We start from the raw sequence: 141,870 nt of genomic DNA, 5'->3' as shown, positions 1-141,870 counted from the left end.
TTTATTAAAGCTATTTTATTAATGAAATGGTTGAGTGACTTATACTTTGATTTTGTTAAAACAATGTAAATATTGTTGAAATTTATAAAGTATACATAAATGTAATAAAATGTGTGAACCAAGAAATATTAAAGTCTTGAAATTTCATAATTCCAAAAGAAATATGATTTTGATGGATGTTTTTACTCTTTTCATATAACTTTTTTTTAGTCTTGCTTTTTAGTGGCAATTTTCTCATTTATATAGATTTAATGTTTGTGGTCATTTTTACATTCAACAAGATAGAAGTTACACTTCGTTAACTTTTCTTCTTATTATTAAAAAAAAGTTTTGATTCCATAACTGATATTAGTTCTATGCTATTAGGATCATAATTGTAACTTTTTTTCATCTTCCACAACGTAACTGATATTGGATAATGGTATATGTTATTACACAACTAACAACCTTTGTATCTTTCACTTTATTTGGATATATATTGATTAGATGGTTAAGTTTACAACATACGATGTTAAGAAATAGAATTTGAATGGTACAAACAAATCAAATTCAACATTCGATCAATGAAAAAACAAAAAGACATAGGAGAAGAAGATGATGAATTTGGAGAATATATTGAAATGATTGTTTCAATTTTATAAAGTTAAATTATAATTATTTTTTTTTGTAATTTTCACGTGCATTGTGTGTGTTGTTTACTAGTTGAAAATAAAAGAAGAATGGCTTTTTGGAGAGAAAAGATGTAGTATTGCTTATTAATTAATTTAAAATAATTTATGAAGTGAAATTTCAATTTATATGATAAAAGATAGAAGAAACTTAATTATATTTCTTTTAAATTAATAATTGGACATAATGTTTTAGATGATAAGAAAAGTGAGTAATCGAAGTTAGAGGTTAAAAATATAAATATAAAATTATAATATTTTGAAACTTAGTTATATGATGTAAATTTAAACAAAACTTATAACTTAATTTTAAATGTGTAATATTTTAAAACGTTGAAAGGAAAGTTAAACCTACGACTTAAAAATAAAAAAGTATTTTACAACAAAATTTTATAAATTCAATATAAATATAAAAATAATTGAATTTAAAATAAAAATGTTAAAAATATTTATAAATCTGTAAAATATTGAAATTTTAAGATGAATAATTATTTGACTCAATTTTTTTTGTATTTGAAAACATCTCACAATCTAACTTATATGTCAATTTCGAGAATTTACAAATAAAAACTAACAATTTTGGGCCTGAGACTTTGGAACTTTTAGTTTTTATTTTGCAATTGAAATTTCAAAGTTGACATATTTGAGAAATCTTTTTTAAAATTAAATAAACCAATTTTTGAAATAGATGTCACTGAAGTACATCATACTTGGGAAATTGCCAAAAATAGGTTAAAAAAAGAGATTTAAATGAATTTTGGGACAAGTTTTCAAAAGAAAGACTTTTAGGACAATTTGGGTGTGAATGGACAAAAATGCCCTTCATTAAATTTCTATCGCTCTCTATTGATTTTTCGCCTACCCACGTTCGCTTTCCCTTCTCTTTCGCATAGAACACCTGAAGTAAAAAAAAAACATCTCCTTTCGTTGGCTTTTGAAATTTCCCGCTCTGCTCTTCGAAGATACTCCGACTGTTCGTCTGTTGTCGGTCTTCCAGTGCATTTTGTCGCTTCTCCTTTTCGAACCTAAGAATCAACTTTGAGCGTGTTCTCTTATTTCAGTGAGTTTTATCTGTAACCCATTTTCAATATATTTGCTGTAAATTTTTGGTTTTGGAATCGGCTTATTTGCTGGAATTTGTTCCTTTTTCTTCAGGCTTCAATCATGACATCGACATCGACATCGACCGACGGACCCTTGTACAAGATTAATCCTTCCCATCATTTTTATTCCCTAGTAAGTTGTTTGTCTCATTTGGAAAAGACAACACATAATATTAAGGCCAAACTCAAACCCGATCAATTAGCCTTATTTAGGAAAACAAAGTTTGGGCACTTTTTGGACCTAAATATTGTCTTTAATGGGCCACTCATCCACTACTTACTGTTAAGGGAGGTGGAAGATGAAGGGAAGGATTCTATAAGTTTCTTACTAGGGGGCGTTGTTTGTACTTTCGATAGGAGAGAGTTTAACATCATAACTGGACTATGGGGTCATAAAGAGGACTATATTCAGTTGGTTGGGAATAGTCGACTGTTGGAGAAGTTTTTCAAAGACAATGAGTGTGTTTATGTTAGCGACTTAGAGGATATATTTTTGGAATACGCGGATGATGACGATGATATTGTGAAATTAGCTTTAGTCTACTTTATAGAGATATCTTTGTTGGGAAAAGATAGGCGAACCAAAGTGGACATTGGTTTTTTCAAGATTGCTGATGATTGGAATACATTTAATAATTATGATTGGGGTCAGATTGTTTTTGTACGCACGCTAAGTGCCTTGAAAAGATCCTTGGACAAGCAATATGCTAAGGGAAAGAAGAAATCAACACAGACAAAAAAATATACTATCAATGGATTTCCGCATGCATTACAGGTATGTGACTTCTTACTTCTTACTTCATACTTCAAAACTTTTAAACGATCGTTTAGTTATTTTAAACGATAGTTTAGTTATTCTAAACGATCGTTTAGTTGTTCTAAACGATCGTTTAGTTGTTTTTTTAACGATCGTTTAGTTATGTTAAACGATCGTATAGTTGTTTTCAAACGATTGTGAAACCACTTGTTTATATATCTATATATATCTTGTGGCACTTCCTAAACTTGTTTGTCAAATGTCGAATAGGTTTGGGCATATGAGTCTATACCAACCATCATTGGATGTGGTGTAGATAAAGTAAACGATCATGTCATACCACGAATGCTGAGGTGGGTGTGCCAACAATCACCAAAGTCCCAAACTATAAGCCAGGTGTTTGACTTGCCAATGGTAAGTAGAAGCAATAGTAACTTACTTAAGGATTGCATGATTTTGTGCTTATTTCTTTGTCCTAAATACATTTGCCTTTTTCTATTTGCAGTTTATAATTAAGGCGGTCATTGAGATGACACCTGAAGAGGAGCAGTTGAAAATTGCTTTAGGTGAACTTTTTGAAAACTTCCGCTCATCTACCATTATTCAGTCGAAGAATGGTGGTTCAAAAAGAGTAAGAGAAGTTGTTAATGATGAAGATGACTTCAAAAAGAGTAAGAAACAGAAGTCCAAGATTAAGATGAAAACGGCTATTCGGAATCTCCAAGATCGAGTAGCAGTTGTTGAAGGGCAACTTAATAGTATAAAATCAGATATTGACGAATTGAAGGGCATGATGTCAACCATATTGAAGCACATTGGACTTCAAAGAAAGGTTAGGAATGAAACTGTTAAGTGTATTGACGTTAGTTGTTTCATATTCGGTAATTACTCATACGTTAAGTTGTATGTTCTCGCTAATTCATTTTGAGGTTCCATAGGGTGACAAAGGGGACCACAAGGTGTTCGAAGGCTTAGTAGATCATACATTAGAAAGTAAAGAAGTGGATAATGCTAAGACCGAAGATGTTGACACAGGCGGTACCCCTAATTGGTTGAGGATGCCAAAGGAGGATGAACACATTGAAGTTAAAAAGAAGGTTTGGTTCCATGTTCTTTCTAATATTGATGTTTAATTTCTATCATTATCCACACTAATGCATTATGAGCTTCCATAGGGTGATGAAGATGTGTTGGAGAAGAAGGTTGATATTGGTTTAGAGGAGCCAATAGATGTCGTTGACGATGAGAACGTCACAGAGATAGAACCATTTCTCACTCAACGACCACACGTTCGGCCCGCCCGTAGGAAGCGTGCAAGTGTTTACCTATCAATCCCATTCACAACTCTACCTAAACGGTCTGTGACATCAACCACCAGCACCTCTCAGTATGAACCAATTGTTTATGATCCTATGCACAAAATACTTGACGTCCATTTAGATAGACTTCGAGCTTGGATTACAGACAAGCGTACAGACGATAAGTTGCGTGAAACCTTTCATGGAAAAAAATCGAAGGCTTTTTTCAGAGACTTGTTTATGTGTCGCCGGTGGTTGGCGAATGAGGTATGGGATTATCTTATCATTTATGCAATTATAATTTTTTCATTGTTATGGTTCTATACATTTACTGCTTACTTTTGTTTCTATTAGCATTTGGATGCACCTTTTCTTTTCATTCGCTTGAAGATTAAGGCAGCCGGGATACCTTCTTCTCAGAACTTCACAACTGCAGACACAATCTTTATGGTTTGGAATCGTCACGTTATTTTATGTATGTATTTGCGTTTGATATTTGTCTTTCGGTCTGATATTTGCGTTTGTATGTTTTTCTTTGCAGCGCATTTTAGTTTCGAAATGGCCCTTATACAAAGAATGTATTAAAGAGAATCGCCCGTTTGACTGGGACGAAGAGTATAGGTTGGTTGACTATGTTGTCGGGTCAAAAGAGGACTTCCAAGATCCTTAGGCAAGTGTTGATTACGTTTACTCTCCATTCAATGTCCATGGCAACCATTGGGTTCTATTATGCTTGGATTTGGTAAGTTATCAAGTGAAGGTATGAGATTCGCTTCCGTCACTTACAACTGCCGAAGAGATGACAAACATATTACTGCCTATTCGACAGTTGGTGCCAAAGTTGTTAGATAGTACTGGCTTCTTTGATAGGAGAGGTAGATCATCGACATACAAGGAACCTTGGCCAGTTGTCATTGTTGACTCAATTCCACTTCAACGAAATAATAGTGATTGTGGCGTATTCACAATTAAGTATTTTGAGTACATAGCTGCTGGTCTTGGTTTAGATACATTATGTCAAGAAAACATGTCCTACTTTAGAAAACAATTAGCATTTCAATTATGGACCAACACTCCTATGTATTGAAATATTTACATAAATCACAAGTATCAATTGGCTGTTCGATTATTCTCTATGTTGCATTTCAATTAGTATCAATTGACATTTCAATTAGTAGTATCGATTATTCTCTATGTTGCAAAACTACTTGTAGCTAAACGATCACTTAATTTTTTTATGATTTTAAGAAGATCGTTAAGACATCGTTTATTAAGAAGATCGTTTAGACATCGTTTATTAAGAAGATCGTTTAGACTTTACCAAACGATCGTTTAGACTTTACTAAACGATCGCTTAATATTTTGACGTTTATTAAGAAGATCGTTTAGACATCGTTTATTAAGAAGATCGTTTAGACTTTACCAAACGATCGTTTAGACTTTACTAAACGATCGCTTAATATTTTGACGTTTATTAAGAATATCGTTTAGACTTTACTAAACGATCGCTTGAACATATGTGCGCGATGAGTATTTCTCTACACGAATATTTTGTGATATGTATCTAAACGAATACAAATATTAACTCAAATATTCTTTCTCAATTTTGGCCGCGTTTAATTGAAAATATCACAAAGTATTTATTTTATAACAAAGTTTAAAATTATAATATGTTATTCTCTCTATAAAAATTACATAAAAAATTATATAAACGAATACAAATATTAACTCAAAAGTACAAGAACGAAATATATATTTTTTATTTAGCAAAAGTATTTATTGGCCCAAAGTTCCAGCACATATTGTTGTCTAAACAGTTTCATGTTTGAACAGTTAGACAACCAAGGTCACTAGCAGTTACAAGGCATTCAACAAATTTAGCACAGAAAATTCCACAATCCAATGAACGCCTTTCTGTAATGTGGTCTTCGATCTGCGTATTGGCCAAGGGCCATATTTGAAATGCTCTGAATGGAGGTTGACTCCAATTGCAATCGCGAGTGAGGGGATGCATTGTGCAGGCATTTGAAGAGCTTCATCAACAAGTTTCTGCTCAACATAATTTGGCATTGAGTCGAACACGTAGATCCTGCATTTTCTCATATCAGCTGCAATAGCCAACCAGTGTTCTTTTATGTTGATGCAGGTAATCACGTAGTTGACATCTCCCCACCCTGGTATGTGGTTGTAATCACCAACAGCAGTGTTGAAATAGTATTCCACATCTTTTTATGTCCATATAGTTAGGTGTGCTGTTGGGTCTGTCCATTCAGCTTTCGTATTATCTGGTGTCACCAGATGAGTATCGAAAATATGGTTCCAAACAATGCAGTCTGGTTTATTGATTCCAAGCTTTAAGAACAAGTCAAAAAATTTAGTCAGAATATAATGATGCAGTTTAACTTCTATACAAAAAAAATTAAAGAATAACAACTTACTAGAAACGAGGAATGTAATATTCTAAAAGAACGCTTGCAAAGGTGCTTGAGATGCAACATTTTATTCTGCAAGTGGGATAATAGCAAATCCAATGTCTACAAAGAAAAAATAAACGATCGTTTAGTGAATGAAAGGAGAGTATAAGCGATCGCTTAAGAAATGTACATGTGATCGTTTACTTAGTAAGCGATCGCTTAAGAAATGTACATGTGATCGTTTACTTAGTAAGCGATCGTGTAATATTAACTTAACGATCGACGATCGCTTAGTTAATAGAAGCGATCGTTTAGTTAATAGAAGTAATCGTTTAGTTAATATAAGCGATCGTTTGGGAAGAGTACTTACGTCTCCATGTACCCATGTGTTTTCTTCAAGCTGTCTGAAAAAGTCTTTCTTTCTAGTTGTGGAGACTACTTTCCTTTGTTCATGGGTTGTTTTTCTTGATCTTTTCCATTGTAAGTATTTCTTCCATAATTTTGGATCCACTTTCTACATCGGATTATATGTATCTACTTCTCTGATTTCCACATCTGGGACAGGTGTTGTAGATTCTGATATGATCTGAGCAGATGTTGTGGGTGGATTACCTTGTTCATCTTCATCTTGCACCTCTTTATTTGCTATTTTACATAGCTTTCTTCTCTTTATTGGTTTTTCTTGTTCATCTTTATCAGGCACAGTTACTGGTTCTTTTTCAACCAAAGTAACTGCTTCATCATTTTTTGAATCTCAACCTGTTTTTTTGTTGTTTCCTGCAATGTAATCGTATTAAACAAGTAACAAACTATTAATTCAAACGACTACAAATTTGTTGTGTATAAATACCAGTTGAGATTCTTCATTTACAATTTGTACAGTTTGATCCAATGGAGCCAATTCACAAAGTGCAAGAGGTTGGCTCACAAATGGAAGTGTAGTAATCATTTGTGGCAGGTCTGTTTCTTTCTGAATTTGATGACTTAGACCATCCGATATATCTCTTATAGTCATTAGCAAGTCTGCATCCCTACCGTCTATGCTTATATCACTACCACATTCCTGTTGATGTTCCCTAAACAAAATGAGAAAAAACATGAGAATAAGAAAAAAAATACAATTGTTAGGTATTTATAAACTAGTAAACAATGAATGAAATGTTAACCTTTGGGTTTCCTCTTGATGTTCAGTATGTTGTTCTTCAGTAGGTTGTTGTTCAGTATGTTGTTCTTTAACAACATACTCATTGTCATTCTGATCAGTATGATCATTCCCTTGATTTTCAGTTTGATTCCAATAAACAAATAAAAACGAACATAAAATTAAAAAAATAATGTATTGTTAAACCACCGTGTATATAAAAGTAAACGATCGCGTAACTTTGATAAACGATCGTCTATCAAAGTTAAACGATAGAGTAACTTTGATAAATGATCGTCTATCAAAGTTATACGATCGTGTAACTAATGTATTATGAAAACAAATTTTACCTGGACCAATCTCTCCAGTATCTGCTTCATTTCATACAGCTCCAATGACTGCTTTGTGATTGTGTCATCCATCCTACAGACTATAGAAGTCAGTGTGGATAAATCCTTACGAACTTCTTTTATTTCCTTTTTCAGTTTCTTGTAGGATTTTGAATGACTTTGTTCTTTTTTGTCATTGGACTTCTTTGATCTGAAATGTTTCTTCTTGGTGATTGGATGCATTTCAGACTCGTCAGCCACTGTTTGACTTTGTTCTCTTTGGGGTGACAGTTGTTCTCTTTGTGGAGATGAGTCTGGTTGCTCCAATGATTTGTTGTTCATTGCTCCAATGGATTCATCGTCCTCCATTTGCATGTTATCATCCCCTTGAATTCGACTCTCCATGAAAGCCTTCTCTTGGGTTGACATCTTCAATTTTGGTTGAACAACAGTCTGCAATGTAATTGTATTAAACGATCGTGTAATTGCATTAAACGATCACTGACAAGTTTTACTTACATTTTTGTTGTCGAATATGTTCTTCTACAGCATTTTGTAAGATGGAGCTTGCGTACAATTCCATCTCAATATCCTAGGGATTAATCCCTTACTGTTTCTTGTGGCCAGGTGCTCATTTGCAGTTGAGAGTACTTCATAAGCCCACACCTACAACATTTAAACAAATATGTTAAACTTTGATGTTCAATTGGCATTTACTTAAAGTGTATGAACAAATAAAAATCACCTGAAAAGCAAGCACGTAGCCTTTGATGTTGTAGTATGACACTGCTTTGGAACTTCGTGTCTTCTTCAGCTCGTATGCTTCTTTTTTTCCTTGGAGACTTGTCTTTAAACTGTTGAGCAGACGAGTGTAGAAGAAAGTTGACCAATCGAAGCTTTTAAATGTTTCTTCATCATCAACTCTTCCTAAAATATCCATGTCAAACTGTGTTTTCTTATCCTTCCCGACCATCACAGTTTCTATAAAGACGGTCAAGGCGACCTTCACAGCATCGTCATCATTTGTAAACTTAAAATTCTTGAAAATTTCCTCAATTTCCAAGCATGTTTTTAGTTTCTTATTTTCTGATCCGAATAGAAGACTTTGTAGGCGCTTGCTATCACAATCTTTCTTCAATGGATTGTTTGTTGGCCCCAATCCAGTTATGATGTTGAATTCCTTTTGAGTAAAACATACGTTCTTCCCCAAAACTGAGAAACAGATTCCATCTGCGTTACCGTCTTCAGGTATCTGCCTCAGCAAGAAATGATGGATCAACTGGCCGTTAAAGACCATGTTCACATTCAGCAATGGACCAAAAATTGTTTTTTCGAACATTTGCAGCTGGTCCTTGGTCAGTTTATCCTTAATAAGACTGTTGATCTTGTGCACTTGGCATGACACAGTGGCAGGGAAATACTTGTCGCTAGGTACAGCCATCCTGAAATGATAGTTAATCGGAAAGTAATAAATTTAACAATCTGGAGAACTATATTGAAGACAGAAGTCGAATCCGAAACCCTAAACGCTTCACAATAATAATTTAAGAACACAATGATAGTTTTTCAAGACACAAGTCGAAACGTTTGAAATATAAAGAAAGGAAAAGTGTAATGTTATAGTAGGAAAAGTTCGGGAAAATGCCTTTTGATGTTGACAAAAAATATGGACTGAGACAAAAATGGTCTGAGAGAACAATGGACTGAGAGAAAACGAAGGTGAGTGATCAGTGCGGTTGTGTATTGCGTAGTGACGAAAAACGAACGAAGAAGGCGGAACGTATATATCAGTTGTTTTTACCAAAGGGGCAATATTGTAAATTTGCGTACGTTTTTTGAAATGTTGAATCGCGGTTGTAAACAATTCGCGGGTGTGTTTCGTTGTTTTAAAAGATCGTTTAGTTTTTGTAAACGATCGTTTAGTTGTTTATAATCGATCGTTTAGTTAATTTCAAACGATCGATTGGTTGTTTTAAACGATCATTTAGTTTTGTTTGACCGATCGTTTAGTTTTGTTTAACTGATCGTTTAGTTGTTTTCAAACGATCGTTTGGTTGTTTTTACACGATGTTTTGCTTGTTTTTAATCGATCGTTTAGTTTTGTTTAACCTATCGTTTAGTTGTTTTCAAACGATCATTTGGTTGTTGTTAACCGATCGTTTAGTTATTTTTAAACGATCATTTAGATATTTTTAAACGAACGTTTAGTTATTTTTAAACGATCCTAAAACCAGTTTTTGTGTTCTTAAATGAATAAGCCAATTGTTATTTTCGTCTTCTTCATCCATCTGGAAGCACAGAAAGTAAGAATGTTGGGACAAATCATTAAGAAAACACATCATTAACAAACATTCATTAATTAATGTAATACTTAGTACATTGGTAGAGAAATTTCTAATCTTGTATGCTCGACTTGTCGGTATATGAAATTGGATTGATACACGTTAATCTGTTGTGACCTATTTGTTTACACCGACCACATTTATGCAATTTCGGAGCTTCACCAACACTTGGAATCCTCTTTTTCTTCGGTCGACCAACTCTTTTGACTACTTTTGGAGGTAAAACAGTCATATGTACGTAGTCTTCGCTTGTCTTCCAATCTGACTGATTCCCAACTAGGTAAACGGCCTCCGCATATGCAGCCAACAAACATTCATTAGTGTAATAATTAGCACATAAACTATAAACATTTATATTACGATCCCGTGCTGCAGCAATGGCATGTGAGCATGGTAGTTGCTCAGCTTGAAACTCCTTGCAAGTGTATTCTTTAGTCTGAAGGTTTACGACCTCCTCCTTATCTAAATCTTTGACATGAAATTGGTAACAGTCAATTGGGTTGACCTTCATTGTCAAAGCTCCTTCTTGTTTCTTTTGAATAACTAACTCTGCCCATTTGGTCAATGTAGACGTCACTTTAATGCCTTCTTCTCGACGTTCCCAAAACTAACGTTGTAGCAAAGCTCGAACATTTTCAAGGAATGAAGCAATAGACAAATCTCTAGGTTCTTTCAGTATAGAATTCATGGACTCTGCTATATTTGTTGTCATCATGTTATACCGTCTTCCTGGGCAGTGAACACGAGACCACCGTGCTATTCCAACATCATTTAAATATTTCCCTGAACCATTAGGAAATGCAAGAAGATGTCTCCACGCTTCTACAAATGTTGATTCACGATATGTTCTCGATGCATTATAAAACAAAGTAGCAACCGTGTCATTCTTATATTTATCATGCAAATTTTGACTCAAATGTTGGACACAAAGGCCGTGGAATGCAGAGGGGAAAACTGATGAAATACCCTTGGCGAAGCATGTTTTCCGATCTGTCACAAAGCCTAGATTAGGCACCTCCCCTATTGCACCTTTCAATTTTTCTAAGAACCACTGTATTGAGTCATCTGTTTCTCTATCAACTACTCCAAAGGCTAGAGGATAGATCTGATTGTTACCATCTAAACAAACGGCCACTATCAACTGACCCTGATATTTGTTCTTAAGAAATGTTCCGTCCATGACTATGACCGGTCTAATGCAATTTAAGAATCCTTTAACATATGCACCAACAGCCATAAAAAGATATTTAAAGAAACGATCATCTTCGAGTTTCATGTGAAATATTGTACCTGGATTTGTAAATTTGAGTGCTTCACCATATCTATGCAAAAGATTATATGACTCTTCAGGAGACCCTCGCACTCGTTCATATGCATTTTCTCTGGCACGCCATGCTTTCTCATAACTCATATTTATGCCATAGTCTTGCCTCATGTCTTCTATGATATCACGTGGTTTGTATATGCGATCGGGTCCCTTGAATTTGGACTTTATTAATTCTCCAACAACCCAAGATTTTGCTTGCCTATGGTCACAATTCAAAAACTCAAGAGAACATGAATGAACTTTCACATACTTTTTAATCTTGAATATATTTGAATCCTACAGTCTAACCGCTCGCAATCTCCAACCACACTTGTTGTCGATGCATCTAACGAAAAGAAACTATTTTGTAGACTTTTTTACTACAAACTGAAATTTTTTTTTCATTGCCAACACACTTAATCTCATTGACAAATCTCTCTTGCAAAAAAAGATTTGTCCTACATCTAACTCTTCACTTGTAGAGCTTTCTTCGGACCAGCCACTTCCTTTTGTCTTCAACTTCCGACTAGAGGAGCTGTAGTCAACTTTACCTTTTCCTTTGCAATCTTTTGTAGGAGCATCTCTTTGTTCTGGGATGTCAAACAATTCATTGTACATCTCAACTGACTCTCATGTAAAAGTATCATCTTTTGAATGATATGACTCATATGATTCCCATATAGCCGAATTGGTCCCTATCATGTTATCACACAAGCCAACCTGAACTTCACCAATATCAACTTCATTCTCATCTAATGTATCCATTCCAATTGGAGGATGAGGGTTTAAATTTTGAACTTGGTTGCTCCCAGATACTGAATTGTAATCTTTGTTTAACACTTTCATGCTTCGATTGCTTGTAGGCTCAAATGATAGGTATAGGGGGACCTCCAATGGATTTTCACTAAGAATATAAAACTTCAAATCACGGTCATTGCTTAACTCAAATGGAGGAGCTTCCTTTTCCCCTTTGATTTCATATATACATCTTATCTTTATGTCGAACTTTGTAGGGTCAACTTCTGCAAGGTCATATAGTTCAGACTGTAAATCTTTGTGCGTTATTTCTTTAGGAACAACAATGCCTTTTAACACTCCTCCTTCATATTTTCTTCGTCCCTCATCCCATGCACCACCGTGATGCACTAAAATCCGAACATGTGCCATCCTTAAGTAGTTTTGTATCTTCAAAAATTGATTTGAACTTAAGAACCTACAAGATGCGTGCAAGATGTAAAGAAATAAAAAAAAATAACTGCAAGATGTGTGCGGGCCTAAGAGAGTTACTAAACATGCAAAGAATAGATCTACATGGATTAGGAGGTGTACCAATTTGATTTTGAAATAAATAGTGGAAGTTTGGAACGTGCGAGATGTGTGCGAGATACGTGCGAGATAAAGCATGAGGGCCTAAGAGAGTTACTAAACATGCAAAGAATAGCTCTAAATGGATTAGGAGGTGTACCAAGTTGATTTTGAAATAAATAGTGAAAGTTTGGAACGTGCGAGATACGTGCGAGATGTGTGCGAGATACGTGCGAGATAAAGCATGAGGGCCTAAGAGAGTTACTAAACATGCAAAGAATAACTCTAAATGGATTAGGAGGTGTACCAAGTTGATTTTGAAATAAATAGTGAAAGTTTGAAACGTGCGAGATAGGTGCGAGATAAAAAAAATACGTGAGAGATAAAAAAAAAACCTTCATTCCTTCTATTCCTATTGCTTACTCCTCCTCTATTTGATCCAACTAAATCCTCATCCTCTAGTTCAATTCATTTTTCACTACCCATTGAACTTTCTAAGAACCTAAAACCAAACTTTGACTAAACTAATTTACGGCAAATAAGTCCAATTCCAAAAACCAGACAATTACGGATGAAAATAGCACCAAATACCCCAACCAAACATTTACTTACAGCAGATAAATTAAAAATCGGTCAGACATGAAACTCACCCAAATAAGAGAAAACGCTCGAAGTTGATTGAATGGTCCGAATAGGAGCGACGAAATGCACTGGACAACGACCGACGAAGGGCAAGCGACGAAGGGCAAGCGACGATGGGCAAGCGACGATGGGCGGAGTAGGTTCAGGTGTTCTACGCGAAAGAAAAGAGAAGGGAAAGGGAACTATACGCGAAAGAGAAGGAATCGATCGTGGAGAGAAGGGAAAGCAAACGTGGAAGAGGGAAAGGAAAGGAAGGGCATTTTTGTCCATTCACACCCAAATTGTCCTAAAAGTCTTTCTTTTGAAAACTTGTCCCAAAATTCATTTAAAGCTCTTTTTTTAGCATATTTTTGGCAATTTCCCACCATACTTTCTAAAATCAATCAATATATTCTTTGATTGTCCTTCTACCCCTGTTTGGGGATCATTCTCTTGTGGGGATACATAGCTTTTTACGTGTCTCACTTTAGTGCTAATTATAATATCAATTGTGGCTTAAAGTTTGGAGAGTAGTTTGGTGTGTCATTTTATACTATATTTAACATGTGTGTAATAGTTGTACAGATAGAATTACCTGTACAGATAGATCTTTTCAACTAAGTTAGTGAAGTTGTGCAATATGAAGTTTTTTATTTAAATTGTCATTTATAGTAACTAGAGGCTTTTATTGAAGGGATTCAAGCAAGTTATCCTCCTTGGGACCTTTTTCTTTGGTTTGTGTGTATTTTTTCTATTACTTTTGCTCTTGTTTCCTTAGTTCCTGTAGCTACGAGATTCTCTTCGTTTTATTTCAATACCTTGAAAAAAGAAAGTATTTTTTTCTTAAAAAAAAAATTAAAAATCTACTTTAATTTATTTAATTAATTTCTAAATTAAGAAAAGAAAGATTTTTATATAAATTGGAAATAGAGACATTTGTGGGACATTAAAAAAAAAACAAAGATTTTGAGTGGGTGTTTCTCTCAAACTTTTTTGTTTCACAATCAATGTCTCTCCTCATCGCACGTATACCCTTCTTCTCCCTTTTTCTCCACTTCAAACAAATATCTCACTTCCTTTTCCTTTTCATTTCATTTCCCCCTTTTTTTTGCGTACATATTTTCTCCTCTTTCTTTCTATCTCAACTCTTTTCTTATTATATTATTTTTTACTTTATTTAAAAAGTCAATCAAAACACATATATCCAACTATATCAAATTTTAATTTGTTTTAGCTTATGGAATAAGTACACCAAGACTGTAAATGGCTTGGTTGGTCAAATTGACAACCCAAATAACTTAAGTAAGATCTTTAACCCAATTGAATCCTCAAAATTCGGATTGGGTTGAGTTGTTAGGTTATTTATTTATTTTCTTTTGTTTTTTTTAAGTATATTATTTATCAACTTAAAATATATATTTAAATTTGTCTACTAACACGTTTTAATAAATAAAATTTCATAAAACACAAATGAAACTCAAATGTTAAATATCAATATTCGACATACCTATTACAATTTTCAAAAAAAAAAAAATCATAACAATAGACACGAATAATAATATTTATAAGTTGTAGTATATATTTTAATAATATTACAAATTCTGGTTAGGTTAAGTCAACCTAGATTTTTAAAAGTGTAATCCGAACTCGACTCATTGCTGAAAAAACATAAAAAATTCAACCCAACTCAATTCTTACAATTTGTGTTGGACAATCCAACTTGTTCGAGTTGTCGAGTTATTTGAACACTCCTAATATACATGTCAATAACAGTTTAACTAGTATATATACTTAAATCAAAAAATTTGTAGTTCAAATCTTTTCATTCTTATTCGTACAAAAAATAAAAATAATATTTGTATATTATAAGTTAGTCAATTTCTTATTTGATTAGTTGAATAATTAAAATTAACCATCTTTGATTGTTATATGCATATTTTAAGCACATTTATTTTGTCCGACTTAATTATTTAAAATTAATTCAATTGTTAGATTTGTATCCGTGATCTTGATTTAGCTAATTTTGTGATTAACCATTTTTTTTTTAAAAAATTGTTAATTAGCTACTTTTAAAGTTTTGTTTATAGTTTGACTAAAATAATTAAATCAATTAGTTAGACTAACTAAACTAGGTAGATATGAATATTAAAAGTGGTAACTTTTTAAAATAGGTTTTTGGTTGTCAAAGGCTCTATCTTCCTTTGAGGTGTAGGCCAAAGTTGATATTATTTCAAATTAAAAAAGAACCTTGCCGTTTCAAGAAATAATTTTGGCTATATATATTAATCCCCTCTTCTTCATGGATGGGTAGGAGACAAAAAGAAAAAACACACACAAAAAAAAAGAAGAAAATAATCCCTACCTTCCGCATATCTCCATCCATTAGCCTCTGGCACTCATTGTCACCACTTCTCTTAGCCTTCATCTTTGTAGAAAAAACCAAGAGATCAACATCTTCCATTTTCTTCTCTCTTCTAGCAACCTTCAAATCTTCATTTTTTTTTAATTTTTTTTTTATAAAAACTCTCTCCAAATGTTAAGAATCCAATATACAAAAGAAACTTTAACTTAATTGGAGATATATTGATAGGACCTTTCGTTCCAATAATCCACATTTCAAACAATAGCTTAGTGTCTTGAAGTTTCTTTATTTGTCTTGAAAATAAAAGTTTTACTCTTTATATATATATATATATATTATATTTACATGTTGTTATTAATAGTTGTTTGAATTTGTTAATATTTTAAATTATTTAAAAAAAATCGAGGATGGAATCTAAAATTTTTTGGAGTTCAATTTTCTAGAATTCTTGAGGTAAGAAGTAGATTATTTGAGAATCTGATATCAATGTCCAATAATTTTTCTTTAAAATGTCAAAGTGTTTTTTTAATGTTTATTATCTTCTTTGAGTGATATTGGTTGTTTATATAATATTTTGCATTAATTGTTAGGTTGATGTTTAAATTTAAATTTCTTTACTTGTTAAATTTCTTTTAAAGCATATAAAAGTTCTTTAAGTTATATCTTTTGTAACTCATTTTATTGTGTATATTATCTTCATAAAATTTCGAATCTAGGAAATTTAGAAGCTCGATTTTCTAGAATTCTTGTTGAGATGAGAAAATCAATTATTTGGAAAACCGAGATTGATCTCAAATATATTTTTATTAAAATTTCAATATACTATTTTATGTTTGCTTAATTTGTTACAATGTTTCTTTACTCTTGTTTTTACTTATATAATTTTCCTATTAAGTCTCGCTTTGATTTCTATTTTAAATTTATAAATCTTTCTAATTAAAATTTTCAAAGTTTTAAAAGTCCTGTAATTTAAACTTTTCCAATAATCTTTCACAAAAACTATTTTTTCTAAAAAAGAAATCATTTGAAAAAAATTCTTTTGAGTTATAATTTTTTATGTTTTTCGAGTGTTTAAAATTAAATTTACTATATGCTCGATCTTTTCTAATAACTTATATTGTTTTTCTTAAAAAAAACTATATAATCTATGAAATTTGGAAGTTCGATTTACTAAAAATCTTAAGGTGAGGGATCACAATTTTGGGTACGATCTTTGATTCAAAGAAAACCTAATTTTAATTAATGTTTTAAAAAAATCTCTTTTATTATAAGGCTATTTCTAGACGAATTTTGAGAAATTGTACTAATTTTTCATTTTCTTGAGGTGAGAATTTTCTTCATTATAGTTTAATTTTTGGAATGCTTTCTACTTATTTTACGAGATCAATTGCTTCAAATATTGTAGTAATATGGTAAAATTAGACATTATTTAAAAAAAAGATTAAAAAATATTTAAAATTTAAAAATTGAAATTTGACCTCCGATCTCTAAACAAGTGTTGTGGAGTGTTAACAGCTTCCCCATACATAAATAACTCTTGAACTCAACTTAGTTTATGTAAACAATTTTTTTATGATTTTATTTTTAAATTGTTAATTTTATTTCGGTGTTCAATCACATCATACAAAAAAAGATTGTGGTAACTTTTTTTCTTTTGTTTCATGTTAAAATCAACCCTTTTTTTTTGGAGGTCATCTATTCCACGTTGTTTTTGGACACGTTGTGACACATAATATTTGTATATTGTTAATTGATATTTTTTTATTTTTTAATAGTTGTGATATTAAATCTTTCGGGAGTCTTCGAGTATTTTAATTAAGAATATTAAAAAATAACAAAAAAGAAAATTGAAACTATTTATAAAGTATAACAAAAAAAAAAAAGTTCCAGATGAGCTATAGAAAATTTAATGATTTCACTGTAACATTAAGCTAGTAAACTACTTATTTAAAAATATGAAAATTTTATGAGATAGAAATTAGAGAATTCAAGAGTTTGATTATGGTTTAATTTGTTTTGATTGGCCAAGTTAAAATTTAAATATATTTTTTAATTGTTCTTTTGCAAATTGTTTGACAATTTGTTCCTACCTCTATTTACTTTTACTTTAGTAGTCTGTAAGTCAAATTGAGCACAATTTTATTTACAAATTTTAAAATGAAATTAAAAATATTTATTTATTTATCAACTTTGAAATACTAAAATTAGAAAAGAAAGTAATCTTTCGTAATTTGATATTTTAATTTTAATAAATAATTAAACAAATAAACTATATAATTTACTATTAGACAACTAAAAGTTAAAAATAAGGTATTAATTCATTAAGTGATATGATACTAATATAGGCTAATTCGTAATGACTATTCATCTTATATACTTGAATTGACTAATAAATGGAAAAAACATAATTGACTTATTCTAATATTATTAGCATCAAATAGAAAAATAAATAAATAATTTTTCATATACTTTCTTTTTCCATTCATTTAGAATCTTTTGATAACTCATTTTGTTTTCTCTTTCTTTCTTTCTTGTTCTTGAAAATCAATTTTAAATAACTACAAACCTTTTTTTAAAAAATTATATAGAATTGAAAATAAAAAACTTTAAAAAGTACATTTCATTTTAGAAGAAAAAAAAACAAAATTAATTACCAAACATATATGATTTTTATTTTTAATAAATAAAATTTTAAGAATCGAAAGATACAAAACTAAAACAAAAATTTGTAATAATTACGAAACTGAAATAATTATACGTTATGTCAAAGCGAAAATCCTAGTTGCAACCACCACAAATGAAAGTACCATTGATAAAAGATGGGATAATAGTCTCCACCTCAAATACAGACTATTATAAATCACTCATCACGCCAAAATTTATTTAGTTAAATTATCATTTTTGTCTATGCAATTTCAAATGTCTAATTTTAGGTTTTATACTTCTAATTTATTATTTATTGTAGATTTTTTCACTATTTTTTTTAAATTTTTGTTAACAATTTCAATATAAGTTTGAAAACTATTATTTTGCATAAAAATTATTGTAATTATCTAATCAATTACGATAAAAATTAATTTTAAGAGACTAAATTTAACAAAAAAAAAATAGAAACGAATGAAATAGTAATTAATGTCGCCACGTACCCGAGACGACGCGGAGCGGCCGACGTTCTTAAGAAGGGTTTAATTTTAAAAACGAAAAAAGAGGAGTCGTCACAAATCTTTTTTACGGTGTGATTGGACACCGAAATAAAGTGAATCATTTTAAATAAAATAAAAACTGGTCTACGAAAAAATTAGAGTTGAGTTCGAGAGTCATTTGTGTACGGGGAAGGTGTTAGCACCCCATAACACCAGTTTTAGAAAACGGTGGCCAAATTTAATGTCTTGAATAATTTATTTTTTTTAAAAGAACCATGTCTTATTTCATTGCTCACCACTCCAATATTTGGAGTCATGATCCTATAAAATAAGTGGGATACACCCATTAATTAGACTATATTGGGAAAAAATTCATTAAGAGAATGAGAAAATGTTACAATTTCTCAAATTTTATCATAGGCTAGTCTTCGAATAAAGTTTTTTTTAAAACATTGATTAAATATATTTTCTCTTGGGATCAAATCTCGAACTCCCTAAGATATTGATCCCTCACCTCAAGAATCTAGAAATAACGGACTCCTAGAAATTTCTATATTCCTTCGTAGGATTTTTTTTTATCGAAATCGGCGTGGTTATTATAAAAAAATGTAGATTAGGAAACCTTATGAAATATCTATTTAATTTTGAGTTTTAAAATAAATAATTTTAAAGCAAAAAAAAAAAATCTAAATGGTTTAAAGAGAAAAAAATTTAAAAAAAGATTTCAAAATTAAATACAATTATGGTTAAAAGTATTTTATAATTTTCAAATTTTTTTTTAATAAAAGTCAAATAGAAATAACAAATATACCACACAATAAATTAGGCAAATAATTTAGGATATCAATGTATAAATATATGTATTTAAAGTCATATACATAATAATTATCATTATGGTGGTAATGAGAATAAGTTAAAAAAAAAAGAAAGAAAGAAAAGATACATAATAACGATAAATAAAATAAGAGAAAAAAATGAAAAAGGAACTAAAATGAAATAATAAACAAATAAATATATAAAAAAGAAATTAAATAAATAAGTATAGAAAAGAGGACATAGGAGTGATAGTGAGTTAAAAGAGATAAAAAAAAATTATGAAAGGAAATAATGATAATGGTATAAGAATAAAAATAGCAAAATGTTTTTTTAAAAAATTATAAATATAAAGAAAAACTAAATAAATAAAGTTATATATAGAAAATAAAAAACAAACAGAAGGTTAAATATATATATATATATATATATATATATATATATATAATAATAATAATAATAATAATAATAATAATAATAATAATAATAATAATAATAATAAAATTACAAATAAAATAAAATTTAAATAAGTAAATAAAAAAATTTAAAAAAAACTGCCGCCACCCTAAAAGAAAAAAAAAATATAATAATAATAATAATAATAATTAATAATAATAATAAAAATGATAATAATAGAAATTTTTTGTCTATAACTTTTTCTTTTTCTCTATTGTTTCAGAGAGAAGAAAAATGTTAAAAGATCTTTTTTTTTCCTTTTAGCATGATGATAAAAAGGTAGTAAAAATGAAAAAAAGAAATTTTTCTTATACATTTTTAAAAATGAAAAAAAGAAATTTTTCTTATACATTTTTTTCTTTCTCTCTGCATTTGAAAAGAAAAGAACAAAAATAAGGATTCAATCCCGAACAAAATTACTTGTTGTATGAGGTGCGGATCATTGGGAGTAAACCCTACCTAATGCAACATCCAACTAAGTTTTTCCTTCCTTATGGGATTAGAATTAGGGTAAAAAAAAACGATATGAAGATAAAAATAAAAACAATAAAGCGAAAAAGCTAATGACCCACCTTTTTGCAAAGGAATACGTTTCTTCAAATTCTCTCTAAACACTTTTTTTTCGTAGAGATTCTCTCTAAAACAAATTTTTTCCTCGAGAATTTCTCTAAAACAATTTCTTCTCCTTCCTTTTTTCCAAATGACAAAGGACCCTATTTATAGATCAGGGGTGTGCCACAAATTAGGAAATTTTAATAAGTATAAAATCAAATTAGATATTATGTAATTTTATTAATTTTCTTTTTTTCTAAAATAGTAAAAATATGATATTGAAAGATTTTGTCCAAAATAATTTTTTTGCTTTTTTCCTAAAGTGATAAAGATAAATCAAATATGGTATTAAAAGAATTTTGTATAAAATAAATTATTTTGCTTTTCCTAATATGATAAATCAAGAGAGATTTTGTATAAATAAATAAATTTGTTTTTTTTCTAAAGTGATAAGTCAAAAATGATTTGATTTTTTTTAAAATAATAGATATTCTCATTAATGACTTTATTTTTCATTTTAATAAAAATATTAAAAAAAACATAAGGTTTCATATTATTATAAAAAGATTTTCCTTTTTTCTTTTTTAATAAAATAAATGAATAAAATATCTTAACCATTGCTACAATTAATATTTTAAAAAATAAAAAAAATATAAGATAAAATTATATGGCTATAATTAAAATAATATTATAATAGATTTATTTTTGATAGAGCAAATCATATCATTCTTTCTTGGTTTGACTGTCAATTTATGTGTTATTATCATATTAAATATTGATTACTTTTGAAGCCAATAAAGGAGTGAGGTTGCTTACATCCATACCTTTTTTATTTTACATCTAATCATCCATTATGTTTTCTCATACCCATTATTCCACACCATATTTCTATTTCTTTTCATGCTCTTTCAGATATTTTATTTGTAAGATTTTTCTTACAAATTTAAGAAACTCAGAGCTCTAAATCCTTTTTTATATGCCTTCTACAGATTTTTCATATTATCCTTTGACTTTTCTCTCAATCCATCCTTATAATTAAAACTTAAACGTAGAAGAAAATATCATATTTGTTTTTGGTTTTGGAAATGAAAAATGTTTCATTAGTTTTTGATCCTCTAAGGAAAGTTTCGAGAGTGGAGTATTATATATAATTAGGAAAGACTCAAAAGCTGAAATATTGAAAAGGATGGAGAATATTCAAAAAAAAAAAAAAAAAAAAAAAAAGAGTTATTTTTGTTGGTAAAATTATTTTCTTTTTTCTTTTTCTTTTTTAAATAAAGTTAAAAAGTCATCCTGACCTCATTGAAAGAGTTGAGATAAGAATGCCTCATGCTAACCCCAATTTTTATATATATCTTTATAAACAATTCAACATCCATTTTAATAATAAAAGGAACTCAAGAACAAATAAAATTCTTTCACTAAGAGGCAAGAAGTTTAAATCTCAAACCTTTATGATATAAATTATATAAATGATGTATTGTTTTTGGATTTGTTTTTTAGCTAAAGTATTGGACCATAAAGCATTTCGCCATTTCCATTTCTTTTTGGCGGCTTGCTAGCTAATTTGGGAAATAATGATATAACATTATCAAATCAATGAATTCCATTTATATGAAATATCATTATGAGATTTTGAAAATATATAATGTTTAGGACACTAAAGAATCTAAGAAAAAGTACAAAACTTGGGGCCAATTATTTAAAAGCACATGAGAGATATGAAAAGAGAAATATCCATTCAAATGTATATAGTTATTATGAACCAGATAGATTGCATTGGATCAACATTATTTCAAAGATTATTACTATTAAGGTCTATATTATGTTGTGTGATAGTCTCATGTAGATTTTTTTTCTTCAAAACTTGGGTCACTACAAGAAAACATACAACTTCTACGTGCACATTTGTTTAGAAATGTCCCATAACACGTCTGGAGTTTAGTCGGAGAAAACCTATAGTTAGAGAGACCATTCCCTAATGGACAGTAGACACCATATCATTGGGAGAATAAATTACAAACTTTAAAGTATCATAAGTTTTATTTTTGGGTAAATTGCAAATATGTCAACCCTAAAATATAGTGGTGATCGTAATTAAACTCTTAAATTTTCAATTTTAAAAATTTAGCCATCAAATTTTGTGGAAGTGTTAAAATTAGGTCAAAACTAGACATTCAAAATTAAATAAATGTATAAATTGTAACACGTGTGTCTAAATTTGAGGATTCAATTATATCAATTATGGGCCTAGTTGTAACTTTTGTAAATATTTAGAGGTTTAATTTTTAAAACTAAAAGTTCAAGAATATATATAATTGCAATTAACACCATACTTCAGGGATGAATTTTACAAATTTTTCTTTATCTTTTAATTCGACTCTTGTATGCATGAGTGGAAATTGAACCAAGAAGGTAGCTTTGAGAGGATAATTAGTATAATATCCATTGGACAATGTATGTTTGAATTGACATGTTATGTTATATTGAAGTGAAGTGACGACTTTGTAATCTAAGCCATAAAACTTGTCTCATTAAGTTGTGTCTGCCCTAAATGAATCTAAATAATCTTGTTAGGGTCACATCATTTTTAAATAATCCATAGTACTTTGGTAAACATTATTAAATAATTGATTCGAGAATTAAATGATACAAAACAAAATTTTATAATTACTAAATATAATTAGACATATAATTAGATTTACACGATAATATTTATGAAAGGTTTAGTGTGTAATAAATATTAAGAAGTTTTAGAATATTCTATCCGTTAATAGACAATCGTAGAAATTTATATGTATTTATTATTGATATGGTTTAAAATTGCGTTATATATTACAAAAATTTTAGTTTATTTTATTATATTTAAAATGTCTCTTATTAATATAAAAAAAAAATTACTTTTAATTCGTTTAGATAATTATTCGAAATATTTTCAAATTAATATTTTGAATTTTGTAGATTGTTTGTTTTTCTCCCTTATAAGATATTGTCGTTTGAATTTTAATAATTTATCATTCTCATCCTCACACTAAATAATTTTCAACCATACGAAGAATTTGGAAAAGAAGATTTCAATTAAAATGATAGATGATAATCATTTATATAAAATAGTTCAAAGAAAAAAATTGTTTCTATTTATGTGTAAGTTGGATTTGAAAAAAATATCTTTAGAGTTCATTCGTTGTCAACGTATACATTGATATGATAGATAAAATTGTCATTATTAACATTATATCTTTTTGTTAAGCCGACGAACTTGATATTAACTCAATTAATAAATATACATCGTCGATAGAAAAGGTCAAAAACCGAATTTTTTTCGATGCTCCATATGATGTTGGAATTTTTAAGAAAAAACTCCCAAAACCTTCCTAAATATTCAAATATGAGAAAATGGTATGTTTGTTTATGCTTTGGTATTTTATTATTGGCAAATACATATAGTAATGGATAAGCATATATGCCAAAAAGATATTTATAATATCTCAGAGTTGGGGTAAGGAAAGAAGGATGATAAGTAGTTTTGACTTTTCTTTACTCTTTTGTTGATAAAAACAACTAACAATGTTGTTAGTTGTTTTTATTAACAAAATGGGAAAGAAAGGTTTAGTGGAAAGACAAGTTTAGTGGAAGTACTTATAGTTGTTTTGTGCTTTCTATAACTAAATTATGATACGTCAAAATAAGAGTCTTTATCCTATCACTTATCAATTGCCTTTATTGACTATTTCCTAGTTTAGACTCTTACGTTTTACTCTTTACCTCTGGATTGATATCTACTACTCCAAAACTCCTATGAAATGGAAGGAAAAAAAAAATATTTGTATGATGTTGGCTACACAATTACCATATGATATCAATAAGATCAAAAAACTTTATCCTAAGAAAAACATGGATGCATAGAGTAAAGAAAAGAAGAACAAATTTAAAAAATCATTAAGGATAAACAACGTGAAAGTTACGTTGTTGATTGTGAAATAGAGAGTAAACTAATCACGAGCTAGTAAATCAAAACCAGTTTGAAAGTAGATTAAAAAAACTTAATAAAACCATAATCGTAAAACTTTCGAGAAACCATAAAATTGTTATATTTAACCAAGGTTAATGAGACAATGAAAGATTTTTTTTTGTTGCTTTTAAAAATAATTTGTCACCTTTCTAAATAATAATAATCTTTGGATATTCTTGGGCATATTATAGAAGATATTTTAACAACACTTTTGAAAGGATAATTATAAATACAATGAATAATGATAATAGCAACAACAACAATATAATAAAGAGAATATAATGGAGGATTAAAGTGGGAATAGGATGTTGATTCTTCATCAAATTATTTAATGGAAGTTGAAGTGGGTATATAGCATCTTCTATGAATACTCATTTTCAACTTCAAATTTTTGGACCCCAAACATATAATTTGAAACCACACACTATATAATATCTCCTAGTAAGTATGGAGCCTAACATGGTTTAATTTGCAGACAAATATTACCATTTGTACGTAAAACGTGCACGTAATAGGCTAGTTAAGCTATGCTTATTTTAGTGTTTATCAAAGTTAATCAACCAAGTTGTTTGTAGTTGTCCAAAGGACTAAAAGTCTATAGGCGAGCCCAAATCCATAGGATACTGGAAAAAGTCACATAGGGGAATGTAAGTCAATATCTCGAGGATTGGGTATGGTCAACTAGGTGCGTTAGTAAATAATATTCCAATTTCTAGAAAATAACCTATAACTTTGAGTGTCGAAAAACAACCATCGTTGGCATAAGACGTAACCATATGCATGATAATTTCATTTCCCTAAATGAGCTATCTTAGTGCTTGGCTCCAATCTTGCTCGCTTTTATGGCGTTTAATGTATTTATATGTCTATTTTATAGGAACTTGATCAATTCATGCATCCAGAGCATTACGTGTTGTCAGGATTATTGTTTTGAAGCAATTGGGAGCTTAATAGAACAACCAAAATTTGAAAAGAGGAAAAAAGACCAAAATCTCTTAGGAGGCTTGACGTCGTGACTCAGGTAATGTAAGAACAACAAAAGCCTTAGTGTTGTAGCACTATAATTGTAGTGTTATTGAGGATTCGCATGGACACACACGACAATAGCATTGATATTACAACAAATTAAAAGACCCTAGAGTGTCGCATTATTGTCCTGTAGCATCACGACACTGCCGTGATTTTTATAAATACTCTTTTATTTTTCTAAAAGGTCGAATATTTAATCTGATGTTCTAAACAATCCATGAGTTTAATGCGATTATCTGAGTCAGTAGTTTTGTGAGATAGCTACTTAATTAATTTAGAAACCGACATATGTGTGAGTTTTCTATACAGAGCTTGTCCAACATTACTAAACAATGGATGACTCCCTGCACTTCAATTTTCTCCCCTTTAGTTTTCTTGTAAGTCAAGACCAAAACCATCCATTTTTATTACTTTCCTTAGACTTATTTACCTTAGTTAGAGAGATTTTATATTAGGGTCATTTTGATTTGATTGATGTTGCTAATGATATTAATAGTTAGTTGAAGTTGATGATAGGTATTTTATAAAAGTTATTTGATCCATCAAATGCCCACGACAACATAAGCTTGAGATCAAGGCGAGTGTAAGAGAAAGTGCTAAGAAATAGTCCAATTCAATAACTCCAAAGAGGAAAATAAAGTAATTTTCAAAGGAGAGCCTTTGGTTGAACTATACACTTCTGCACTAATTTAAACAATAAAGTGTAGTAGACTCAACACCACATTAGCTTAGAATAACCTGAGACTTGACTATGGAGTAGCAAGCCAGAGATCAAATTCACCAGAGGCCAACAATGTAAATCATCCAACATAAACTAGAGATCCAAATGCCAATACAATATATTTTTGGTAAATACACTACTATTTTATATTTATAGGTTCTATCCTCATATTCTACCATTGGCCTTTTTGTCCCTTTTGTCCTTTTCCTTTTCAACTTTTGAAAAGACAGATTGGTTTTATAGAAAATTGGGCCTTACTTGATGACTATTGAGCCTGTTGGCCCATTTCACTTCCAATGGAGATAAGAGGGCAAGGTGATGAGCCAATTCCAACACTGATTATACTTTCATTTGGAATGTAATCAAATTAATGGGAATATGAGATTATTGGAATGGGTGAAGAATCGAGAGAGATAAGTTCAATTGAGTTTAGTACTGTAGATCAGGTTTAAAAAGCTTAATTCAAACATTATTTTTAAATTACATTACATTACAAGATAAAATCGTTATCGGTCTTCCTTACAATTATCTCTGGTTTAGAAGAAACAAAGGAAGTCAAGTAAAACTTTGAAACCAAATTGGATAAGTAAAACAAGATGGAGGAAGAAGATAAACCAGACATTACAACGCCTCTGTCTCCCATCATTTGGGATTTTTTTCATGTCCACTCCCACCATTAAACCTCCACTTCCACTTTCTCCTTCCTTTAATCACCCATCTCGCTCACCCATTTCATGGAGTTTTTCCAGACCCATTTCCCCTTCTTCCCCTATTTCCACCTCCTCTCGCCATCGACCACAACTATCCGCCTCGGTTGCCTTCAATCCTTCCGGAAATTTTGACCTCTCTTTTCAAGATGATGATGATGGTAACTCCTCAAACTTCTGCTGTTTCGATTTCTGAATTTGATTTGTACCCTTTTCGAGTTATGCATTCTCGAATTAGTTTAAATGAATTGTGAGGATTGGGGAAATTTTTTGTTTTCTATCCATCTCCATTGAATGAAATTGTGTTTGACGACTTTTTGAATTGGTATGTAGTTAATCATTCAAAGAGAATTGCTCTCTTCTTTGTTGCTTAGCTGACATTTTCTTGATGATGAATGATGAAATTCAAGTTCATTGCTGTATATTGGAGAAATGGAGAACATAAACTGTTCGGGAAGATTTTACGTACTAATGTTATCCAGTTCTTTTTTTCCCTTCAAATGGTATGGAAACCAAAGAAAAGGAAGAACAATTGTGGTGGTTATGTATGTGTGGGTGTGTATATATGTATGTATATGTAGGGACTAGGGAGTAGTTAGATGATATGATCTTCGATTTGCATGCACCCATTAGATTAAGTTTTGGGTCAATCAGTGTTTACAATGGTATCAGAGCGGATAATGTTATTTCTTCCACAACTAATATTGATTTATACTTGTTGGATCTTCGTCATATTTGAAGCCCACAAGTGAAGAGAGTGTTAAATGATACGATATTAAATTTGTCTTTGCCCTTTAACTTAAGTTCTTGTGTTAATTAGAGGTTTAAGAGGAGTTATTGAAAGTTTGATGGGTTTTAACTGTTTGTTAAGAACAGATTCTCCTAAAGTTGCACCTCCAATGCCACCCACAGAAGGTCGATTTGACGTGGTTATAGATAACGATGCAATTCGTTGTCTAGACTTATCCTCATTTCAGAAAACAACTGGAATAATTTCACCTTTAGCTAGTAAGTTTTGGGTTGGTTGGTATGTTTATGTCATTGATTTGAAATTAGTTCTGTGATCGGATCCCTGATGATTTCCCTCTCCTAGTATTGTTACAGCTGAACCAAAACAATTCCTTGAACGTACAATTGGTTTTACCATTAACTATACTCGAGAAGATCCTTACGATCGACGTGAATTATCCGAATACCCTGACATAAGGCTGTGGTTTGTGAGACTTGATTCAGTCTATCCGTGGCTACCCGTTCTGCTGGACTGGAGAGCGGGAGAGCTAGCACGGTATGCAGCAATGCTCGTTCCTCACCAGGTGATGAATTGTTATAAAAATGTTGATACTAAGGAGTGTGAGAGACTTATTTTTGGGATTCTTATGGTTGCAGATAAGTATGAGAATGGGAATTGTGTTCAATCCTGAGGCTTTGGAGCTGTTTGTGATGAAGAAAGTTTTTATAGTGTATTCATGGTTGAAGCAACATGACATTCCAAAGCCAAGATTGAAAGCAGCTAATATGGCTAGGATGCTTGGGTTTGGAATTGGAGATGAACTTTTTGACTTGATAGATCAACATCCAGTTGCCCCACCATGAAACACAGCTCTCGGAGTGCTGGTTCGACAAGTATCGATTCGAGAACTGGTATTATTTTCTAAAATTGTAATGATAGTAAACCATTCAAACTTTTCATAGCTTATACTATTGATGAATGAGTAATTTAGTTTTGAAGTCATGAGAAAATGTTTGTTAAAAAGAAAATGATATATTTATTTTCCTTCTCTTTAAAGTTACGTGCATTTTGGGGTTCTTTTTTACCCATTTGATTTTGTTGTCTGTGTTCTCTTCTCCTTTTTTTTTCTTTTTTCTTTTTTCGTCTTTTGTTAAGATTTGAGCATTTATCAAATATACTTTTGGTTATAGATAATTTTAGAACCTCGTAGGTTATGTGATTGTAGCCGAAGCCATGACCTTCCTTTTTGGGCTTAAGTTGGTTGAAACTTGGGCTTTCTCTAAATTAAATTCTTGTTAGCAACTCCCTTAAATAGCACATTTATTATTTTGATTTATAGTAAAATTAATTGTCAAAATCATTTTTCCAAAATTATTCCTACACGGATGACAATTGTCTATATACAAATACAAATACAATGTATTTATAAATACACTTACTTATGATAATTATTAACCAAATCAAAAAATTATTATATTGTTCCAACAATCCTTAAAGATATGTTCAATTATCAAGATAAAAATTAAGAAATTAATGAAAAATAACTTCAAAGATTCAATTTTTTATTTTTTGAATCATAGATTCAAAATTGAATCCCTCCCTAAAATCATGTCAAAGATAATATAATATCCATTAATTTCACCATTTTTTAGTTTTTAAATTATTTACAAAAAACATACATAAATTAAGTGATTTTAGATTCAAAATTGACATTTTTTATTTTTAAATTATTTACGAAAAAATATACGTAAATTAATTAATTTTAGATTCAAATTTGAATCCCTTCCTAAAATCATGCCAAAGATAATGCAATATCTATTAATTTTACTATTTTCTATTTTTTTAAACTATTCCTAAAATAATGGGTATCTTCTTACTACCCGACCGCTACATCAAACTAAAACCCGAGAGCTACAGAAAACGCATAGTAGAGCAAAAAGAAAAACAAATAACCATTATTGAATCTATGAAGTATACAACAACCATAAGTCACGGAAGATATGATTTCCATCGTAATTTTACTCCATACAAATTGTATGGAGTAAAATAAAAATATAATTTTTGAATTTGTAAAATACAAATTGTACACCTTAATTTAATTAAGATTATTGCTTTGAATCCTTAAAATTATGTCAACAATATTATTTGTTATATATCACACCATAAAAGTACAAATTGGTTTTTACTTAGTTTGAATCTCTAAAATTATGTCAAATATAATGTTTGAGTTCCTATAGTTAGTTTGTATCTTATTTGAACCAATAATTTAATATATCTCTTATGTGTCATGGATGATAATTGTCCACATACAAATACAGTGTATTTGTTGAGATAAAAAGATCAAACAAAATATCATATATCACGAATCCAGTGTACTTGTAAACAATAAATCTTAACTAAATCAAAAAAATATTATAGTCTTCCAACAATCCCCAAAATATGTCATTAGTTTCAACATTCTCTAAATTATAGGATACAACGTATTAATTTTAAATTCTTAAATTGAATTTCTAAAATTATGCCAAAGATAATGGACAATCCATTAATTTTACCATTTTTTATTTTTCAAATTATTTACGAAAAAATATACATAAATTAATTATTTTTAGATTCAAAATTGAATTCCTAACATGATGCCAAAGATAATGGATAATCTATTAATTTCATCATTTTTATTTTTAAAATTATTTATGAAAAAACACACATAATACATCAAGTTTAGATTCTTAATTTGAATTCCTAATATCAAAATTTTGAGGTAAAAATTTTCAACATGATTATAAGTTATTAAGATTTTATTTTGTTAGATGTTAAAGTTATTTAAGTTTAGAAAGGAAAAGAAAAAAAAGAAAAAATAAATAAATTTTATAATATTATAATATAATATAATATGAATTATATTATTATTGTTATTATTATTATATCTTTTTTTATACCCTAAATTCATCACCATCTTCTTCATCTCTGCAGCTCCCCCCTCACTCTCATCTTCTTCTTCAAAATCACACGGTCGCCGCCGCCCCTACCTCTTTTCTCTCCATCAAGATCTCCAGCGACAATCTCCCTCCGTCCGTCGAAGCCGCCACCGTCACCTTAGTTCTTCGTCAAGCTCCTGTTCGTCGTTAGCTCAAACCGCCACACCCCGAGCTGCTCCCCTTTCCGTCACCCATCTCCTCTGCGTCGTGATGTCTGGATCTGAAGCAAGCTAACTGTGTCTGCTCCAATCGGTGTTTGTCCGCGAAGCTCCGACTGCCGTCGTCGCATCTCCACAAACCTAGCCGCCGCCATCACGATCTCCCATTCGCGTGGAGCTTGTTGCACCATCCATCCTTCTCCGTAGCACGCTGGCGCACTAGGACGTGCTCTCCTCGTCGTTGAACAAGTTTCCGTCCTCGAGCAATCATGTCCCAAGCTGTGTGTGTCGTTCGAGTCGATCTCCTCGTTACTCGAGCTGCTCGTGCAGTCTGCTCCCTACTGAGCTGTCCGAGCTGCTTTCTTTGTTACTCGAACCTATAGGCTATTCTCTTCCAAAGTGAAGAAAGAGATGCTAGGGATTTTAATTGCTTCCAAACTCCAAATAATGAATGAGATGTGAAATGGTGGGTGCATAGTTTGTATTAATTATAGGGTATTTGTGGATTCTGTTACAAATGTATTTAGAAATCACATTTGTCAATTAAGTAGGAACATTTAAGGTATTGTTCTCCCATTTGTTATTTAAAAATTTTCTGTTTTACTATTTTGTCAATTTAAAAATAAAATTGTCATTTATCCAAAGTAAACCTCTATTTTTGCTATTATTCTTATCGGACCTTTTTATAATTATCCACAAACATTATCAAATATGTTTTCGGTACCCATTAATCTAAAATTTTTGTTGGTAAAATTTTTAAATTAGAGATTATATAGAAACATTTTTCAAATGTGGGAGACTAAAGCGGTTGTTTTAGAGATCACCAAACTTTGGAAAAAGTAGATTTTGCCATTTATCTTTTAATATTAATATTAATTAATAAGTTTTATTTTTAAAATCAATACTTTATTAATTGAGTTAAGAGGTGCTCTATTTTTCTTTAGTTGGATAACATAGGCATAAGCACTAACTCTCATACATAATTTTATTTGTTCCTAAAGAAAATTGGCATCAAAGATTACTTATTTAAATATGTATAAGTGGTCGTTCTTTCTTAGTCTTAATTTGTAATAATTTTAGTGGAAATACAAATTTTGCATCATTGGTTTGTGACACACTATTACACAATTATTCATAATCTATAATTGATATTTAATCAATTATTGAGCCAACTTAATCAATTAAATGTGATAAATAAGGGGTTGCAAATAGGCCAATGGGACATATCAAGCTAATAGTTAAATATCACAACAAATAGTATTTGTGGGTTATATTCGACTATAAGCCATCATAGTCTGTTATAATCAACTCTAAGTTATTTTAGTCTGTAATTGAGACGCTTACTATTTTAATCAAATTAACATTTGTAGCTAAATTTTATAAATAAAAACACTTTTATTCTTAGTTTTCAAAAATTTGCCTGGTGAAAATTGTTTAAAGACAAAAGAAAATTTAGTATAGTGAAATGAGTGTTTATATAAGAATGGTTTACAAAAGTAAAAATAAAAAACCAATTAGTTATGAAGCTAAGTCTTTAAGTTTTTTTTTTCTCTATTTTTAAAATTTTAGACATGTTGTCTTTATTATTATTTGTTTTCTGAAAGTAACATTTTGATCAAATTTTTAGCCCATAAAAAATAAATCCAAGTTTCTAAAAGCTATCTTTCGCATAGATTTTGACAATATTGTTTGAAGATTAAGAGAAAAAATGAAAGAAAATCAAATGAATTGTTATTGAGTTGTAACGTGTAACTGTAAGGTAACTTGATAGATTGAGACTATGTTGCACTAATACGAATTGAGGTCATGTCAATATGCATAGGCTCCTATGCATCATGACGCATAGACTCCTATACAATTTTTTTTTAAAACAAAACACATGTTATTAGAGTTAGAAAACCGAAGGCTAGAAAAGTGTGGAAGGAGGAAGAAGAGAAGATATAGATTTTACACATAGAGGACCACCATATTGAGAAAAGAGTTTAACACTCCCATGTGATATTGTACCCTTTTACACACCCATGTGAGGGTTTTAACTCATAGGCATGGCCATAAGAAACAAACCCATTTCCAATCTAAAGTTTTAGGTCTCAAAATATAACATATTTATGTTGATAAACTTCTTCTCTATTTCATTCATTTTACATCCATTATCCTTGTGTTATCCTTGCCTACCTACAAGAAATAGGATCTTTTCAAAACAAATTATCATATCAATGGTACGTAGTAGGTTTGGGTGAAGGATTTGCCAAAAGAAAGGAGAATCTATGTATAAGTATTGAAATATGTGTGTCCCCTTAACTACTAATCTTAATGAATACAATATATATACACTATTTCCTTCTTTTGTTTGTTTTTTTCTTTAATAGAACTACATAAGATATATGTATATATATATTACAAATACAGACAAACAGACCTAGGAATCAAGGGATGCACCTGAAAGTCTCATCTACATTCTCATTATCTTCGAGTGATAACTAATTATGTATAATTTGGACAAACGATAATAACATGAAAACTTTTTCCATATAGAAAGCAATGTATTTAGACCGATCCGATTGTGAAAGAGATTGAGAAGAGAGAAGTAGAAATTCTTTTGCCAAAAACAATAAATACACATCCTTCTCATCTCATTTATTGTCAAACCAAACCCACACCATTTTACAATAAAGTCCACAAGATGTTGGTATTAATAATGCCTTATTGACCCGCACCATTAATACTCATGTTGCATTCTGTTGATATATACTCATTACATATTTCATATACCTTCCATTGTGTTGGACCCCATCTTTGGCAATCATGTTTTTTGGTTGTAGCTACATGTATATATTTTTTTCTTTCAACTGGGTCTCCTCTTTTGTTGCTTTATGAGACCAAATTAAGTGAAGTAGAGAGAGTTGTGAGAGATTTGATCTCTTTTGAAAGAGCTAATAGCAAAATATATTATAAGACAGTATCAAATTAAGGTCCTTTCAAATGGTGCTAGAAAAAGACTAAGACTTTTGCACCATGTGCTTCTCAAAACAATGACCCGACAATGTCATTTTTTGACAATAATTCTCCTCTCTCCCATCCTTTGGATCAACTTGTTTCTTGAGAGTACCCACTCTCTACTTATGGATTGTTTTGTAGTATGTTTTTGTAGTACGGTTCTTTTATAACAATTATTATGTGGAGTTCGAATAGATTTGTGTACATTGAGATGGTGCTGAAAAGAAACAACCAACCTCCACTACATATCTTCACAATCCACTGATTTTTTCAACTTTGCATGTAAATTACACCTTGGTGGATTTATTTTTGGAACCACTTGAAAACCTTATACTAATAAAGATAAATTAATCTTTTTAAAAAAATTAGCGTGGAACTTTAATTTTTTTACACTCTCCGATAAGGACAATATAAATTCTAGCTATACCTATCTCTCAATTTGGTATGATATGATATTATCTACCTTTGTGCATTGGAGAAATCAAGATTTTGTTTTTTGAAACTATCCAAAAGATCTCATACCAATTGAGATTGTTGTCCTAACTTGTATAATCGTGATGATTCCCTTTCCTAACCACTTAATTGAATCGTCTCCGATCCCGTCATATGTTCTCTCTCAGTCGCTATGAAGAGCTTAATTACTACATATCTCGAGCACAATCACGCAGGTCATATTGTGGAATGTCTTGATGTCAATCACCTATTGCATCCTTAATATTTCTTCCTACTAATTTGTTCGACTTGATGGCTCTACTCTCCGTCTACATCCATCTGGTTCGATATAAAACTCTACTTTGCTTTGTCGCATCTTAAGTAGTATTGCTTGTCCAATCTAGGGATTCATCCACAAGACTCATTATTTTTCTCGAAATCACCGAGGTTCTCACCTCACAACTAGGTTTAAACTATGGCTTCGATATGAATTTATAAAGATGGTGGAACCTCCACCTATATCTCTACAAATGATATATAATATTGTCCATTTTCAACATAAACTTTCATGTATTTACTTTTTGAAAATGACCTAAAATGTCCTATACCATGGAGATAATTGCCCTAACTTATATATCCATCATTATTCTCTTTGTGAATTAACCAATGTAAGACTTTGTTTGCAACTAGCAATACTATCGTAGAACATTCTCTGTTATATGTCCAAATCTAATTTAAAGCCAACTTTGAAAAAAAAGACCAATCTAATCTCTTAAAGGTAGCCTTTGTATAGTAGAATTATATCTATTCATTCTTTCAATCAATGTTTGTTTTAACATGAAACTGTACAATTTTATTTTGTCTCTTCTACCCCAAAGTTGTGTTGAGAAAATTTCTAATACTACAGTAATACCCACATTATTCAATAATAAAAGGAATGCAATAGTTTCAAAATACTAAAGATGAGAGGTAGATAATGTCTTAAAAAGTTGAAAACAAAGATGCTGCAAGAGGAAAAGATCTAAGTAGTGTTCAAAAGTCGATGTGTTTTTCCAAAGAAACAAGATTAATAGCACTGTGAGAACGTAATTTTGAGACCCATCAACTTCTCCATTGATTAAAATCTATCATGTTCAAAAGAAAAAAAATTCTTAAACCAACTTAAACATAAACACTGCCGCACATCATGTGAAGTATTTTTGTCCCAAAAACCATTAAATAATAAAACGAAAAATACTGCCTTGTTCATTAATTAGAAGAATAATCTTATATTGATATTTTGGAGATAGGAAATTAAAATTGCATCCAAAAACTTAAGGTAATTAATTAATGGCCAAATCATGTTCGCAAATGACAAAGATTTCTTAAAGCTTAGAACATTTATGATACATCCATCTACTTTTCTGACATGGGAATAAGCCCTCCACAACTTGTCTTTCTCACAAAATTATTAGTGTTTCTTTCTGTTCTTTTTTTTTTTTTTAATTATTATTATTATTTTATCCACATTTATTCTTTTATTTAAATAATTAATTCATCCAAAAACATAAATCAACCGAATAACCTAAAAAAAATTAATTGAATACACATGAATTTTAACTATTTCGTCTGATTAAAACTTGATAATTCAAAAAGTAAAAAGTTGATTACTATAATTTTATTTGATATTATAATTTGGTTATAATAGTATGCGTTTGAAATATAAATTATTTTAGTTTAGAAAAATAATAAATAAAATAAAAGAAAGTTTTAAATTATAGATTAAATTATAGTTAATTGAAAGCTACGAAATAATGTTTATCCAAGTATATCAAATAATGTTTATCCAAGCAAGATATAATTAGTTCTTTCTCAAACGAATTGAAGTTAAAATATGGAGAAAATTTTCAAAACAAAATTAGAAGATGCAGGAAGGACAAACAGTATGGAACTAATAATGACTTATTTTTAAATGTTTCTTTTCACCCTTTTTGCCTAAATTAGTTTTGGAAACTCTAGGTAGAAATGATTAAATATAAGATGAAGAACTTGGATGTTGTTGTTGTTATTGTTTATGGTATGGTATGGTTTGACCAGAGACATTAATCCAAAAAACACGTACGAGAATGAGGAGTTAAGGTTTTTAATTTAATTATGCTTTTTATATGGCTAAATTAAACTACTAAATTAAACCCTTATATATAAAATAGTTATATATAGTTATAGTAACCATTACCAATTATATAAATATATAATTACATTCATTCATTTATTATATATATAAATTGAAAAGAAACATCCAGTTTCCGAGGAACATGTGCTGTCGCTTTGCCGGCAGAAACTACTAACGACACCTTTTACACCATATCCCCTTCATCCTTCCATCCATCTATCCCATTTTCACTTTCTCTTTTCTGTTTTTACATAAACATACATAATACTACTTTAGTTTAATTTTAAGCCAAAGAGAACTTTGATAAATTATACTCAATGCCACATTTGCACATCATCATATATATTCTGCTGTCATAAACAAATGTTCTTTCACTATCCATGAACTTAACCCTAATATATTAAAACAAAAATATAGTTCTCGAAATTAGGGATTGCAAATATGGGTTATCATCTCATTAAGAATGTTGAAAGGAAGAATAATAATGGAATGTGTAAATTAATGCAAAGTATAATAGCTAGATTCAGCTGGGATTTTGAACACTACTTTACACCAAGGGAGAATCATCCTTTAATTATTTGGTTATGTTTCCGAGATATTTATTAGTATATTTTAACTCAAGCGTGATTTAGTTCAAAACAATAATAATAATAATAATAATAATAATAATTAATAATAGCCTCTAGAGATCTTAATGACTTTCGTTGGTTTAAATTTTAATTTAATCCCTCTAGAGGAGTAGGTAATTAAGGTAAAGAAGAAAGATAATTAGCTAAATTAATCTATCTATTTTTTATAATAAAAATGAACTTCTTGCTGATGTTGAATAAATTAATTAAACTTCTTGTTAAGTACTTTTAAGTAATTGCAATAGATTAATCAAACATATATCTCAACATTTTTAAAGAATTACGACGTTTTAGCTAATAGACGTCTATCAATTATAAACTTTATTAGTAATATGATATATCAATGATAGATTTCGAGTCTAATTTTATTGGGATATACAGACTTTTAGCCAGATATATATATCTAAAAAATTTCTATATTTAGTTTGTAATTTTTTTACATGTGTATTGATTGTTATATTGGTAGCTACTTTTATATGTTAAAAGCTCAATCATCTAATATACAAATGTATTAGATATTTTTTAAACTTTAAAGATTTGAACAAAGTTGATCATAAGACAAAGCGTAAAACGTAAAACTGTCTTAACTGTGTAAGGCTCGTAGCCTCATAGTATAAATAGGTTTTCTTATATAAGAAAAAAAATTAGTACAAAGACTAAATCATGAAATGTGTGTTTGTTCATCGTAAAATCCATAAAAGAAAATTTAAAAAAATTATAAAATCAAACAAAGAGAGGAGCAAATATGTAATTATTAAATAAAAAAATAAATGAAGTGTTATCATACAAGTTAAAATAAAAAATAAGAGTTGGATGATAAAAGAAAATGAAGATTGTTAATGTATTATATATACTTTTAAAATGTAGAGAAAAAATAGGAAATAGGTGAAAAAGAAAACATTATTGGGGAGAAGAAGCAAAGGGTGAGGAGTGTGGGCGGTGGACTTGGGAGTGGCGGAGATGCCACGTCAGTGAAGGGGGGGGGGGGGCCCAAGATATGGACGTCCACGTGGAGAGAGCATGCCACCACGTCAGTAAAAATGAGTGAATTATGAAAATTGGTTCCTTTCACCGTTTGTGTTTGTGTAGTCACCTTCGCATGCTTTGCATTAAATCTGATTGCTTCCCAACACATGCCTTTTGGCCCCCACTCACTTCCTTCCCTTCATAAATTGATGACGTGGATTTTCACCTCTAAATTAATGTCTTTTACATTTTTCTATATTTTGAAAGATAAAAAGGAAAAAAAAAACCCTTTTTTTTTTAATTCAAAAGTTTTGAATCGAAGATATTGTATCTTAATGTGTGTTAGATCGGTTATACGTAAATTATATTAATTGAAAAAACATAAATCATCATAATAAAACTTTAAAATAATCCGTTAGAAAGAACGTATGTAAATAACATTCTTTCTATAGAAGTTGGAGGTTCATACCCCACACCCTCGTTTTCAGAAAAGAAAAAAGAAACCCAAGACTAGAAGATAGAAGTAGACGTCAACATTTCAATTTTACAAATATATCGATATCCTTTTCCGTTTGTTCTTTCTTTTTTTTTTTTTTTTTTTTTTAACAATATTTGAATAGAAGAACAAACATCAAATAACCTCAAAGTCATCATAAATATTTATGTCAACTGAATTCTACTCATTTTGACATAAAATACCAACACGGACGAATATTTATATAAATCAAGAAATTTATAAAATTTGTTTAGATTATTACTCAAGTTGTTTTAATTCTTTAACTAAACTATAGATGTCGTTATTATCATTTAACTCGTATCAAACTAAATATATCACATTTTTACATTTTACATTTTACGAGTATTCATAAAAGATATGAATGTCAAAATTCTTTGATTTACAAATATTTTGACAAACCAATCGATTATTTTCGTTCAAAGAGAACGTAATAAGTAAACAAGTTAAATAGGGTAGCGTAGAGCATTTTCCTTATCCCCAATTGCAAAGGGGCATTTGAAGGGTTATGATTTTGCACATGATGGTGCCTCAATGAAGACAAGCCATTTGATTTGATCAATCATCCAAAACAGCATATGGCCCTACAATAATGAATTATAGCCTCTTGATTCGATTAATCATATAGGCAAGAAAATAAATTTGATATTTAATTATTTTGGCACTTGGCAAATCGATCTGTCTTCTCTCAACAAGAAGGGTTATTGGCTTACAATATTATATCATGACTACTAAAAATACTATTCATTCTTTATAACCATGCAAATGGGCAAAGATATAATGAAATTAAGTAGTAGTCATTCTTTTGCATTATTGCATGTAATATAATATATAATCGAAAATATTTTAGATTTAGTCGCTATATTTGCAATTGTCCATACCCATAATTATTCTTCATGCAATTAATTAGTAATATATTATTCCAAAGTTTATTGTAAACACATGTTAACAAATAATTAAATTTTTTTTTAGAAAATCAACAATAAAACTAACAGTAGTGAAGTGAATCTACAATTTTATTGAAAAGTGCATATAATAACTAGAATTAAAACTAGAGATTTAAAAATATACATTAATCAAAATCAAACAAAACTCTAAAATATATATAGACAAAAGTGATATTTGTTTTAAGAGTGTGGGTTTGAAATTTGAACCATTTCAAATTGAAGCCATCAATGAATTTAGGGTTAAAAATTAGGTTTCTTTTTATTTCTTTTTCCTTTTGACAAATGGTGTCATTAATTTCCAAAACAAAGGAAGACAAGATAGAAGAAAAATAAAAAGTGGAAGTTGAAAGTTTTGACAAATCTTCAAAGTGGGACCCACAAACCCTCCCTTTATATATATGTGTGTGTGTGTGTATATATATATAGTAATAATCTTCAATTTGCTAAGCCATCAAGCATTCACAAGTTCCACATATTTCTCCTTCAAATAATCTTCTAAAAGTACTTTCAAAAAGTAATAATAATAATAATAATAATTTTGAAAATCCCTTATTTATATCTTCTATTTCTGACCACCTTAAGGATTCCAAAAACTGTCTTACTTTTTGGTATCCTTAGTTTTTCTTTCTATACTCTTTCATCTCCTGATCTTATAACCAAAATAACATAATTATAAAGTCCTTTTATCCAAAAATGAGCTCCAATAATTATGCTCTACCTTCTCTTCTTCTCCTCCTCCTCTTCTTCTTCTTATCTAATCAAGCTCAAGGTATGCAAAACTCTCTGCCCTTTCTGTTAGATGGGTTTTGTTTATTTTGCTTTTGAATTTTCATTATGCGATATCAATGACTTAAATTGATTCTGAGTTGGTTTTTCTATATTATGAAAGGTATTCGCTTGGGAAATGGAATCATGATCAAGCTTGTTGGGCAACTAGCAAAAACCCTAGTGAGTTTTCTTCCATCTTTTTATTATATGTTCGGAATATCTCATTTGATAATTATGTTTAGATTTCGTTTTTTATTTTTCAGATTTTAATTTGGATGAACTTTTCTAATAGTTAAGAAGAAATCTATGAATATAACGAATATTTTATAAGCTTAATTTTTTTAGAAGAATTAAGTGTTTATAACTCAACATTTTGGGTGGTTTTTTTAAATATATTTATTTGTTTATTTGGTCAAAATCTGTAATATTGATATGGCTGCTACATTGATATTGCAGGAAGAAGAAGTAGTGGAAGGTTTTAGGAAAACTACTATTTGTGAAAATGGGCATTGTAATTCAGGTATGCTATCTAGTGAAATAGTGCAATTTAAATCTTCATTCATGACCTTTTTTTTTCTTTTCAAAAAGTCAACTTATAAATTATAATATCTACATTTTTTTTTTTATGTTTTTATACTTAAAACCAAAATTGGGCTTAAAAGGTGAGAAATATATATCAAACAGAGTTATAATTTTTAAAAAAATTGATGCATTAAATTGTGCCCCAAAAATGTTGGTAAAACATCATTAAAAAAGCAACCCAAATGGGACATACTATTTCATAATATATATATATATATATATATCAGAAGTGGGTTTGACATTATTTGATATTTATGATATTGCAGGAAACAATAGAAAACTTATGACTGTGACTACACCACCAATACCATCATCTCCAACTCCTTCTACAAGGGTTAGTCATCCATTACTTCAATCTTATTTATTTTTAAAAACATTGATGAATCATTTACTAAAACTATTGCTTTTTAACAATTTTAAAAGTTATTCTTACTTGTATTTTGTCACTATTTCATCATCCTTCCCACCTAAACATTTGAATAATGCATAGCTGAATGGTTTATTGTGTTCTTGATCATACAGAATAATGAAGAAGAAAATTACAAAAAGGGGAACCCCAAGTCATCAAATAAAGAAGAATCATCAAGTGTGAAAAAGAAGGATGATTTGGAGAATTCAGAGGCAGTTTCTAAAAACCTTGAGGCAGCCCTTGACCTTATAGACATTGCAGAAATGGACTATTCTCCAGCAAAACGAAAGCCTCCAATACATAACTAAACTAATCCCAAAATTAAAAAAAAAAAAAAAAAAAAAAAAAAAAAAAAAAAAGAGAGAGAGAGAGAGAGAGAGAGAGAGAGAGAGAGAGAGAGAGAGAGAGAGAAAACAACAACCAAACAATAAAGTTTATATTTCAAAAAAAAAGATCTATATATTCAACAAAGGCGTAGAAAAAAAAAGATATATAATTTGGGATATAAAAGACAGCCTTACACAAATGCTGCAGGTTTTTTAGGGTTTAGCTTAGGGAAACTGTCCTCTTGTACAAAGCATTATTATTAAAATGCTATGTTATTATTATAATAATAATAATAATAATTATTATTATTATTAATGTTAATCAACTTATCATTGCTTGTGATTGGATTTCTATTTTTCTTTTTTGACAAAGCTAATGTTTTTATTATTATTACAAATGTTTTTGCATGGATTAAGGTAACAATAAAAAGTTAATGTAATTATTTATATTATATTCCACAAACTTGGGTGGGTTTTGTATATTTATTAATATGATTAATCATTTGTATAGTTATTTTGGTAAATTTTAGTTTGAGAAAAGAACAAAAAGGAATCGAGTAGTAGTGTGGTGTGGCTCAAGACTTTGGTATATGTAAATGTATAGTATCAATGACAAGTAAGGTTTGAAAATCAATCATAAGTCATCGTACTCCATGGTCATGGGAATCCCCATGATAGTATTTTTAAAAATCAATCAATCACACTCTTGTAGTACAAAATTTTAGAATGTTAGAAGGGAAATCAACATGATGGTTATCTAAAAAAGTATTTTGAGATATTATTGATTTTTTATCCAATCATTTAAAAAATAGTTTCGTAACGTTCATCAAATGCTCAAGCTTATTAATTATATATATGACAACTTTGAAAACAAGAGGAGTACACTTTAAACAAATGGTGGAGTTCAAAGCATATTGTTTTTTAATTAAACCATTTTATTTTATAAAATTTAAAAGTAAAATCATATGAGCTCAAAACTTTTTTTAAATAAAAGTGGACAATTATCGTATTTCACTTATTTTTGTGCAGTTTAAAGAGTTGTTCAATAAAAAGAAAAAGGTTTTTATATCTATCACAACTTTTAAAAAACAAAGGAAAAGAAAAAAAAGGAAGATTTATTTTCATTTTGTGTGTATTAAAAATGGGAAGTATGAGATTACTTAAGTATATCTTAGCTCTTGTGTAACATTTGTCTAAATTTTATAGTTTTAGTTTCTAAAAATTATTAGTTTTTTTTTATTTTTTTTCAAACCTATTTACTCTGGTTTTCATCATTCTAGATAACCAATTTTTAAAAACAATATAAATTTTTTAAAACTACTTTTTTGTTTTTTTAGATACAACTCATATTTATAAGCCTAACTTTAAAATATATGAAAGGGGATTACTAGACCACTTCAAAAATCCACTTTTATAAAAGTTAATTTTTATGATTATTATAATGGTCCATCCTATAGATTTGCATGAATAAAATACTTATAATTGAAATTGAAGGGTTGGATCTCCAACCCCATTATTTATTGAACAAAGACAAAAGAAAGTAGGGAAAAGAAAAATTGAACAAGTGCAACAACACAACACCATCTCAAAAGATGAGAAAAAGAGACAAAAATGGTTTGTAATTTTGAAGAGGGAAGAAAATGGTAGGTGTGGTGCATAATGGGAACAAAGGCATGGTGTCCCTTAAGGAAAGGCCAAAGGGACCCACCAATGGCCTTGTGATTGTTTTTGTTTGAACCATTTTTTGAATACTCATCTCATTCTTTCTTATAATACAACTTTTATTTACATGCATGTGGGTTTCCCCATATTGTTGTTTAATCTTTTTTTGTTTAGTCAAGAATTTTGGGCCCTTTGAGCCGAAATTGCGCTCAACCATATGTAGGGGCACTATAGATTAGGACACATATCATGATGCTGCCCTTTTGTCTACCCTTTCGGGTGTATACTACTTATACTCTTTACTCACTTTGGCATGCGTTAAAATAGACCAAAACGCATAACCGACATTCGATGATGATAAAGAGGTAATCGGGCCAAGAAAAGACCAAACATAAGTCAATTGTAGCACCCCTAGCATATTGCCCAACGGGGCATGTTTTGGTTCGATTAACTTCTTATGACCCAAAAATTGTGTTTTAAATCACCTAGGTCAACACACTATATACATACGTTACTATGACTCTAGTAAAAGTTCATGTAAATTCATTTTCCCTAATAGCAAACACTTATGCTTGCTTCATTTTATGTATAGGCATTCAAGTGTGCAGATCCTCCTTGTCGTGTTTTCTTTTTGGAGAACTTAGCTTGGAAGATTGAGATTTTGGTGTATCAATACATGACGTTTAGCATTGATAAACCATCCCATTTTTTGTTTCTAAAATTAAATTTAACCAAAGCATTCTCATATATTAGGAAGGGTTTAAATTAGGAATCTATAATTAATTTCTGTTTAGTCTCTTTTTGAACTTCAATTTTTGTTTATTGGGTTATGTTACAAATTTAGGTTGTGTTTAAATTAACTAATCAAATATTTAATTTTAAATAAAAATAAATTTTTTGGTACACTTTTTTTCCCTATTCAATTCAAATGGATCTTTAAATCTTTGAATTTTGAAGTTTATAATTATTTGGTCCTTGAACTTTCAAACATGTTGAATAGTTCATTGACAAATATGAGAAATTTTAAAAATCAATTGCTCTATTCAATATAAATTTGAATTTTATGTCTAAATGATACTCTAAGCTTTCAATTTTATGTTTGGTAGATACACGAATCTATTTGTAATTTAACATGATTTCGAGCATTAACATCGACATGACGTATTGTTTATTACTATCCAACTATTTTTCACACAAATTAAAATTTACCCAATGAGAAAAATTTGTGCTTGTAATGTTAAAAGAACCCTAAGAAAAAGAAGATTCAACAAGGAAAAAGTGACAGGGTGTTTCACGAAAGAAGTTTGTTCTAGTACCTTTTGGCTTAGGGTTGACCTATGCCATTTATAAGCAAAGTTCACCTATATCAGACTTGAAAAATGGAGAGTTATGGTTTTGATAACTTCAGCTAACATCATATCTACTTCCATTGCAATACATTTATTATAACACAGTAAAAAATATAAATTTGAGTCATCTTGTCACCTTGTATCAAGTACTTGTAACATTACAAGCAAAACAATATCAAGCTGATTATTCATGGACTAAGCTCATTGTTCTAGTGATTCTATAACCAAGCATCAGCAGATTTTTATTATTTTTTGTATTCTACACTCAATAACTGTGTATGGTACATGAATCTTTCTAAGGAATACAAAAGAATCGGATACAATGATGTACAAATACTGTCAAAAATTTCCTCAAATGTATTTTTTTTTCTATCAGAAATCTCCTACTCTAACTGTTCAACATATTTCAAAATTTCTTAAGATCTCTTAGACTACTGTTGGTGAGGTCTGCGTATTAGAAAACCATCGTCCTTCGTCCAACTTTTCTTTGATTTCAGTTCTTGCTAAGCGAACCAAGCAGAGAGCAGCAAAGAATATGGAAAGAATCAGCACAAAAAACACAAGGTTCCATCCAAATCTGGAAAGATATCCTGCCATTAGAGGGCCAAGAGCTGCCCCAACAGAGCCAGTCCCATCAATGATTGCGGTTACAGTTGCTAAAGCACGTGAATTCCCTCCAATTGAACTCTGAGTACCGAGATCAGCAGCAACCGCTGTAGCAATGAGCGAGTATGGGCCATTGACAAGTAATCCGGAAAGAAACATCAAACAGGCGTTGGTGATTGTGGAAATACCCCCAAAGGCACGGTATAGAACTAGAGCAGGAACTGAAAGTACTAGGAACGTTATTGAAGTAACTGCACGGGCATCAATCAAATCGGACATATATCCTGCTAATATTCCACCACAGACACCTCCGATGTCGAAAATCGTTGAGAGGATGCCGGCTGTTTTATGAGATAAATGCACACCAGCAACAGCTAACCAACAGAGAAAAGACTAGTATAAGCAATTGAGACTACAAAACTAGAATTAGAAGATCATTTCTACATCATCCTGAAACTATTTAGAAGTATAAACCCTTCAGGATTGAGTGTTTAAACAACTAAGAACTCTCGAAGACACATTCCTTCTAAAATTTGTATTTCAAAGAATGTTAACGTTCCTTGGCAATAAGAAACAGGTACCTGTGTGCCTGATGTAAAATGGCAACCAGTAGAGAAAGGTGTAAGCGACCAGCTTTGAAAAGAAAAGACAAACGGCAAATGGTGCAACGCCGGGTAACTTGCATGCCTCTACGAAACCAATTGCAGCCATAGAATCAGAACCAATTGCAGCCATAGAATCAGAACCAATTGCAGCCGTAGAATCTGAATGTCCATCATCAAGCAATACTGCCTCCTCAGAATCTGTAATCTCCAATTTTTCTACTGGACTCACCTCAGCGTTCAATTGAATCTCACTACCAGAGTTTCCAAAGCCAATGTCAAATGGACTTACAACAAGAAACAGAAACACCAAAATGCCGACCAGAATCACTAAAGCTCCAGGTACCACAAACGACCAACCCCATCCAAGTTCCAAGATCCCGGAAGCTATAACCGACCCGACAATGTTTCCAACCGAAGTATGTGAATTCCAGATCCCCATTATCAGTCCCCTCCTAGCTCTACCAAACCAATTTCCTACAATTGCCACCACACATGGCCATCCAATTGACTGAACTAAACCACACACAACCTGAACACTAAAAAAAAACCACAAGACATGAAGATTTAACCAATATCCTAACCCGAATAGTATTGTACAAATGCCGCTACCCATCATCCCAAAAACAAGAAACAACCTCAAATCAATACGATCACCAATGTGTCCTGCAAAATACATTCCAATGGAATATGCAGAAAGAAATGCAAGATCAAGCTCCCCAAGCAACTGGGTGCCATCAGGGCCATTAAAAGGAGCCCACCCAGTTCCATTGGAAGTCAAATCCGATTCAATTGAAGTCGAATTCAGCACAATGGTTGATGAGTTAACTGGGATTGTTGGTCCAAGCACACTCTTGACAATGCTAGGAGGTTTTCTTGAGGCGTGGAAGGACGCATATGCAAAGAAAGTGATGGTCAGAACTAAGATTCTGTGAAAATCTAAACTTCTGTAGGGAGGTTTAAGGTTTGGTATCAAATCAATCGCTGGAGCAACGGAGCGATTGGATAGCATCGTAACCGATCCGGGGAGATAATCACAGTAAAACACAGAACAACTAGCGAAAACCTTAGAACAGTCTCAAGATTAAAGAAGACGAACGCAAATCAATCAAGATCGTTGTACAGTTGCTGCAAAACCTATGCAACCTGTACAAAAGAAAAAAGAAAGAATAAAAAACTCTCTAAAATTGAATTTTCCCTCTCCCCCATTTGCAAATAACAAGAACAAGTACAGAAGATTACAATGTCTGATTCAGAAGATTGACTCAATAAAAGATTCAAGAAGGAAAGAAATAGAACCCTGAATCAGACACTGAAATTTCCGGGAAAGAGAAGGAGGTAATGAATTAAGACACTGGCGGATTAAGATTTTGACCAAATCGATTGCTTCGGATTTAAGATTTCAATTAGAAGGTCGGAGCTAGGGTTCCGACGACGAGAAAAGTCCAATCTTTAGGTTTCGGATCGGATTTCCTCGTCATCGTCGGTGACTTAACCGTTACGGAGTTTGGACTTTCGAAATGTAATTCACTTTGGACCAAATTAGAGAAAATACCCTCAATTTTATCTCTAAATTTTCACAGAAATTTGAAAACTAACCTTCTTTTAATTTTTATTTTTTTAAGAAAAAATCAATACTTGAATGTGTGATGATGATCTAGAATGAAAAATTAGATATCACACTATCTCAAGGCATCATCACATCGTCTCAAGTTAGGAACTTATATCTGAAAATTCTAAAACACGAAATCCAATAAAATTCTTAAAGAACGATGAAAGTTCATAGATAAAGGAGTATTTTTTAAAAAATAATGGGTAAAGTTTGTAGATACTTTTTATAATTTAATCTGATTGTTGCACACCAGTTTTAAAAATTGTTTCAAAATTTATCGATGAACACAACTCCTTAGCTCGTTACTCTCGGAGTCTTAAGAGTGTCTTTTTCGTTTAGGTTCAATTGGCTTAAATTCGAATAGGATTTGATTAATCCACCCATAACAAAAATGAAAATTTCAAATTAACACAATGGCTTACATGTTAATATTAGAAGGTATACATAAAATCACTTGTAACATCATTTAAGTTTGGTGTGATATCTAAAGTGTGAATTTGGATTTTGTGAAATGACAGTTCCAAATTTTGGGAAAGTTCTATATAGTTGAGAGCACTAAGTACTCTTTCAAGCTTTTACACAATCTTTGTAGTATTGATTGTTACCTTTCATTTTAACAAGAGAAAAAGATAATTCTTTCAAAACAATTTCAAAATTATGAAGTTTTTGGAGTTTGAATGCATAATGAAAACATACATAATATAAAGGCACTTTGTATAATTTAACAAAATTATTTTAATGGACAATTTTAGAGGATGTTTTATGTATTTTGGAGTCATAAAAAAACTCTACATATAAATAGACTATTCGTGGTTATTTAAAATAATACCCTAAACTCATTTCATTAAGACCAAAAGGCACACCCTCTCATGAAGAGATAAAAATGGAAAAAAAAAAACATTGGAGGTTTTGAGAATTTAACTTAGTAGACCAAACTAAATATCATCTTTTAGCTTATTATATCGATACTATATCAATTTAAACTTCAAACTAATGGTTGTGTCAACTTAAACTCTAAACTTTTGTAAGTGTGTCAATTTAAATTCTTAATGTTCATAAACGTGTCCAAATAGAAGATAATTGAGTGTTTAAATTGATTCAAATGAAAAAATCTCAGTCATGTACAACAAAATTATGGATTTAAATCACTTTGATTGCATATAATCATAGTTAGATATTGACATACATTACTGCCATAATTAAAATAAAATTAGAGTTAACAAAATTCATGCCTTTGAAGCTTTCGATCATCATAGTATTCACACGAATACGAACCTAGACCACCACTAGCTAGTATTGACCCATTATTCTCTGAAATTAGAATCGGATTACAGGATCCCATAAATGTAAAATTGAAATAAGAGAGATATATAGAAATGGAGAGTGAAGAAAAACTTCTTCAATATGAGGATTTTCTTTTGGTGAAAGTATTTTTTTTAAGACAAGTGAAATTATACAGCCCTCGAAAACAAAAAAATGTGATCAAAAGTTTTTTTTTTCCGTAGAATTTCAAAAATTTAATTTTACTAAGAATTATGTAGACAATTCACCAAAAGCCAACACCTCGTAATGCACTCACTCTTAGTAGGTTAGGTATCATCACCATGAGCTTTCATAGCTCGCTGAGAGTTAGTGAGATTATCCAACTTTTTCCACTAACTTAAGTCAAGGGGCATTTTGGTCTTTTCTTTATTTTAGTTAAAGTCAAACTTTTGACTTTTCAAATCAAAAGTCAACATTTTTATTTTTTTTCCATTTTGCCCGTCTTGACTAATTTCGACCTTATAAGCATAAATCTGCATTTATTTTCTCAAAATGCAAATCACATTGTATATCGTCGGTCAAAGTTTGATTTTCCAAAGTTAAAAGTCAACCATTTGACTTTTTACAACTTCGATAATTTCCATCAATTTTGAGCTTTCAAATACGAATTTGCATTCATAATACTTAACTTTTAAATCATATTTAAACATAAAGTTCTATCTAGTAACTAATAATTGACCGCTATATCAAATATATTTGTCGATTTTTTTTTCTCATTTCTTAATTCGAACAATTTGAATCATTCCATCATACTGTTCTAAGTTTATTCCATATAAACAAGCAGGGGAACCTAATGGACCCACAGATCATGGACTCTAACGATTCGAGATTAACTGGTTAAACCCTTTTAGATCGAGCTAATCAACATTCATTTAACTAACGGGTCATTCCACTAAAGTCTTTTAGTGCACTCCCCTTACTATAGATGTATTTATGTCCATCTAATATAACCATGATTAGTAAGTTAATCTTTCACAGGTTGTTCGTAATCTTAGTTAGGTCAAAATACTTTTTGTTGAAATTTATGTCCTAAAACTCGTAGTTTGTAGCTTACATTACATTTTATTCAATAAAGTAGTTATTGATGATTTATTAGTGAACATAGAATACTATAATCTGAATCCAATAAACTAAGGTCCTGAGACTATTTAGTGTAGACTTGAACTTTATGTACAAACATAAGCGTGGATCAAGTTCGAGTTTATGGCCCAAATGGTATATAGTATAATAAATAAATTTGAGCGCCTTATTTTGGGAACACTATGGATGCGACTTATTTTGTAGTTAGTACAAACGATATGATCCTGAATCGTTCATGTAGAGACATGGAAGTGGGCGCATCTTATGTAAAGAGTTTACATAAAACTGGAACCATGAAATAGTCACTTTTAAGTTATAACACCATTGAATATATAAAACTGACTATTTTGATATTTTGATGACTTAGGTAACTTAATCTTAATCTTAAGCTAACTATTAACTTCTATTCAAACGATATTTATCCTTAGATCTGCATGGGTGAGGGCAACTCTATAGTGCTGGCCCAACAAGCCTCCCATTTCAAGAGTAAGACCGTGTGGATGACTAGGGACATAGGGTGCAAGACAGAATTCACTCCTATTCGTTTTAGGGTTAGTAGATATGTTGTTCCCTTAATGACTGAATCCAAATCTTAAATAAGGGGCTCCACTCTCTCATTGGCCCGAGAGGGAATTGATTTATAGGTTGGACCTTAAACCAATTGTTCAATAGTGGATCAGTGAGACTTAAGGAATAAGATGTAATTTTGGGAGTAAAATTGTATTTTGACCCTGTCGAGATTACGAACAATAGTTGAAGGGTTAACTTATTGATCATGGTTATATCAAATGGATAGAAATATATCTATAGTGATGAAACTTTAGTGGAATGACTCATTAGTTAACGAATGTTGATTAGCTCAGTCTAAAAGGGTTTAACCAGTTAATCTCATATGGTTGGAGTCCATGATCTATAGGTCCATTAGGTTTCTCTGCTAGCTCATACGAAATTAACTTAAAACAACATGTTGGAATAATTCGAATTGTTAGAATTAGGTAAAAAGAGAGAAACTGACAAGTATATGTGATATAGTCATCGATTATAGCTTTGAGAAAGAGCTTTATGTTTAAATGTGATTTAAATATTAAAAATATGAATATGGATTCATATTCAGAAGCTCGAAATTGATAGAAATAATCAAAATTGTAAAAAGTCAAAATGTTGACTTTTGGCTTTAAAAAGTCAAACTTTGACTGACTTTATATTCAAATGTGATTTGAAAGATTGACTTTATATTCAAATGTGATTTTAATTTCAAAAAAATGAATGTGGGTTCATGCTTGGGAGGTCGGAATTAGTCAAGATGGATAAAATGGTAAAAAGTCACAATATTAACTTTTGACTTTGACTAGAATGATTAAATGATCATTTTGCCCCTTGACTAAAGTTAGTGGGAAAATCCAAGAGTTTGTTGGATAATCCCACTAACTCTTAGTGGGCTAAGTGTAATTTGCTTATAAATAGCTCCTTTTTTCAAACGGGGTAAAAAACTTTTGCCATTTTGTTAATTTTGTTTTTACAAAATTATTTTATAAAAATTCTCTCTTCCAAAAATTCTCAACCCTATATTTCCACCACAAAATTCTATCTCTCTCTCATATTCCTTCACCTAATCGTATCCCACAACCCGATTCTAAGGTCGGAGAATAGCGGGTCAACACTCGTGGTGGTCCTAGCTCGAGTTTGGAGGAGATTGCGAAGATCGAGGGGCATCAAAGGTATATTTCTCTTAACCCTTATTTAGTGTGTAATTAGGGTTCTTAATGCATGTTAATCTCTAAATATAGTTTAGATGCATTTAGGGTAAAATTTCGATTCATTTATCTGTTGCGCATGTATTGTATTTCATCACCGTTTTACCCCCAAAGATTATATCTTGTTTCTTAAGTCCCACTAATCCATTATTGAACAATTGGTTTAAGGTTCAACCTATAAACTAAATCACTTTTGGACCAATGAGAGGATGACCCCTTGTTCAAGACCTAAATTAAGTCCTTAAGGTAACAACCTACCTACTAACCCTATAATGGGCAGAAGCGAATTCCATCTTCCATCTTATGTTCTCAGCAATCAACTCGGTCTTACCCCTAAAATGAGAGGCTTATTGGGTCAGCTTATGAGTTGCCCTCATCTATGTAAATCTAAGAATAATCCCGTGTGAATAGGAATCCACAGTTAGCTCAGGATTAAGTACCTAGGTTGATTATCAATAAGCAGAAATAGTCAATCCTAAACAGTAAACAGTGTTATAACCAAAAAGTGATTATTTCATAGTTCCTGTTTTATGTAAACTCCTTACATAGGATGCCCCGCTTTCATGTCTCTACACGAACAATTCATGATCACATTATTTGTACTAACTACGAAGCGAGTCGTATCCATAGTGTTACCAGAACTTGATCTAATTGTTTAATGTCTCTACATAAAGTTCAAGTCTACATTGATAGCCTCGTCACCTTAGTTCATTGGATTTAATATTATAGTATTCAAATTCATTTATAAAATCCTCAATAACAACTTTATTAAATAGAATATGATTTTTATATAAGTTACAAACTACGAGATTTTGGACATAGATTCATATAATAACAACAATGTAAGTTTCAAGTTTAAATTGATATACTAATAAAAGTTCAGGATCTAAATTGATACAATTATTAATTTGAGGTTTAAATTGATACAATTTTCAAAGTTTAGGATTTAAATTGATATAATTATTAGTTTATGTCTAAATTGATACAATCCTATAGTTTAGAGTGTAATCAATATATTTCCTAATTTTTATCTTCCTCTTACCCCTAAAAAAGTATTTGGCTCATGGATTTGACATTTAAAATCAAATTTATGTGTTCTACACTGAGGAATGATTTTTTTGGATTAAGAAATCAAACACATAAATAAGAAATAGAGTTCTTTTTTAACGAATATTAGGGTGTGTCTTTGGACTACTTTTATAAATTGACTAAATTAAAAAAAGTTGTTTGAAAAAAAAATTGAATGTATTTGGCAACTGCTAAAATCGATATTAAAAAAATAATGTGGATAAATATTTGAAACCAAATGAATTTTAAATATTTAATTGTTAGTTTTCCTTATTTGTTTTAGAAATTTTGACCACCATCTTTGACAAATCGTTGTCAATCACAACCTCCAACAACTGCCATCAACCATCTCTGAGTACCATTTCCCACTTCTGACCATCATCTCTAGGGGTGGATTTATTAAGGGACCAACGAAGAAACATGTCCCCTTCATATCATCGATTTTTATATTTTAATATTAATTTTGAAGTGTCAGATTACAATATATATTAAATAATGATTCATTTCCAAAAACAAATCACTTCCTTTTCTCCTCAACCTTAGTACATACTAATGCTGCAACGGGTGACCAACACCTCCATCAATGAATTTTCTTATAGTAATTATTTGAAATTAATAAATGCAAACAATATATAACAAACCAAATAAGCTTTTACAAGGAAAACAAGAACAAAAATAAAACTTTTGAAAAAGCGTTGTTTAACGCATGTTTTTCTTCAAGGAGCTTTTATTAAAATGTTTAAATGAGAACAATTTTTTTAAAAATATTTTTTCTTACTCATTTAAACATCCCTTGATATTGTAAATAATATTACTTACAACGAAAAAGTCTACATGACAAGTGATTGAGTTTGTATCTTATTTCTACATAGTTGAAATTTTAATCAAAATCTTAAAGTTAAGTGTCGAAAGTAATGTTTAGAAACTTGTTTAATAATGTTAAAAGAAATGTTGATACCGAATTTCAATACCCAAGGAGCATTTACGATGTATGAGAGGAAATCAAACAAACATCTTGCAAAATAGAAATAATCTTGTGCCTGTATGATGCTTGACCTCCAACTCTTCACTGATCAAGTTAGTAATCATTTTCAAACCCTTTCGATTATATAGATATAAATAGTTTCACAACAACTACTTGACTAATTAATTTTTCAAATAATTTAATTTGATGTTACTAATTTAATCTGGTTGTTAAAAATAAATCCACGAACACATAGTTTACTAAACAAGCACTTTGGTCATAATTTGACCAACCTCCTTAGACATTATTTTTCTCTTATGGTTGACTCTATAGATCAACATTGATGAAGTCTACGGAATTGACATTTTTTAACTTCCATAATTACTTGACCTCATGTGTTGATTTTGATGTGGTTCTTTTTAATTTATTATAGAAATATTTCTATTTAACTCTAAGTCGATGGATCGACCACCATGCTTAACTAAATCTTATACTCATAATTGTTTGCAAGTCTACAACCTCTTGCCTCTGTATGACCATTCTATCATGTCATCTCCATGGCCTTAATTTGAAACTATATCAAAGGTATATTTCATTTTACTTTGGACAATTATAATTTTAAATGGAAATTTATTTATTTATGTTATCTATTTTATTTACAATTTAAAATCAATAAAATTATATTGCTTTTCAATAAATTATATTCCCTCTGTGTCAAACACATTTCATATTTATTATAAATTAACCCCTCTATATATAGTCTTACTCATCATGATCTCTTTTATTACTCTTAAATTTCATGTCATATACTTTATTAATTAAGTTTAAAAAATAAAAGATCCTAATTAATTAAGTTTCACTAATTATCATTGCTATTAAAATTAATTCTAAATTTTCACTACATAGTTATTTGAAAACAAATATTTCTATCATGTTCAAATTAAAATGGAATAAACGCAAATTTTAGACTTAAATCAAGTAATTGACATGTATTATTTTTTAATTAAAATTTCAAATTCTTATGTTTCGTTAACTTTATTAAAAAGTTCACTGCATAGAACAAAAAATCAGTAGTTTAATATAATACGTTAAAATGAAGTAAGTGTGAAATGGAAGTATGATTACCCTTATACAAAAATGAAGAATAACCAAAAACTATAGTAATTTTACAAAAAGGAAAAAGAAAGAAAGAAAGAAAGAAAACTCACTTTCTCCTTCTTTCGACTAATTTGAGATTTTTTAATATTAAGTTGAAATGAGAGATTTAAACTAAAGTCCCTTGCTTTTTTTTTTTTTTTTATATATATATATACTAGTAAAATACGGATGTATAATGCATAGCTTTATATTATAGTAAATATTGTAAGGTCGTGCTAAATTTAAAGGTACAAAGTTCAAAATCTAAAAGAATTAGATGTACTTAGGAAGAAATTACAATAATTAAATTAAAATATAATAATTTAAATGTAAGACTTGCATATATATAAAAAATGATTTATTTATAAACAATATTTTTTGTACAATTTGAAGATAACTTATTGTTATCTATAGGTTTGATTCAGACTTTTTTTTGTCTTCATTGAAATTTCTCTGGATAGTGCAACATATAAAGTTGTGTACGAGAAAAAAACATTTTTCAGAAAGATATATTCCAACGTTAGAAATTATTTGTCTTTATGCTTTGTTAATTGTCATTGCAAAACATAAATGAATGAGAAATTGTTTTCTCTTGAACTTGAATGAATATCCATTGCCATTTGGTGGGCTTAACGATATTCGTGGAAGAAAAACTTGTGTGTTCTTACATGATCACTCATTGTTATTTTAGCATGTATAATATTTTTGCTAAATGATCGACATACCAATCTTGTCCCATTACACAATCCATTGGATGGATCTAAATTTCTCAATAACAATGTTTGGTAGGAAAAATCAATAAAACATTTTTTATAGTAAAAGAAAATGTTACAAAAACTTTTCAACTTTCAAGTTTTTAAATTTGTATTGTTAATCAGAATTAATAAGATATTTAATTTGTAATTAATTTCTAAAAGGTAAATGAAAAACCATTTACATTTCAATTGTTCACCTCCTATATACTTTAATTTCGCTAACCTTAAATATAATTAATTCAAAAAGTAGTGAAAGAAGGTGTGTCTTTTATTATTAAAAAAAGTAAAATTAAAAATAAACTTACCATAAAACGAAAGAGTGATTTAGAAATAGATCTAAATTTAAGGGTACGACAGACATAAAAAGTTTTTCTCTATCGAAGCTATTATATATATAATTTGTTATTAAGCAATTGATTTGAGTTAAAAAGGAACGTTTTCTCTTAGTCTGACTTTAATAAGCATGGTTTTATGGCATATTAATGAGTATAACGAAAGATAATGTTTTTATATGTTCAAAAAGAAAACATGAATTTGTGGCCGAATTTGTTCACAATCACAACCACAGCAACGATAAATTTCCGCCAAAGGGCTCATTGTCAAGAGCTATGGCGACATGACACCTCTGATATTTATTTTTAATACCAAGGAAAAGCTTCGGAAACCCTTTTACGATAACAAAAACAATATAATAAAAGTTTCAAAAGGCAAAAAGAATTATTAATATACATGGGTTCTATGTAGTGTAGTCCCAACAACATCACGAACTTCCCATTTCCCATCAATCAAATTATTGTTTTTTTGATTGAATTTGAAATCATAGAGGTCTGAATTCAATTGGGTTTCCTTCAAATTCTAAAATCTTCATCGTCTTCATCAATTCAGACCATCCCTTTTCCCACAAAACCCGAATGGGTTCGAGCTGTAGTCGTCTGGGGTCGCGCCCTTCTCGCTCCCGAGATTACCGCACCAACCGCTCCAATTTATGCTCTTTCTTTTGCGGTGCTTCCTCTTCTCGCGCGATTCATCAGGTTAATCATTCATTTTCATCATCGAATCTTTTGTTCTCTCTTGTTTACCCATTTCTTGTGGTTCTTAGTGAATTTGAATCTAATTCGTCTTTGGAATCTTGTTTGGATAATCTGGGATTGACTGTCTTCGTGTTAAAGATTGACCCTCGCTAGCGTTCTTTAGTTGGAGGTGTTTCATGTGGTTTCGTTTGATTGAAGTCTTGTATCCGTTTGGTGTGCTTTTTAGTTGCTTGAAGTTTCGGGGTTGCTTTTAGGGGGATTTTGGATGAGTCTTGATTTACCAAGAAGTGAAGAAGATCGGTGTACTGCGCAGAAATTAGGTCCGAAATTGCTGTAGCTTTTGTAATATGTTTGCGTTTGTTTTGCTTGTGCGTGGGATGATGTTTTGTTTTGTTTTGTTGATTGTTGGTGGGTAATGATCACTACCGAATTGTTTGGATTTTGAACCTTGAATCCTGCAAAAGTTGGTTGGTGGTTTGGGAAGATTGAAAGTTCTTTTTACAGCCTGAGATTGCCAATTGAATGTTATGTTTGTGTCATTTTTTATGTTTTGGTTAATATCAATCAAAGTGCCTCTCTGTTTTCTGTTTCCAATCCTTTTGTAAACGAAAAATGATAATTCAAGTGTCGTATTATGTCACAATTTCTTGTTTAATTTGAAACTTTCTTTTTTAGTTTCAGGTTTTGGCAATTGATATAGCTGTGTGTTAGGTTGTTTTTGTTTAATTTTCTTGTACGACATGCAAAGTGGCCATCCAGGTTTTATGGGATTGACATTTTTCTCTGTTAGTCTTTGTAAGAGTAGTTCTATTAGTCATTCTGTTTTCATGCTAGTCACCTCATTGCTTATCATGGAGAATATGAATATATTGAGAAGATCCAATATAAGTTTAGCCTAACAATTAAAGCTTTCGGTACTGTTATAATTGAAATTTCTAAGTTTAAATATTTGCAATGTTATTCCAGTTTATTTCTTATAAATAGTCTACGTGCTGGGCCACATGATATCGAGAATATATTGACCAGAAAATGTTGTTTGCCCAATAGATGTTTTTAGTGTTGCTAATCGAATAGCTTAAGCTTTTTATTGGCTATGTTATAGTGATAATTTAACACCCATGCTTAAAAGGTATCTGTGATCTTTATTTTATTTTATTGAGAACAACAATTGGGAGTTGGGGGATTCAAACCTCTCACCTCTAGAATGGAAGGTCATGCCAATTATCATTGAGCTAAGCTCGCTTTGGTTGGTGCTCTTTATTGGCTATGCTTATATTTTTGCATTATGACAAATCTTTTAATCAATTACCAAGCCAGTCCAATGAGGTGGCAATATTTTCACTAAATAGAAATCTAATGGAAGGTAATTGTACCATTCAAGTCCTGATTCAAGGCAATTATAATTAATTTCTAACCATCTAAATTGTCATTTTCTCCATTTTGCACGGAAATTACTTTCAAGTTTTGTCAAGCTTAGACGACAGATTAAGTAAAATAGCTGACACCTATCTTTAATAGATGGAAGATTCTTCGGTTCAATTTCTTGTCCATCCGACAGATCATCAACAATGTAATCACAACATTGATGAAGTTCAACTCCCCACAAATGGATCTATAAGAATGGGACTTCCTAATGCAAGCGCTTATTCTGAGACCTCATACGAGAATGGCATTGCAGACAGTGAGGAAAGTGCTGTAGATGATCCAAGAAATATTGATATCAATGTTCATGGGAAGTGTTTGTTTCAAAATAAGGAATTAGCTCCTCCTCAACAGGTTAGTGCCGATTACAGTCCTGATGAATCTCATAGATATAGTAATGCTTCGAATGGTACTTCATTTAAAGGACATCAATCTTCAGAACCAGTATCTGTAAATATTTTGGCTAACGAGGATGCAGTAAATGGCATTGATGGTTCAGTGGACAAGGGTGTATCACCAGTCTGCTCGAAGGTCACATTTGCAGCAAGCAGTTCAACTACTCAAGAGGTTGGAAACTTGTGTTCCAGTGGGCTGACAGGTTCCATTCAAGAGGACGAGGTGTCAGTAAACCAGGGCCCATTTTCGGAATCCTCTCCTTCTGGTTCTGGTCTTCCATTAACTTTTCAATCTCTTGAAGATGAATCTTCACAAGAGGAACCCTCAAGTTTAGACACTCTTGATTCTGATAATAGGGAGTTAGGCCAAGGAGATTTGGGTATGCCTCATGTTGATATGGTTGGTATTTCTTCCAACGTTTTATCTACAAGTAGCACAGATACAAGTTCTCTTGAGGTCAGAAGAAATAGCAGAAGACTGTTTTGGGATGCCTTTTCAAGACGTAGTTTTAGAAGACAAAGAGAATCTCCATTTGTTTTCCCATCTAATAACTTTAGCAATACAGGAGATACAGACAGGTGGCTCCTTGATATAAGTGGTGATTTTATTGATGATGAAGTGAGTGGCGATTCAAGACATTTTTCCAGCAGAATTCACATCTTGAATGAACAACAAAGAAACTCAAGATCTCAGGTTACATTCTGAATATTGACAATTATGAATTTCTTGTGATTATTACTATTTTTTATCTACAGTATCTCTTCTTTTTTCTTGAAAGGCAGTAGATAGGCAGTGATCTTTTGGTTTGGACAGAAATAACAAAAATGCTTTTAGCAATTGTTAGTATAAAGTGTAGATCAGCTTCATTTAGCAGTCCACTGAATTGAAATGTTTCATGTTTCATTTTAAGTAGTAATAGAATGTAGTTGCAGTCTTCTGTTGTGTTTATTCTTAATTGCTTCTCAAATAGGTGCAGATATGGGAAAGACTTCGTAGTAGTCTAACCGAAACCAGTCAGCAGAATGTATCTTGCCCATCAGGCATTCATCCTAATGGTCCTTGCTCGTGTGACTCATTCTCAAGGATAGAACACTCAAGTACCCGTGCAAGCATATCACGGATAATCATGCTTGCTGAAGCATTATTTGAGGTAGTTTTCCCCTGATCAATTCTTTAAATTTTAAAATGATATTGTGTTGAGTAAACCATACATTTAACATTATAGTCTAGGCATTCACTTTAACTGGTATTCTATTCCATCAATTTCTTTTAGGCCATTTGATATTTCTAATAAAAGTGAAGCACTCAAACACCGCCACTTTTTGGAGTTCTGTTGCGTGTTTCAACAGTTATCTCACTTCTTGTTCTCTTTTTTTATCTGAAGGTCTTGGATGAAATTCATGGTCAGCCTGTTTCTCTTGCCTTGTCTATGGTTTCACTCCCAGCACCAGAATCAGTTGTTGACTCTTTTCCTCTGAAGAACCACGAAAAGACAACTAATGGAGGAGATGAAATTGAGCAGTAGGTTTCCTCTTTCCATTAGCTAAGTTCTCAGTGTATGTTTTGCATTGATATGGATGGAACTCTTTTATTCATATTGGAACTTCTCCTTATGGTTCTGATTGTCAATATATAACTTGCAATCCTCTTAATATAGTGTTAGTGCCATGCTTTTGTTAAAGCAAAGGTTCAAGAAACTCGTGGAATGGTCTGAATAGTTTTCTTGCTTAAATTCTAATTTGAGAATATTTACAAATGTCTATTAGATGCTACATTTGCCTGGCTGAGTACGAAGAGGGTGATAAAATAAGAGTCCTTCCTTGCCGCCACGAGTATCATATGTTATGCGTCGATAAATGGTTGAAGGAGATTCACGGGTACGTCACACATATACTTCAATTATTGCTATTCTGCAATCAACTAATCTCACCTTGTTGTGTTTAACAGGGTATGCCCACTTTGTCGAGGGGATGTTCGTGCAGGCTCAAATGATGAATGTTCAGTACCAAACAATGAAGTCTCAACAATTTGATAGAATTGTATATAGAGATAATAATAGTGATAATGGAACTCTCTCATTATCCTATCTCCTGTTAATACTGGGGATTAACTGAATCCCCATGATTTAATTTTGTAATGCATCCATATTGTATAGCAGTTTCAGATGAAATATTGGCACAAGTTCTTTTCCCTGAGCCAAAAAAGTTTAATGAATAGAAGCCAATTTGGTTTGAATGGTTCAAACACTTGTACAATATGGCAGTGACAACGGTGAATGACAACGGTGAATGACAACAGATAAATGAGACAGAGAGAGTAATTTCAGCTGTCTCGGCTTAGCTCTACTTGAGCGTCAACAGATAAACGACACGGGGAGTAATTTCAGCTGTCTTGGCTTACAACTACTTGTTGAGCGTGGAAAGACCCGTGCTTGGCCTCCAAAATGGGTTCTCATAGGCAGGATCAGATCTCATTTGATGAATGGTAGTGTTCTTTGATGTATCGTCGAAGAAAGGATTGTTTTGTTCAAAGCTCTTCGGGTCATTAATGTTGTTGAAGAGATTTGGTTGGCAGTTCTCTTCGTCCTCAAAAGTCGTCCATCGCATCGAATTGCTGCTATTGCACCGTTTCTCATATGCTGCATTTCGCTTATTCTCCATCTCTCCCACATGGTCCTTGAACTCTTTCTTCACCACATCAATTACTACATCTCCATAACGATCGCACCATGACCTTATCATGAAGGCAAAAAAATAACAGATCAAATAATTGACTTTAATGTTTTTCTTATAACTTAAAATGAGTATTGGATCTTACTTTGGGAAGAAATTCTTGAGGTCAGCTTTATCAACAGGAAGCCTGGTGGAAATAGCCTCGATTTGATCATCCCTGAATTTGAAACAATTTAAAAGAAGAACAAACAGAGAAAGTGACACAAATGATAATCTTTGAAGATCTTACGAGAATTTAAGGTTGGGATTTGAAGTGTTGAGCTCTGATTGGATCCGTGAAAGCTCTTTCTTTATCTTCTCGCCTAAAACCTTCTGATTACTAACAAAATTAGAAGATGATAAAAAGAAAACAAAAACTTCAAATGTACAGGGAACCGACATTATGGCTGTTAATTACCTTGTCAATGAAGAAATCCGATGGAGACCCGTTTGAATGCAACTTCCTTTTCATCATTTTAGTGTTGGGCCCTTCCCCTAATGGACTCGTTGCGAGCTGAGTTGAATTTGAAGAACCCCAAAAAGCTTCACTGTCGGATCTTTCATGGAGTGGCAATGGAGCTGTCTCATCCTCTGTTTCGTCTCTCTTCCATTTCTTCAACCCATTGAGACCCCATTGTTTCTTTCCACTTTTGTTCATCCTTTCTTCATAATCTGGACCATAATTGGCACCGTCGCCACCGCTGCCGTGTCCCTGAAACAGAGTCCTAAAGGGTCGTCGTTTTGCCTTTTCCTCTCTCATTTCCTTGTTCGACGAACTTTCCGGCATCAGAATCGAATGACTTTCACTGTTATTGCACAATTGGTTTTCAAAATCGAAGATACTTTTCTCTTTTCTGTTCCTCTCTGATTTTTCTGATAACCCAAAACTAAAAACCGACGCGGCTCCTCTTATGTGCTTCATACCCAGCATATGCTTTGATTTATTCTTCGAATTCGAGTTCGATTTTTGTGAAGTCTTTTCATCTCTCAAGTCAATAATTGACCATTCTTCTTCAGAATTCTCTTTCATATTCTCTTTTGAGTCAGCTAAAATCACATCTCTGGCTTCAATTTCAGCTCCTTGAACCGCTAATCTCTGAAGCAGAGGCCTCTTCGAAGAATGATACTCATCTGCCGTTATGCATTTCGCATATAGAAGCTCCTGATAAGAACAAACATACCAAAAAAAAAAGAACCCAAATCCCATTTGGTTCCTAAAACAGAATCCTCCAAGGAAAACAGAGCACACACATATAAAACAAAGCATTTATAAGCTACGAACCTGCAAGAACAACAGCTTATCTCTCAATATAACTGGGTGTTCATGTTCCACCGGCGAAGCGATCATAGTATCAAGCAAATGGGTTTTGAAATCCGAAACTTCATTTTCAGCTAAAATACCTTCATTGTGAAGACCCATCAATTTGAGCATTTGGTGGAAGGAATCTTGCTGGCATTTGAGGTTATCAGACTGAAGCTTCGCTAACTTCTGATCGGCGGCCGGTAAGCAACGTTTCTTGAAGCTGAAAGGAAGAATAGACTTGCAGAGAGAAGTGATTGAATCATGGAGAGTAGAATAATAAGTGGGTGTGTAAGAATACACCATTCTTGTTTCTTTGTTATGAATCTTTGGAATTGGAAAAACAAGGAGAAAAAGAAGTTTAAGATTCGCAAGTGTTGTTCGTAAGTGTTTTTGTAAGAGATTTTTGAGGGTCGTTGTTGAGTGTGAAATGTAGTATAGTAGTTTTTTTTGTAGTTGTGTTCAGAAATTTGAATTTGAGGGATTTTAGAAACGGTCATAAGAAAGTAGCCGTTGGGACTTTGGAGGCTAAAACAGTAAAATCACCCGTTTAGATTTTAGGCCTATTTTTTGACTTTCTTCATGGTCCGCTTTTGCTTTTTCATTACTAACATCCTTTGCCTTTAGATTCTTTATGACATAATTGAAAATTCTCCTTTTATCTTCTTTTTCTTAGAAAAACAATTAGATCAATTTCTTTTAGTAGCTTAATTGTGTTTTAGATTGATCACTTTTCTAGGGTGTATTAGCAATTAGTTGAGAAATTCAGTGAGCATTCTTATAATCCAATATCTCTGAGTTCTTTCATTTTATCATCTTCCAAATCAATTTAAAACAGTTTTAAGCGACTTTCAATCCCATATAGGTAAAAACTCACATTTTGGTCTTTTATTTGCCGTTTGTTAACATGCCATTGCATTTTAGTTTTTAAAACTGTCACATATTATGTTAAGTGACTTAATTAAAATAGAATAAATCACTAAAATCCCGTTTTAGAACTTATAGACCTACTTCCATTGACAAAATTTGTTAATTTGTTGTCTACTGCCTAACTTTATCTAAAAACCTAAAAAAACATAGCTTTTAAAAACTAGTTTTTATTCTTAACATTTGGCTATCAGGATAAAATTATTGTAAGAAATTGAGAAAAAATAAGGCTAATTTTTAAAAAACCAAACAAAATAAATGTGCCTAAATTTAAAATTTAGGGAACTAAAATTCAACAAAGCTCAATAATAATAATAATACTTTAAAAAACTCTTAAACTAATCAATTCAATAACAATTATTTTTCTTCATGATTCCAACAGATATCCATCTAGACATTTATCGGAGACTATATTAGTATTTAAGTTCAAAACATCCTTAAGCCGACCTCTTAAAATACACTTCACACATACCCAACGGGAAAAAGAATAGTGATCATCATGTGGAACAAAAGAAAGATATCTATGCCATGTGGGCCTCTTTTTGCCAACGATAGGAAAAGAAAAACATAATTCTCATAATGCTAATACATGGCTAAAGAGATACAGAGCAATGATGATCATTCTTTTCCTACAACGGTGCACTCTAGCCTCCTTCGAGGCTTTGTGAAAGAATCAAAGTGAAAACAAGAGAACTGCACCAATAATATTAGCCTCTTCTAGACCACTGAAGCAAACAATAAATCCATCTAGAAATCACAACCCGAAAGCCATATGTTTCATTTCAAACCAATTCTTTCTCTGAGACAACTCCGAGAAGGTTTGCGCGATACCAGAAAAGAATAGTGCTAAGGTTACTGAAAGCAAATGAAGTAGCAAGAAATCTCCAAATGAGCATACAAAGAGTCAAATTGGAAGCTGGTCTTGCTCGAACAGGCGTATATCGTCTACTTTTGTCCTACAGATAGAAAAGGCTTGATCAGGATGATTGTTCTTACGACAGAAACCAATATTACCAATCAAGCAAGACGAATCAAAATAACTGTATGTAAACTATAAGAATTAAAGAAACTACTCACAGCATGGTAGAACTTGTGACTAACATGTTTTGATATGTGGTCAAGTTGCAACTAAAGAGACCACCATTGCATGAAATATTGTTCAACGATTTGGCAATGTGATATCAACCAATTTCGAGTGTTTGTTTCACTGTACAAGGCACATTATTGTGACTTCTGCTGAAATAGAAACCCCAAGTCACCATCTGACTGCTGTGCACTTCGCCTATTCCCAACAGGAAATATTACTCAAAAAGTTATGAGGGTGCTTTCATAAGATTATTAACTAGCACAAAAGGCTAACTAACATCAAATGTAATAAGAGATATTTTTGGATAACCCGAATTCATTTTCACAGTTTTCCAAAAAATGCATCTTAGAGAGATGAAGTGCAACTTGACTCACCCATTCAGCTCTTTGGTTACCATTTTAGGGTACACAAGGAATAACTCGAACATCTCCTGAACCGCAGTATACTGTATACAACAGGTTGGAAGAGTTGTGAGTGAAATTTTCCTCGAAGAATACAAGGCCAATGGAGATATAAATTTACAAACAATAACAAGGGGCACAGGAAAAATACCTTTTATTCGATGGGGGTGAAATAACAGCATGTTTTATAATGAATAAGATAGCTACACGACTTTTCAACAGTATTTTCTCATGTTCTACAAGACAAAGTAAGTCGCATCAAAATGTGGTTAACATTGACTGGAATTGGTCAAATTGGCAATACTGTGTTAGAGTTATTTTGGGGAATTTTATTTATGAATAGTAGAGACCAAGGTGACACTATCACCATAAAAACCCAGCCTATTTGCGAGAGCTGTATTCTCTCTCAAAATCTCTCCACAATTTCCGATATACAGATCCCTAAGTCTAAACCAGCTAACCAACCTACCCCAGACGTTCCACTAATTCTAATTGGAGGCATCAGTTCCAACTTTTGCCTTTCTGGTATAACATTTACAATTGGAGGTTTTTACCTCTCTTTCTAGAATAAAGGTTCACGATAGGAGACCTAACAGAGTGATTTCCAGTCTAACTTTGCAACTTTGATGTGCTTACCACTCTATATCATAAATCATAGCAAAACGACAGAAATACCTACTTAGTGTTGCAAAATGATAAATTGAAAAACAATAAAATAACATCAAAAGTATTAAATAAGAATGAGAATGACACAATGTGATACAGATGGTCCATATCACCGGAGGCTATGAAGTAAGAATTAGAACCTACAGTTAAAAGGTAAACCAAATTTCATTAATAAATCCATGTAAAACGCGAGCTAAGAGAATTTTAACTTAGACAGCTTAAAACTAAGTGCAACTCTCTCATATTAAATAGAATTTTTCGAACTTCTATTTTAAATCTAATTTAATAATAATCTTTAGTTTCATGAGCACATTTGATAATTGAATTTTTCTAAATGAATTTTAAATTGATTTTAATTTAGTTTTGCAAATAATCTCGTGTGATTTCTAACTTGATTTGAATTTAATTTTAAAACAATTTAATTGAATGACATTTTAGTTTCATTTTATTGATACTTAGCAAATAATCTAAATTTTGTTTTAACTAGATTTTCCACGAAAAACTTCCATTGAATTTTCAAAATAAGTATCAATTTCAATTTTTTTTATTAGATACCAACTTTTTTACAATTTGATTTTTTTTCTTCAATTAACATTGTTCAACTTGCATTTAATTTGATTGCAAAAAAGAGTTCTAAAAAGAATTCCAACATCAATATAGTGTAAGCTTTTTTTTTTCTTTTTTCTTTTAAATTTACTCGATTTGAAATTTTTAGAAAATACATTTTCGTTTTAACTTTAGTTCACAATTTTCATAGATAAATTCTCAACCAATTTTAAATCAAGTTTGTTAATCGAAATACGATTTTATTCAAGACTTTCTAAAATATTTCAAATTTGTTTTAATTTGAATAAATTCAATTGGATTTAAATGAATGTTAAATCATTTCAGTTTCTAAAAACAATATGAATTTGAATTTTTCATAATAATTTACACTTGGTTTTACTTCAAAGTTTTCAAATAAATTTCAATCTCATTCAAAATTGAATTTTGTAAATACAGTTTCAACTTGGTTTTAACCCTTTTTTTTAGATGAATTTTAATCTAGGCTTGCACCACTCATAAGGCGAAAATGAGCTGATCCACATGAGACATTTCGTTGATCATCGTATTAATCCTATGGCAAATTTAAGACTGTCAAATTATCAAAATCCATGGAGGTAAATGACTTTCTTAATTAAAGATTTCAAACACAATGTGATAATAAAATTGGGTTATCCACTCACAAAATACAATTTTGCTTTATTTTTAAGTTAAAAGTGAGATCTTAATGAGATATTTTTAAGTGTTAATTTCCTTTTTCTCTTGAATTTCCTTTTTTCTTCTATAATAAAATAAACAATTTTCTCAATTAAAGACCAACTTTAATAAAATAATTTTAGACAGTAGAATAAAATGTTTCCAAACGGGTGTTACAGGGTATCAATACCTTCCCTACACTCATTGACCTCCAAACCTATCTTTGGTAAAAGTAGATCGTTTATTTTTAAAATAGATGACCAATCACACCCCAAAAATGGGACTTCAAACCTTTCGCCTTGGAAAAAAAAACCCTATAGGAAAGAATATCGACAGCTCTATATCACAATGATGTTATGACAATAAGATTTAAATATTCGTCATTTAACACCAAGTTAAGCAAAATCCTAGAGATCACAAATACAAATGCTAAAATCCTAAAGATTGGAGTCATCTTCACTAAATAGGTCTTCATCATCATTCTCTCCATCATTCTACTTACAATCATCTCAAGAAAGAGATGACTCCGATTTTTTGAAGACAAAACTCAAGAAGAGAAAGAAGAGGAAGAATTTTCTTTACGAGGAGGAGCTGAAGAAGTGTTCTCTTTTTTTTTTTTTTTTTGAAGGAGAATCGAAGCCTTTGTTTTTTTTTTCTTAGAAGAAGAAGAAAATGAAGTAGAAAAAAAAGAGAACACGTACATATCGTTTTTTGAAGATGAAGAAGTGTGATGTGAAGATGAAGAAATTCGCGTGTGTACTTTAAATCAAAATTAGCCGTAGGTAATAATGAGGCGCCAATGTTGCGCCTTGCACCTAGGCGAGCAAGAGTGTTCCTTTCAAAACACTGGCCTCGCTCTAGCCTTAGGCGAGCACCTGCTGCGCCTCAACAATACCTTTCATCCACATGGAACCAAGATAATGCTCACATACAAAAAAGAGGAAATACTACTCTGCATGTTCTTCAGCAGCTGTAAATTCAGGCTTTTATGTCAAGACTCTAATGTGAAAACCTTGTAGTTTTATGAGATAATGTTGATGATCAAAACCAGCAATATGGTAAGTCAAAACGAGATGAGTTTTTTTCCTCTAATATCCATGAGTGTCAGGACCAACTTACGTACACTTTGACTAATCTCACGAGACAACTCATTTGATCCTACAACATTTGAGAATCAAAAGAAAAAACTGTAGGACATTAATCCTAGATAGGTGGTCACCATAGATTACACCCATGACTTTTCAACTCTTTATCAAGATCATGCCCCCATTTCGAGAACATCAAAAGTTCTGGGTATTTACCATTCTTTTTCTTTTTTTAGAAAAAAAAAAGGAAAACGTAATGCACAGAATCAGAGATTAGGATCGTTGGAATTATTAGGTTGTAAACATTAATGATTATAAGACCTAAAAACATTAGAAACTTACAGCTCTGGGTAGCATCTGCACCATGTTTGCAACAGAGGAGACTGACTTCCCTTCACAGAAACTGCAAGGCAAAGCCATAAGATTACCGTTTAAGAGACTTAACCTTTAACTGATGCTCAATTATGCTTACTGGTACCACAAAAGGCATAGATGCATAGAAACCCAATTATCAATATCATTGTCATTGACAAGTTTAACTAACTAACTACTTCAAATAAGTCCTTACAAATAGATTGCTTCAAATAAGTTCTTGTCATTCCCAGTAATATTTGACTTGGATTATAAAAAAGTAATTTTAAAGATGAGTTGTGGGGCCAAGTAAGATAATTAAGTATGAACCTGGATATCGTATATTTTAATTTCCAACCCCATTACTGCAGCAACTCCACACATTTGACTATTTCATCATCAAGTCAAAGTAGAGTTGACTATATTGCTCAAGTAGATTTCAGTTGTGGACAATCCAAGACCTGCAGAGTACAAAGAAATTGTATAACTCAAAAGGAGAAGAGAGGCAGGATGCAAGCGAATGAAAAGGAAAGAAAGAGGACAGCATTGTGTACAAGGACTAAGCATAATACTTCATTTGAAAAATTCAAGAACTCATGCTACTCACTGTTATTCAGTAAAGAGCTTGCAAAGTTAAATTTTCTTGGTTTCTAAAGTATCGTGTTGCAACAGATATGAGAAATTTTCAGGAGGAAGAATTCCCTTAGATGTCATTTCATAACAGAGGGTTTGAGCCTTCTCCTTATCTCCATTTCTACAACAGCCGGACAGTAGGGCAGTATAAGTCACTGCATCAGCCTCTATTCCTTGATCAACCATTTCCTCAAAGAGGACAAAAGCAGCATTAAGGTTGTTCATTTTACAATACCCATCAATCAATACAGTGTAGTAAACAACGTCTGGAGTGATCTTCATGTCCTTCGTTTCATTAAAAATTGAAGACGTCAAAGCTAATTCTACTGAGGAGCACTTTTGTACTCTGGTTTTAAATCCACCATCAAGCAAAACTGTATAGACAAAAATATCAGGTTCCCTTCCTCGATTCCTCATATCACACAGAAGTTCATAAGCTTCTCTCAAGTAATTAATCTTGCAATAACCATTTATCATCATTGTGTAAGTGATAAGATCGGGAATCAAGCCAGCACGAACTAAACAATCAAATAAACATTGGGCCATCTTCATATTTCTTACCTGGCATAAGGAAGCTATGACTTTGTTGTACACAAATTCTTTAGCCTCCAAATTCATAACTGGAAGTTGTTTCATCACCTCAATAGCTCTAAAGCTGGAATTTTCCATGCAAAGCCTGCTAACTAGCCTAACGAGAGAACTTCTTTTGATAAAAACTCCTTCCTTGGACAAATTAACAAAAAGTTTATAAGCAGCTTTCGTAGAGTTGGCTGCACAATACCCATTAATCATGGCAGCATAGTTATCTACCGTCTTTACTTCTAAACTATTGAAAAATTCAGTTGCTTCTTTCACTTTTCCTCCTATGCATAAATTTTCAATTACCAGGTTGGGCATCTTAGGGTCTTCTCTCAAACCATGTTCCTCCATGTAGTTTAGAAGCTCTTGGACCTTAGATACCAGACCGTTTCTAGATAACCCAGCAGCAAGCACATTATAAGTGATGGAGTCAGGCTCAACACCATTTTTCTTCAAATTTTCAAACATCATCATTGCTTCATGAATTTTTCCTTGAGCAAAAAGACCTTTAATCATTGTTGTATAATGTATGACATCCATCTGGATCTGTCTACTTGTCATTTCTTCTAACAACTCAATAGCTTCCTCCAATTTTCCTAGTTCACACAGGGCATGAACAACAATATTGTATACAACCTTGTCCAAAAATAGCCCCTTTTCCTGAAATACTTTAAATTGGTTCACCACTTCTGAATACATTTGCATCCTAAGGAAGCATTGAAGGATAAAGCTGACAATCACGCAATTTGATTTTATACCTTTGGACAACATGAGACTGTGAAGAGACAAAGCTTTTTGCAAATTCAACTTCTTGCAATAACCATCGATCAACACACTGTAAGTTTGTGCATCTGGAACTACTCCATAATTTTCCATATCAAGAAAGACAGATTCTGCCTCGTCTATTTTCATCTCATCACAAAACCCACGAATGACTACAGAGTAAGCATATGCATCTATTGGGAATCGTTCTGCTCTCCATGCTTGTAGCAACTGATACCCTGAAGTTGAACAATCGTGGGTACACAACGCTTCAATATATGCAGCACAAGCAAAGGCGTTAGGAACCATCCCATATCCACTCATCTCCTCAAAAATGTCTATAGCTTCTTCCATGTTACCTATTTTACAAAGAGCTTTTATTACAGTAGCATAAGTGTAATCATTAGGTTGGCAACCAAACCTCTTCAACTGCTTGTACACAACTAGAGCCATATTCATTTTCCCATGCTCGATAAGCCGGTTCAAGAGATAATTACAAGTAAAAATATGTGGAACAAATCCCTTCCTTCCTAATCGGAAGAGTAAATCCACAACACTATCAAACAAGTTAACACTGACATAAGCCTTGATTAAGGCATCATATGCTCGAATAAATGAGGCATCCAGCACACACCCTTGATTAAGTGATTCAAGCAAATCTAAGACGTCAAAATCCATTTTTTTGGATCCAATGAGATTCAAAAACAGAGTTTCAAGCTTTCTCCTCAAACGCCAAGAGCACAATATCCTAATAAGAGCTGCATAAGTAGAGATGTTATGTTGAAATCCCCGTTCCTCCAATTCGCGAAAAAAGGAAAAGGCAATGTTGGGCTCCCTTCGGAGACTTTCTAGGACTTGGACCACCTTTGATGGTTTACATTGAACATTTAAAGTTGTGTTGAAGGAGGTGGTAGTTTGTTCATCATCACTGTGTGAAAAAAAACATGAGTTTAATTGAGCAATTGCAGTGGAGGCGAATTTGACTAGTTTGAGCTTTAATTTATTGAGCTTGGTGGGATTATTCACAGCGAGTAACAAACAATTCATGGATGTGGATCAGTGTTCACTTTTCCTTTGTGGTCTAGAGAAGGATAAAAACTGCAAAATGTTGCAGATATATTTCCTTTTATCCACTGCTTTTAGCCACTGCACAGTTATAGCCGTCTAAGTAGACCCCTCAGAAATCCTTCCAAAAGTGTCCTGAATCATTAACAAACGCAATCTGAATTAACAATTTGCCTGTAACAGCCCGTATTTTCCAATACAGCTATTAAAACATTAATGCATAAGCATAACTATTATAAACCTTTACAACTTATTACTCAAATCAGAGGAACCAAGTTATTACAAATAATTTCTAAATCAAACCATCAAATCCTAAAATACAAATCACCACTGCAAAGCTTCTTTCAAACTTCACTTCTTTCAAAACTATCACCTGATCTGTCATCTAAAAGCATTTTGGGAAAGCAAAAATGGGTACAAAAATACTCAATAAGCAAGTCAAGGGTCAAGCTTTGAAATTCATTTCCTTTCAAAAATTTTGTAAACAAAATATAAAGCTTTTAATCAGTCAACACTTTCAATCAAACAAAACTCTCAATCAATCAATCAGTACTTCACTTCATACAATAGAGTCCTCATTCATTTAGTGTAGGGAAGATGCACAGTTGAAATAGCACACCTAGGTGACCATATTAGAAGTCAATAACTTAAGTGTAATATCGTGTGACTGCAACACACAGACATCTTCATTCGAAAAGAATGTCAAACCAGTAATAAGTGTCTTCCCAAAAGTAAATTTCAAGCAGATTGTATACCGTCAATTCCACATTTAGCTACTACGAAATATCATACAATCTCAAAAACAAAATTTGGCATATCCAAAAAGCTCTATCGGATTGTTCATAAGCATTTGAAACAAAACATTAGTTTCAAATAGCAATTTTCAAAATAAATCATCCAATCGAACCATTCAAACCTTTCAATGATTTCAAGAAGTAAAAAAAACCTAAATATAAACACTTTCAAGTCTTCATAGTCGCCGTCGAAGTCTCCACTTGCTTAGGTGGTCCGCCGCCTCTCCGCGCCGCTCCACATTTGCTGTCGTCGTTCGATGGGTCCGCCGTCCGGAGCTCTGACGTCGTCGCCGTTAGATGGGTTCTTAACGGAGAAGAAGATAGTCGCGCGCGCGAGAGGGAGAGACATTGAATTTGATTGTGGTTTTAGGGTTTTTCTTTTTTCATTTTCTACGTATTTTAGAAATGTTATTTTATTGTTCTATCCACAGGATAGATAAACATAAATAATAGTTTATTCTTGTCTATTACAAAAACCAACTAAGCATGTACGGCCATTTTGATCAATTAAACTAGACACGTAATATTAGTTTATACAGAAATGATGAGTTTCCTAAATGTACTCTATTGTCGATGTTTGACACCAATATGAGCTCCACTCAACTTACATCTGTATGTTCTTGAAGATAAGAGGTCTTTGGTTCTAATTAATCCTCCACCCCAAGTTGTTACTTAATAAGACATTTTCAAAAATATATAGATACACATTTGTTTGACTTAGTAAACCTAAAAATATAAATCATAATTTGAATTCCTTACCAATTAAACAAACCCTAATACAACCTTTCCACTAAATTAGTAACTTTGAGTCGAGCACCTTTTTGGAGTATGGCTTATAGGTTTGAGATATTTATAAAATATGAGAGAAACTAGTGTAAATGAAACAATTGGTGAAAATATAGCAAAATTTTAGATTATATCAAAATGGTTGCCATTAAAGTTTTATGGTATACTAGTGGTAGTCGTTGGAATTAGTCATAGGACTTGGTGGTGGTGGTTACCTAAGGCGGTTCTTAAAGGTAGTTGCTTAGAGTTGGTCATCTATAGTGGTCACTAGAGTTGGTCATTGGTGATGGTTGTCTGAGGTGGTAATTAGAGTTGGTGGTAGGGGTATTAAAAACACTGATAACTTGACCAACCCGAATTGGGTTGGGTTTGGTTAGAAAATTGAAGAAAAAAAAAGTTGAGTCGGGTATAGCCAAGTCGTACAAGTGAGGGGTTGGGTAGACTCGACCCAACCCGATTATGTATACATATACATACATATATATATATATATACATGTACATACATATATACATACATACATACACATATATATAAAATCCTAAACCTTAGGTTTTAGGTATATATATATATATATATATATATATATATATACATAATCGGGTTGGATTGGGGTGCACCTGACCTCTTACTTGCACGACCCGGCTACTCGAGTCAACTTTTTTCTTCAATTTTCTAATCCAACCCAACCCAATAGAAAATTTAACTTAACCCAGCCCTTACGTTTTGGGTTGGATAATTTGGGTTGGTCGGGATTATCGATTTTTTTGAACATCCCTAGATAATACTAACTATGTTCTTGAGAGGTTTGATCTCCCTCTTTAAGATAATTATAATGAAAAAATAATATGTTTTTCTATTATTTTTCAATCGTTTATCATGAACTTTATTATCACTCTTCCTCAGTGAACTCTTATGTTTGAATTTTTAGCTACCTAAAGTTTATTACAAGTGTAATGATGTGAGTAAGAAATGTGAGTGACATACCTCGTTCTAGATTTTCCACTCTAACCTAGATCGTGGTGTGAATCTACTCTTTAAAAACATTCCTTTTCCAATGTAAGATTAGTAAAACTCCCTTGAAAGACGGACTAACCACACTTGGAAAGTAGAAGAAAATCACACTTTTATGCTTTTCAAACTTAAATAACATCAAGTGTGTCTCACCATACACTCATCTAGACAATTCCAGATTCTCAGTCAGAGTTTTTATCCAAACTAAATATTAGTTATAAAATGATTACAATCCAAAATGGGTCTCAAAACACATGACCTTGGCCTGACCCTCGCTATTTCTAACCACCCCATTATACAATACAAAACTTAAGTAAATACATACAATAAGAACGATAATTTACAATCAATGACGGGGAGCTCAATGATGGCTTGGTCCTTGACTGCTACTGGGGGGGGGGGGGAGGAGGGAAGAAAAACATTGAAAACGTGAGCTAAAAACTCAGTGAGTGGTAGATTTTTAGAAGTAAAAACTCAAAAAACATGCTCAAAAAGGAAATTTATAAACTTGCATTAGTAATAAAATAATAGTTGAAACATCGTTATGCCACCAATCAAACCAACAAACCTGTACTCAATCCAACCATGGCAAGACGTCTAAATATATGACCAAGGATAGCTCGCACATGACCAAGGAATCATTCAGCCAAAACTAGCTCACACATATTTAGTACCCGCGAGACAATAGCAACCTCCATCCAATCCGATCATGATAGCATACTAAATACACGGCCAGGAATAACTCACACGTGATCCATATCCACAAGGAAACACATGGCTAAACGGAGTTCACGCATACTTAGCACCTACCATAGTAACAACCACCACCCAATCCAACTATGATAGCATACTAAATACATAACCCGGAATAGTTCACACATGATCCATATCCACAAGGAAATACACAGTCAAACGGAGCTTACGCATACCTAGCACCTACCATAGTAACAACCTCCATCAAATCTAACCATGATAGCATACTAAATATACGGCCCAGAGTAGCTCGCACGTGATCCATATCCACAAGGAAACATGCAGCCAAACAAAGCTCACACATACTTAGCACCTACCACAGTAACAACCTCCAGATCAACTCCTATGTGCACATAGAGCTACACAACATGGGTTAAGCTAGGCTCAAAGCCATATCACAATCCTCCCTCTAAATCCTCACTTAGGCTCAGGTTCTCGAATCTCTGGTCACGACCTTTTTCAGTCCCAGAATCCCTTAACAACCATAGGTGGCACTTCAGAAACACATTCATGTAGCCTTAGGAAAATCACCTTCTCGTTCAACATTAACATCGGTTAATCATATTTCAAAACCAAGTATAATAAAAAACTTGAAACATGATTTTATAGAGTTCAAGCCATACACATTCTTAAAATCGTGATGAATAAACACATTGTTTAAGTATAAATTGAAACAAGAACTTGAAACCCGCTTTTATAAAATCCAAGTCATAAACATTCTTAAAATCACGTAAACACATTGTTTAAACATAAACAAAAACATGGTCATAAAAATCTTAAATCAAGGTAATTTCCAAGCAATATCATGAGATAACATGCATAAGTATAAAGAAAGCTTGAAAATGAACCACTCACAATCATGACTCGATCCCTCAGGATTATACATTTTTCCCACTTTAATTTAGCCTGAAGCAAAGACTAAGGTCTATCAATTATCTTCATGAAGTAAGACGACACAACAATCTTCAAAACACTTCATAAGGCCAACTCAAACTATTTTAATTCCTAAAGTCCTTGAATTCTAAATTCGCCTTAGATTAGACTAGACTTTTCACCTACGATCCGTTAGACTTTGAAATCTAGATACTTAACCCTATGAGCATCCAACTTACTTCAAACTCAATAGGTCTTTTATGTAGATACACTTTTATCTCCATTATTGATGATGTTTTGGGATTTATATCCATTATATCAATAAGGGACCAACAACCTTAATCACTTCCTAAGATTTTGATTGAACTATCTCCTAAATGCTTTAATTTAGGCTAAAATTTCACTTTTGAACCCTTAAACTTCAATGTAATTGGTCGCAACCTTTTGAATTAATGTACGACACAAGTTATGTTGCGGTAAGGGCTATGGTTGGGTTAAAAGAAGGATAAAGTGATCCACCCAATATACTACGCAAGTAAAATCTTAAGTGATACTCAAGATAACTACATAACTACAAAAAAGGACTTGCTCATCGTTATATTCGCGATTAAAAAGTACAGAAGCTACATTGCTGATTCCAAAGTTACAGTACATACTAATCACTCTACAATCAGATATTTGATGGCAAAAAAGGATGCCAAGTTGTGAGACCCATGTATGGATTAGAAGGGACGAGTGTAGGCTTGTAGGAATGAGATAATCAACCTAGGGCAATGAAGTTTAAGAACTTAGAAGCAGCTTTCAAATCTCGGCTAAGCGACCCTATGTAATGTTGAATGGGCAATAACCACAAATAAGAGCTTCAACAACTACTTTAGAAAGAGCCTTGATCCTCAACAACGTATTCTTGGTCTTTCCTTTCTCTAGTCTTTTCTTTCCTCTTTTACTTAGAAAAGAAAGGTCTAGATGACTTCACTACAAGAAATCTGACCTTTAATGTCGGTTTAAAACCGACATTAAAGGGCTTTAATGTCACTTGGCAACCGACATCTTTGCAAGCGTTATTAAAGGCCTTTAATGTCGGTTGGACTTTAATGTCGGTTTAAAAACAACATTAAAGGCCTCTTTAATGTCGGTTGAAAAACGACATTAAAGGCCTTTAATGTCAGTTTTCAACCGACATCTTTGTAGTGTTATTGAAGCCCTTTAATGTCAGTTTTAAACCGACATCTTTGATAGTGTTATTGAAGCCCTTTAATGTCGATTGGGCTATGATGTCGTTTTAAAACCGACATTAAAGAGGTCAATAATGTCAGTTTAAAACCGACATTAGAGGCTTGTTTTTATCCATTTTTAGAAATTTTCATTTATTTAATTGTTGTATTATTGTCCATTTTTTATAAACCAACATTGAATCCATATAGATAAATATTTTTTTCTCGCTCCAACAAATTAATAAAATTAATATTATTTTAGAAACTATAATATTTACCTTTTACATTTGTATACACAAAATGAAAATTTAATATTGTGTTTATATATACATTCTACAATAGTTTCAAACAAGTGAAATTAACTACAAACTTGAAACTACAAGTCACATTCCGTAGGAAACCATATTATTCAAGTCTGATTCCACCAACAATGAAAATGCTATTAGCACTTGCACATAAATCCCATTCATATCTTAAAGCAACAATAACTCAACAATGTGTTACTGTATAAAAGAATGAGAGTGTACCTTGAGGGTAAAGGTGAGTCCCTGCACTCCACATCCATTCAATAATCAAGCTTTGTGTTATTTTAATCTTCATCCTCTTCTTCCCTCCATTTTAATCTTCTTCTTCTTCATCATCTTTGTGAAATCAATCTTCAATAATCAAGCTTCTTCTTCAAACAATCTAAGAGAGGAAACCGAAAGATTGTTGTGAGAAGAAATAATAGTTATAAACTTAAGAAGAAATACAGATGCCTCTTGACTATGTTCAAATTTAGAGTAAAACCACAACTTAAGTGCAAGTGAAGTATAGTAATTTAAAAGGGGAAGATTTTTCAACATTTTAAAATGTAATACAAATATGATATCTTTGAGAAAGCTGACATACTAGGCTTTTGCAAGGCATTCAAATGCCAGCCTTTTAATGACATAATGTCATGGACTTCAAAAATGTCAGTAAACCCAAATGCTATAATTGTCATATATGACTTTCCGATAACAAATAACTTGAGAATTTCATTTATTCTGCACCAAAAAGAAATGAATTTTGAAAGAGAAAGATACTTTGTGCAATTCTTCACAGCCTAAATAGATGAATAGAAAGCATATTGAAACAGAACGTACATCTTATGTATCTCTTTGATACGTCCATGATCTCTTTTGTGTTCTACAAGTATCCTATAGAAAGAAATCTTGAAATGCTAGAAGAAATTGGCAATTACTGATGTTTTGCAATATCGGTTAATTTGATCTTTCATTGTCTATGCATGATATCATTTTATCTTTACCATTGTCCATGTGAGAAATTTTTTGATGTTTTATGTTAGTTCTAAAAACAAATGGGAGCGTCGTCTATAGTCCATATCCAATATTTTTCATGAAAAACAATGATGTATGCATTGGAACCAAAATAGAACTTCATAATTGCAACAATTACAAATTAAACTTTTTAACAGCTCGGAACCAAAAGCTTTTTACCTAAATAAGTTATATAGCTTAAACAATATTATAAAAATGTTGATTCTTGGAAAATTTGGAAGTACATCAAAATTTCATTAATAGCCCTAACTCTAGTTTTCGCTGGAATTGACAGGTTCATTATGAAATGAGAAAATGTAGGGTTTTTCTTAATAGCGTGGACAAGGTTAACAAGTTCAGGCTCCACCTTGTTTAAGAATTATCTTTTACTGGAGTCAGATGCATAGTAAAGGCATAGTTTCCTGACCCTAAAAACAAAGCAATAGGCACCTACAATATAGAAAATGAGAAAACACGCTTATAAAATTAACTTCAACAAATGCCTGCAAGAGACATATATTAAGTTACTTATAATCATAGCAACAAATAAGAAAGCACATGAGAAATCTCTTCTATAATCACCTATAGGTGTTTAGGGATTTCCCTTCTATTTCATTTATTTAATGAAGTGTTCCTTCTCGAAAAAAAAGAAACATATATTGCACATGCACTCTAAGTTCCAAAGAACATATTTGATAGTAATTACAAAAAACTATTAGCAAAATGATATATGAGGAGTTAAAATAAGTAATAGTATGGTCTACATACCTTCACTTTTCTTTCATTTATCCTTGAGAGCTGCATCAAGTTAGTAAGCACATTATAAAAGTGATATTACCATAATTAGAGAAAACCAATGAAAAAGTCAAGAAATCATCTGTACTCAGGCTAACATTGACCAATTTCGAGGGAAACTGAAAATAAAAGGTCTAAACACCTTGTCAAACTTGTTTAGCAAAGAAAATGACATTTTTAATTTGCCAAAAATGCACAACCACCCTAAACATGAACCTCAAATTATACCACGACTTTTCAAAATGTTACCACCCACTCACATACGCACACACTCCCAATACACTGGCTCAGATAATCAGAATTATCTCCTCAAGATCATGATTCCCTTTCCACTAGCAACCAAACAGAATTATATAAATTCAAAGATCACGACATTTTAAAGGTCTCGAAAATGCTTCTTCAAACAATTATTAATATTGGAAACAGTCAACAAAACTAAACAAAATAAATACCTCGAAGATCATGCTCCACAACAAAAGCTTTTTCATGGAGTTCATTGAATATACGTTTGGCACCCAAGCAATATCTTTTAGAAAAGTAAAACAACAGTAGAATATGAGTCGCTCGATAATATTAGAAAGGAACAGTGAGGAAGGGCAAGAATATGAGGAAGGAAATGTTGAAAGATCGGATTGTGAGACTTCTATGGATGTAAAAGTTTGCTTAAGTCATAAATTATACTTGGAAGAGTTGTGAGCTTTTTGCAATCCATAATGGTCAGATCTTTGAGGCTGGTAAGATATCTAATTGTTGAAGATAGCTTTGTTATAAAACTACTATAAAACCACAAATCTTCTGTACTAGACTTCATTTCTTCATTGAAATTAATAAAACTCAAGTATTGATAAAAATACCTTAAATGCTCAATTTCCAATGGAGCTTTGTGGCAATTTGAGTTGAATAAGATTCTTCATTGAGTAGTTTGAACAAAACGATGAAAAAGGAAACTCATACCAACTCATCCACCTTAAACTATTAGGTAGAAAATCAAGAGTACTAATTTTTGAAGATTTAACATTCTTAACTTTGAGTACAACCGAGTTCTTTACTTTTCTAAAAGCATTTGAATCAATGTCTAACTTTGTCAGTTTAGGAAATTCTAACTTTATGGCTATAACTGCTCTTGCTTCCTACGAATGATACAAAAACAAACATTTTAATCAAAATACATGCATATACATAACAGAGGGAGGTTCTATATCAATTCAATCAAAATTCAATAAAAAAATGAGAAGTTTCAAACAAATAAAAGAAATTAGAAATTAGAAGTTTCACATAAATCGGAGACCCGAAAACCTACGTGTCGAACACCCCACTGCAAACCCAAGAAGAACCCACGACTAAAACAGAACATATACGACTAAAACTTACTAGAAAATCACTCTAATCTACCACCAAACCATTCAAACCTCGAAGCCAAACAAACGCTGGAAGGGTCCGCTTAGAATGCCGTCAAACCCACACCAACGTCGAACGTTGGTGCTCTCTCTTCACGTTGGAACGCCGATAAAACGCCGAAAAGGTGTTAAACACACTGAAAAAGCTCGCTCGATCTCGCCGCTTAGCTGATGTCAATACTTCGACGTCTTTATCTCCGTCAGCTACCTTAGGTAACGTTAATACTCTGTCCACTGATGGCGAGTGCTGGGAGAGGAGAGACTTGCGAGATTGAATATGATTTTTTTTCTTGATGCAAAGTGAAAGAATGAAGATTTTTTAAATGATACAAGAAATACGACGATGAACGAGCACAAGTTGGGTATGAGAGATGGCTGTGATGGTGGGGACGGCGACTGATCAGAGAAGAGAGGGGAGAAAGTGATGAGATTGAGAAAGGAAGAAAGGGAAGAAATGTTGAGAGAAAACCTTTCTTTCGTGGGGTTTGGTATAGAAGAAAGGAGAAAAGAGTAAAGTAAGAGAGAGAAAAATTCAACTTTTTACAAAATTAAAAAAATAAAAAAGACCTTTAATGTCGGTTCTAAAAAACATGATGTTTATCTTTAATGTCGGTTTAAAACTGACATTAAACATCCGCCTTTTGAAAACCGACATTAAAGCTTATTTTTTTATTTTTTTCACCCGACATTAAAGACCAGGGATTTCTTCTAGTGCTTGTTTATTCTACCATAAGTCAGAAGCATGCCCTCCAAGTTTAGTTATTCTCTACCCTATTTATGGGTCTCTCCTTCATATCGATTCCTATCTCTACTATAATACCTCGAAACTGGGACTAAGGATAAAGGAAGGAAGAACCACAAGATCAAGTCTCTCATTTCTACTTAAGTTACCATTCCCGTCGATCCTTTTGCTGTCGAGCCCTTGTTCATTGATTTCTTTATGTGGCTCATTCCTATTGGTCTGACCTTTCACGTTCATCCAGGGTTAATGTGAATATGGATAAACAAGTCCTTCGGACCCGTCCGTCGGACAATATTAGTGGAATGAACAAGTCCTCTAAACCACTCAAAGTCAAATAACAGTCTTTCCAATAGGATGACTTGGGACATCTATTATAGAGAAATCCATAAATTAGCCTTGAATGAGGCCTTACGAAAGATATCTAACAAAATAGCATACTGATCAAGGGATAAGGCTGCCCTTGTTCATTGAGGTCTCTATTCTTCTAACCTCTATGTGGGCTGATACAACTCTCTTTCCTTGCTTCGCACCCGGATTTGGACAGTCAATAAACAACTTGGTTACAAAAGTTAGGAAAAAGTTAGGAAAGACATGTGCTTACTTGGTTACAAAAGGAACCTAAGAAGGTTCATTTGAGTTACGCTTTCTCAAGCTGACTAGGGAGACAGAGCTAAAGTCAAACTGCTACGTGGGATGATTTCAGAAAGACTATAGGGTCTCTTTCAGTGCTCTTCCATCGTCAACGCCAAGGAAAAGCACAAGGACGACTCTACACATTTGAATGTGTTTCTATTTCATGAGAATGCGACCGGTACAATGCCATAAATTGCATAAGGCATATTTTTCGAGAATGGAAAGGAAGCCAGTGCTAGATCACTTTTCATAAGGGATGGGGATCCCTTTGTTACTATGTAACCAAAGAGGACAATCAATTTGATGTCTGGCAAAAGTTCACCCTATCGCAAATATTGGCTTAGGCCAGACTTTCGAAGACTAAGGATGGTAGGTCCTATGGACGAATTCCCTCTAGCCCCAAAGGGGAGCAAGATAGTAGGTCCTACGGACTACTTCGATCGGAGGAGCAATGCAAGATGGTAGGTCCTATGGCAAGGAATGAATGAGTCCTTTGGACGGGAGCAAGACGAAAAGATTTGTAGGTCTTATGGGCTATTTTGATCGGAGGAGCAAGAGGGACAAAAGGGTATTGGGCTTAGGGTAGGGCACCCCTCTCATAAATGAGATACCTCATCTCTGAAAAAACAACTCATATGCAAAAGTCTTACAAGAAGAAACCCTTGAACATGTAAACTACAGTTGAGTTGAAGTTCAACAAGGAAGCTTGGGGAAGTCATTGTGGCATAAGCCGCATCGAATCAAAATCTTCCTCCCCATTATCTCAAATATTCAGAATGCCCTACTAATACAAGTCAAGGATCAGAAGGCCCAAAGAAGGTAAATATCCTATCCTATGGGGCTGAAAGCCCTCACAGCCCAAGCACAAGATGCAATTCTCAAGGGCGCGCTTTACCACTAAGCTAATAGCCCTAAGTACGGGCCTCTAGTCAATTCTTTTAAGTTTCATTCTTTCGAATGTACTAAATAGGCGAGATACTTTTCTAACGAGAAAAGATGTTTTTTACTACAAAATTCGTTCTTTTTGTTTCTTTCTTGTTGCATCCTTGTACAAGCCAAAAGTGAAAAATAACTATTGGATTTCCCTACTCAAACAAATAAAGAGAAAGTCTAGACTGATTAGAAGAAAGTAGGAAGAAAGAATTGGGATATTGGATTCTTAGCAAACTGAAGCTCGACTCACCTTTGGTTTACTTATAGGTTGACCGAAACAACTTCATGCCTAAGAATAAAACTAGGAAGCTGACTAGCTTCTGACCTTCGCGACACAAACTTCTAGCTTATGTAGAGCTTACCTTCAGAGGATTTCTAGCTTACTATGCGCATAACATCATTACACACAGGAGAAAAGACGATTGGAAGCATTATCTATTATCAATGAATTTTCTAACATCTGAGTTCATACCAGTGAAGGATTTCATCGTACACTTGAAATATAGCCCAATTAATTCAGAATCAAACTTGCCTATCCTTTTGGGCACAGGAACCTGAGAACCAATCTGAGTCAGGAAACCAAGATTTAGAAAATCTACCATAGTAATCTTTGGAATAGTCTTGATAAAAGAGAAAAAGCACAAAGTGCGAAAGTCATAATCATCTATAATAAGTAGTCGATTAGAATTGACTTTTTTTCTTCTCTTGAATAGATCTCCATTTCTCTTTCTCTTATTTTCTTCTACTTCATTTCATTCAGCCTTACTAACCCACCTTTTTGTCTTGATATGAACAAGAAAATATTCGTAATTCAGTATAGCGTAAAGAAAGCTCAGATATAGAAAGAAATCAAAATTCCTCTCTCATAAAAAACCTTCTCGACATGGCTTGACTTTCCTTCCCAGCTCAGACTAGTGATTGATCCCATACCAATAGCCAAAGGTGATTTGCATGTTCTGGAAGAATGTGATCTTGAAGATTTGCTAGCAACTGAGTCATGAAGAACTACCTATTTGCCTGTGAAAATCCTATCTTTGCAAAAGAAAGTAGCAAAACTTGCCTTCGACCAAGCCTTCCTCCACTACGTGATGCAAGAATAGTAGAGAAAGGAAAGAAATGGAATCTTGAATGTGATTTCTCAAACTATTATGGATGTGAGGCTAGGTACCCTAGGGAATCCTCTAAGGCCTACTACGCGGTATCAGTTGAGTTCACTTTCATGTGTTAGCAAGTAGATATGAATGAGGCAAGCTGTCAAATTTTTCATAGGATTTGTAAGGACTTAATAGATTCATTCCTTCATTACGGTGGGGTAGGTTCATGTTATTCAAGTAGGAAAGTTAGCCAAGTTATCCTGGTTTAGACCCACATCACAAATGATTCATTTGATTCAATGTGCTCTATCATCTTTGAATAAAGGCAGCCCTCCTCCAGTGCCTTTCCTTCTTCTCTCTTATTTCTTTGTTCTCTTCCCTTGTTCATTGATCTTTCTCTTTCTTATCTCTTTCTTCTTCTTCTAACCCTAGTCATAATAAATACGAAGATTCGCGTTCCATCTTTGACTTAATGGATAAACAAGGGTCAAGACCACCATAGAAGGAGTATATAGGTCCTCGAGACCTCCTTGATCCTAACTACGAGCTCAAAGAATGATCGAAGGACTTCAGACCACTAAAAGAATATGGACGAAGCAAATCTACTAAAGGGAAGAAAGCCTATCCAATAAGAGAAAGCTTAGAGATGAAATGAAGAAAGAAAGTCATAAGATGAAAAAATAATGGGAAAGCACTTCGAGCAATCCGAATGGAAGAATCAAAAGAAAAGAGAACTACTTCTTATCTTTCACTACGACGGAGAGAGCCCACTAAAGAAAGCCTACTACACCTTCTCCTAGAGCTCCGCTCCTTCTACGTTCGACTATGAACCATTTTCACATGAAAAGTATATTTGGAATTAAATGTGTTAGCAATCTTGTAACAAGGGTTCCTTGGTATGCTAGGCTGATGGAGACTTTGGAAGCTCATTTACGTCAACTCTGCTTTAACTACTAATCTATTCTTTGTCTCCTTTGTCTATACTTTGACTTCTGTCAGGAGGCTTTCTATGTCTATAAGAGGCCACCGGTGGGGTAAGCAAGAATTGAAGGAGTATCATAGTTCCAAGTGCTATGGATAAAGTATGGTGTGACTGGCTAGCATCACTATCATCCGTTCAGCTCGGTAGCCATGACAACTGCTGCCTTTCATACGAGATGCTACCACCCCATGTGGGAGCCTAGACCCACTATTCTAAGACGAGTGGATAAGCACATTGGGTCCTTAAGGCTCATTCTATGTAACGCCCCAAATTTTCGAGGTAAATTTTATCATTTTGTGTGATTTTTCGGAAATTTAAAATGTTGGTGTAAATTTTCGATTTCCTTCGAAGAGGGTAGAAAAAGAAATTTAGGAATACGAATCTCTTTAAATTTAATATTTTGTAAATTGGTATAATAATAATATAATTATGATTTATTATTATCATTATTATTAATATTATTTATTATTATAATTATAATTTAATATTAATAATAATATTATTATTTAATATTATATGTATTATTTAATATTATATTTAGGGTTTAGAGCCGCTCCATCCTCTTCTTCTTCCTTCATCGTCCGACAGCCGCCGTCTCCATCCTTTCTCCTCCATTCGTGTCTCCACCTCCGTCCGCGCGTCCTCGCCTACCTTCAGAAAGCACCACCCTTCCCTCCTCTCCATTTCAGCGTTTCTTCTCCGCTGCCATCGTCTGCACAAGCAACGATCTCTCTACGCCGGCAGCTTCGGACCAACGCAAGGGAGTCGACCATCTCCACCGCGGTCGGTCACCCGTCGACTCCTCCGCCTTCATCTCCTTCATCCCAGAGCCGTCGTGCGTCCCCTCCGTTGGCCGTCCGTCGAGTTGAAGCAAGCCGCATTGTTCGCCTAGCAACCAACGGCGAGCCTTCAACGGTCGTGGAGCTCCGATCTTGCAAGCGCCCGTGTGAAGCCAAGCCGAGCCGAACCAAACTGCGAGCCAAGCCGCGAGTCGAGTTGAGCTGAGTCGCGAGCTGAGTCAAGCTGAGCCGCGAGCCGAGTCAGGCTGAGTTGAGCCGAGCCGCAAGTCGAGTCAAGCTGAGTTGAGCCGAGCTGCGAGCCGAATCAAGCCAAGTTGAGCTGAACCGCGAGCCATGAGCTGTGAGCCGTGAGCCATGAGTCGTGAGCCGTGAGCCGTGATCTAAGAGTCAAGCTGAGTTGAGCCACGAGCCGAGGGTGAGCCGAGCCGAGCCGAGCCACCTAAGCCATTTTCTCCCTCCACTTCGGGTCACGGTGAGTCTTCGGTAAGGATTATTTTGGTAATTTACCCAATGTTGCTATAATCGATTCGAGTTTGAATATTGGAGTAAGACGTGGCCCTACCTGTCGTTCCTTGAAGGTATTAGGGAGTTGACGCTCAAGTTCTCGGGTTCCGCGGCAGGCTTAATTGGAGATAGCTTTCTTTTTCTCGGGTAAGTCAACGGATGTTGCTTAGGACCATTTAAAATTGACTTCTGCTAGTATTGTCGTTTAAAACCCTTGTGTTTTCGTTTAGGTGGATCCGTTGAGCGTGGACTCGATCGAGGGACACAACCAAGTATCAGGTAAGGGTTTTCCTACTACTGGACCTCGGATCGAGGCTGGAAACGTAGTAATCCACAGGGGATTACACGTTAGTAACTGTACTGAATAAATGAATGTATGTTTGACTTTTAAGTATCGCTGTTATGCTCTTGTCTGATGTAAAGGTAACGGGACCGCTAGTTGTAGCTTGTGTGCCATCGAGTGTAAGGAGTTGTTTACGGATAGACACCGATGCCCGGATGTTCTGTATATTGTAGTTATGTTAATGGGCTACGTTGTGGACTGGGATTGTATGTCGATGGACTTTAAAGTCTTACGGTTAGGTATGTGGTAGTCTATTGTCTGGATATTGATCATGGAGTTTTGTCGTGGAAGGACTGTGAGTCCGATTCTGATTGACTAGTTGACTGGATCTAGGGATATCACAATGGTGTGTGAATTGGAAACACATATAGCAACTGAGGATGTAGTTGTTTAAACCTATACTATCTGACTGGCGAAGCCTATGGCGAAATTGTAATATGAATGTTGTTGGAGTATGACTGTTGTAGACGGTTTAGTATGGACTGAGGGGTAACGGTTAGCTTCATCTATGGGGTAGTGTACCTTATGGATAGGTGTATCCTTCGGGATCACTAGACTGATACGTGCATCCTTCGGGATCACTAGACTGATATGTACATCCTTCGGGATCACTAGACTGATATGTACATCCTTCGGGATCACTAGACTGATATGTGCATCCTTCGGGATCACAAGACTGATAGGTGCATCCTTCGGGATCACTAGACTAATACGTGCACCCTTCGGGGTCACGAGACTGATGTTTGTGTTCTACGGAACCACTACACTGTTTATGTAGGGTACCCCTGAATAGGAAGTTAACCGTTGTTCCCTAACGGGCCCAGTAGTGGGTCCCTTACTGGGTATATTTTATACTCACCCTTTTTCTTCTTTAACTTTTCAGGTAAAGGTACAGCGAGAGGCAGACCGACGAGAGGCAAGAAGGATGCGTGAAGGCCATATGGACACGTCTAGTTTTCTTTATGCTTCTGCTGATGTATTGTGTTAGAATATTTGGTTTTGTGATTTTGAGTTTGATGACTTGAGTATCGTATTTGAAATTCTCGTGACTGTGATTTAAAATAGGGCCCGAAACTGCTTTTGTAATATTTCTAACGTTTTTTTTTGTGAATCGTAACCGGTCCTTTATGAGTTTTTGTGTTTTGTGGGCGAGTCTTAGTACTGAGTAGTGACCTCAGCTTAGTCCGAAAATTTGGGTCGTTACATTCTACCTCCCCGAGCTTTAGGATCATCTTTAGCAGACACATCTATAGTCATTCTATCTACTAAGCGTAGGCACTTTGAGAAGGGTGAAAGATTTGCGGATATGCTCAGACCCAACTCTAAACTTATTTAATCCAATCCTTTCTTGGAAAGCTCTTTCAAGCCTTTTCTCAATTATTACTACTTAGAATGCCCTTATCCTCGACTGGTATGAGAAAAAACCTAGCCTTTCCAAAGGAAATGCTACCTTCACTTTCAATCTCAAAGGAATGGTTTAACATTCCACTCTTTTTTTGATAAACCATTCCCTTTCCTATTCAAGAGAGAGAAAGGCCTCTTCCTCTTTATCAAGTTCTCGTACTTAAGAATGAAAGGTGACCTTTCTGTAGTACTTCTTCCTATTCCACTTAGATAGAGACAGATTTCCCTCAATCTTTGGATGTTTCCCTTCATAGTTACTCTTATTAGATAGAGAGAGAAACATATTAATCTAATGCAAGAGTAAAAACCTATACCTCACATTGATTCCTCTTACCCAAAAAGTTGTTTTTCTCATTTTCTCTCTTGTCTCGTCACTACGCTTCATAACGAAAATGTGGTCTGAAACTTCTTTTTTGTAAAAGTTAACTCAGCTTGCACTTGAGCTTGAAGCCAGCCTTTCATAGGGTTAGAAAGAAGAACTCAGAATTCTCACTCAAATAGTTTTATCTCGACAACTATAAATGGTCTCTTCTATCTTTTGACTTATGGGATTAGAGGCTAGAGCTCTCTCTTACTTTATATTTATCTGTCGTCTATTCGCGCCTCTCCAAACAGACTGATAGCCTTTACTTCACATCTATGGGCTAGCCTACAGCTACCTATGTCCCTAAAAGACCTGATGCTTCCTTCTTTTCTTGCCCTCTAAATTGGGATACCTTTCCCTAGCCAACTCAGCTACATCAACTAAGAATGACGACTCTAATAATTCCTTGTCTGTCGATTCTTCTGACTATTTATTGTCTCACTAGAAATTTGACCTTGAGTTGAATTTTAACATTTCTCCTACTAATGGGAATATGAGTGATATAATGATCTTCTATTAGAATAATAGCTTTGTAAGAAGAACTGAAACTGCTACTGAAGAAACTTGGACTACTTCCTTGTCTGCCACTACCGAAAGTGATAGAGACTTCTTCCTTTTACTCTTTCTTATCTATTTTCATTGAATTAATTAGCCTTTGGCAATAAAAGGAATCAGACTCGACCTACAACTGATCCACATAGCGGGAGAAGCGAAGCACGTTTCTCTAAGAAAATCAGAGAAAACAAGTCATTCACTTTAAAACTCCTAAATCTGCGGTCTAAAGGACTCATTCATTCCACAAGCAAAAATCAAATTTTCTTCCTTTCTATGAAAACCTTGAACTTCTTCTTTGAAACTACTCATACGGAGCCTTTCACTTTCTATATCCGATTATTCCTTTCATCTTCTTCTTCCTTTGCCCTTCACCTTTTCTTCCTTTAAGTAGGTTTAGGATATCTTGTTAGTAAGTTTTTAGCTTTGCAAGGAAAGGTGCAAATGGGGGTGGGGTGTATTTTGAGAAGGTTTTGCATGAATCCAGACCAAGAGGGATCTTAGCCTGAAGTACAATTCTATAAATGCAATGGAAGTTCCACGACAAAAGAAAAGAAGAATTAGTGGTCCGAAGGACTCATGAAAGTGAAGGTAACATCTCTTTTGATTTTAGTAGCTCAACTAAATCCAATATAGGTCTTCTTCGTGGAGGTTATTTAGTAGCTCAACGAAGACCTATATATATAACCTCCTATCCAGTAGAGTTTCTTCATCTTTGATATGATCTTATGCTTTCCTTTCTTCCTGTAGTTTCTTTCCTTTGTTCCTCCCTACCTGAGTTAGTTCTCAATTTTATCTTCTGTCCAACACAACATCTTTCTTCTCCTTCGAGGGAGCTGACTCCTATTCTTAGAGTGGAATTTCATGAGTCCTTCGGACCTTAACAACTCTGAATGCAGAGTTTTCTTATTTGACTATATTAAAGAGCCTCCTCTCTCTCTAGCTATGGATTTTTTTGGATGTTATCCTTCTTCTGACGCTTCTTCCTATCCTGTAGGTGAATCTGAAAATTCTTCTTTGTTCTCAAGTCTGCCATGTGTTAAGGTTAGGCGGCTCTCTCCTTGCCTGGAAGGATACCTGATACGCAACATCTCTTTCTAACAGACCCCTATAAACTTCTTGAAACTCATACTCACAGAATCTCTCATTCATGATCTTACGACTATGAAATAGTATTCCTTAGTCTCTAACTCTTTGTAAACTTCTCATGAGAGAAGGTATAGCCTTGAAGTTATGAATGAAGGAATAAGAGGAGACCCTATCGCTCTATATCTACACCTAAGTGGGGAAAGCAACTTTGCTCATTCTCATTCAAGAACATACCGATCAACTTCAAAGGTGTATCCTCAATAACAATAGGAAGAGCTGAAAAGGCTACATCCATAACTAACTACCGTTGAAAGAAAAATATCAACCTTTTTTCTCATTCTAAATAGAGATGGATATGAAAGAGGAAACCTCATATCTTCTTTAGAAAATGGAAGGGAACCCCTTTTGGTATCTTTATTCTCTCATTCTTTCTCTCTCCCTGAACTAAAGAGCTTATGATAACCTTGATTCTGGGCCTACTAATTATAGTCGAGATCCTTCCCTTATTTCCCTTGATAAAAAAAAGAGAGTCAACAAACCATAAATCAAAGACTAAAACGATGCAACCTTGATGGATAGGATGACGATCAATCAACCTTTCTGGTCAAGAGATCTCATAAAATGTAATACCACAGATGAGGCTTATGAAAGAACCTCAAAGGAATGTGAATCCATACCACCCTAAGAAAAAGAAATATTCAGACTCAAGAGTGCTCTTTCAGTTCCTAACTTTAAGTGGATAGGAAGCTTTACTTAGTTCTTATTCTCTCTTTTGGAATCGAAAGCCACAGATCTTTCGTCTGAGGTCTCAGTGGATTCCTAAAAGAGTCAAAATTCTCCATTTTAGTAAGTAGGACTAGCACATGAACTATCTATTTTCATAGAGTATGATAAGGCATTATATCATCAATAAGAAGAGCAAAGCATAACCTATTATTCGACAATTCCTCTAGCTTTCCCTAGCAAGAGTAAATACTAACCAAAGAGATGAAACAAGAGAGAGAGAGAGAGAATTCAACCCTTTCCCTCTCTCCACAAGACTTGAGTGGCTTTTCCCGTACTCAACCTCAACTAATCAAGAGTTATTCAGACTAGCCCATGAAAGAGAAAGATCAACTGAAGACTAAATTAATCCTACTCCTTTCAGTGCCAAAACTCTTTCCCCTTTCAGTGCCAAAACACATTCTTCAGGAAGTCAAGTCTGATCAACTCTTTCTCAAATTCTTCTTAGGAAACCTGTCTTTATCATCATTTCGAATACCACTGCGCCTTTCTATAGAAGAAAAGGCTCCTCTAGCTGCCTCTATCTTTTTCTGTCTATAATTTATCTTTCTCCTCGTCGTACTCTGGTCGAGCTGACTCTTGAAGTTACACAGTCTCACTTACAGTCTCTTCTTCCTATACAACTCTATTTCCTGATTCTAACCTCTACTCTTTAGCGAAACGAATCCATTGCACTAGAGGCTAGTGAATACCTCTCTGAGACTCTTAATCTGACCCTTGGTTGAACCTTCTTTCTTGCTTACTCTTGGAGTTCATTCCCACTATTATAAGAAATAAAGTAGAGACCCGTAAGTACAAGTAAAGCATATCCTCCCACTCCTCTCCCGTGGGTTGACCCTCTCTGGTCGATCGATCTGGATGTCGATTTCTTCTGAAATTGATCGAGCTATTTTTGACTCTTTATCTGGTTAAGAGTTCTTTAAATAAAGAAGTATATGTGCTTCTTTTTCTCAGAGGTTAGAATAAAGAAAAGCAGGATTTAGAGCTCTCAGCCTATTTGCCCTGTCTTTGAGAGATAGGGTCAGAGCTTACTAATCAGTGGATGATGCAACTTCTCAAAAGAAGAAAACTTCCATAACTTCTTCTTCTATGCCTTCATTAATAGCCTTCGCACACCAGGGTTGAGATTCTCATACTACATTACTATTTCAATGTGTATTCACACACTTCGAGGGAAAGATGAGATTTCCCTACTTTCATCCCTGGGGTTTCCTTATCAAAGTGAACACGTCAAATCCCTAATTTTAAGGGAGAAGTTCATATGGATAAAAACAAATCCTTCAGACGGATAAGAAAGTTCAAAGCCTTTCACAAGAGAATACATAAGGAAAACGCAAAAAAGGAACTAAAACCCCCAAAAGAAAGAAAAGAAAGCAAAGAAAGCACTACCCCTCCGAAGGAGTTGTCTTCTTTTTATAAGCCTTTTAAGTGAGATGGGGAATTTCTCGATGGGGATCGACTTATAAGGAAGACAGAGCAGTTCCATGTAGAACAAGGTAAACCAAGAAATGAGTCCCGGAGGATAGGCGACCTCTTTTTAGAATATTGCTTGGATGTAGAAGGCATAGGAAACTTCAAGATTACTAGTAAGGCCATGGAGTGGAGGAAGACTTAAATATCCTTTGACAATATAAAGTCCTTAAGGAATCTAACAACAAAGGTTTTCTCTCTTTGTGCGAAGTTACTGTAAAGAGAGGTGTGAATATGCTAGACCTTCTAGAGTTGGTTAAGGAACGAGACTGGTCCTACAGATAGGCTTAATTTAAACAATGTAGATGTATCAAAGATGAAACTAGAAGAATTTGAGAAAGAATTTATCAGACTTAGAAGTCGATCCGGCTTGACCCTGTTTAAGATCAAGATAAAGAAAGAGAAGGTGGCGAAGCCGATCTCTCTGAATTCAATCTTTCATGATCTTCTTAACTTTCTTATCTTCTTCTTAAGTTCTGAATATCTTCTGATTTCTTGAGTAGGAAGGATAGGCTTTCTTCCTTCAATTTCTTCCATCTAGGCTTTTTTCTTAAAAGGATAGGCTTGAATCTTTATAGTAGATTTGAAAGGAGTGCAAATCAACTTCTATTTCCTTCTACGCCTCCAGACGCTCTGGAGGACTCGAAGATTCCTTAACTCCGTGAGTAGGTTTAGTAGGTTTGGAATAAAAAGAAGACCACTCAAATTCTTTGAGCCTTGTTCATTAAAGCATCCAAAAAGGAAGAAAAGCCAGAGCCGCGACAGCAGACTTAAATGAGGATGGCACAAGGACGGCAACTGCAACTTCATCAACAAAAGGGGATGAAAGAGACTGAATCGTAACGCGGTATCTAAATTCTCACAAAATTGAAAGAGAAAGAAAATCATAATCTACAATGGGGGGCTTGCTGGCAGGCGCATACTACAAGTTTCGTTACCGACCCAGAAGAGAAAACCTAGCATCCAGACATAGTTTAAACCATTTCAAATGGAGAATGAGCACTAAAGAGTCAAGGTTTAGATCTTTCTATCTAAAGAAATGAAGAAAGAGTGAAAGCCTAGGTTCTAGAACTCAGGATTGGTGGGCGAGCGAACCCTTGTTATCTTCAGAAGCTATTTCTCATATTGACTTGAAGAGGGGCGAACCCACGTACGGCCCATGTAGCAGTGATTTGACTAATGAATGGGAAAATCTTGCACTAGAACCAACTATTTGGAAGAAATCCTATCTCCTTTGGCACACAAAAGTCTTTAGGTTCGTCGTAACTCCACTCGACGAAGGAAAAGATCCCAGGATCAGAAGATCCTTTAAGGGTAGCTCTTGGTAATTCAGTCACTTAAGAAAAAAGAACCACCTTGTTCGAGAGCGGGCGACTCTCTCTTTCATAATCAAATAAAAGCCCAAAAACAAAGGTCCAAATTGGAATTTGAATATGGATTTCAGTTTCTTAGTGGTCTGAAAGACTTGTTTATATCCATATGAATCTGTTTGTCCTCTGGAGCCCGTAGTTAAGAGTTTGAAGACCTCTTGACTTGTTTGAGTAGAATATTAGCTTTCTTTTCACCTCTTCTTGGACTGATTTATCCATATTACAAAGGACTTATTTATATCCATATTCACTTCTCCTTGGACTAATTTATCCATATTCACTTCTTCTGAGGACTCCTATTCAAGATATTTCTTCTTAGATTAGAGTACTTCTTCAACAGAGACTGAGAATACCCCTTCTTCCCTGCCACTTATCGTACTCCCCTACGAAAAGACACTCTTCAAGTTACTCTTTTTCTCTCTCATTCCACTTCCTAGTCCTAAACTAAGAAAGACAAGAGCACTACAATAAGGAACCGCCCATTTTAGTTCTAACCGATCAATCCCACTCGACCTCTCCTATTCTAGCCTACGATTGATGTATCAATCATGAAAGTGATTGAGGAGAACTCTAGGTCGAGCATATTCATACTGCGTAGTGGGCTAAAAGATCTAATGCCCTTCTATCTGCGTCTGCAGGTCACCTAATGGAGTTTCTCGTCCACATCTACAATTTCATGGGACCCCATAACTAAGAATATAAGGAATCCAGCTATTTCATCCTAGACTCTAATGGAGTATACAATAATCTCAAATATTAGCTTAAAAAGATAAAAAGCGACTGATTGGAACTACTGCAACTGGTGCAACCACAACATCCCTTGAAAGAAGGACAAGAGCTATTGGTGCAACCACAATAGAAAGAGGTGATGGGGTTGGGTTCCCTTTGGTAGAGCTACCAATCAACTAATAACCTCTGATCGTGATGTGTCTATCTCACAGAAAGATTGATTCCTCCAAGTTTGTCTTTTCGATCGGTTTGGTATGGGGAATGAAATGAGAAAGGGTGCTTTCATTTATAACTACTAATACTATTAATCTTTTCTTAGTCTCGTTCGAAAAGAGCTCGGTTTCACAACTCCCTATTTGGCCTCTGGCCCATCTACTCATAGTAGCTATGTACCTTTTGACAAATGAAATAAAAGAAGAGGCTCGAAGAATTTGAAAAGGACTTTGTCTGTAGCTTTCAGTTCCATAAACGAGATATTAATGTTTTGAATAGTCTTTTAATCGAAACTCCTCTAGAGCCTCTGGACCGCCATTTGGACTTGTGCTTCTGACTTTGTCTCTTATATAAATACACTTCATACGTGTCTATCACTATTCTTTGAACCTTACCGCATAGAAGGCTCATTTGGAGTTGGCTAGTTCTTTTGAACTTATATAGCCTTCCTTTGGAGTTGTCTTGTCTTCTGAACTTATATAACCTTTTGACTCAAGGATGGAATATGAACTAGCATTAAATGAGAAATGAAAGAATTCAAAGAATACATGTGTTAAGCAAATGATCAAAGATCCAACTCATCCTAAAAAGTTTACGTTTTCTCAGTTTTTTTTGTCTAAAATGTGAGTTTAGAGTCTGATCTTATCTAATGATAATAGTTGTTTTTTGACTGAAAATAGATCTTTTTTCCATCTTTCCTATGTCAAAACCTAGCATTTTCTTCATTTTCGCTAATAAGCAAATGCAAATGAGTTCCATTCATAAGTCCAGCAATAAGAGATTAATATGGTAGAATGAACAAGTTCTTCGTCTACTATAATCGATTCCATTAACAAGTCCAGAGGACCGTAGGAGAAGTATATAGGTCGACTCATTCATTCCACTAAAAGGATAGTGGAAAAGAATTTAAGAAGCAGATGGTTTCGACTTTCCTTAGGGCAAAGGCATTAATCTCATAACCTATAAATAGTTAACAAAGCTCTTCTCTTTCTGAAGTTGAGTATCAAAGATTTCAGAAGCTTGTCAGACTTTCTCTAGCTGACTCTAATGATATGCCTCCCTTTGTCTACTATTTTCATTATTTCTTCTAATTCAAACACTCCTTATCTTCTTTGATGAGATATATCAAAGCCCTGGCCTTGTGAAATAGTAGCGGAGCCTTAACACTTGGTAAAGCATTCTTTGATCTTCTTAATGGTAGTATGCTTGGAGGCATTCCTCCTTCATAACCCCCGCATTCAGACCCGCCTTACTATGTGCTTCCTTTAACAAAGGAAGGGTCCCTTCCACTTGGTAATGTCTGTCTCTCACCAACTCATAGGTCTTCTATCCGCTTAATGTAAGAAGAATGAATTTCTTGATTCTAGTGCCCCCATGCTTCCTTCCTTCATTTTTTTGTGCTTCATCTTTACCAATGATGAAAGAAAAAAGAGGTTTCTCCCTTTAAGTGAAAGAAAGAGGTTCATTTACCATGTGTCTGCTTGCTACTCCTGCTTTCTCTACCTTAATCCTAGTTGGTTCTACTTTCTATTGTTGCTCGATCGATTCCTGCTCTACCTATGCTTGTCTCCCATCTTGCTACACTTCATGAAGGTTTAAGTTATCAAACTCTTAGTCTAACTTAGTCTAAAATGAAATAACACTACGTAGAAAAATGAAGATCGAATTTAACTTCTCTTTCTCTCTCTTTATCTTGATCCTAAACCTGGATATGAAATCAAGGGCTCACCCGTTTCCCCTTGCACTTCTGATCCTTGTCAGTCCCTTCTCAATTAGATCTCTCCTCTTCTTCTACAACTAGCCTACAGCTCGGTAAAATGGAAGAAAGAAAGTTGAATCACATTCGAGAAGCAAAGGAGTGAGAAAGAATCCCAATGAATTGAAATAATCCCAGTGAATTGAGGAAAAAGTCTATCTTTTTGCTTTAGGAAATAGCAATAAAGAAACTTCTCCAACAAGACAGAATCATAAGGAAAAACTGGAACAAGAACAAGGGCCATGTCAACATCTGTAACCCCATCTCTTAGGGACTTCTCGCCCCTTTACAAGAAGAAAAAAAGCTTCCTCAGTCGACTAGGAATGAAATTTTGCTTTCCTTCATGGAGTGAGACGAGTCCTTTTAGTCAATCCCGAAACTTCACCTTCAAGCTACTCTTTCTCTCCTTACTTCAAGAGAAACCTTATTTGCAGTCCTATGCATTTTTCTCTGACCTTGAGTACTGTGAATCTGACAAAATCTCATAGGGTAATGGCTCGCCCAGGCCTCACAGCCGATTCTTTGGTTACCTCTGAGACAGATGCCTCCACCTGAGAATACTTAATTTCTCTTATGTATCTCCCTCTTTTGATTTTATGCATCTTAAGTGCACCTTATTAATTCAAACAAAATGAGAAAGAGCTAGGGTAGTTAGTTCCGAGTGTACTTCCCGTCTACAAGGACTTTAAAGGTAATTCCTATTCAACTTCCTACTTTCATCCTATATATTAGCGAATCTCTAACAAATCAGAATTCCAAATCCAAAAAGGTGAAGTAGGTTAAGACTTCAGCACTTGCACGAGTATTCGCTTCTCAAGTTCTCTTAGTTCTATCTTTAACTTAGTGGATTAAAGAGGTTCGACCCGTCTTTTTGATAAGGACATATTCATCTTTCTTTTGAGCTAAATTCAAAGTGCTAGCTTAAGTTGTACACCTTTCTTTGAAAATGGATAAGAGCCGAGGATCGATCCAGCCATCATACAACTGTATATATAGGTCTTTATTCTCAATGTCAAAGGTCCTGATCTCACTCCCCTCGTTTCATTGACTCCCTTGGGATTACAAAGGAAGAGTAGGAATACAGTTATCGATGCATTCCATAGATTGAAAAAGAAGCCTCTATGCATGAACTAGGTCGCCACTCGGAGACCTTTTGCGTCCGCTCTCTCACCTTCTTTCTTCATACTATATTAATCAATAGAAATGTCTATGAGCGCTCCGAGAATAGTTTCAGATGCTTAGTTTTGCCAAATGGTTTTTTAGGCATTCTTTCGAGTCAAATACCATTACGTAGGGGTTCGTGCGAGTATGGTGGTCTATCTGAACTTCTTTCCCTTTCAGCTTTAGTTAATGAGCAGCCTCGTTTAGCTAGACTTTCTTCCCCCCTTTGATTTAAGGGCTACTTTCTAGTTGTCGAAAGCTTTTCTACCGTTTAGAGACGTGAATAATGGCTTAAACCCTTTATCATAAAAAGGATAGACGGACAAGAAGTAGAAAGAAGTTAGGGGCGGTGATAAGGAAAGATGGAAGGCTTTAGAACCCCTAAACGGCACTACTTGTATAAGTCGGATAGGTTCGAATAAGAGAGAATATCATTGAGCCTACAGAAGTGCCAATTAATCAAGTGGTTTGAAATCCTTGTTCATTGAGGTGGTGGGATTCCTGGATCTAGCAGCCGGTGAATCACTGATCAAAGAGATCATATCATCTTGAAAGAGTTGGATAGGCGTAGACCTCTAACCTAAAATGTAGACCTCTAACTTAAAATCAATCCCTTGTTCATTGGTTGTTTATTGATTGTTCATTGATTTCTTTCTTCTTGTCTTTTCAATGAACCATATTGACTTTGGAAACCTCTCGCTCTAGCTCAATCTCCCACTTAAACTCTACAAAGCCCCGTTATTCAGAGTTCAACACGGATGATAGTCAACTAGTGGAATCTTTGATTTAATGGATAAAAGAGGTCCGACTGTCACCTGGACCATTGTTTTTCAACTAATATTTGACTCCCCCTTCGCACACTATTATACATATTTTCAAGGAGGAAGACGTGCATCTCGCATGTAAACCCTAAAACCTAAGAATCCCTAAGTCATCTAAGGAACTCAAAAGGAGATTAGAGGTTGAGGTTAAGAGAAAGATGGTTTAAGATTGTTGCTTCAAGATAGATTGGAAATGAATTTTAATAAGATTGGATGGTTAAATTCAAGTATTATCGAAGATGTGTCATTTTTAAGATGACAAAAGAAAAAACTCATCGTAACAAATGAAGGCCTAAAGAAATTTTTAGAATTGGCCACATGTTGGCTAAGGCAAGTTGCTTACTTTAGGCAGCCAAAAGAGTTAAGAGAAGCTCTAAAGGGATAAGTTGGGCGACCAAAGGTTGAAATGTGGTATGTTTTGAGAAGCATCAAGACAACCTCTATAGGACAAGGCTAGATGGCCAAGAGTATGCTAGGAAAGTAAGCTAGGCGTTTAGGAAATGTCAAGAACCTCTAAAGAGGTTAGTATTCAGCCAAGAAGGAATGCCATGTGGCCATAAGCCATGTGGCTAAGGGGGAAATTCGGCAATATTCATGATTCGTAATCCTAATATCTCAATCAATATTCATGGAGTTTCTTTAGTTGACAAATAAGTCAAATGTGATGTGGAGATTTAAAACTTTGAGAGAAAAAGGGTTATCAAATGATTTCAAAATCAAACAAGAAAAGTAAAAATATGTTGTGATAACTAGAGTACAATCTATCTAACTAAGAATCATCAGTATCACAACATAATAAAACACATAAATAGTAGGTATCACTTCATTAAAGAAGAAATTGAGATAAGAGAAATCAAAGTTGTCAAGATCCATACCCCGAGCAATGCTTCGATATGCTGACTAAGTCGTTACACAAAAAAAATTCATATGATGCCTTAATGTAATTGAATTTGATCTACTTGAAAACCAAACATGTGTAGCAGTTTGCATGTTGCTTGTAAAGGTGGAGACCGAAAATAAATAAAAACAAAATACCTAAGTTGTCAAGATCCATACCTCTGGCAATGCTTCGACATGCTGACCAAGTCGGTTACACAAAAAGAAATCAAAACAAAATACCTATTTTCTGATGAAACCATCAAACTCATTGTAGAAGCATATCCGTAAAAAGTTAGAAATGAGGTTCAGAGAGAGTTCATTTTGTAAAATTCTTCATAGATTGAAAAGCAATAAAGAAGATAAACCTAGCCGAACTAGATAACATCTGTGTTCTTTCTTCTTTCCTTAACCTTTCTCTTCATCTTCTTTTACTTGTTAATCGTTCTACCTATAGAAATCTTCTATCACTTCTCTTATGTACAACTGAAAGAGAAAGAGAGAAATTCCACTTCTTCGAATGCTTAAAACAAAAGAGGAAAACTTTTAAGAATTCTGAGATTTGTATGAGTGTAAAGCGGAGAGTAACTCAAGTTGAGTCATTTGAATTCCAAGATAGAGCACCTGTGTAGTAAATGGGAAATTAGCGTGGAAGAGTCTCTTCCACAAGAAAATTTCACTTTGGGTATCGACATTTGGGTTATAGATTCAACAGAAAGAATAGTTGATAATCAACCAGGAAACACTCAAGAAGTTCTTATGATAAACTAAGCATGGGAACAATCAAGAACAACCTCAAGATTTTTAACAAATGCATGAAAAGAAGCAACAAAACCTATTAAGAACGTAAGAATTACCTCAAAGTATCCTAGAATTTCCAATAATAATAAAAGAACCAGCAAGATTATCTCAGATGATTGAAAACAGAGAAGAAGACCTTTGTATAGATCCAGATTATTCTAAGAAAGAGAAATTAATTCCTAAATCCTCATCACAACATTCCTCCAAGATTTCAACCCCTAACTTTGTTTCACATCCATTCAACATTATAGAAACATGAATCAATAAAATTTCCAAGACTCAAAAGAAGAATCTGACTCCCACAAAAGAGAAATGCAATTTCATGAAAATTATCGGTTAAAAAAGACAGTTCTTTCCATATTCAATCTCATTAACCAACATTTAATTTTTTTTCAGAACTTTCCACAAGAAATTCATGCAAAAAGAACCAAGATCGAATCTTAGATTTGTATCCCTACTAAGCTACCATTAAATAAAGGACTATATCAAACTTAATTTTCATGAAGTATTCAAAACCTTTCAACTTAAACAGATTAACATTACCTATCAAGATTGACATTAATATCGATTGCAAAAATTTCACAAATGGGAGCCATGGAGTCTCTCGCCACCTTCTCAATGAATCCAGTGCTCCTATTATTATGGTTCTTCCATTTCATTACCTATCAGATTTGCCCTTCCGTCTTTCTTCTCTTCCTCCCTGCGATTTCTTTCATCGTCTTTCTTCTTTTCCTCTTCTTTTTTCTCGCTGCGATTTCTTTACATCATCTTTCTTCCTTTTCTTTTCTTTTATTTTCTACTGCGATTTCCTTCCATGTATTTCTTTTTTTCCTCTTTTTTTTTACGTCGTGTATAAAGAATCTTCTTTTCCTCTTCTTTTTCTACGTCTTTTAAATTTGAGTAACCAAATCTAAACGATCGTGTACAAAAATAGCAAAATCTAAAAGATTGTGTATAACAAATCTTGAAAAAAAAATCATTTTGATTGGAGTAGCCAAATGTAAATGATCGTGTACCAAATTTTGAGCCAAATCTAAATGATCATGTAACCAAATTTAAACGTAACCAAATTAAACGATCATGTAACAAAATTAAATGATAGAATTGAAAAAATAAATTGTAGCCAAATTTAAACGATCATGTAACCAAATTAAACGATCGCGTAACAAAATTAAAGGATAGAATTGAAAAAATAAATTGTAGCCAAATTTAAACGACCAAATCTAAACGACCGTGTACCAAACAATAACCAAATCTAAACAATCGTGTACCAAATTTCATGGTGGGCCTGTAGGCTTTTTTCGTTTTCGGAATTGTTCTATACAATGTAAATATTTCACCACTTTGTTGTATTTTTTAAAAGACCCCTTAAATAATTAATCATTACAATTAAAATAATTAATCAGTATGATATTTCACGATCAATATAAAAAATTTCGAGCTTTAAAATATGTTTAATAGACTTTAAAATTTTCCACCTCTAATTTTCCACTACAACAATATTTACATAATTCAATTGGCATTATTTAATTATTTGTTTTTCTTAAAAGAAAACATGCTCGAAACAAATTTTTTTCTTGAATGGCTTATTTTTTCTGAAATTAAGGGTCGCCGATGGTCATTGGAGTTTGTTGCCAGAGTTGATCGTTGAATATGGGGTGGTAACTGTAATTTTTAAAATTACCCTAAAATGACACTAAATCCATAAAATAATCTACAAATAAATATTGGTTTGGAAAATGCCCTCATTGCAACCATTAACAAATTAGAGGGGATATAATTACTCAAATCTAAAGCTTCATAATTTAGGGGTGGTAAATGCAATTTCATTGAAGAAAAAAAAATGAGGTTGCCTAGCGTAGTATATTTGTAATAAACAACTTGATTTTAGTTAGAGAGAAATAATTGATTAAAATGCATTTATATTGAAATAGTTTTTCAACTACCTCCCAAGTCGAATGAAAAATGTTTACCAAACCTTTAACATAATCTATCACAATCTCTCGATAATTTGTACATTAGTAGTTTTGTAAAGTGTGTTTGATCCATGAAGTTAGAAGTAGTGTATGAAAGTAGAAGTTGTAAACTTCAATTCTTGTTTGACCTAAATAGTTGGTGGATCCATTATTAAAAGAAGATTAATTTTTTTATCTTATCAACTCTTAAAACTATGGATCATAGGAACTCCCTAAATTTTATATCTATTCATCATTTTATTAAAAAAACTATGATATTTGTAATAATTGCAACCCTATATATACTTTGAGTTTTAAATAAAGAAGTTCTCAATATATAAAGTTAAATCTTCAATCTCTAAAACTGTAAAAGTAGAATGCATATTGCTCAATTTTCTCTCACCATTTTGCAAACTGTTGAGCCTTTTGTTTGAGAAAATTGAGAGAGGGAGAAGGGCTTGAATTATATTTTCTCATGGATTTGGAAACTTGGAATTACAAAAGAACCCCTCTCACATTTGACTCCAAATGATATAAATATTTCTACACCCATTCTTAAGTGTGTGTTTTTTATCTTTTAAAAAAGGTTCATTTATTTAGATATAACTCAAAATATTTACTTTATTTTATAGTTGATTTTATGAAATCAATTACTTTGAAAACTACAACAACTTTTTCAAATCTAGCCTAAATATAACACGAAAATTAGCGAAGAAATCAAGATGAACCAACCAAACCTATTACAGTACCTCCTACAGCGTAAACCCAGCAAACAAAATTTTCTTAGATCCATATGTCAATTAGGCTTTAATTTCGATTCCAAGTCCCACTCCATTCTAATGCATGATGAAGTCCCCCGCTGTATGCAGTGGTTAAACGGCCAACAACCACTTCTTAGAAGAGACAAAAATTAGTGGGCTACCTAAAGAAAAACAAAGCCCTTTTGATCTGCCACCCCCAATAATTTTTTGGCCTGACAAGAATAATAGCAAAATTAGAGGTTTACTTTGGATAAATGGCAATTTTATTTTAAAATTGAAAAAATAGCAAAACAAAAAAATTTAAAATAATAAATGGGAGAACAATGCCTTAAATGCCCCTACCTAATTGACAAATGTGATTTCTAAATATATTTGTAACAGAATCCACAAATACCCTATAATTAATACAAACTATGCATCCACACTTGGGACATGACTACTCGAGGACGGAGGCTTCTTCAACGGTGAGGAGAGCACGCCCTGGTGCGGCAGTGTGCTACGGAAGAGGATGGATGGTGCAATAAGCTCCATGCGAATGGGAGATCGTGACGGCATTGGCTGGGTTCGTGGAGATGTGAGGACAACGGTTGGAGCTTCGTAGACAAACATCGGTTGGAGCAAACACAGTCCGCTCGCTTCAAATCCGAACATCGCGATGCAGAGGAGATGGCTGATGGAAAGAGGAACGACTCGGAGAGTGGCAGCTTGGGCTAACCACGAATAGAAGCTTGATGGAGAACTAAGGTGATGGTGTCGGCTTCGACAAGCGGAGGGAAATTATCGCCGGAGGTCTCGATGGAGAGAAGAGAAGCAGGGCCGACGGCGACAATTGAGTTTTATTTCAGAATGTTTTATAATAAGGAAGTTGAATTGACGAGCAACTGTGAGTATCAAATCCCTCCAAAATAAGTACCTGGGTTACCAATCAGATTTCTGCCCACTAAATGCCTTAAATTGGGCTTTAGCCACCACTTCGTCATCCCAGTCTGGGACTTTTTCCCTGATGAACTCTCTTACACGAGAGCTTTTTGATTTCTTTTCCATTTTGTTACCACTATTCATGCCAAAGCGTCGCGACTGCAACCTAGCCAAATCAAATTGTGTAAACCATGAGTTAGCAAAAACATGTACGATAATTCCATATACTTCCTTTACATGATTTCAAGTAAATTGTAAGTACAAAAAGATCATGACCTTTCTATAAGTCCGTCAAGCATCAAGCACCTTCTAATCACTTAAATAAGATGTTTTACACGTCATACCCACCCAGATAATTTCATCAACTAATAATTTTATTGTGCACAGCAAAGATAACTCTGAGAGAGCATTAAAGACTGTACAGAGAAAAAAGTCCTTGCATTGAGAAAAATTATTTGCTACTTAATGCCAAAAGTTGATAACCAACAAAAAAGGCATCTGGAGATTGGAAGATTCAAATCAAAGAGAATTCCTACAGGAAGAGAGAGAGACAAGGAGAAAGAGAAATAAAGACAAAATCAGTACACCCCGTACCTATGAAACACCTAACCTAGTTTCCCTCACGAAAAAGGGAGATCGCTGACCCATCCTAGAGTGTTCAACTTCGACAAGTATATAAATCTTTTAACACATTCTTAGAACCCAATGATAGAGATACAACAAATAGAATGGATCTTGATTACACAAGGTCACTAAACTTTTAAAAAATATTCATTATTTTAGCACTCTCCCTTTCGCTTAGATATTTGCAAATTTGATCATTATATATGCTATCTGACATGTAGACAATATTATATTAAACAGTAACGAAGTAATAGTAATTGAGTGCATATATAGAATCAGATAACAGGAAACCGCCTAAAAATGAACTGGTACAAAATCAACGTTCATCTTTCATCAATTAGAAACGAGATAGGACAACTAAAGAAACTGAACATAGTTTTTAAGTAGAGTAGATGATGAGTAGAATTACCTAATCTTCTTCAATTAGGGGAACTGTAATCTTCTTATTCTCACGAAAATCTTCATGGAACGAAGCATTCGGGATATGGAAGACTAGAAAGTGGAAATGAATTCAAAGCATAAACAGATAATGGTTTGAGAGAAATAATGGGCCAATTACAAATATAGCATTGACGAAAAGGAAAACGAAATGAATCGAGAAAACTACTTCTTCGACACAGACACAAATGAAAATAGGAATTTCATTTATCTTTAATCCAAAACCTCATGGAAATAGAAATAGAAATAGAAATGATGAAATGAAATTGTAGTGAAATAAATGAGGACTTTCATAATCAATCGCAATAAATGGCGTCGAAAATGATGACGATATTTGGAGAAGCTTGAGAACTCAAAAGTTTGAACAGGCCAAAATGGGGTATTTCTAAATGAAAAACTTGTTCCCTATGGATGAATTATTATCTTTTGCTACGTTTGCGACATCATGAAAGATACTAAACTCTAAGTCCAAACCCATGTAAATATGATTGAGACATATTTACAAGTATAACAATTAGATTCAAAATAATTAAATATACAGTAATGTTTTTTAAAAAATTGTAAATATAGAAAAATCTCTTGATGATAGAGTGATATATCAATATTTGCAATATGATTTATCAGTGATAGATTTTTATTATTGATATTATTGATAGACTTTTACAGATTTTGTTATATATTTGTATTCTTTTAAAATGTTGCTATATAATTTAATTATTACCCCTCAAATTGTTACTCATTCTCCTTTTATTAAAACCTAAGGTCTTATTTGTTCATTAGTGTATTAGGGTTTAGGGTTGGAGGAACTAAACGCAAAAGTTTGGAAGCTTTAAAAGTCATAAAGATCGAAGTTCACAAGCTCTGAACTTTGAATTTCCAAATCTCTGAAGATCCAAATGTTACAAGGCTCTAAAGTCCAAATATCTAAAAAAACACAAATCTAAAGCTTTGGAAGTTTTTATTTATTAAATCGTAGTTCTTCGAAATATCTAAAGACCTAAGTTTCAAAAATATTAGTTTTTTCTCTCCTAAGATTTAAAGACTAAAGTTTAAAAGTCTTCCAAAAGATCATTATACTCTCCAAACTCTTGAGAACAAGTTGAAAAGCCCTCAGGATTGATCAACAACAACAATAAGTTGCAAGACCTTTAAGATAAGTTGTAAGACTAATCAATATTAAAAATAGGTTACAATGCCTTCAAGATGATTTAATGTTTGAGAGTAAACTGCAAGCTCTCAAGACAAACTTTACTTTTTGAAAGAAAGAATCAAAGATTCAATAATTGGATATTATACCCGTTGTTCTTAAACTAAAACAAATACAAAGTTCAAGTTTAACTAATTAAAATTATTTACAAATCTCATCCAACAATTATTATTAAAAGAAATTGTCTAAATTTCATAAAAAAAAATATTTTTATAGTGATCCATTTTGTTTGCAATTAATATGCAACACAAGTAGGTTTAAATTTTGATCAGTATTAAATCATGCATCCTTACATTATGTTTGTCAAAACTTTGAGAATATACTAATACTTGATGGCAAAAACATCAAGAGACATGCTGCAGCGGAATAATAAGGATCATGCTTCACTCTATATGCATCTAAACAATTTAGAAGTTGGCATGCATGTGCTATGCGATAGATCTAAACGAAGAGCATAAGAGGTAAACAATGAACTTACCTTTTATAGTTCTGAATTTCTTCTTCGATCTAAAGCTTTTTTTTTTTTTGTTTTTGCCTGAATATCACGAGCAAGGACAACCACTAAGTTGACCTACTAAGCTCAGGACCAAGAACGAAGTTGTGGGACTCGGTTTTGTGAAGTAAAACTTAGAGAGAAAGGAATGAGGTGTATCGTTTAGGTGTTTTTTCAGCAAAAAAACATCATCCTTTCTCATATTGTGATGAGAAGTTTATTTATGAAATTTTACATGCAAATTATTTCATACATTCTCAACGCCTAATTAATCCATTAACTCTTAATGGAATTAGTGGCTTTTATTTCACAATAGGCTGCCACATTTCCCATTAACTTTTAATTAATTAAGTAATTAGTCAAAAGGGCATTTTGGTCATTTGACCAATTAATTCAAAGTCAAGCTTTGACTTTTCATAGTCAAAAGTCAACTTTTTGACTTTTTACTATTTTTCCCATCTTGACTAATTCTAACCTCCCGAGTATGAATCCGCATTCATTTTTCTATAATTCAAATCATATTTGAATATAAATTCAGTCAAAGTTTTGTTTCTCAAAGTTAAAAGTCAACAAGTTAAAGTTAAAAGTCAACAAGTTGACTTTTACAACTTTAACCATTTCAAAACTTTCCAAGCTTCTAAATATGAATCTATATTCATATTTATTTAAATCATATTTAAACACAAAGCTTAAAGTTTATATCTACCGATTTATATCATATATATTTATCAGTTTCTCTCTCTTTTCTTAATTCAAACAATTCGAGTTACTTCAACATATTGTTCTTAGTTGAATCCATATGAGCTAGTAGGGGAACCTAATGGACCTATAGATCATGGGCTCCAACGATTCGAGATTAACTGGCTAAACTCTTTTAGAGCAAGCTTAATCAACATTCGTTAACTAAAAAATTATTCCACTAAAGACTCTTAGTTACACTCCCCTCACTACAGATATATTTCTGTACACCTGATATAACCATGATGAGTAAGTTGATCCTTCACCAGTTGTTCGTAATCTTGGCTGGGTCAAAATAATGTTTTACCCTGAGATTACATCTTGTTCCTTAAGACCCATTGATCCACTATTAAACAATTTGTTTAAGGTCCAACCAATAAACCTGAATCCTTCTTGGGCCAATGAGAAGGTGAGGCCCCTTGTTCAAGACTTGGATTCAGTCCTTAAGGGAACAACCTATCTACTATCCCAGAAATGGGTAGGAGTGAATTCCGTCTTGCACCCTATGTTCCTAGCTATCCACTTGGTCTTCCCTGAAATTGGAGGCTTATAGGGCCAGCGATGATGAGCTGCCCTCACCTATGCAGATCTAAGGATACTACCAAATGAACAGAGGTTCATAGTTAGCTTAGGATTAAGATCAAGTTGCCTAGGTCATCATAATTGAAATAGTCAGTTTATAGTTTATGGTGTTATAACAAAAGGTGACTATTTCATGGTTCCGGTCTTATGCAAACCATTTACATAGGATGCCCCCACTCCCATGTCTCTACATGAACGATTCAGGATTATATCTTTTGTACTAACTACGGAGCGGACCGCATCCATAGTGTTTATCCAGAATAAGGCGCCCAACATTATTCATACACTATAGACTATTTGGGCTATTAACTTGAACTTAATCCATGTTTATGTCTAGTTCAAGTGTATTTGACAAACTCAGTAAAATAGCCTTGGGACCTTGACTTATTGGTTTAAGATTATAGCATTCAATAATAAAATTTATTGAATTAAATAACAAAGTAAGAGTTTTAGGACACAAATTCCAACAAACTCCCACTTGGACTAAAACACGAAGTAAGTTAGAATTTTATAATGAGAGAAGAGTATATATATATATGAGTACAATAAACATATATAAACTAGGGCATAATCCCAATAAGTCTCCCACTTGTCCTAGTTTACAAACCACGCAGACCTAAACCATGTAGGTGGCTTTCAAACACTTTAGCAGTGAGAGCTTTTGCTCGAAGGAGATTTTTGTTACTGTAACGTGTCCTTGATGTACGATTTTCCTGATAAGTTGGCACTTTCGTTCAATGTGCTTTCCTCGTTTATGACTTCTAGGTTCTCGTGAATTTACAACTGCACCACTGTTGTCACAGTATAAGGTGATTGACAGATGCATATTTGGAACAACTTCCAAATCTGTTAAGAACTTTTTAAGCCATACTGCTTCTTTTGCTGCTTCACAGGTAGCAACATATTCAGCTTCCATAGTGGAGTCGGCAATACATGATTGTTTTATGCTTCTCCATACTACTGCTCCTCCATTCATAGTGAAAACTAATCCTGATGTAGACTTTCTAGCATCTTTATCAGTTTGAAAATAGAAGTCAGTGTATACAGTAAGGATCAAATCCTTAGAACCATACACAAGCATGTAGTCTTTTGTTCTTCTAAGATATTTTAGAATATTCTTAACGGCTGTCCAATGATCACGTCCAGGTTTGGACTGACATCTACTAACTATCCCCACTGAATAGCAAATGTTAGGTCTAGTACATAACATTACATACATCAGGCTCCCAACCGCAGAAGCATAAGGAATGTTACTCATATCCTCAACTTCTTGAGGTGTCTTTGGACATTGTTCTTTTGATAAATGAATTCCATATCTGTACGGCAGCAGACCCTTTTTGGAATTATGCATCTTATATCTTGACAACATTTTGTCTATATAAGATGTTTGAGACGTGGCTAGAGTTTTGTTCTTACGGTTCCGAACTATTTGGATACCAAGAACATATTGTGCATTTCTCAAATCTTTCATTTGGAATTGCATAGCTAGCCATTTCTTAATATCAGCTAGATGACCTACATCGTTCCCAATGAGTAGAATGTCATCTACATACAGAACTAAGAATGCTACAGTAGAATTGATGATCCTTTTGTAAACACAAGGTTCATCAACATTTTGTTCAAGACCATAAGATTTGATCGCAGTATCAAATCTTATATTCCAGGATCTAGATGCTTGTTTTAATCCATAAATAGATTTTTGAAGCTTACAAATCTTTTGTTCTTGACCCTTTTGTATAAACCCCTCTGGTTGGACCATATAGATACTCTCTTCAAGATTTCCATTCAAAAATGTTGTCTTGACATCCATCTACCAAATTTCATAATCATAAAAAGTGGCGATGGATAAAAGTATTCTAATCGACTTTATCATGGCAACAGAAGAGAAAACTTCTTCATAATCTATTCCCTCCTTTTGTGTGTAACCTTTTGCCACTAGTCGAGCTTTGAAAGTCTGTACTTTACCAGCTTGGTCTCGTTTTCTCTTGTAGATCCATTTACAACCAATAGGTTTTACATCATTTGGTTGATCTACTAGAGTCCAGACAGAATTGGAATACATAGATTCCATTTCGAGGTCCATGGCTTTGATCCATTGGTCACAGTCCACATCTTTCATTGCATGTTTATAGGTCAATGGATCCTTTATCCCATCATCAGGTATGATGATTTGAGCTTCACTTAAACCTAAATAGCGATCAGACTGTCGTACAACCCTTCCACTACGACGAGGCTTTCCCAACTCTTGAAAATGATGTGTTTGACCAATATTCCTAGTTTTATCAACTACTTTAGTAGATGAACTAGGTCTATCTGTAGTATTCTTGGAAATTTCTTCTAATACTAGTTTACTGCGAGTTTGATGATTTCTTATGTGGTCTTCCTCTAAGAATGTAGCATTTGTCGATACAAATACTTTATTTTCTTGAGGGTCATAAAATAAACCACCTTTTGATTCTTTTGGATAACCTACAAATAGGCATAATTTTGAACGACGTTCCAACTTTTTAGGGTTTTGCACCAACACGTGTGCTGGACATCCCCAAATCCTAAAGTGACGTAAACTACCTTTACGCCCTTTCCATAGCTCATAAGGTGTTTCAGAAACACTTTTAGAGGGAACGTTGTTTAAAATATAGATAGTTGTTTCTAAAGCATATCCCCAAAAAGAATCTGGCAACTGAGTAAAACTCATCATAGAGCGAACCATGTCTAACAAAGTTCGGTTTCTTCTTTTTAATACACCGTTCTGCTGAGGCATACTAGGTGCAGAGAGTTGTGATTGGATTCCATGTTCTATCAAATAGTCTTGGAATCGCAAGTCCATATACTCTTCACCTCGATCTGATCGAAATGTCTTTATTGTTTTACCTTATTCATTTTCAACTTCAGCCTTATATTCTTTGAACTTTTCAAAAGAATCAGACTTGTTCTGAATTAGGTAAACATGACCATACCTTGAATAATCATCAATAAAACTGATGAAATATTTGTATCCTCCCCGAGCCTTGACATTCATTGGTTCACAAAGGTCCAAATGTACGAGTTCTAAAGGTGTTTTGGCTCTAAGACCTTTTCCAGTAAAAGATCTTTTGGTCATTTTTCCTTCAAGACAGGAATCACAAGGAGGTAGAAAGTTATCTTCTAACTGACTTAGAAGTCCACTCTAAACCAATCTCCTAATCCTATTGAGATTAATTTAATCGAGTCTTAAGTGCCATAAGAAGGCATTTGAAGAAACTTTTTGTCCTTTATTCTGAGTTTCAGCTGTTCTAAACATTTCAGTATTTAAGACAAAATTTGCTTGTGTTGGTCTTAACTTATATAAGTTGTTTTCAAGTATTGCAGAACAAATATGAATACCTTTTCGGAAAATGAACGCTTCATTAATTTCAAAAGATATTCTGTACATATGTTCTAACATACAAGAGATAGATATTAAATTTCTCTTCATTTGAGGTGCATACAAGACATTCTTGAGTATGATATATCTATCATTAAAAAACAACTTCAAATCTCTCACTGTTTTAGTTGAGACCATTTCTCCAGTTCCAACTTTGAGAGTGATCTCGTCCTCAGAAAGTTTTCTCCAAGAACTATTTTCCTAAAATGAGAAACAAATATGATTAGTGGCTCCTAAATCTAATATCCAGGTAGAATTTTCGTTTTTCACTAAACTTGTTTCAAGAACAAGTGAGTCATATTTACCTTGTACTTCTTTCTCTGCTTTTTTCTGAGCAAGGTATTTTGGGCAGTTTCTCAACCAGTGCCCATTTTTACCACAGTGTAACACTTACTTTTTTCTGTAGTCTTCTTTTCCTTGTTCTTTTTGGGAGTCTTCCCCATTCCCTTCTTTTCTATCTTACGATTGGGTTTTGAGGGTCTAGCTTTAGATTTAGAGGACGATCCTCTTTTGAATTTTCTTTTTGTAGTAGCAACATTTGCTTCTACTTCTTTTCCTTTACCTTTGGTAGGATTTTGGAAACGCTGGAGCTCATTCAGAAGGGTTGTCAAGTTAATTTCTATCTTGTTCAGGAACGCATTTGTTTGAAATGGTATGAAGCTCTTCGGAAGAGACTCTAAGATAAAGCTAACCTAATTAGCCTCATCGATGGCACCACCATTTACCTCAACAATATTGAAGTGCATCATCATGTCCAAGACATGTTCTCTGACAGAGGTCCCCTCCTTCATACGCTTAGTGTAAATGTATTTTATTGCCTCGTGTCTTAGGGATCATTGTGGTTGCCCAAACATTCCTTTTAATAAATACATAATCTCTTTAGCCGTGGCTAAGGATTCATGCTTCTTTACTAAAACATCTGACATGCTAGCAAGGATGTAGACACGGGCTTTCTCATTTGCTTTTATCCATCGATCATATGCTTTCCGACTAGCTCGGTTTGCATTTGAGGCAGGGGTTTGAGAACAATCCTCAGTTAAGATGAGTTTTAAATCATCAACCACTAGTGTTGAGTTAAGATTTAATTACCATGCCGCATAGTTATCGCATTAAGTTTTTCGGAAGCTAACAATTGAACTATCGAGCTATTCATGCTGAAAAACAAACATACTTTGTTTAGAAACTATAATCTAAATAAACCAATCTTTTTAGCAAAACTTTAAATAATATACTCTTTTATTATGTTCTGCAACGATATTTCAAAGGTTCAGAATAACCTCTACCGAGGAGTAGCCGATTACTCGTCCTTTGAATCAAGAATATCTTGACCAAATGCTAACTTACAAATATCTTATATTTACTTAGCATTTAGTTACTGTTTACTTCGGTCAAGAATATACCAACTATTTTAGTAATTCTTGTAAGTGTAACCCTCCATTTTCGGTCCTCAGAGATGAGAATCATTATGCTCCCGAAAGTGGAAAGACAATATGAAAACTTATCAAAGAGACCCTATCCAAAATATGGAGTTCGCGGTGTTCTGAATCCTATAATACAGCCCTCCGAAAGGAACATTGCTCCAGGGCAGACAAGCAGGCACATTATAGGAATGTCAAGGTGCGACCCAATGGAAGAGACCGTGGGATGTATTGTCATATATCCCTCACCCACTTACTATGAACTACTTCCCTCATTCACCTTGTTCATAGCTCATGCAAACACTCTTCAAATGGAGTCCGCTCCTATGCACAGCCCAAAGCCCTACATGAACCTCACGGTGTGAACTCTTGGGGATGCTAGAGCTAAAAAGTACGATACTTTTCTCCAACTGAAGTGTTTTAAACTTTTTGGGTAAATTAATCAGGATTTAATTTTGGCTAACTTAAACAAATCCTAAATCTAGGTAAAATATCCAAGCATAACATTATACTGGATTTAACCTACGATGTCTAGGTGATAAACAAATTTTATTACTTTACATCTCTCACGCATGCTCATAACATTAGGTTAACTTAGGCTCAAGAACCGATTACGATCTCCAGGTAGGAGGTGTTTCGTAAACCGTCAACTTAAAAACCTCCACTCCTTAGTCATCTTATCTGACTTGTTGACAAGATTGAATCAGGTGAGTCTCTTGTAACCTAATTTTACAAGATGTTGACCTAAATCTAATTTTGGAAGATATGGTATTAACCTAAGTGAGCATGCATTTTATCTTTATTATAGATTTTAAAATCTAATTTATTTTATAACAATTATAAAACTCTTAGACAAACCTATAATCATTCATCTAGAAGAACAACAAATTAATATGGCATTTCAATAATTGATTAATTTTTTTAAATCATATTTAATAAAATTAATTCAATTATTTTTTAAATTAATCATATTAATTTAACCATTAATTAGTCATATTAATTAATTTCTCAACATGCATGAACATGTTAACCTATGGTGGGATTTTAAAACTATATGTCATACAATATGCACATTTAATTTTAGAACTAATTAAAACATACATCATATGCAAGATTAATTAAAAAAAACACTCTAAAATAGACTGGTTTTAGCTCTCTAAATTAAGTTAAAACTAAATTATTACAATAATAATATGATGGAGTACAATAATCGGTTGATAATCTTTACACGATCGTTGAGCAGGAAGATGGTATTCACGGGCATAGGCGATTCGCATACCATATGCGATCGCCGAGCAAACCATACGCGATCGCTGAGCATGTAAACGATCATTGAACGTTAGGGTTTTTAGGTGAGCGATCGTTTAAAAGGTAAACAATCGTTTAAGCGCTAGCAATACGCGTACCTTACGCGATCGCTTAGCGGGTATACGATCGTTTCAGTGCTTAGCGTTATGCATACCTTACGCGATCGCTTAGTGAATGAGTGATCGTTTAAAAGGTAAACGATCGTTTAAGTGCTAGCAATACGCGTACCTTACGCGATCGTTTAGCGGGTATACAATCGTTTCTTATGCAAATGATATGTGTACCATACGTGATCATTTAGCAAATAAGCGACGGGGTCTTATTTAAACGATACGTGTACCATACGCAATCGTTGAACTAATAAACGATGGAGTCTTCTTTAAACGATACGCGTACTATACGCGATCGTTTAGCTAGTAAGAGCGATGTTCACTGGTCCAAGCGATGCGCATACCATATGCGATCGTTGAGAGGGTGAACGATAGACTTGATACATCTCTTTCTGAGCTTCAAAACAGAACCTTCTTCTTCCCGAAAGAAATAATTACAACCTAATTCAACTCTAATGACTCCAATAAAATACAGACTCTTTGCAAAAAATAAATTAAGTCACCAAGAGGGCTAAATACAATAATTAATACGAATTTAACAACTTAATTTAGAGTCAAACCCAAAACTAATCCATTTTAGTTCAACAATAGCAATTTATCATATAAATTGTAAGAACCCACCATATGCATATGAGTAAAACTATGCATGCTCTGATACCACATGATGGAAAAAACATCAAGAGACATGTTGCAGCTATATGCATCTAAACGATTTACAAGTTTACATGCATGTGCTATGCGATGGACCTAAACGAAGAGCATAAGAGGTAAACGATGAACTTACCTTTTATAGTTCTGAACTTCTTCTTCGATCCAAAGCTTCTTCTTTGTCTGAATATCACAGGCAAGGACAACCACTAAGTTGACCTACTAAGCTCAGGACCAAGAACGAAGTTGTGGGACTCGGCTTTGTGAAGTAAAATTTAGAGAGAAAGGAAGGAGGTGTATCGTTTAGGTGTTTTTTTCAGCAAAAAGACATCATCCTTTCTCATTCTGTAATGAGAAGTTTATATATGAAATTTTACATGCAAATTGCATGCAAATTATTTCATACATTCTCAACACCTAATTAATCCATTAACTCTTAATGGAATTAGTGACTTTTATTTCACAATAGCCTGTCACATTGCCCATTAACTTAATTAATTAAGTAATTAGTCATAAGGGCATTTTGGTCATTTGACCAATTAAGTCAAAGTCAAACTAAGACTTTTCATAGTCAAAAGTCAACTTTTTTACTTTTTAGTATTTTTTTCCCGTCTTGACTAATTATAACCTCCCAAGTATGAATCCGCATTCATTTTTCTATAATTCAAATCATATTTGAATATAAATCCGATCAAAGTTTTGTTTCTCAAAGTTAAAAGTCAACAAGTTGACTTTTACAACTTTGACCGTTTCAAAACTTTCCAAGCTTCTAAATATGAATCTATATTCATATTTATTTAAATCATATTTAAATACAAAGCTTAAAGTTTATATCTACTGACTTATATCATATATATTTATCGGTTTCTCTCTCTTTTCTTAATTCGAACTATTCGAGTTATTTCAACATATTGTTCTTAGTTGAATCCATATGAGCTAGTAGGGGAACCTAATGGACCTATAGATCATGGGCTCCAACAATTCGAGATTAACTGGCTAAACTCTTTTAGAGCAAGCTTAATCAACATTCGTTAACTAAAGAATCATTCCATTAAAGACTCTTAGTTGCACTCCCCTCACTATAGATATATTTCTGTAAACCTGATATAACCATGATGAGTAAGTTGATTCTTCACCAGTTGTTCGTAATCTTGGTTGGGTCAAAATACTGTTTTACCCCGAGATTACATCTTGCTCCTTAAGACTCTCTGATCCACTATTGAACAATTGGTTTAAGGTCCAACCAATAAACCTGAATCCTTCTCGGGCCAATGAGAAGGTGAGGCCCCTTGTTCAAGACTTGGATCCAGTCCTTAAGGGAACAACCTATCTACTATCCCAGAAATGGGTAGGAGTGAATTCCGTCTTGCACCCTATGTTTCTAACTATCCACTTGGTCTTATCCCTGAAATGGGAGGCTTATTGGGCCTGCGATGATGAGCTGCCCTCACCTATGCAGATCTAAGGATACTACCGAATGAACAGAGGTTCATAGTTAGCTCAGGATGCCCCTACTCCCATATCTCTACATGAACGATTCAGGATTACATCGTTTGTACTAACTACGAAGCGGACCGCATCCATAGTGTTTATCCAGAATAAGGCGTCTAACCTTATTCATACACTATAGACTATTTGGGCTATTAACTTGAACTTAATCCATGTTTATGTCTAGTTCAAGTGTATTTAACAAACTCAGTAAAATAGTCTCGGGACCTTAACTTATTGGTTTTAAGATTATAGCATTTAATAATAAAATTTATTGAATCAAATAACAAAGTACGAATTTTAGGATACAAATTCCAACAATACTCTCATTGTTATTTTGAATGAATGAGTCACAAAAGCAATTATACTTAAAACCAAAAAGATTCGTTGAGAAATATAGTCATCATAATATTGGAATTCCAAATTTATTCATTGTAACCTCTATTTCTTTTTTGAAAATTAAAAATCTATATATTGAGTAAAGGTAATATCAAACACTACACTACAAGATGAGGATAACTTGATTACCTCTAACTCTAACTTTTAAAAAGAGCATATTTTGGTCCATACCATTAAGATTCCATTAAATCTCTAACAAAATGGTGAGGTGACTTCTATATTTGGATGATTAGGATGATTAAGATGTCAAATAAGATAATCACTCATAATAATCTAGGATTTTAATTTTTAGTTGAATGCTAGATAATAAATTGATATTTTATCGGGGGATTCAAAAAGTCCTTATCTTCTCGATTTTGATTGTCACCATTTTAGCGCATTGTCATTATACTTCACTTTCTTCAAAAAGTCCTTATCTTATCGATTTTGATCATCACCATTTTAGCGCAATAACATTCTACTTCACTTTCTCAACTCGTATGCTTGATGCAATTCATTCACATATAGATTTTTTAATGTCTTAAGTATTGGGATATTTTGTGACTTATTGATGTGCTTTTTGTCTCTTTCTTCCAATTATTAATATTTGTTTACAATTTCGTAGAGTTTATTTTAAACTAAGTGTTGTACTTATTTTATATTTGTTTAGTTTTTTTCACCTTGTCATTGATGTTAAATACCAATATGTCAAAAAAAAAAATTTACACAATGTCGTGATTTGCTTCAAGATTATTTCAATTTGAAGAATAAATAAAGGGAAGAGTCGGGAGAAGATGCGAGAGATTTAAGTTTTGGAGAAAAATAACAAAATTAATTTCTAATTTGGATTTAATTAATTTAAGTGTGTTAATTACAGGATGGTGTAAAAGATTTATAAAATAAATGAATAAGATTTAGGGAAACTTACATAAACTTAACAAAATTGTAAACTATTTACGGTCCGTGTAACAAAGCCAATAAAGTTAGCCATTTTTTAAATATTCCAAATTTACCCTTCCATCTTTCTTTTCTTCCTCGCGATTCGTCTTCCTCCTGTTATTTCGTCTTTCCCGTCTTTCCCTGCGATTTCGTCTTTCTTCTTTTCTCTTTTTCTTTCCTGCAATTTTTTTCCATCATCTTCTTATTTTTTAATTCTTTATTTATGTCGTTTAATTTTTCCATCGTTTTTCTTCTTTTCCTCTTCGTTTTTTTCGCTTCGATTTTCTTTCCATTGTCTTTCTACTTTTCCTCTTCTTTTTTTCACTGTGATTTCTTTCCATCGTCTTTCTTCTTTTCTTTTTTTTTTTACGCGTTTACCCGTATAAAGAATCTTGAAAAAATCATTTATATTGGAGTAGCCAAATGTAAACGATCGTGTAAAAAATAAAAGATTGTGTATAAAGAATCTTGAAAAAAAAATCATTTAGATTGGAGTAGCCAAATAAAAACGATCGTTTAAAAAAAGTAAACGATTTGTAAAAAAAATAAAAGATCGTGTATAAAAAATCTTGAAAAAAATCTTGAGAAAAAATCATTTGGATTGGAGTAGGCAAATGTAAACGATCATGTAAAAAAAGTAAACGATCGTGTACTAAAAGAATTAAAAAAATCGTGTACCAAATTTTTTAAAAAAAATCATTTAGATTTGGGTCCCCAAATCTAAACGATCGTGTAACAAAATTAAACGATAGAATTGAAAAGATAAATTGTACCAATATCTAAAAGATCGTGTATAAATTGTAGTCATATCTAAATGATCGCGCATAAATTGTAGTCATATCTAAATGATCGCGCATAAATTGTAGTCATAATCTAAACGATCACGTTGTAGTCATATCTAAACAATTGCATATAAATTATAGTCATATCTAAACGATCGTGTTGTAGTCATATCCAAACGATCACGTATAAATTGTAATCACATTTAAACGATCAATAACCAAATCTAAACGATCGCAAATATATTAAGCGCGCATTATTGACGGCGTAGTTGACAGGGTATTTTTAGTATTTTACACGGTGGGCCTATAGGCTTTTTCTATTTTCAGAATTGTTCTATAGAGTGTAAATATTTTGCCACTTTTTTATATTTTTTAAAAAAATCCCTAAAATTTATTGGTTATTTATCAATTTAATTAATATAATGAATCTATAATCATCCAAAAGTCACATCATCATTCCGTTTTAACATAATTTTAATGGCAAAAACCAAAGTATTTTTAAAAAATTTGGGGATCAAAACAAACATTTTTAGAAGTTGATGGTCTAAAATGGAACATGATGCAAGGTATTTTAACTTTCATTCTTTGCTCTCAAAACTTACCTACCATGTCATCCACCCCACCGTAGTCCTTTCTCCCCATTGTTGCTTCATTTGCACAAATGGCCTTACTAATGCATAACAGGGATAAATGGATTTTTTTTTTACTTTTTTATGATGAGGAAGGAGAGAAACAAACATCTTTTTAATGATAAATGAATTTTTTTTTACTGTTACACTCATCTTACTATCTTTCACGCTATAGCGTAGTGAAAACATCCGATTTTGCATAAGTTCAGGAGGCTCGATCCCTTTCAACTTTATTTATTTTTTTTTTTTTTTTGTATAAAAAACTAAAATAATGTCAAATTCAGAAGTTAGTTCAATAGTAAAATTGTGTTCCATCTACCTTTAAACTCAAGTTTAAGCCCTACTAGTTACATTTTTTTCCAGATTATTTTTATAGTTTAGGAAGTCCACACCAATAAAATTCTTGGATCCACCACTAGATGCAAATGTAATCTTTTTTTCTCTTTTAACCAATTGGATATTTCTTTTGGTATGAGCTTCAGCCTCTTTTTGTAAAATTCAAACCTCAACTTCTTGTCTTAAACTTAGCAATGTCCAACGAACATATATTTAATGTCCAAACAATGCATCTATGATAACTCCAAAGTTAAGAGGTTGAAGCCCTCATCCCACTATTATCATATATTTATGTGTTGAAATAAATTAGTAAAATACAATATTTTGTTGTTTCAATAATTTATTTTGGGAGAGTATTTTCTTTGATTCTTCAAAATCATACATTTGTTTGGGTTTAAATTGATAAATTACAAACAGCTATCCCACCCCCAATCATGTTGAAGAAGAAGAACAAACTCACTGGAAATTAAGTCCAAGTCGTCTTCTTCACCAGCATTGACCGCACTTATCTTCTTCGACGCCAATCCAATTCAACTTTCTCCAACTGAATTTTCTCCTCATCATCTCTCTGCATCATCACATCCCAAATATTTCATTCTTAAATCAAAAGAAACGTTAATTCATCGATGTTCTTGTAGTAATCGTTTTTAGTACCTTCCATTATCTTCTGATTTCCTCTGCGTTCTCCACAATCTCTCATCCAATCTCCTCTTCGCTTCTCTCGCAATTCCATCCAGCTCATCTTCTCCTCCTGCCTCCATTAACAAACGTCTCTGCTGCAAAAAAAAATGTAAAAATCATATCAGTTTTCCATCATGAAATTTCAAATCCATTAACAGATCGATAACCGATTCACGAACCATAGACGGATTTGAAACGAGGAGCGCTTCGTGGTTACTTGTGTACAAACAGAGAACGGATCTCCTAGTTAAAACCTGAGCGTCGACTTGCGGTGAATCTGACCATATTTTGTTTTGATGACAACGTCTTCTTCGAGCACATTCTACACCAGGAAGCATTCCGGCCATTGGAGAAACTTACGGAACTTTGAAATTTGAAGTTTCGGCACAGATCTAGGGCTTTTTTTGTGGCGTTTGATTTTATTATATGGGGTATCTTTTAATAAAAGAATAATGGTTGATTTGTGAAGAATTTGGTGGTTCGATGATTGGAAGGAGAAGGAAGAAAATGCGAGGAAGGAGACAGGAGGGTTCCATGAAATTTACTACATTACGGGAAGGTTCCATGAAATTTACTACATTAGAGTAAGCTTAGTTAGCCCCACCGGAAAGAAGAAAATTGAACCCTCTTTGCATAAGTACCAAATTACGAGTATTCTACGTACGTCTCATCCATATATTTATATGACATTGTGTGATTTATAATTTTGTCTATTCAGACGACTTAAATAAGTGAATTTTGTAATAAATGTATCGATTTAAAACTTTAATTTTTGCAAGTATATCAATTTCGCATCCTATTATGGTTAGATTGAAAAACCTCATACAAAACTTTTTAAAATAACCAATCTTATACAAATCTTGGAGAAAAAAGTGAACAAGGGAAATGTTGGTCTAGTCAGTTCATATGCATGTTTGAAGAATTTTATTAGCTTAACGAGTAATGAGAGATGACATGTGATGTTTATGGATGGTTTTAGACCAAACATATAATCTAACATCAAACAAGAAAAGAAATGATAAAGTCAAGAAGACAACAAAATTAAGGTGAAGAGTGATACCTTAAGACTGAAATAGTCTAATTATGTGAGCTTGGGCCAATGTCAAGTAAGAATAGAAACAACTAATGTCAATTTGAGCCTAACAAAGTATCAAATGGGACATGCCCCATGCATGTCTAACCCAAAGAATTTTTCAAGAATCAAAATGGGCGTAAGAGAAGGTGTTTGGTTGAGGTTGACCCTAGTAAAATGACAAAAGGAGTACACCCATCATATGCTCGAGTTGATTAGTAAAAATATAGTTTCTAGTAACTTTAAAATCCTATTGGAAAGGATTTAGGACAACTATACCTGTAAAATAGATCATGATAGTTCTAGAAAAGGTAAGTTCATTTTAATACTCAAGTTCTTTACCTCTACTTCATGTACATATACACTTTTCTTTTACTTAAGCGTTAGAGCTTGTGTGGAAAGTTTCATTTTGATGTGCACATTTTTCATTCTCATACAAATCACATTCTTATTTGAATTAAGATTTATTGTTGGTATCACGTGAAGATCAAAAATCCGTTTCCTATTTAATTGGACAAAATCAATATGTCATATTAATTATTGCTCAACTTTGGACACTCTCACTTGCATCAAAGAAATGGAAGGAAAAAAAAAGTCTTTTTCTCTACCTATTGATATCATTGGCAAATTAATTTAACCAACGTTCAAAGAGAAAAAAAAAAAGAAAGAAACATAAATGATGTATTATTGAGCAAGTAGAGTTGAAATGAGTTGAGTTGGTAATAATTAGTCAGCAATAGTTGTATGTATTTTAGGTGTAGAGTAGAGTTGAGCTGGTGATAACTATTTGTACTTGGAAAGCAAAATTGAGTTAAATTATAGATATTTAATTCGATTTTCAGTAAACCTAAAAAAATACACACTTCTCATGTGATTTTTTTTTAAAAAAAAAAAAGTTGTTATACCATTCAACTAGTTACACAGTTTCCCAATTTTGTACATTAAGATGTGAACTCAATAAATGATAATACATTTTTCTACATGTAACTATTGCACTTGATGTCGATAAATATTGTTATTTATTTAATCAACAAACCTAAAATGTGCTTTTATGGTAGTGGAACGTATGAGTTGAACATGTATATAAAGTATGATTTTCATTAGTGACCTAGTTACATGTTCATGTAACTATAGTAGTATATTGTTAACAAGTAGACAGTTTTCTGATTGTTTGTAATAAGGTCTGTAAGAATAACCTAATCATTCTTAGAAAATCCTTTATACACTAAACCAATAATTTCGATGTTGCATTTAAAAACACTTTCATAAAATGATTTTTTTTTTAGTATATGATATTGAATGAGTTGATTCTTAGAGCTAGTTATGTGATAAAGAAAATTTTGTTAGTGGTTGAGTTGGGTGTTTGAATTGATCATCGAAGTTAATTGCTAGAGGTGGTTGTTGCATAAGTTGACCATCAAATTAACGTGGCTTCCCTAGAATTGGCCACTTGAGATAAATGTTAGGTGTTAGTCGTTAGATATGATTGTCACTAGGGTTGATTATGGAAGATGGTCAACCCAACTCATATTGATGATTGGCTAACCAAAATGATATTAACCTTACATGTTGGCATCCCTTAATAAACTAATGTAATTTGGTATGATTTACTATTTTAGGAGTCAATGATTTGGTCTCTTTGATTTAATATTAATATGATTTAATTATAATTTAATTTATAATTAAGGAGACCATTTTTAGCAACTAACTTCCACCTCATATAAATATTTGTAATTTTAGTAATAATGCAAAGATATTTTTGAATGTGAGTTAAAAAAGAACACTACCTATCTTTTGCCTTTATGAACACATAAAAGATACAACTTGTTCTTTCATAGTCTCTCTTTTCAATCTTTTCCGTTAGAAAAACAATTTAGGACAGAAACTAATATGAATTTATCTTACTCGATTCTTTTTGTTTATTAAGTTTAACATTGTAAAAAGGTTAGCTTCTCAAATTTAAGGGGCATTTGAGAAAATGATTATCTTGAGAATATAATAGCTATCTTTTGCTGCAATAAATGTTATTTTGTAATTCTCATGAATTAAGTACGCATAAACTTAAATTTTAAATTTGATATCGTATTTACTCTTTTACATCATCAATTTTTATTATTTGCTACCATGTTTATTACTTTATTTTTAAACTAAAATAGTTTACGTCTCCAACACATACTATTATAAGTTTATAACTAAAATTAAAATAATTTACAGGTTAAACATGAATTATTATAACATAAGACAATAACAAACAACTCATTGTTTCAAAGTCCCAAATATCTATCAATACTCAATAAAGATCTCATTTAAGAAAAGAAGGTAAACAAAGAACAATGTTTTTTCTTTTATCTAAGAAAGGTGAAGAAATGATTTTAAATCTTATGATTTGAAATCCGAGTAATGGTTTTAAATTATTTATTTTGTTTGGAACTAGAAAAATTTGAAATGAATGTATTTAGAATTTAATGTTTCAATGGTAATAGAAAAGGAAAATAAAGTTAAGAATTTATTAATATAGACTTTTATTTTATGAATGCCTTAATTGAAAATTAGAAAATGAATAGGTCAATAAGGTATTTTACTTTTGAATCCGGTAAAAATTTACCAAATTCAACTATTTTGACTAGAAAAGTTCTTAAATAAAAACATGATTTGAAATCATATCGAATATTAAAATCAATCTCTTTCATACGTTAACAAATCGTTATGAATTGAAATTCCTTAATATCGTTGGCTTAAAACGTCCGCTAGGACCATATAACTCCATTTATTTTTCACCAAGTTTTTGCGGTTCTGTGAATTAGATGTGACATGTGACCATGTGACTTCTTTAATGTTATTGGTAGATGAAATCCTCCATTCCATACACAGCTTGCCTTAATATATTATTTTAATTCCTCTAATATATATATATATGTGTGTGTGTGTGTATTAAACTCCAATCAGAAACTTTGTTTTGGTTACATTTATTATTTTTTAAAAGAAATCCTTAGCATGGTAGTTAGACAGAGATAAATGGCATGTTCAAAAGTTTTATTACTAAAAATATTTTGAATAATTTGAAAAAAAAAATATTAGGAACAATGCTTCAACCTAGACAGCAAGAGATTAAAAGACAATTTTACTATTGAGTTAACTCTTCTAAAATTAAAATTATTTCAGTTTTTTATATACATATAAAGAACATGAAGTTGAAACTATACATATACTAAATCCATGGACGATAGATATACTATTAATTATTAAATGTAATATAAACAATTTAATAAAATCTAATTAGAATTACATTACTCAATATATAGGACATGATATTTCAATAGACATTTTTTTTTTATTTTAATAATTTAGTGAATCAACATTTTTATTGCAACCTAAAAAAACAAAAAGTATTTTAAAAAAATAGCAGCAAAATGCAATTAATTACAATGTTAGTAATAAGTGTTTTCGGTAAATAACATTTTAAAGATATATCATAATTCATATCTTAGAGAGAAAAAAACCTCATTCGTAATTTCGTAAGGTGCGGTTGACTTTGAAAATTGCATGTGACATCCACGTGTCATTTCCCCATGATCCGTTGCCTACGTGGCAAAAAAGAAGCTTAATTAAATTGTGAAAATTTGCCACTTCCATAGATAGTACACACCCAACCCTCAAACAAACACACTTAAGAAGATTTTGCTTATTATCGTCTCTTCCATTGGAGTGCGTTTCCCGATGAAATAGAATCCGGCCAGACGAGTTTTGTACTCTGCCACTCCATTTTCCGACCATTCATCGAATCATCCGAATAAGAAAATCTCCCTGAAAGGAGAGGAGGGAGAGAGAGAGAGAGAGAGAGAGGGAAGGAGAGAAGCCGAACGTAGACTCAGCGGAATCCCTCAGTTGGGGCTCAATCGCCACGCTTCTCACCTGTGATTTCTTTCTTAAGTGTTTTTGTTTGCGCCACTCACCGACTGGTTCAATCTTGTCTGTATCTTTTTTTTTTATCGTTTTCTGTTTTTTGTCTCTCTCTCTATCTCTCTCGGCGTGTGAGCTGTTTGTTAACCCGTTTTCTTCTTGGCCTGAGGAAACAGAGTCGTTTTCTCTTTCTTATTAGGGCAATTTTTAGAGCTTAGTATAGGTACGAACGATATTAGAAACCCTAGTTTTCAATAGGTTGTTAGAATTTACACTTTTAGTGGTTTAGTTTATTTTTCAACTCATGGCATTTGATCAGAACGCCATTCCTACAGGCTTGCGGCCTTTAAATGTAGCTAGAACTTTAGTTGAAGATTCCCATCTAACGCCGATTGCTAATACTGGTCGAAACCACCAAAGGGTTACTCCTTTGCATCCCTGCGACATTGCCAATGCAGACACTTTGCCTGTTCCTTGTAAGGGGAATGTCTCTGATATGGGACTTGTTGAGCTAGGATATCGAAATTTAGTTGCTGGTGTTACCGCATGGTGCCCTAGAATGCCTCCTCCCCTTGCGCATACTGCAACGGTTCCTGCCGTAGGACTTGGTTATGTCATGAGCAATCGTAGAGGTGCCAATGCCATTGAGCTTGCTAGTAGTTGCATAACAGTTGGGCCTAATCATAATACAAATTTAGGTCATCGAGTTGGGGGAGGTGGAGTGGAATTTGTAAGCAGTAATATGTCAATGGGATCTGGGGATAGTACCAATTTATGCAATAAGGTGACTGGTAATGATGAACAAATTAGTAGTGATAGTACTTCTGGATTTAGCTCTCACTTGAGGAGTCCGGTTGGTGGAAATGGTGGAAATGCGGTTGATCAAGTGAGTGAGGAGGGTGGAGATGGTTCCATTTCGAAAAAGAAAGTTAAGTTTATGTGCAGTTTCGGCGGCAAGATTTTTCCTAGACCGAGTGATGGTATGTTGAGATACATTGGAGGCCAAACAAGGATTATAAGTGTTAGAAGAGATGTGACTTTCAATGAGCTTGAGCGAAAGATGGCTGATACCTGCGGGCAGGCTGTGGTTATAAAGTATCAGCTCCCTGATGAGGATCTTGACGCTTTAATATCTGTTTCATGTCCTGATGATCTTGATAATATGATGGATGAGTATGAGAAGCTGGTTGAGAGGTCTTCAGATGGATCAGCTAAATTGAGGATGTTTTTGTTCTCTGCTTCAGAACTTGACTCTTCAGGTATGGTGCAATTTGGCGATTTGCATGATAGTGGGCAGAGATATGTTGAAACGGTGAATGGGATATTTGATGGTGTTAGTGGCCGTATTACAAGGAAAGAGAGCTGTGTAAGTGCTACCTCAACTCAGAATTCTGACTTAAGTGGGACTGAGGCAATGGATATCCCAAATAATGATCTAGGGGTTGTGAGCGGACCTCCATCCACAACATTGCCCTTACCTGGAGGAAATTTAGGTACTGCAGTTGCTATTGGCCCTGGATTGGTGAAGGTTGATCCCGTCTCTGCAGTTTTGTTAGATGCCTCTGCTGTTCCATCAAGCATTCCTGTGGTTAACCCTGTTCCTCCTGGAGCTTCTTTCCAGCCTGAGATAGAGTTGGGAAGGTCTGTGCCTGTTACTCTAATGCAGCAGCAACCGGGTGTTGAACTTTCTCCACCTGTGTCTTGTTTACAGCCTACTGGTGATCCTCGACAAGCAGCATGTGTGGACTTCATACAATTTCGTCCACAACTAGGCTTTCCAAACTCCCATCATATAGGGGCATCTGGATCTGTGTTTATACAACAGCCAAATACTCTTGGGATTACTCCTCATCAGTTTGTCCCTGCAGTTCACATGACAATGGCTCCTTCTTCTCGCCCCGGTGTTATGCCAAATGCCTACCAATCGTTGGTTCAATATCCACAATCCCAGACAGAATGTTTTTCCAACCCAAGCACATTTGGTCCAAGGGTTGTCCAGCTATCAGCAGAACAAGGCTACAACTCAGTCCAGGTTCCAGCTCCTCCAGTATCAGTAGGGGTTGGATTTGGTTTACATCAGGTACCTTGGTCTGATCAGACAGTTACATCTGATGAATTGGCATCTCATCATCAGGCAACTTTTCCTGAGAAGATTGAGAGGTTGGATGACTGTTACTTCTGCCAGAAAGCAATGCCACATGCTCATTCCAATTCTTCATTGCAGGATCAAAGCGATAATTTGGCGAACCCTGTAACTGATTCAAAATTTTCGTATTACAGTCATCACCCTGAAGATCATTTAACAGCCCATCCAATGAAAAATGTCACAGAAACTGTAGCTTTGGGGCAATCTACAATTGAACATGGTGTTGGAGTTCAAACCAGGATCTTTAATCCCACAGATCCAGAAGTTGAAAAACCTTCTGTGGAGGCTATTAGCTTCCCACAACACTTGGAGGATCGACATGAGAATGAAAACACTCTAAAAGATCAATGTAATCATGATCCTGCTAGGATCTCAGCTCCCCAAGGTGCTCTTGGGAGGCAAGGTGATTTCCAGTCACCCCATGTTGCTGTTGTAGAACAGATTCCTCAGTGTGGTGAAATTGATACTCTCCAGCACCATCATGTAGCTGTAGAGAATCAGTTCCATCCAAATTTAGTCGTGGATAGACACAATATTTGCTTTAGCGCTGCTCCTTTTCTTGCTTCAGAGTACAACACTCACGACAATCCGAAAGAATATTCTAATAGTCATCCTGACATCATTCCAAACCAAAATGCTACCCTCACTGGAATTCAGCATGACCATCTCGGACCAATTGTTGGAAATTTGGAAAGTCTAAGTATATGCCCACCTGATATTTGTGCTAATTTGGATCACTGCAAATCACCCATTGAAAGAACTAGGAAGGAGGACAATTTTGGAAACTGTTTACAACCAGTCTCAGAGAGGGAAGTTCTACTAGACAACAACTTTGTAAAGCCAATGACGTTTCTTGACCCAAATCACATAAAATCAACTACGTTCGCTTGCTCTTCATTAGAGGTTCCCTATTTGATGAATGAAAGGCCTGTTGAGTCCAGTGAAGTGACACAACCTTCTGTCGGGGGCTCTCCCGGAACACTACCACAAACAGAAAAGGGGATACAATATTTAGAATCCAATGAAGTCTGTCATAGCAGAAATCTCCACCTATTTGACATGAAGACTGAACAAAGAAATAATGAAATCCCAGTTTCTGCTGAATGGAAGGACCCTTCTCTATTTGAATCCAGGATAGTATCTGGTGATGTTGAATCCGTGTCTTTGCCTATCAGGACTGGAAATGTAGAGGACACTGCGAATTCACTTTTCAGCAATCAGGATCCTTGGAACTTGCAGCACGACACTCATCTTTTGCCTCCTAGACCAAATAAAATCCAACCAAGGAATGAAGCCCTTGCCACCAGGGAACCCTTGACAGAGACTCCTTTCAGAAACGTTGGTGAACTAAATGTGGAAACGTTACTGGATGATGGAGTATGTCACTCATTGGTTAATTCAAACAAGGGTACCAATTTCGAGACTGTCCAGTCTGACAAAACTAACTCTGTAGTTTTTAGTCAATTTGTATCAATCATCTTTCTATTATCATGTTTATGGGGGTGATTAATCTCATATAATTTCCTGTAGGCTCTTCAGAGGAACAAATTAGGAAAGATCTCCAAGCTGTTGCTGAGGGAGTGGCTGCTTCTGTTCTTCAGTCAGCTCAATCCTCCAACTCTGAATTGAATGAAAGAAGCAGTTCAGTTTGTGAGACTAGCACCGAAAGAGATGTTCAAAATAATGATGTGGTTTGTAACCTAATCTCATATTGAATTTGGCTATTCAACAGGAATATGTCATGTCTTTTGCCATAGTTATTCTTTTTTCCTGTTTGCCCAGGATGGCAGGACAAGACATTCAGATAAAGCAAATATTGGTTTTCCAATGTCAGAAGGCCTTGGCCGCTTGCAGGTAATACATAGTTCTCCATTTTCAACCTTAAGGATGCACTTTATGTTTAAACTGTCTGTCCGTCCAAACATGCTTTTTTTTTCTTTTTCTTCTTTCCTTCAGGTAATAAAGAATAGCGACCTTGAAGAATTAAGAGAATTGGGGTCTGGCACCTTTGGCACTGTTTATCATGGAAAATGGAGGGGAACTGATGTTGCTATCAAACGAGTCAATGATAGGTGTTTTGCTGGAAAGCCTTCTGAACAAGATCGCATGGTTGTTCTTTTTAAGTAATTGGCTTTTCTTTTCTTTTGTTATTTGTGTGTTTTTCATTTTGCTCCTTTACTCAAGTCCTTTTCATTGGTTTATATTGTAACAGAGAGAAGATTTTTGGAATGAAGCAATTAAGCTTGCTGATTTGCACCACCCAAATGTGGTTGCTTTTTATGGTGTTGTGCTTGATGGTCCTGGGGGATCTGTAGCCACAGTAACAGAATATATGGTCAATGGTTCGCTCAGAAATGCTTTGTTGAAGAATGAAAAGTAACAATTGTTCTCACTTTTCATATGTTTAATTTAATTTGTTAGAAGTTAGTTGCAGTATAATATATTTAAACTCTTAGATTAAGCCATAAAATACATTTGATGCAGGAGTCTTGACAAGCGGAAGCGCCTCTTGATTGCTATGGATGCGGCTTTTGGAATGGAATACCTGCACAGAAAGAATATAGTGCACTTTGATTTGAAAAGTGATAACCTGCTGGTCAATCTTCGAGATCCTCATCGCCCAATATGCAAGGTTTGTGTATTGTTGATAATTAGCAGAATCATCATTGTAGTGCATTCTATTTAGTTAAACTTTTGATTTGATTTTTAAATAAAGCAGGATAAAGGGTGCTGTCATTTATCATGAGCATTCTTACCCTATAGACATTTTGCAAATATTTAATACTATAATTTCACTTAATACACGCACATCAGTGAGAAAGGCAGTTTTATTATGAGTTTTAGTAAAGCACGATGAGGACAAAGGGAGTTGTGTTCGGTTACCAAATAATTTATCATATCTTGGGAGGGATCTATTATCACAACATTTCCTTCACGGTGTTGTGCAATCTTGGATACTTATTACACTTTTGTGAAAATACCAAAGATGGTTATTTAGGATCTGTCAGGAAGACTTTTCCTCAGCCTTCAGGCAATTTGAGACGTGAAAGGTATCGCGAATAGGTGGTGATTCTTATTAACAAGAATGGGTTGATAACCCTAAGTACATTTACTCAGGGCACATTCACAATTGATTGTCTCTGCCCTCAACCTCTCACTCTTGAGAAGACTCTGCTAAGTAACTAACTACCTTCCCTCTCAAACTTTCTATTTATAATCTTCCTCATAGTGGTCCCCACCCTTACCTGTTTCTCTCTTTCTTGCCTTTACCTCTCCTATGATATTGATGTATAACTGGGGGCCTAACAAGATGCTTTGTTGTAATTGTACTAAATAATGCTTTTAAAACATAAAAACCACCTGGCTTCTCCTTAATTATGAAGTTAGTAAAAGGCTAGAATTAAGACCTGTAATTATTAGGGGAGTTTTAGAGACTCAAAAGATGGCAGAAATCTAGAGTCATTTGTTCCCTAAATCCTACTGGAAAACTGGAGAAGAGGAGGAGGAGAAACTTTCTATTTCCAAAATCTTTATGGAGCACTGTAGAAGTTTGCTTCTGAACAGGAGATTGAAGGAGTTATTCGCCCCTCCCCCCAAAATGTATACAAGAGATTCCGTATATATATACACCCTAGCAGGGCCTATATTGGTGTCATATCTTGTCCGTGGGTTTTTTTTATTAGAAGATTATTTTGGGAGGTATGGCAATAGAGGAGTGGTTGTAGATTTACCATCAATGAGATTAAAGCCAATGCTACTGAATAAGAGGCAAGGGCAAAGCTAGAATTAGAGGGATATAACATTCAAGCATTTGATTGTGGGGAAGAGCAGAAGTAGTGAACCAAACAGGGGAGGTGCATTGTGCACACAAGGAAATTTTAATGCGATTGTAAAAGATGAAAAAAGAGTATTGAATGAGTTGAATGGATTTCAATTGGAAACATTAGAAAATAGGAATTTGCAGCACAAGATTGGAAAAACCTGAATCATGATGCTTGGAGATGGAGAAATTTGAACCCATACAAATTCAAGGAGGAGCTAATAGACTATTTTATTACACTAGTAAGGGAAAGAGAGCTTAGGGAAATCTTAAGAGTTTAGTCTCAAATTCAAAAAGATCGAGTGTGGCTGGTGGATTATGGGCATGGTTCTGGAATTTGTAGAGGGCGGACTAATACTAGGAGTGCACAGGAAGGCCCACTATGGGAAGATGAAACAGATGCCATTCTACTGGCTTTGTGATTTAATATGTTTGTCATTTTATATATTTGAACGGAGCACAATGGGATTTGTTGTTCTTTCATCCTTGTGCTGATTCATAATGAGAAATTTTGTTTCTCATTCCTAGAAAATTATTAGTTTGAGTTTCTAAACATAAAATGTTTGGAAGTGTTTTTTTATGCTGCTTTTTTTGCCTTTAGGTTGGTGACTTGGGCCTGTCAAAGGTGAAACGTCAGACATTGATTTCAGGTGGTGTGCGAGGAACACTTCCATGGATGGCACCTGAGCTTTTGAATGGTAGTAGCAATATGGTATCTGAGAAGGTATGCTAATACGTTTTACTCCTTGCAGTAGTTTGCCTTCGCATTACATGTGAAATTAAAATAGATGATCTGTACTTGTGTTCGTAGGTCGATGTGTTTTCCTTCGGTATTGTCTTGTGGGAGCTCCTTACTGGAGAAGAACCTTATGCAAATTTGCATTATGGGGTTATTATAGGTAAATCTTTGATATCTGGATCCCATCTTATGGAATTATTCTGTAAGCAATTTACAAAATATGCTTAAGTTGAGCAATAAGTTGGAGTTTAGATCTTCTACTTGCATATCTGGTGAACTAAAATTTTGTCGACTTAAAATTCAGGTGGCATAGTAAGCAACACATTGCGACCAGAAGTACCGGAGTCTTGTGATCCAGAATGGAGGTCACTGATGGAGAGATGCTGGTCATCAGAGCCATTAGAGAGGCCAAGCTTCACTGACATTGCAAGTGAACTCCGCTCCATGGCCGCAAAAGTTCCTTCGAAAGTACCCAACTAGCTGCTGTAGCTCCCTTCACCTAACTTCATCTTCAAGTTCTACGTAAGTACATTGTTCAAAGATTTGTTTTTTAGCACTAACAAAGAGAGATAGGTCAGAGTAGTTAGCAATGCATACATAGCCCCTTTTAATTTCAATTTGCAACTATTTTGATTATGATTATTTGTTAGCATTCTTTTGTTTTCCAAATATGATACACTCTTTTCCCTTAGTTGTCAATATTTTAAATTCTATTTTAAATGCTAATACACATAGAGATATGAAAAAAAAACCCATAGATGTGATTTGGTAATATGAGATACTAAACCTTAGTAGTTGATAAGAGTGTTTTAAAAGGCTCTCTTGGGAAGTGCCTAGACTCAAGGATTAAGGATGGTGCCTTGACCGTTGTGAAACCCCAAGGCTCAAAAACCTGCTAACTATATTTTTTTACATATAAGAAAATTAAATCTGGAAAGATTATTGCCCTTTATCGTGCCGCTAAGAGTTCTAGTTCCTTGTTTTTTTTAGGGTTAACTGTTTTAATTGAGATTTTTATCATCTCTACTATTGTGCATTACTTATACAACTTTTTATACAATATGAGTATTTTATTTTTCATATCTTGGTAGTGTTTTTCTTGCTGCGTTCTTTTTCGTATTCATCCTTGAACTCTCCACCAAAGAACTATAAACAATTGGGATCTTGAGAATGTTTGTGTTGCTTCCAAACATGTTTTGTCAATAAGTGGATGACAAACTTAGCAGTGGTATGATCGACAAATTTGTCTCTGTAAAGAGCTGCCATTTTTGGAAGTTCATCCGGTGGACCCTTGAACAAAGAAAATTGTTGCCACCATTTTTCTTTTGATAAAGATTGTGAATATGAACTTTTCTTGTTGAGAACCATGTAGACCCCAAAATAAATATCCATTACTTATATCCGATGAATCATGTTAAAACTTACTCATATGAATATATTGACATGGCGGCATGATATTTTTCTTTAAATTGGGACTAAGGATAGCTATTTCTAGGACACGGTAAGAACATATCTATTACTTTTATAGCAGTTTACTTGCTTTTGATTGTAATATCAATGGTATAGAACACATCTATTGTACTAATATGTGTTCTGCATAACGTTTATCAAACCGAACAAGTCTTAGACATGCTCAAATCCAATGTTCAAAGTTAAAGTGAAATGCAGAGTTTGAGAGGGAAGCATCTTTTGCTTAAAGAGGATTTTCAAGGAACTTAAAAGCCTTTTCTTGATGAGATTTGAGAAGAGGGAACCCAATAGCTTAGGTATAGGAGAAAAGAAAATACGAAGGTTGTCTGCTTCTTTACAAAATTTAACTTAAAAGTAATTCTAAAATGGTTAGCTTTTAACAATCTCCCTAATTTAATTTTTAAGTAATTTTTAAAGTTATTTGAAAATTGCTTTCAATTATTTGAAATTGATAAATTTTGCTGAAATCGAACCCCGGTTAAAATCACAAATGTTTTAATAAAAACGAAAAATTACAAATTAAATGATCAACTGCTTATGGGACTGGACTTTGAATATGATGAAAGTCATATTTCAAAGGTTAAATAATAAAAAATGTCCTTGAACTTTGCTACAAATACTTCTAAATTCTTAAAAATTTCAAAACTATCTTAAACTTTCTAAAAGAAGTTTCAAAATGCTTTCAAGGTTGATTTGATGAAGAATTATTGAAGTTTTGTTTTAAAAATATTCTGAAAAAGAAAATTTTCATCGACCCAATTTTAACACTAAATTTCTAGTGCCAAAAATGAAAACCAAAATTTAAAGTAAATTCGTAAAATCTCACACAATTTCAAAATAAAAACTACCTTCCTAGTTCTTAAGTTCGGATGAATATGTGTTTTTTATCATTGAGTTTTAAAAATGGACCTCTTTAGTTCCTAAGCTTATAAGAATAGATTCATTCGAAACATCCGGTTATCAAAATACACTTTTTGTTATAGGTTTGATTTTTTAACAATAGTTATATAATATTTAAGATTAGTAAAAAAAAAGTTTGAGAGAGGATATGATTTTTAGAAGTTATTCTTCTAATTTAAGATGTCATCTGATTATTTGAAGCATTTTAAATCTATTTCTAAAACTTAGAAACTAAAAAGGTAAATTTTGAAAACCATGACATTATATTCTAATAAAACTGGGGATTAAAAAGGTCTACTTTTAAACTTTATGGACAAAAAACAAAGGTGATTTTTTTCAAAACAGTAATTAGTCAAATAAAAAGATGTATTTGACTATAACACAAAACAAACTATTAAAACATAACTTGTTAAAATATTTAAATCTCAAAATCTATTTGTACTTTATTTTTCTAGAGTATATATCTTACTAAAGTGTGTAGTTTTATTTTTAATTTATTTCCGTTTAAGAAGATACGAGAGAAAAAAGAAAAAAAATAAATAAGTAAGATGGTATCACGACTTGTGCTATATAACAAAGAGTACTTTTCAAATTTTAAGAGTATTCTTATTTTTATTTTTTTTTTACATTTGAAAGTGAAGGATATTTTCAAAATTTTTAGTGTATGTTAATGTATTTGATTAGTTATCATTTAAATATGTTTTAAAGAGAAATTTTATTTTAAAGTTTTGTGAGGTCTCGTGAAATTTTATATTTTAACTTAGAATTTTGGTTGGTGGGAAAATTGATGTAAGATTTAGACTAATGAGCATACATTTGAACTTGTTTAAATTTAAGGTATTTATGAAACTTTTTAATATTTCGGAAGTATATCCAAAACAAAACTTTAGTTTTCATAAAAAAGAAAAAAACATTAGCAAATAGCAAAGGTATCTTTGAACCATTTTCTTAAAGTTTAAGGACACTTTTTAAACTTTTAAAAATGAAAAAGGATCGCTACAATTTATTGCGTTTTTTTATGATTTAACCCTTTTTATTTTTTTTTTTTTGAAATAAATATAATGGAAGTAATAATTTCAAAATCATTATTATTTAGAGTCCTAACGTAGTTTTAATAATTTTAATTATTTTAAAAGAAATTAATATAATAATAATAATAATAATAATACTTTTAATAATTTAAAATCGACTCTATGAATAGTACAAAAAGAAGTTGTGATTAAAAATGTTAAATATATTTAGAATAATTGTAAACATTTCAAAATTACTTAAAAAAAAAAAAAGAAACACAGAAGTGTTTGGGTCCAAGACTACTTTTGAGAGTTGAATGTGATTTGAAATTATGAAGCAATGGCGGAGGGAAGTAAGAAAGTTAAGAAACGCGTGGCCTCAGGTAGAGCATAGAGACTTACAATATTGGCGTTGAAAGTAAGTTAGGGAATAGCGCGTGCGCAGCCGCCACTAACACCTAATCCAATTCGTCAACTTTGATGCCTAAACTTTTCTTTACAATTTCACCTTTAATCATCATTTTTAACACACCTCTTTCCTTTTCCTTTCTTTTTTCTCTTTTTATATCTTTGGATGTTATTCAAATATCAAATTCCTTTGACTCCTCTTTCACCGTTCAAACAAACCTATGATCTTGAGTTTCACCAATGAGTTATAATAGTGTGTGTTTATAGTGTAGACTATTTTAGTATCGATAATAAATAGTGTAACAAAGAAAATTTTTGAAATAATAATACTATAATCGATCGTAGGTAAATTGGAAATACCAAATATTATAATTGGAGTTGTAAACATTCCAACCCCACCAATTTAAAGTTGGTGATCCAAACAACACTCTAGACTTTAAACTATAAATTTATCGATACAAATCCTAAAATTTACAAAAGTAATTTTTGGAAGAATTATTTTATAATATATATATATATATATATATATATATATATATTTTTAATTTCGATTATTATAGCAAGGCTAATAACAACTACTAGTTCATTTACCGATACATTAGAGAAAGTATTTTCACTTATTTTATGTGGATCATGTAAAAATATATATAATCTATCAACGATTGGTCTAAATTAATTCATTTATGAAATCTAGGGTTCAAATAAACATAATTAATTATATTTAATGAGCTTTACCATTTAAACCCAAAACTAAAATTCTAAATTTTCATAATAATAACTTAGCTTAGTAGGTCGATTTTTTTTTTAATGTTTTTGCATTTTCCAACTTATCTAGAAAGAAACAAATGAAAACATGTATAAATTATCAACAAACAAGTTAAAACGATCTATATATAATAAACAAGTCAAATCAATTCACCGATAAAAAAAAAATAAGGTTTAATCTCCACCATTTGCGATTTAATGTTATAATTTGTCTTATTATCAAAGTAAGAAGACATGGATCAATAACTCTCCTTGTTATGCTGAAAAAATGTTTAAAAGATCAATCAAATGGTAAAATTGACTTTAGACCAAAGAGAGAATGGTTTGTTTCTTTTAGTAAAAATGCAAAACTTGGCAAATGGGATTTGCACAAACTTTCCCTCGACGTCATTATAAACTCATCTTTGGAAGCATTCAATGCCAAAACAGAGGAAAACGAAAATGGAACGAAGAACCCATTTTCCCAATCCAAACCCTTCATTTCTTCGTTGTTTCGAATCTCCTTTATATCATTTCATCTCCTTTCAATGGCTTCCACAAAACCCATAACTCAAAAAACCTCTCCAACCCCATAATCCCCCACTTCACTTAAAGCCTTTGTTTCTCTCCGTCCCATGGCTTCCCATCAAACCAGACCACCTTCAACGCCTTATTCACCTCTAAACGACCAACAACAAGACGACCTTCAAGACATCGACGACTCCATTTCCTCAAATGGGTGTGGCTGTTTTCAGCTGTTCGGGTTCGGATCCAATCGGAATAGGAATTACGAAGGTGCAAATCTTCTGCAACAGAAACAAGGGAGGGAGGAGGAGAGTTGGATGGTGAAGAAATTGAAGAAGGTGAAGGAGGTGTCGGAGATGGTGGCTGGACCGAAATGGAAGAATTTCATTAGAAAAATGGGTGGATATTTGAAGGGGAAGAAACAGAGGAATCGATTTCAGTATGACCCCGAAAGCTATGCTTTGAATTTCGATGGGGGTTTTGACGGAGAAGAAGATGATCATCATCCACCTATTGGGTTTTCTTCGAGGTTTGCTGTGCCTTTGGCTTCTAGGGAATAACATTGAAGCAATTAATTTGATTGATTGATTGATTGATTGATTTCATTGTGATTGTTAATGGAAATATTTGCAATGTTTAATTATATACAAAAAGCATTACGATGTGTTATTTGATTTTGTGTGTATATATATTATTGAGAAAGTTGGAATTTTTGGTAGGGATGACCTAACTCATTACAAACGGAATATCATTTGATCAAAATTTTGATTCTTACCTGCTAAGCTCTTCCTCCCAACTCATTTATTCTTTTGTTTCAAAACTACTCGAGTCAAATCACATTTCGAATGTGAAATTTGGGTTATTAGTTCTTTCCTTCTTCTATTTTTTCTTCCACTTCATCGAGAATTTGGTTTTGTAGTAATAGAATTAGAATGTGTGGTTGAGAATGATACAAATTGAAAGGTTGTTGATAATGGTATAAGAAACTTATCCAATTGGTCTCCTAAAATTAATGTTGAACTCGTCTATTGATTTGGAAATTTTCATCTTTCCAACTTTCATTGGGGAGTCTAGAGACTTTGTATGACAGTGGGAAAAATGTCAAAAGTGAATGCTTGAATCTAGATTTAAAAGTTTTGCCTTAAGGTGCTCTTAAACCGGCCTATATGAATCCTATCCCTTTTTAACATCAACTTCATGATATGTAAACTTCTTACACCATCTTCTTCTTGACATCAATTACATGACCTATTAACTTTTTACACTATGAGTCCACAGCTAAACAATTCAACCTCACGTTTCAAATGTTCTTTCGAAGTTTCTTTTCTTCCTAACATAGAGGGGGAATTCAAGATGAACGTTTTATGTAATATATATTTTTTTGTGTGGAGTTGGACACTTACGAAGTTGCAGTAAGACACCTCTATGTTTCAATAGGTTTGATGTTCTATTTTGGTTAATGCTCCCATGTTGATAGGGTGTATTTATAAATTACATTATAATCACGATTTTTACGAAAGAACAACCCATTCCAGTGGTCCTATACATTGCATTTGGGTGTTTAAGTACCATCCAAATATTTACTAAAAAAATTACAAATACAACAAAACCTATCAGTAGCAGATCACTAATGATATGAGAGTTTATCGACGACAGAAATATATCACGGATAAACTTGACTATATATTTCTAGTATGGATTTAATATCTAAAAAAATAAATTAAAAAAAGTAGAGAGATTGGTGTGAAATAGAATGGACTACACCTAGTGGGCTTACTTTTTAAAAGAGTATTATATGAAATTACAAATTTGGTCATTAGACTTTTGAAAAAAATACATATTCTTTATGTATTTTGCTCCTAAGTAAAGTTTAATACACCCAACTACCATAACTAACTAAATAAAAAAAAATGTAACTTATTGCCATCTAAAAGAGAAATATAACTTTGTTTTAGATATTCTAATTTTGAGCATCATTTTTATTTTGTTTTTAGGTTTTCAAAGGTTTTATTTTTACCTTGAATTTTAAATTTAATTTTCATTTGATTGTTAGTGTCAAAATATTACCTTTTTACCTTATGTTTTAAATTTATTTTGTTTATCTTGTCAAATTTTCATTAAAGCTCACTTTTTATTTTTAATTTTATTGCTTAACTAAAAGAAATAATTAAGTTGCTTTTCATGAATTTTTGCTGCTATTAAAATTAATTAAATAACCAATGTCATAATTTTTAAATTGATTAATTCAAGACTAACATAAATAACGAAAAATAAGCCTTTGTAGAGGTTAAGAAAGTAAAACCTTGAAAGTATAAAATCTATATATTTATGGATCGAATGAAATCTAAACGTAAAATCTCAAACTAAAAATGTAACATCTTAAAATTTTATAAATGAAAACGAAATTCAAAATTTTAGATGAAAATACTTACCGAGTGAAATTCTACTCAATACCTATGAATACATAAAGATTTCTTTTTCCTAAATATGTGTCAAAGCTGAAAATTTTTAAAATCATGGAAACTAAATCGAGATCGTTGGTGATCCCCCACAAAACCCAGTTAGGCCCAATCCGAGGGAAACAAAGAGGTTGCATAGAAGAACCCACGTCCTAGAAAAAAATTATTAGCTTCATTCATATTATGGGTGACCATTTGGTTTGCTAAAAATACAAAAATTGAAAATAACCGAGCTATGCTTAATTAGTCTGGCACCCTAGACCTCTTGCATTGTAAATCACCTGACATTGCTAGATCTACACATAACGAAAGGCAATGACTATTCAAAGAAACATTATAACAGCCTCATTCGACAACCACAAAGGAGAAAGTGGGTAATCTCCAAACGAGACCATTAACCTTACTTCTATTTAAATGAACTGTACACTTCTTACATTGACTTTTCTTTATGTGTTTAAATAAATTATATATACACTTCTTATACCGACTTATGCGTAGAAGTGCGTTAAGCTTGACATAATACTAGATCTTTCAAACATACCAGCTTGGAAAGCGAGACCAAATTAAATCAACAGAAGCGGGTCAAAAGCAAAGCCTAGAAAAAGCCCATAACCACTACGACGACATGCGAGATTTGAGCACTTACCAAAATATAAAAACTAAACTAAAACATTTTAAAGAGAAAGTGTTAAATTCATATACCAAAATATGTAATTTACTTTTCCAAATGTGCCAAGAGGCCCAAGACCTAAAGTAGGTAGTTAAGAAAAAAATTGTCATTAGGAAGAAATGAAAACAAGAGATTGCTATTAGTGAAAATCATTCATCAAAAGTAGTAGAGCTTCCCTTTCTCTATTATACCATTGGTCCATTATCATTAATATTCAATCTCTCTATATCCAAAACTTCTATACTTGTAAACTTCAATTTCATAAACCAATCATAGCATGATCAAGTTCTTCCACTACTCATATTATCCCTAGGAGAGCTACAAATCTCTATACCTATTTTTTACCTAAGTTCTCCTTTTGCCCAAATTCTCTATTATAAGAAAGCAATTTTTACAAGTTTTCTAGAATTTTTCTCTAATATTGAAATTGTTGGTAACCAAAAAGTGAAAATTGTACTTTTTAATTTAGTAGGAAGATTCATACTTCTAACATCTTGGTTTTAGATTTTAATATAATATATGTCTTGATCTTTTTAACCGATTGTCTAATATGATCATTTTGATATTTTACAAGTAGTTAACGTGACATTCAATATAATACTAGATTTTCATATTATATACGGCTAAATGAGTGCTGTGAAAAGACTATCGAGATTCTTTGTATAGTAGTGTCTTTATTTTATTATCAAGTCTACAAATTACCAGTTTAGAGTCGTAATAAATCGTTTTTTATGGATACACAATTCCGTCTAATTCCATACGTGTAAGCTCTTTGCATCCATTAATATCAAGGTATATTTCAAGCTCTTAGAGATACTATCTATAATCTTATTAAATAAAAAAGATAAATAGCGAATTAAATTTAACCTAAACTTAAATTAACAACTAAACTAATATTAATTGAATAATATAAATACTACCGACAATCTTCCATTATCAATCGAGAATAATTAAGAAAATAAAAAATAGTTAATATTTGATAAAGTGTTAGATATTTTTTCTTCTAGAAACTATTATAGATAAGAGGAAGAATATTCAAACTTAAAATACATAATTAAAGAAAAAAAAAATACCAAGATTGAATTACTTGACAAATTAAACCAAAAAGTGGTCCAAAATGAAACCATGCATGCATGCACATGCCTTAAACAAGAAGACAATTTTAGAATTTGCCATTTTTCTTATGAGTAATGACAAATTTAAATTGATTGAATAGTCCAAAGTTAAACACAATAAATAAATAAATAAATAAATAAAACAAACATTAGAAACTTTAATTAGCCTACCTTGTGATATTGTTACACGTAACGTAGAAAAATACAAAATAAATTTAGAGAAATCATTTTCACAACTAACGACATGTCGGCACATAATAAAAAGCCGATGGTCCCAAGGATTTCGAGATCAAAAGGTGGGCATAAATTCTCGTATATTCTCATTAAATATCCTTTTCGACAAAAAGCCCTAAATATCGTTTATTATTTTCCTCTTTTTCTTAAATAGAAAGAAAGAAAAACTGCATTTGATTGCTCATATAAAAACAATAAAGAAAATTTGCATTAGGCTGTGAAATGTTTCGAATGTATATCAAGTGTATAAATATTCGTAAGTTTTGACTATGATTTTAATTTTATTTTTTTTTTTTTTTTATTTTGACAAATTTGTAACAAATACAAAAATTGAATCTGTTTGTACTTAAGAAAAGTTGTAAATTATTTTTAAAAATGAAAAAGTATACTCTTAATTAAAAAAATTGGAAGGGTTAGTATTTCGTATTTAGGACATTATCCAACAACTCCTCCCATCTTCTCCATTCTTCCTCTGTTTCTTGTTCTTGAAAACAGAGCAAACGATGAATATATGAATTTCGAAGGTCCAAATTGAAAGGGTTGAGGAGTTGTGTGGGATTAGGTAACTAAAAAGAGAAATGGGGTTCCCAAATAAAGACAATAATGTAATGTAATCTAATAGCTTTGTTAAAGTCGTAAATGAAAACAAAATGGGAAAAAAACGAGGACTCGGTTTCTTGATTTACTTGTAATTTTCTTGATAAATACGGTTGTGAATTGAACTTAGTGTGTAAATGACAAAATTCAAAGTAATAATGTTCGTTTTTGGAAAAGTAGAAAGAAGACAGTTGAAAAGAATGATAGATTCAATCTTATAGTATTTAAGTAATCACTTAGGAGATGTAGGAGAAAATTTCGAGAATTTTATTCTAATTCTCTTTGTTTACGTTATAAATTTTTCTTTATAAATTAATGTTTTAATGTGGTTGGTTTGTTGAAGATGTAGATGTACGTAAAAAAACATCGTAAAATATGCTTGTCTTTTAGGTTAATGTTTTAGATTTGTAAAAGTACAACAAATCCTATAGTATTTTAATTGTAATTATATGTTTTGCTCAAGTTAGGTACCTCAACAATACATAAGTGGACAAAAAAAAGTTCGAATGAAATTATGAATACGATGTAATTGTAAATAAACGAGTACTCTTCTTGATTTTTATTGATTTTATATTTTATTATCAAATTAGATTTTATCCAACTTCATTGATACAATCAACTATATTTTGTTTCGTTGGGAAGGAAGT

At 32.9% G+C, this 141,870-nt stretch overlaps 9 protein-coding genes and 1 long non-coding RNA gene across 21 annotated transcripts; 5 read left to right on the top strand and 5 right to left on the bottom strand.

Annotated features, from left to right (window-relative positions):
- Positions 1 to 5,645: 5,645 nt before the first annotated feature.
- Positions 5,646 to 6,998, bottom strand: LOC127148227 (uncharacterized). The gene is made up of 3 exons (XR_007819069.1): positions 6,611 to 6,998; positions 6,265 to 6,360; positions 5,646 to 6,178 (listed from the first exon to the last, which is right to left on the bottom strand). It is a non-coding gene; the product is annotated as an uncharacterized LOC127148227 (long non-coding RNA).
- A 19,732-nt stretch (positions 6,999 to 26,730) lies between these two features.
- On the top strand, positions 26,731 to 28,865 carry LOC103487393 (protein CHLORORESPIRATORY REDUCTION 6, chloroplastic). 2 transcript variants are annotated; one of them, XM_008445692.3, is made up of 4 exons: positions 26,731 to 27,240; positions 27,956 to 28,087; positions 28,184 to 28,392; positions 28,466 to 28,865. In XM_008445692.3, the coding sequence occupies exons 1-4, from the start codon at positions 27,033 to 27,035 to the stop codon at positions 28,670 to 28,672; spliced, it is 756 nt and encodes a 251-aa protein (XP_008443914.1). In that variant the 5' UTR covers positions 26,731 to 27,032; the 3' UTR covers positions 28,673 to 28,865. The 2 variants fall into 2 exon arrangements, 1 of the variants encoding a protein (XP_008443914.1); XR_001762341.2 differs by having other exon boundaries at positions 26,768 to 27,240; positions 28,173 to 28,392.
- Positions 28,866 to 40,029: 11,164 nt separating this feature from the next.
- LOC103487392 (uncharacterized) lies at positions 40,030 to 41,976 on the top strand. Its single transcript, XM_051081579.1, has 5 exons — positions 40,030 to 40,348; positions 40,469 to 40,527; positions 40,804 to 40,867; positions 41,196 to 41,263; positions 41,452 to 41,976. Exons 1-5 carry the CDS (start codon positions 40,273 to 40,275, stop codon positions 41,644 to 41,646), a joined length of 462 nt encoding a protein of 153 aa, XP_050937536.1. The 5' UTR covers positions 40,030 to 40,272; the 3' UTR covers positions 41,647 to 41,976.
- Positions 41,977 to 44,888: 2,912 nt separating this feature from the next.
- LOC103487391 (putative glycerol-3-phosphate transporter 5) lies at positions 44,889 to 47,408 on the bottom strand. Of its 2 annotated transcripts, none has more exons than XM_051081577.1 (3): positions 47,126 to 47,408; positions 45,863 to 47,029; positions 44,889 to 45,655 (listed from the first exon to the last, which is right to left on the bottom strand). In XM_051081577.1, exons 2-3 carry the CDS (start codon positions 46,893 to 46,895, stop codon positions 45,102 to 45,104), a joined length of 1,587 nt encoding a protein of 528 aa, XP_050937534.1. In that variant the 5' UTR covers positions 46,896 to 47,029; positions 47,126 to 47,408; the 3' UTR covers positions 44,889 to 45,101. The 2 variants fall into 2 exon arrangements, with proteins under 2 accessions (XP_050937534.1, XP_050937535.1); XM_051081578.1 differs by having other exon boundaries at positions 47,183 to 47,408.
- Positions 47,409 to 56,189: 8,781 nt separating this feature from the next.
- On the top strand, positions 56,190 to 60,669 carry LOC103487388 (uncharacterized). 3 transcript variants are annotated; one of them, XM_008445687.3, is made up of 6 exons: positions 56,190 to 56,607; positions 58,126 to 59,118; positions 59,402 to 59,575; positions 59,810 to 59,946; positions 60,192 to 60,302; positions 60,373 to 60,669. In XM_008445687.3, the coding sequence occupies exons 1-6, from the start codon at positions 56,488 to 56,490 to the stop codon at positions 60,455 to 60,457; spliced, it is 1,620 nt and encodes a 539-aa protein (XP_008443909.1). In that variant the 5' UTR covers positions 56,190 to 56,487; the 3' UTR covers positions 60,458 to 60,669. The 3 variants fall into 3 exon arrangements, with proteins under 3 accessions (XP_008443909.1, XP_016899819.1, XP_050937533.1); XM_017044330.2 differs by having other exon boundaries at positions 56,222 to 56,607; positions 59,396 to 59,575; XM_051081576.1 differs by lacking the exon at positions 56,190 to 56,607 and adding an exon at positions 56,628 to 56,927 and having other exon boundaries at positions 59,396 to 59,575.
- LOC103487390 (uncharacterized) lies at positions 60,584 to 62,877 on the bottom strand. 2 transcript variants are annotated; one of them, XM_008445689.3, is made up of 5 exons: positions 62,419 to 62,877; positions 61,555 to 62,298; positions 61,387 to 61,466; positions 61,243 to 61,314; positions 60,584 to 61,158 (listed from the first exon to the last, which is right to left on the bottom strand). In XM_008445689.3, the coding sequence occupies exons 1-5, from the start codon at positions 62,740 to 62,742 to the stop codon at positions 60,828 to 60,830; spliced, it is 1,551 nt and encodes a 516-aa protein (XP_008443911.1). In that variant the 5' UTR covers positions 62,743 to 62,877; the 3' UTR covers positions 60,584 to 60,827. The 2 variants fall into 2 exon arrangements, with proteins under 2 accessions (XP_008443911.1, XP_008443910.1); XM_008445688.3 differs by having other exon boundaries at positions 61,387 to 61,469; positions 62,419 to 62,857.
- An 871-nt stretch (positions 62,878 to 63,748) lies between these two features.
- Positions 63,749 to 72,445, bottom strand: LOC103487387 (pentatricopeptide repeat-containing protein At2g26790, mitochondrial-like). 5 transcript variants are annotated; one of them, XM_051081575.1, is made up of 8 exons: positions 72,148 to 72,445; positions 69,387 to 71,366; positions 68,523 to 68,653; positions 68,184 to 68,244; positions 65,003 to 65,087; positions 64,825 to 64,895; positions 64,441 to 64,645; positions 63,749 to 64,319 (listed from the first exon to the last, which is right to left on the bottom strand). In XM_051081575.1, the coding sequence occupies exons 2-3, from the start codon at positions 71,211 to 71,213 to the stop codon at positions 68,621 to 68,623; spliced, it is 1,860 nt and encodes a 619-aa protein (XP_050937532.1). In that variant the 5' UTR covers positions 71,214 to 71,366; positions 72,148 to 72,445; the 3' UTR covers positions 63,749 to 64,319; positions 64,441 to 64,645; positions 64,825 to 64,895; positions 65,003 to 65,087; positions 68,184 to 68,244; positions 68,523 to 68,620. The 5 variants fall into 5 exon arrangements, with proteins under 5 accessions (XP_050937532.1, XP_008443906.1, XP_016899822.1 ...); XM_008445684.3 differs by having other exon boundaries at positions 68,800 to 71,366; positions 72,148 to 72,444; XM_017044333.2 differs by having other exon boundaries at positions 68,800 to 71,366; positions 72,178 to 72,444.
- A 46,610-nt stretch (positions 72,446 to 119,055) lies between these two features.
- LOC103487385 (uncharacterized) lies at positions 119,056 to 120,024 on the bottom strand. Of its 2 annotated transcripts, none has more exons than XM_008445683.3 (3): positions 119,594 to 120,024; positions 119,388 to 119,506; positions 119,056 to 119,301 (listed from the first exon to the last, which is right to left on the bottom strand). In XM_008445683.3, the coding sequence occupies exons 1-3, from the start codon at positions 119,759 to 119,761 to the stop codon at positions 119,220 to 119,222; spliced, it is 369 nt and encodes a 122-aa protein (XP_008443905.1). In that variant the 5' UTR covers positions 119,762 to 120,024; the 3' UTR covers positions 119,056 to 119,219. The 2 variants fall into 2 exon arrangements, with proteins under 2 accessions (XP_008443905.1, XP_008443904.1); XM_008445682.3 differs by having other exon boundaries at positions 119,388 to 119,509; positions 119,594 to 120,012.
- Positions 120,025 to 124,197: 4,173 nt separating this feature from the next.
- On the top strand, positions 124,198 to 131,782 carry LOC103487384 (uncharacterized). Of its 2 annotated transcripts, XM_008445679.2 has the most exons (9): positions 124,199 to 127,940; positions 128,063 to 128,223; positions 128,315 to 128,386; positions 128,489 to 128,641; positions 128,745 to 128,908; positions 129,017 to 129,164; positions 130,954 to 131,076; positions 131,164 to 131,251; positions 131,396 to 131,782. In XM_008445679.2, the coding sequence occupies exons 1-9, from the start codon at positions 124,691 to 124,693 to the stop codon at positions 131,569 to 131,571; spliced, it is 4,335 nt and encodes a 1,444-aa protein (XP_008443901.1). In that variant the 5' UTR covers positions 124,199 to 124,690; the 3' UTR covers positions 131,572 to 131,782. The 2 variants fall into 2 exon arrangements, 1 of the variants encoding a protein (XP_008443901.1); XR_537245.3 differs by lacking the exons at positions 130,954 to 131,076; positions 131,164 to 131,251; positions 131,396 to 131,782 and having other exon boundaries at positions 124,198 to 127,940; positions 128,489 to 128,655.
- A 4,476-nt stretch (positions 131,783 to 136,258) lies between these two features.
- Positions 136,259 to 136,708, top strand: LOC103487383 (uncharacterized). The gene has a single exon (XM_008445678.2). The coding sequence runs from the start codon at positions 136,259 to 136,261 to the stop codon at positions 136,706 to 136,708; it is 450 nt and encodes a 149-aa protein (XP_008443900.1).
- The last annotated feature ends 5,162 nt before the right edge of the window (positions 136,709 to 141,870 follow it).

This window comes from Cucumis melo, chromosome 2 (genome assembly GCF_025177605.1).
Source record: "Cucumis melo cultivar AY chromosome 2, USDA_Cmelo_AY_1.0, whole genome shotgun sequence".
Classification (NCBI taxonomy): domain Eukaryota; kingdom Viridiplantae; phylum Streptophyta; class Magnoliopsida; order Cucurbitales; family Cucurbitaceae; genus Cucumis; species Cucumis melo.
This window is presented reverse-complemented; position numbering and strand designations above follow the sequence as displayed.

Bases quoted from the DNA above. Each gene is read 5' to 3' on its own strand.
- LOC103487393 (XM_008445692.3), top strand. From the start codon at position 27,033: ATGTCCACTCCCACCATTAAACCTCCACTTCCACTTTCTCCTTCCTTT. The intron at 28,088-28,183 runs GTAAGTTTTGGG...GTATTGTTACAG, and splicing joins AATAATTTCACCTTTAGCTA to CTGAACCAAAACAATTCCTT. The intron at 28,393-28,465 runs GTGATGAATTGT...TTATGGTTGCAG, and splicing joins CAATGCTCGTTCCTCACCAG to ATAAGTATGAGAATGGGAAT.
- LOC103487392 (XM_051081579.1), top strand. From the start codon at position 40,273: ATGAGCTCCAATAATTATGCTCTACCTTCTCTTCTTCTCCTCCTCCTC. The intron at 40,528-40,803 runs GTGAGTTTTCTT...TTGATATTGCAG, and splicing joins GGCAACTAGCAAAAACCCTA to GAAGAAGAAGTAGTGGAAGG. The intron at 40,868-41,195 runs GTATGCTATCTA...ATGATATTGCAG, and splicing joins AAATGGGCATTGTAATTCAG to GAAACAATAGAAAACTTATG.
- LOC103487391 (XM_051081577.1), bottom strand. From the start codon at position 46,895: ATGCTATCCAATCGCTCCGTTGCTCCAGCGATTGATTTGATACCAAAC. The intron at 45,656-45,862 runs GTACCTGTTTCT...TCTGTTGGTTAG, and splicing joins ATTTTACATCAGGCACACAG to CTGTTGCTGGTGTGCATTTA.
- LOC103487388 (XM_017044330.2), top strand. From the start codon at position 56,488: ATGGGTTCGAGCTGTAGTCGTCTGGGGTCGCGCCCTTCTCGCTCCCGA. The intron at 56,608-58,125 runs GTTAATCATTCA...TATCTTTAATAG, and splicing joins CTTCTCGCGCGATTCATCAG to ATGGAAGATTCTTCGGTTCA. The intron at 59,119-59,395 runs GTTACATTCTGA...CTTCTCAAATAG, and splicing joins AAAGAAACTCAAGATCTCAG to GTGCAGATATGGGAAAGACT.
- LOC103487390 (XM_008445688.3), bottom strand. From the start codon at position 62,742: ATGGTGTATTCTTACACACCCACTTATTATTCTACTCTCCATGATTCA. The intron at 62,299-62,418 runs GTTCGTAGCTTA...TGTTCTTATCAG, and splicing joins ATAAGCTGTTGTTCTTGCAG to GAGCTTCTATATGCGAAATG. The intron at 61,159-61,242 runs GTAAGATCCAAT...CTTCATGATAAG, and splicing joins CTCAAGAATTTCTTCCCAAA to GTCATGGTGCGATCGTTATG.
- LOC103487387 (XM_008445684.3), bottom strand. From the start codon at position 71,213: ATGAATTGTTTGTTACTCGCTGTGAATAATCCCACCAAGCTCAATAAA.
- LOC103487385 (XM_008445682.3), bottom strand. From the start codon at position 119,761: ATGGCCGGAATGCTTCCTGGTGTAGAATGTGCTCGAAGAAGACGTTGT. The intron at 119,510-119,593 runs GTTCGTGAATCG...TTTTTTTTGCAG, and splicing joins TCGTTTCAAATCCGTCTATG to CAGAGACGTTTGTTAATGGA. The intron at 119,302-119,387 runs GTACTAAAAACG...GTGATGATGCAG, and splicing joins AAATCAGAAGATAATGGAAG to AGAGATGATGAGGAGAAAAT.
- LOC103487384 (XM_008445679.2), top strand. From the start codon at position 124,691: ATGGCATTTGATCAGAACGCCATTCCTACAGGCTTGCGGCCTTTAAAT. The intron at 128,909-129,016 runs GTAACAATTGTT...CATTTGATGCAG, and splicing joins GCTTTGTTGAAGAATGAAAA to GAGTCTTGACAAGCGGAAGC. The intron at 131,077-131,163 runs GTATGCTAATAC...TTGTGTTCGTAG, and splicing joins GCAATATGGTATCTGAGAAG to GTCGATGTGTTTTCCTTCGG.
- LOC103487383 (XM_008445678.2), top strand. From the start codon at position 136,259: ATGGCTTCCCATCAAACCAGACCACCTTCAACGCCTTATTCACCTCTA.